A 144,179-nucleotide genomic window follows, 5' to 3' on the forward strand; every position below is an offset into this window, starting at 1 on the left:
AATAGGTGTCGTCCTGTGAGAGAAATGACACTATATCCAGGAATGTATGTAAGGCTATGTTTAGACGGAAACGATCTGAAGAGAAAACGCAAAAGTGGCGTTGTGTTCTCACTTTTTATTCCGCGTTTAGACGAGAGTTTTTGGGGGTAAATCTGCGTGCATATGGTGACGCAGAAGTGTGTGAAATTTGATGTAATATGCACGTTAGGCGGCTAGGTGGCACTGTCACACAACACCACCAAGGCCGCGCGCCTATGTAGAACCTTCCTCCTACTTCTCTCATTAGTATTGCCAAACCAAAACATGTCGAAGCGAACAACAGCTTGTCTGGAAAGACGAGGAGGTGGAGTTGCATGTTTGTCTGATGATGACCAGCACAGTCGACCGTGATAAGCCACAGCACCCACTGGAGCACTACCAATATCCTGAGCCTCGCAGCCCTTCAGCCGCTGCTTGAGAGCGAGAAGCAGCGGGCAGAGGAGGCTGAAGCAGACCCTCCTCTGGCCGCTGGCCGCTGGCCGCTGCCTCTCTCTCTCTCTCTCTTTCTCTTCATCCGTAACGTCGTAGCCTACTCTGGCTCACATGAATAGCCTACATACGGTCATCGAACTATAACAACCTTATCCACATTGTTGAAATCATTTAAATATAGAGCCATTACTTTGAAAATCTTTTAGATAACAGGAGCCAATCATTTCTGTAGCCTACTCCGTAACAACAGACCACCTGAAGGCCTTTTTCTCGTCTCTCTCCACGCCGCTGTCTTCAGACTTTTGCGTTTTAACCCTTTAGACGGGAACGAGACGGTGGAGCGTTTTTAAGATTTCCACTCTGGAGGGTGGTTTCACTTTTTTGCGTTTTTAAGCCCCAAAAACGCTGTCGCCGTATAAACGAAAGGCACATCCGATAAAATATTTTTTAATTTTCACCCGCGAGGGTCATCGTGTAAACAGGGCCTAAGACATATGAAACTTTCAAGTATCCATTGAAAATGAAGCAAAATGCTATATTCAATTAGTTCACATGCTGTTGACAACTTTCCCTGCTGTTCCTGCATAATCTGTTAATATGGGACCGCCCTCAGGACCCATGACACCTACAATATTTTAATTGCTGTTTCTGGCCGGCAGGATAGCTACTTATGCACCCCCATTAATCAACTAATGTTAACCTTTTCTCCTGCAGCTGAAAAAAAAAAAAATTCAATGCAAATTGAATCCACTTTGCCCTCAGGACACTAAATAACTTTCTAAGCTGTTGTTAAAATATTGACATGTTCACTTTATAAACCATTAAAAACTTTAACAACCCCCCCCCCCCAAAAAACAAATAATGCCGAAAAGACATTAATGGCAACAGGGTTCTATTTTTTGGCAGTTCATCAAAAAACAAATTGGTAAAATCTGTGAAAACAGGATAAAAATGTTCTGTTGTGTTAATAGAGTCTGTAAAAGATTTTTGCCGAACAATCCCTTCAGGTGTTACATAAAGAAATCCTCACATTAAATACCTTCAAGGATCAAAATATCACATCAAGCATTATTATGACACAAGACACTGACCTGGTACTCAATACATTAGACCCTTTTGTAGAACAACCTCTTCAGGTGTTTATGAATTTCTTTCATTTTCAGTCCCTTTATGATTGGATTGAAGAGGGGATAGTACAAAATAACTTGTAAAGACATTATTAAATGTAGTTTTGGGGAAATCAGTTTCCAGTCGAGGTAGAAGTACATCATATACACTCAAACAAGAAAATGTTCATCAGAACCAACAGGTGTGGTAAAAAGGTCTGTGCAGCTTTTTTTCCTGACTTCTCTATGACTTCGATAGGTTATTATAAATATCCTGGTGTATGTTAAAAGTATGAAGTATCATCTATCTGCATCCATGTCCCAGAAATGCTTGTTACTAAATTAGCTCTGTTGAGCTTATTCCCCAGAGTCCTTATGTTTTTTCGCACAGCAGTTTTCCTTGGATTAAGGTGGCACCTAAATCATGGCTGCAGCTGTCACCGTGGTCCTGCTCCGCGCCCTGCTATGCCCTCCTACACCCTGCTATGCTCTGCAGTTCCCTGCTTTGTCCTGCTATGCCCTGCAGTACTCTGCTATGCCCTGCTATGCCCTGTAGTGCACTGCTACCTCCTGCTATGCCCTGTAGTGCACTGCTACCTCCTGCTATGCCCTGTAGTGCCCTGCTACCTCCTGCTACGCCCTGCTACGCCCTGCTACGTCCTGCTACATCCTGCTATGCCATGAACTACTAGAACTACGATTTCTAGTCCAGCCTGGGCTCACAGAATTCCGTTAAATGATAATGAACTGTTAACACCGCATTTCGTGGTGGTGGCACGAAATGTGGACGGGTCAAACAACACAGAACTTTCACCCAGGAGAACGGGGATCGTATCCTGCATGTCACATTTCTAAAAACCAACCTAGGCTTTCTTCTTTTTCTAAACCCAACCGTCCCGTTGTCCCGCATGTCATGGAAACGTAAGCCCACCCTTGACTTCCTTAACTTAAGGGGCTGTGTTCATTTCACGGAATTCTTCCGTGGGCCCATCACGGAATTTTTTGCGATTCCGTGAAACTGCCACAGATTTTGAGTTAAGGGGCCATGTTCATTTCACGGAATTCTGTGAGATTAGGTTGTTTTAGTCATAGTTACTGTTAGAAAGCCCACATTGTTGATGTATTGTTAATTGTTTATTGAGCTAAGTTCCATTCAGTAATAGCCTGTTCTCTGTAAGTTTCTATATGTCCCACGCTCTTGAACGTACCATAGCCGTTCCGATGCTATTGCGTGCTGTTATGCTAGTTCTCCAGTGGATATACTGTAATCTCCTTTGCCTTTTCTCAACATTAACCTCTACCTCCCTGGTTTATTGCTGTGTGTAAATGACATAAGGTGAGATTTACGAGATTAACTTGTCTGACTGGATGCTAACATTGTGTTTAGATGTGCATAAATTAATGCAATCTCTGTTGTTATTAGCGTTGTTAAAGCTAATAAGCTAAGTCACACTGTCTGTATGCATTGTGTGAGGTGATTTGTGTACGTTATATGATTCCTGTGATATACTGTATTTGAGTACCGAATACAGTCCTTTGCTACCTTAGTTACCTTATTATGTTTGTGTATATGTATTTGTGTTTATGTATAATAATAATAATAATTCATTACATTTATATAGCGCTTTATCATAGACACTCAAAGCACTTCGGGGGGGGGGGGGGCCTACTCTCTAACACCACCAATGTGTAGCACCCACCTGGGTACATATAGCATGTATGTACATACATAAGCAAATCCTCACATTAAATACCTTCCAAGGATCGCAAAAATCACATCAAGTATTATTATGACACAAAACACTGACAACACTGTGCATTGGTTATAAGTACTCAATACATTACACACTTTTGCAGAACAACCTCTTCAAGTGTTTATAAATTTCTTTCATTTTCAATCCATATATGATCGGATTAAAGAGAGGATGATACAAAATAACTTGTAAAGACATTATTAAATGTACAGTTTTTGGAAAATCAATTTCCAGTCGAGGTAGAAGCACATCATATGCACTCAAACAGGAAAAGTTAATCAGAACCAACAGGTGGGGTGAACAGGTCTGTGCAGCTTTTCTCCTGACTTCTCTACTACTTCGATATAAGTATCCTGGTGTATGTAAAAAGTATAAAGAGAAGAGGAAGCGGTACAGCACTTACAAACACAATCAAGCCATATATATTCAGCACTGTTGAAGTCACACAGTGAAGTTTCTGAACTGTGCTGTTGCAAATTATTCCTTTCAAAATTAAGTAACAAAGTTTTTTATTAGCACTCAATACTATTCCCACTGAAACCTGACAAGCAGATAGAATCCAAGCTAAAATCAGGAACATATTAACAGTTTTTTTTCTCATGATAGTTGGATATTGCAAAGGTTTACATATAGACACATATCTGTCATAAGCCATGACTGCCAACAGGAAGAATTGTGCCTAGGGTGTAATATATAAACCACTGAAAGAGACAGGCTGAATAAGATATAGCTTTGGATAGATAGCAGTACTGAAAAGAACAGAGTTGATTAACAAAGCTGCAATGAAAATGTACATAGGTTTGACCAGACCCTCAGCATCTCAGGGCAAATCTCATCCACACCTGCCGCTTTGCCGCTGAGGAGCTTTCTTGCTACCTCAGATACCTCTGCCAGGGATATGGGTAAGACTTCCCATGTCTTTGAACTCTGCCTCCTCCACAGATGACCAGTTGGGTCAGCAGCCTCTCCGGGAACCATCACCTTATCTCCGGGAACCATCACCTTATCGTGGTGGAGAGGTTTGTGTGTCCCTATGAACCTGAGGGCTGTGTTGTCTGGAGCTTTGTGCTCCTGGTAGGGTCTCCCAAGGCAAAGTGGTCTCAGGTGAGGGGCCAGACAAATAATGGTTCAAAAACCCTATGAAAAAACGAGGTAGAGATGGAGTGACCCTGCCTGGAGGAAGCCCGGGGCCCCCGTCTGGAGCCAGGCCCAGATGGAGGGCCCGTCAGCGAGCGCCTGGTGGCCGGGTTTGCCACGGAGCCCGGCCGGGCACAGCCCGAAAAAGCTACGTGGCACCTCTCTCTCCAACCCATGGGCCCACCACCTGTGGGAGGAACCGCTGGGGTCGGGTGCGCTGCCACATGGGTGGCAGTGAAGGTCAGGGGCCTCGACGGACCAGACCCGGGCAGCAGACGCTGGCTCTGGGGACGTGGAACGTCACCTCTCTGTGGGGGAAGGAGCCGGAACTTGTGCGGGAGGTGGAGCGCTACCAGTTGGATCTGGTGGGGCTTACCTCTACGCACAGTCTCGGTTCTGGAACCATACTCCTAGATAGGGGTTGGACTCTTTTCTTCTCCGGAGTTTCCCAGGGTGTGAGGCGCCGGGCGGGTGTGGGGATACTCACAAGCCCCCGGCTGAGCGCCGCTACGTTGGAGTTTACCCCGGTGGACGAGAGGGTTGCCTCCCTACGCCTGCGGGTTGTGGGGGGGAAAACTCTGACTGTTGTTTGTGTGTATGCACCAAACAAGAGCTTGGAGTATTCGGCCTTCTTGGAGACCTTGAATGGTGTCCTGTATGGGGCTCCAGTGGGGGACTCCATAGTTCTGCTGGGGGACTTCAACGTGCACGTGGGCAATGATGGAGACACATGGAGAGGCGTGATTGGGAGGAACGGCCTCCCTGATCTAAACCAGAGTGGTTGTTTGTTGTTGGACTTCTGTGCTAGTCATGGATTGTCTATAACGAACACCATGTTCGAACATAGGGATGCTCATAAGTGTACTTGGTACCAGAGCACCCTAGGCCAAAGGTCAATGATCGATTTTATAATCGTTTCATCTGATCTGAGGCCGTATGTTTTGGACACTCGGGTGAAGAGAGGGGCAAAGCTGTCAACTGATCACCATCTGGTGGTGTGTTGGGTCAGAGGGTGGGGGAAGACTCTGGACAGACCTGGTAAGCCCAAACGGGTAGTGCGGGTAAATTGGGAACATCTGGAGGAGGCCCCTGTCCGACAGACTTTCAACTCACACCTCCGGCGGAGCTTTTCGTGCATCCCTGTGGAGGCTGGGGGCATTGAACCCGAGTGGACAATGCTCAAAGTTTCCATTGCTGAAGCTGCGGCGAGGAGCTGTGGTCTTAGGGTCTTAGGTGCCTCAAGGGGCGATAACCCACGAACACCGTGGTGGACACCGGTGGTCAGGGAAGCCGTCCGACTGAAGACGGAGTCTTTCCGGGATATGTTATCCCAGAGGACTCCGGAGGCAGTTGCAAGGTACCGAAGTGCCCGAAGGGCTGCAGCCTCTGCCGTGAAAGAGGCAAAGCAGCGGGTGTGGGAGAAGTTTGGAGAAGACATGGAGAAGGACTTTCGGTTGGCACCAAGGTGCTTCTGGAAAACCGTTCGCCACCTCAGGAGGGGGAAGCGGGGAACCATCCAAGCTGTGTACAGTAAGGATGGGACGCTGTTGACCTCAACTGAGGAGGTAATAGGGCGGTGGAAGGAGCACTTTGAGGAACTCCTAAATCCGACTAATACGCCCTCTATGGTAGAGGCAGAGCTGGAGGATGATGGGGGATTGTCGTCAATTTCCCTGGTGGAAGTTGCTGAGGTAGTTAAACAACTCCACAGTGGCAAAGCCCCAGGGATTGATGAGATCCGTCCAGAAATGCTTAAAGCTCTGGGTGTGGAGGGGTTGTCTTGGTTGACACGCCTCTTCAACACTGCATGGAAGTCGGGGGCGGTGCCTAAGGAGTGGCAGACCGGGGTGGTGGTTCCCCTTTTAAAAAGGGGGACCAGAGGGTGTGTGTCCTGATGGCATCATCGGCCTGTGACCTTCAGCACTCACTGGATCGGTTCGCAGCCAAGTGTGAAGCAGATGGGATAAGGATCAGCACCTCTAAATCGGAGGCCATGGTTCTCAGCAGGAAACCGACGGAGTGCCTCCTCCAGGTAGGGAATGAGTCCTTACCCCAAGTGAAGGAGTTCAAGTACCTTGGGGTCTTGTTCGCGAGTGAGGGAACAATGGAGCGGGACATTGGTCGGAGAATCGGCGCAGCGGGTGTGGTATTACATTCAATTTATCACACCGTTGTGACGAAAAAAGAGCTGAGCCAGAAGGCAAAGCTCTTGATCTACTGGTCAGTTTTCGTTCCTACCCTCACCTATGGTCATGAAGGCTGGGTCATGACCGAAAGAACCAGATCCAGGGTACAAGCGGCCGAAATGGGTTTCTTCAGGAGGGTGGCTGGCATCTCCCTTAGAGATAGGGTGAGAAGCTCAGTCATCCGTGAGGAGCTCGGAGTAGAGCCGCTGCTCCTTCGCGTCGAAAGGAGCCAGTTGAGGTGGTTCGGGCATCTGGCAAGGATGCCCCCTGGCCGCCTCCCTAGGGAGGTGTTCCAGGCACGTCCAGCTGGGAGGAGGCCTCGGGGAAGACCCAGGACTAGGTGGAGGGATTATCTGCAAACTGGCATGGGAACGCCTCGGGATCCCCCAGTCGGAGCTGGTTAATGTGGCTCGGGAAAGGGAAGTTTGGGGTCCCCTGCTGGAGCTGCTACCCCCGCTACCCTATACCGGATAAGCGGACGAAGATGGATGGATGGAGGGTCAGCAGTTCTCCTTCCCTTGCTGGACACATCCTGAGCCAAGCCCTGCTTTCCCTGAGCCAAGCCCTGCTTTCCCTTCCTAAGGTGGGCTTATGGTTTACCAGAATTTCCTTGAGACCAACCGAAGGTCCTTCAAAGCCACCAAAATTCCTCTTCCCTTGATTTATTACCTTGGTCCACCACCACCACCTTAGGTTTCCACCATGACAGGTACCAACAACCTTCATACTACAACTGCTCCAAGTCGCCTCCACAATGGAGGTTTTGAACATGGCCCAATTAAATTCCACTTCCAACCTTTGGGGATGCATGAGAATTTATCGAGGTGGGACCTAAAGACATCATGGACAGGCGCATTAGCTAGATGTTTCCAATTTACTCTCGCAACACATTTAGGTGTACCATAGTCTTGCATTGCCAGACATAACCTCAGTGCTGTGGAGTAAGGTCTGGCTACACCACAGATACCTTCTAGAATAGGGGAAACACCTCTGGGTTGTTTGCATTTTTTTAAACCAATAACTATCTTCTTGGGCGGTGCTAAGTTTCGTACACAGCGACGGTGCCCCAGCAAAATAGTCACGGGAAGAAACTTTGGTGGAACATTTGCACCCCGCAAAAGAAAAGGCCACATAAAGTAATACATTAAGTAAAATATTTCCACATTACAGTAATGTGAGCTATAGCAATTTCATTTCATTTATTATACAGGAAAATTTAAAAGCAACAATTAAGTTACAATATAAACGGGCCTGACTCAGTTTAAAAACTGGTTTCCAGCAGGTTCCTGTTCTGCAGCAACATAGAACATTGAATTGCTGCTGGAGAGCCGCTTTCCAGGAGCCAAGCCGCCGCAGCCGCTCAGCTTCCTCGGTCGCCTGGTGGAGGTGGGACGTGGCTGTCTGTAAGCGAGGCCCAAATAGACCATCGGGAGCTATGGGGCCGTACAGAAGCTCACGTCTGACTTCCGTGGGTAGCTGTGACATGTGGAGCCAGATATTTCGCTGGGCCACAGTCTGCCACGCCTGGATCCTCGACAACGCCACCGCTTTGCCAATCTCCGTGGCTAGTTCCGGAGGAAGAGCCTCCGGGTTGGTGGCCATGGCGGAGACGGCGGAGGCTAGCAAGGCGATGTTCCAGGGCATCGACGGTGTCACGTCGGTCTGCCCAGCTGCCGTCCCCCTCTCCGTCGACCTCAAAAGCCAGAAAAGCATCCGCCCGCCGTTGAAGCTCTTTATAAGGCAGGCGGGCGCAAAAAGGGCAGGAGGCGTCGGAGGTGAGAGCCTTGCCGGCGTGAGAAGCACCGAGGCAGGTCTCGCAGCGGGGGTGGAGATCCGGCGAGAAGATGTAGCCGGTCTCGCAGCAGGGGCAGGAGCGGACGCCGCTGGAACCGGAGGCCTTCATAACCTTCTTCATAACTGCTTGCTGAAGAAAAAGTGGGAGCAGAGCTATGGGTCCGCTCTGTTTATATACAGTATTTGCGGACGTAGTTGAAGCCCGAGCGGCACGCTAGGGCGGGAAAGAAAATCTTCACGACTGCGCATGCGCGAAGGGATAAACCCAATAGCGTGGCTTAGAGGGCGAAGCCTATACGAAATAGAAGCGCTATATAAATAAAATGTATTATTATTATTATAAATATTAAAAAGTGCAATCCACATGTTTACATAAGTTTATTGCAGTGAATAATAATCTAAATACTACTAAGTGTGGTAAAGCCACATATTTGTTTTTATATTTCTGCAATCTGCACTTTAGTTTGTGTGATTAGTTTCTGACTTTCATATGAATGTTTACACCAGGCTTGGTCAGTGCTCAATATACTACTGTGATTGAAGTAGTTAAACAAAAGATGTCATTCATATAAATTCATGCATCACCTAATTTCATCATCACATCCAGGCCTGGCCTCCAGGAAAGAACAGTTTGTTTAATATATCTAATCTTGTGTTATTCATACTATACAATGATTTATTACAGATTATCTGGCCAATGCTGGGTGTCTAAGGACTTTGAAACGCATAGAAGACAAAGATCTCTTGGTGGAGGATATCATCATGTTTCAGGTGGTTCATCGAGTCAGTGGAGCACTTCAAAGGTTTGTGTAACTCCATTTTTTAGCAAACATAATTAACCCTTCTAAGGTGTTCATATTTTTGTTACACAGCCAATGTTCCCGGGTCTGGTTTACCCACCACGTTATTAGGCTTTTAAATCAATACAGCCATAACAATTTATGTAAAAATACTTAACAGAGGTTTACTTAAGCTCAATTACCAATGATATATACATCCTTTATGGTTCATATTTGCCATTTACTCCTGTGAGATCATATGATCATATTTGTTTTTTGTGAGTAAACAAGGAAATTCAATTATAAAAAAGGTAAAAAAAAAAAAATAGAAACAAGATTTTTGATCATTATTGGTGCTTATTTCTTAGAACTTAATCAGAACAGGTGAAAGTGCTTGAAATGTAACAATTTTGTAACTTTGTGTGGGAATAGCAGGTGCAGAAAGACAACATAGTTTCATAGCACCTACACTCAGACACGCACACATACAGACGAACAGACACACAAAGAGACGCACAGACACATAGACACACACACACACACAAACACACACACAGCAGGCCCAATTAGGAGGAGGACACAGTTAAGTTTCATAGCACCTACAATTATTACACTGTAATTATTACACTCGGGTCCAGTAGACCCGAACACCTCATATGTAATAGTTATGTGTAGGGGGTTGTACCGTGTGCAGTCATTGAAAATAAGTTATTTTTTATGTTCTTCACAGAAAATGAGCCAAGGCCAGTGAGTTTGAGTTAGAAGAAATAATAAATAGCATAATTTTTCTTTTAGCAAACATTGAAAACGGGTCCCACAGACCCGAACACCTTACAAGGGTTAAGAATAATTAAAGATTTCAACATATATTTTTAAAAGCCAGTGTACAACCTTACAACTCTTTGCTCTTTATTTTTTATTTAAATCTTTATTTATTCTTTATTTTTAATTTAATACATACTGTGTACATATACTTATACTTATATTGTTTATACCTATACTTATATTGTTTAATATTCCATCTAGTGAATGTGTGACGTGCACCAACAACACCACAACAAATTCCTTGTATGTGTTAAAAAACGTACTTGGCAATAAAACCCTTTCTGATTCTGATTCTGATTACAAACACTCTGAATAAAGGCTTGCATGTATCATATAAAATAACTTAAAGAACATCACGTTTTAGATAGTTGTCAATGACAAGGTCTTTTTGCATAATCAAAAACACTGAACTGTCTTGTAAGTCATCCCTTTCATGTGCTGTGTGATAATGTATCCAGTTTGAAAACAGATATTTGTATCTTCTCATGATACATTTTTACAGATTCCGGGAGGGGATGAAGACCCTTGGTGTTCTTGATGCAATAAGAATGCACCCAGATGCTTTCAGACTGCTGTTTTGTCACGAGCCATCCCCACTCACAGCTGCATTTTGGAGGGACTACCTGCTGGATGTTGAGGGTAAGTGTTATTGCTAGTTATGGAATAAAAATCTTTTCATATGCCCTTCTGTCTGTCTTTGTCTTTCCCTCCTTTTTAAAAGTTTTCTACATGCTAGGTTTCATTTCTTTTTTGGTGTTCTTTGGTGTATTTCTTTTTCAGAGCAAGAGGGACCCTTACAACTTGGGGGTATCCTGGCCTTTGTGACGGGAGCAAATTCAATTCCACCCCTGGGCTTCTCCCCACGACCTTCAGTAGATTTTCTCCATGAGCTGCCCCTCAGACAAGGCCGTCATTTACCCACCGCAAACACATGCATTAACTGCCTGCGGTTGCCAGTCCTGAAAAAATTTGAGGATTTCAATGAAACTATGGATTTTGCATTTGTTCAGGAATGACTTCCAAGAACTCCTGAACATACATTATTAAAATCTGTTACTGATGAACTTGACTAAATTGATGAGGCATTGTTGTCAATAACTCACCATTTCATAATATATTATTAATGTATTGTTTAAACAATTGAAAATGGAATAATCATTTAACTAAAAAGGAAACCATTTTGTTATTTTATTGTTCAACATTGTGAAGCAAAAATTGTCACTGGCCTTTTATTAATTGCCTTGACACTAATGAACTTGCTCACTGGTAGAGTTCACCAGGCCCAAAAATAATTGAATGCCATGGTTACCGTCATCGGCTAGTGGGTCTACAGTTTCTAGAATTCTGTTCGTAACAGTTTCATTGAAAATAAAGTATTTTTTCTGGAACAACAACATTGTTTGAAGTCTCAAAATGTACTGAGGGGTCTTCATTCATTTCAGCGTTGTCACTCCCAACTAAAATGTTCTGCATTGCCTCTGCACTGCCACACGCAATCCGGAGCACGAGCTCGTGTAAAATGATAGAAATACGGGTCCCGTCGGGTTCGGACAAAGATCTTCAGCTCTACACCAAAGCTTCCCTGATTCCCTGACTGATGATCCCTGATGATCATCCTCTTCAAACTGCTGGTTAATCAAGAGCAAGAAAGAGATTAAGTAACGAGTATAACCATTGAACTCAGAAATTAATCTTTCCAAAATGACACTGTCATGTCCCAAATTGTCAGTTTCCCTCACAATTTTCTGAACACAGTATCAGTGAAAAAGATAGCAATGTTTTCCTCATTACCCTTTACTTCCACAAACAAAAACTGACCTTGAAAAAGAAACTAAATAAGATAAAAATATTTTTTTTCGTCCAACAAGGTTGTTTTTGTCCTTAAAGTTTCTGCTGCTTGATTTAAATGTTCCTTGTTCCTCTGAGTTGGTGCTAGCTGTACTTTCAAAGCAGCAAGCCCAGATAATGATAATTTAAAATGGCCCCTTTAGCCAATGAGGAAGTGAGAATTTAAAGTCTTTCTGATTGATCAAACCAACTTCCTTTTCAACTATACTCTCTCACACACAACTATACAATCACTCACACACAACTATACTTTCTCTCTCACATACCCAACTATATGCTCTCTCACATACACTACTATACTCTCTCACATATACTACTATACTCTCTCTCACCTACACTACTATACTCTCTCACATACACTACTATACTCTCTCACATATACTACTATACTCTCTCTCACCTACACTACTATACTCTCTCACATACACTACTATACTCTCTCACATACACTACTATACTCTCTCACATACACTACTTTACTCTCTCACATACACTACTATACTCTCTCTCACATACACTACTTTACTCTCTCACATACACTACTATACTCTCTCACATACACTACTTTACTCTCTCACATACACTACTATACTCTCTCTCACATACACTACTTTACTCTCTCACATACACTACTATACTCTCTCTCACATACACTACTTTACTCTCTCACATACACTACTATACTCTCTCTCACATACACTACTCTCTCACATACACTACTATACTCTCTCACATACACTACTATACTCTCTCACATACACTACTTTACTCTCTCACATACACTACTATACTCTCTCTCACATACACTACTTTACTCTCTCACATACACTACTATACTCTCTCTCACATACACTACTTTACTCTCTCACATACACTACTATACTCTCTCTCACATACACTACTCTCTCACATACACTACTATACTCTCTCTCACATACACTACTTTACTCTCTCACATACACTACTATACTCTCTCTCACATACACTACTTTACTCTCTCACATACACTACTATACTCTCTCTCACATACACTACTATACTCTCTCACATACACTACTATGCTCTCTCATATACACGACTATACCCTCTCATACATACATGTAAAAGGATTATAATAGTGTGTGTGTATGAGTTTAGTGGTGTATATGCAAGATTATGATAGTGTGTGTGAGACAGAAGTATGAATTAATTCCTATACGGCCTCTCATACCGGACCACACCAGTGCGTATCAAGGTCAGGTATTGATGAATGAAAAAAACTATTTGTGGTTGTACTAGACTTCTAGTAATGTTACTGTTTTATTGATTAACATATTATACAATATTATAATACATTTCATAATGGATAATGAATTAAATGTAACATATATAACTTTTGATGGGCATGTGGAACTGCACAAATGCAGATATCTTTATTTAGTGATCATGTTTACAGCATATATTCTAATAATTTGATGTAATTCCACTATTGTGGGCATCATAGTGATTAACAAATCCCTCCATGAGCCTATGTACATTTTCATTGCAGCTTTTTTAATCAACTCTGTTCTTTTCAGCACTGTTATCTATCCAAAGCTTTTGATTGACTTTTTATCTGAAAAACAGATCATATCTTATTCAGCCTGTCTCTTTCAGTGGTTTATATATTACACTCTAGCCTCTTCAGAATTCTTCGTGTTGTCAATCATGGCCTATGACAGATATGTGTCTATATGTAAACCTCTGAAATATCCAACTATCAAGAGAAGAACAACTGTTAATATGTTCCTGATTTTAGCTTGGATTCTACCTGCTTGTCAGGTTTCAGTGGCAATATTACTGAGTGCTATCAGACAATTGTATAACTTTGTTTGGAAAGGAATAATTTGCAACAGCACAGTTCAGAAACTTCACTGTTTGAGTTCACCAGTGCTGAATATGTATGGCCTGATTGATTTTGTAAGCATTTTACCTTGCTCTTTCAATTCAATTCAATTCAATTTTATTTATAGTATCAACTCATAACAAGAGTTATCTCAAAACACTTTACAGATAGAGTAGGTCTAGACCACAATCTATAATTTACAAAGACCCAACAATTCCAGTGATTCACTTCACAATTGGGTTTAGGAAAAGAAGAAAGCCTAGGTTGGGTTTTAGAAATGTGACACGCGGGCACTGCAGAGCATAGCAGGGTGTAGGAGGGCATAGCAGGGCGCGGAGCAGGACCACGGTGACAGCTGCAGCCATGATTTAGGTGCCACCTTAATCCAAGGAAAACTGCTGTGCGAAAAAACATAAGGACTCCGGGGAATAAGCTCCCCAGAGCTAAGTTAGTAACAAGCATTTCTGGGACATGGATGCAGATAGATGATACTTCATACTTTTAACATACACCAGGATATTTATAATAACCTATCGAAGTCATAGAGAAGTCAGGAAAAAAGCTGCACAGACCTTTTTACCACACCTGTTGGTTCTGATGAACATTTTCTTGTTTGAGTGTATATGATGTACTTCTACCTCGACTGGAAACTGATTTCCCCAAAACTGTACATTTAATAATGTCTTTACAAGTTATTTTGTACTATCCCCTCTTCGATCCAATCATAAAGGGACTGAAAATGAAAGAAATTCATAAACACCTGAAGAGGTTCTTCTGCAAAAGGGTCTAATGTATTGAGTACCAGGTCAGTGTCTTGTGTCATAATAATGCTTGATGTGATATTTTGATCCTTGAAGGTATTTAATGTGAGGATTTCTTTATGTAACACCTGAAGGGATTGTTCGGCAAAAATCTTTTACAGACTCTATTAACACAACAGAACATTTTTATCCTGTTTTCACAGATTTTACCAATTTGTTTTTGATGAACTGCCAAAAAATAGAACCCTGTTGCCACTAATGTCTTTTCGGCATTATTTTTTTGGGGGGGGGGGTTTGTTAAAGTTTATAATGGTTTATAAAGTGAACATGTCAATATTTTAACAACAGCTTATAAAGTTATTTAGTGCCCTGAGGGCAAAGTGGATTCAATTTGCATTGAAAAAAAAAAATAAAAAATAAGCAACACACACCATATCACCATATCCTCTAGGATTTTTTTCAGCTGCAGGAGTAACTGTTAACATTAGTTGATTAATGGGGGTGCATAAGTAGCTACCCTGCCGGCCAGAAACAGCAATTAAAATATTGTAGGTGTCATGGGTCCCGATTGTGGTCCCATATTAACCGATTATGCAGGAACAGCAGGGAAAGTTGTCAACAGCATTTGAACTAGGCCTGGCAGACTCGATTCCTTTTAAGGATTCGGGTTATTCTGAGTCACTCACTAAACTGATCCCGGTTGTGCGAGTCACTTGAGTCATTATTGTATGCTACATCCAAGGCAAGCTTTTGATTTGGATAAAATGCCATGTTTTCATTTAGAATCTTTTAATTTCATTTGGAAAACGTTATATCCATAAATGTAAATGGTCTGAAAGAAAACCGAATATTCATTTAAAATTCACATGAAATTATATTTTGAAACTTTAATAGGACTGACAAATAAGAAAGCCATCCGGACTCTGAACATTCACAATGACTTACAACCTCTTTAATGTAAATTCCATGCGCCCCTTTTTCATGTATGCATGTATGCATTTAATGTTTTCAATGTGTATGTATCTGTACTTGAATAATAAAGTTTTTTGAAGACAAAAAAAAACGAGTTGTCGGCGAGGTGAGCTTACAGACTGTCTGCTCGCCCTAATTGCATTTTAATATACTACATTTCTACACCAAACCTACAGTAGGCCTAGATAGGCTACGTGCAGAACATTGTATGTTATTTCAGAAGTGAAAGAATGGCTTTTCTTGTTGATTTGCTTTACTCTGAGCTCGAGGATAGACCTCACTCGCTCGCTATGCTCGCTCGTCTGAATCAGATTCACTCATAACAACGTAGCCGGCTGATTCGGCTGAGTCGCAGGATTGACTGACTCCCGCGAGAACTCATGAGTCATCAACAAGTCATGAGTCATCGAGGACTCGTGAGTTGTCGGCAACTCATGAGTTGTCTGCGAGCCGAGCCGAAGCTTAAGCTGATACGCAGGCACAACATACTGGTATGGCTAACAATCCGGCAGGGAATGGATGTCAGGTCATAGTTTATATGGCGAAGAGGTGATGATCAGGACTGGGTGTGCAGATAGCTGATGTGCTGCAGGTGTGGGTAGTTGAGGGATCTCCCGCCTTGCTTCGTCGCCAGGCAACCAGACAGGGTGCGTTCAGGAAATTCAGGCAAAAACAGACTCCAGGGCAGAATTCAGGAAACTCAGGCAGAAAACAGACTCAAGAGGCGGGGTTCATGACATGTGGATTATTTGCAATATAACAAATTGGCGACGAGGATGGCGACTGCCGGTGTGCCTCTCCCTGCGTTGTTCCTACCATTCCATTCACTGGATGTTGGGTGTGTGTTCGAGAATGGCCTGCTTGCTATTCACGCGGAGGGGGATGACTGGCCCAACACGAGGAAACGTGCAATTCTCCTATACTGCCTGGGCACCGAAGGGCAACGTATATTTTATACCCTCAGGTAAGGTACAACTTATGATTCAGCAGTAGCTGCATTGCGTGCACATTTCAACCCAGTAATAAATGTGGTGGAATGACAGTAGTATATAGTACACAGGTATGCGCGTGCACGTGAAAACCCGGCAGGTATGCGCGTGCACGTGTGTTTCTAGCGTTTTGATTGGTCGAACCTCCGTGCACGTCTCGCGTGCGCGTTGACGTAATGACGTCATCGCGTCCTTACGTTCGCGGAGCGTGTGTGCCTCTAGCGGCCGATTCTGGGTATTGCATCTCGCGGACGTAATAACGTCATCGCATCATTACGTTCGCGGAGCGTGTGTGCCTCTAGCGGCCGATTCTGGGTATTGCATCTCGCGGACGTAATAACGTCATCGCATCATTACGTTCGCGGAGCGTGTGTGCCTCTAGCGGCCGATTCTGGGTATTGCATCTCGCGGACGTAATAACGTCATCGCATCATTACGTTCGCGGAGCGTGTGTCTCTAGCGGTCGATTCTGGGTATTGCATCTTGTGGGCGTAATAACGTCATCGCGCCCTTACGTTCGCGGAGCGTGTGTGTCTCTAGCGTCCGATTCTGGGTATTGCATCTTGTGGGGCGTAATAACGTCATCGCATCATTACGTTCGCGGAGCGTGTGTCTCTAGCGGTCGATTCTGGGTAGCGCATCCTTACGTTACCGGCTCGGCCGTGTCTCTAGTGGCCGATGCAGGGAGCACATCTCGCGGTCGTAATGACGTTGCTTCAGTCTTAAGTTCGCGCTGTGGGGTGTGTCTCTAGGTGCCGTTTCTGTGGGCAAGTCTCGAGAGTCTCGCGGTCAGACCTTGACCCATTTCTTAGCGATTGAGACTGGGCACACAGCTCGTGGTCTGCTAGCTAGCTTGTTACCACGTTTTTTCCCTAACAAAGGCCTCTGGAGATTTTGCTTTTTAATTCTTTGTTTGAAAGAAAAAGAGACGGCATTTTTCCAGCAACATCTACAAGGGTAAGTAAATTTTAAACGCTATCTTCTGTTAAGTAAATGTTAAAAGCTGTCTTCTGTTTAAGCATATTGTAAGGTATTTAATGCATTTCTAAGATATTTAATGCATTCAGTCATTTATGAATTAAAAAGCCTGTTGGAGGGTTTGTCCCTTATGGCGCTGGTAAAAATGTGTTAAAAAATAAAAAACGTTTGTTAGATCATGTAAAAAAGGGTTTTTTTTGCTATTGGTGACTTGTAAAAACGCCCTACAGGGGTGTGTCTTGCAGGGGTTAAAACATCGTGTTTCAAGGCGCCAGGCTCACTTTTTTAACAAAGCATTTTAGCTAGTCTACTAGCTAGCTTTGCTACCACGTTTTTCCGTGTTCCATGGTACCTGGCTAGCTTTTTAACAAGCATTTTAGCTAGTCTACTGGCTAACTTTTTACCTCGTTTTTTCACAGCCTTCCTCAACAAAGCCCTTTGGAGTTTTTTGCTTTTTAATTCTTTGTTTGAAAGAAAGAAAGAGAGAGACTTCGTTTTTTTTTTGCAGCAACATCTACAAGGGTAAGTAAATTTTAAACGCTATCTTCTGTTAAGTAAATGTTAAAAGCTATCTTCTGTTTAAGCATATTGTAAGGTATTTAATGCATTTCTAAGATATTTAATGCATTCAGTCATTTATGAATTAAAAAGCCTGTTGGAGGGTTTGTCCCTTATGGCGCTGGTAAAAATGTGTTAAAAAATAAAAAACGTTTGTTAGATCATGTAAAAAAGGGTTGTTTTTTTTTGCTATTGGTGACTTGTAAAAACGCCCTACAGGGGTGTGTCTTGTAGGGGTTAAAACATCGTGTTTCAAGGTGCTCGGCTCACTTTTTTAACAAAGCATTTTAGCTAGTCTACTAGCTAGCTTTGCTACCACGTTTTTCCGTGTTCCACGGTACCTGGCTAGCTTTTTAACAAGCATTTTAGCTAGTCTACTGGCTAACTTTTTACCTCGTTTTTCACAGCCTTCCTCAACAAAGCCCTTTGGAGTTTTTTGCTTCTTAATTATTTTTGTTTGAAAGAAAGAAAGAGAGAGACTTCGTTTTTTTGCAGCTATGCATACATGTGGTAAGTACCTTTTAAAAAGCATATCTTCTGTTTAAGCATATTGTAAGATATTTAAAGCATTCAGCCATTCATGAATTAAAACGATTTTGGGACATATATTTTATCTAGCTTGCGTCATTAGGTACTGTGTCTAGACAATCCCCCGGGGAACAAAGGATCCGGTCGAAGGATCGCAATCTTAAGCATAAGAAGAGAGCTGTTGAGGTGAGTTGAAAAGAAAAGCAGTAAAATAGTATGTTGTATTTTTAAAAAGGCTTTTCTGATAATGTAATGTAATGTTTAGGTTGAAAAGACAACCCCAGAAGGCTTCCCGCCCAAAAGGCCACGCCATACCTTTGTTCAACCCTCGTCTACCCTGAACGCTGTATCTAATGGTTCTGCCGCTGACGCCGAGGTAAGAAAACCCCTTGTATCCAACCGACTATATTTACTATTTTAAAATATTTTGATATAATGTATACATTGTTAAAACGGATTGTCCTTTTGTTTCAGCAACTAAAAGCGGTCTCAGACCTAGTGGCTTTGCATTTGGCATCTGAGGAGGGGGATTTCACGCAGTTTCCACCGTGGATCCTAAACGAATGTCTACGTAAGCCTAAGAAGAGATCTAAGAAGAGAGCTGTTGAGGTGAGTTGAAAAGAAAAGCTGTAAAATAGTGTGTTGTATTTTTTTTTTTTTTTTAAAAAAAGGCTTTTCTGATAATGTAATGTAATGTTTAGGTTGAAAAGACAAACCCAGAAGGCTTACCGCCCAAAAGGCCACGTCATACCTTTGTTCAACCCTCGCCTTCCCTGAACGCTGTATCTAATGGTTCTGTCGCTGACACCGATGTAAGAAAACCCTTGTATTCAACCGACTATATTTACTATTTTAAAATATTTTGATATAATGTATACATTGTTAAAACGGATTGTCCTTTTGTTTCAGCAACTAAAAGCGGTCTCAGACCTAGTGACTTTGCATTTGGCATCTGAGGAGGTGGATTTCACACCTAGAGCCCCAGAGTCATATACCCCCCGGAGTGCCTCTATTGAGAGTGAACAAAGGGCTACGCCATTACAAAGGACAACGTTTGAGGTTTGTGTGTGTGTGTGTGTGTTTGGTTTTGAGGTTTGTGTGTGTGTGTGTTTGGTTTTGATGTGTGTGTGTGTGTGTGTGTGTGTGTGTGTGTGTGTGTGTGTGTGTGTGTGTGTGCCTTTATTTAACCAAAAATGTTTGTTATTCCCCCTAGACAAAACCTGCCGTAGAACCCCAAGAAGGACCTGAAGCCACTGTCCTGTCAGAGACAGCTCTTGCATCCCATCAATCCCATCAGGAAGCTGTAGGAGAACGCTCTGAAGCCCCTGTCCTAGCCGAGACATCACTTACATCACACCAGCCCAATCAGGAAGCTTTGCTGGAGGTCCCTGAATATAATGTAGGTGCTTTACGTTGTTCTGATGATGATAATGACTATATAGCAGACACAACACCCCTACATACACAATTAGTTTCATTCAAGCCCACAGTAACTGTGTCAGATAACAACCGTAGCATTGGTGACACATCAGTAACTATTCCTGTAAATATACGAGACGATCCATTCGCTGGTAATCAAACCGATCATGGTTATATTACTAGCACTCTTTTGGAACCCCGTGTTCCCCTAGGGGTTTCTGAGCATACCACGTTGTTTCAGGGTGAAGAACTTTTTGAGTATTGTGCCAACACAACATTCCGCCAAACTGCGTCAGAAATCCGTTCTAAACAAATAGAATCCAAACTAAACGAATTACAAAAAAGTAACGATAATCTTGTGAATAAAGTAGCTGCCCTACAAGCCTCTAATACACTATTGGTTGACATGGTCACAGATTTTGGAACAAAGCTATCTGAACAGACTGACTCTCTCAATACACTGATTGCCCCTCTGTTATCAGGCCTTAAAAAGACAATAAAAAAGAAAATGAAAAAGACCAAGGGAAAAAAGCATTAAATCAGTCTATAGTTTGCGCTATATAAAAATAAAATAAATTTAAAAAAAAAAAAAAGCGGCACCTTATTTGCAAAATGGCTCCACCGTCCAAAAAAAAAAAGAAATCTGATCCGATAGGTGAGTGTGACGTTAGTAGTAGTAGTAGTAGTAGTGGCAGTAGTGATGACGAGCTAGACTGGCCTTGTGAGGACGATTACACAAGAGCAGCACACAATCATCAGGATGCTTTACGATTGCGTGAGAAACAGACAAAAATATTCGAAGCGTGGGTTCGCTCTATTTCTAGTGATAGTGATAGCGATAGCGACAGCGATAGTGAGAGCGACACCAGTACAATAACACACGCAGTTGCATCCAGACAGCAGGGAAAAGGTCTCGTGGTGTACAGACGCCGAGCATTAAAAAGAACCCCCTCAGGATGTGGGCGTAACCAAACTGTGAACAAAAAGAATAAAAACACAAGCAAAAAACGAAGGGTCGTCAAAAAGAAGACAGCTGTCCGAAGACGCAGAGCCCCGAATCGTCGCTCTTTGTTCCTGACAAAAGACATATTTTAGATTAATTTTAAGGAATTAATCATGGCATACATTCATAATCAGTCCGAAGAGTGTGTGAAAACAGAACTCGACTTGTTCACGGTACCTTTCACGCAAACATCTATCGAAAAATCAACATTTGTAGAAATACCTCCGATGTCAGCTCTAACAGACCAAGGGCCTATTGAATTTTTTATTTCGGCTAGTGGAGAGGATTATCTAGACCTTAACGATTCGTACTTGTACAGTCGTGTAAGGATTACAAACCCTGATGGCACATTGTTGGCTAATGCAGATGATGTAGGTTTTATAAACTATCCTGGATGCAGTCTTTTTTCGCAAGTAGATATAATGTTGGGTGATAGACTGATCACTCAGTCTTCAAATACGTACCCCTATCGGGGAATTATAGAATGCTTGCTTAACTATGGAAAGGACACATTGGACACACAATTTAGCACAGGGCTATTTTGTAAGGACACAGCTGGTAAAATGGATGAGACTTCTATCAATGGCGATAATTTGGGGTTAGAGCAAAGGGGCGCCTACACATCTGAAAGCCGTATTGTGGAATTAATATCGCCCGTACATGCTGATTTGTTTTTTCAGGAAAAACTTTTGCTAAATGGCGTAGACATGTCTCTGAAATTTATCCGTTCAAAAGACGACTTTGTATTAATGACCCCTGGAAATGTTCAATTCAAAGTGAAAATAATGTCTGCTAGTCTATTTGTCAAGAAAATATCAGTGGCTCCGACTGTTAGACTAGCTCATAGTCGAGCCCTGCAGCATGCTAATGCAAAGTATGCTATTGACCGTGTAGCCATAAAAACATTCTCCATACCTACAGGCACACGTGTTTGCAACCAAGAAAACCTATTCATAGGACAGATACCTAAATTCGTAGTCATAGCTTTTGTAGATAATGAAGCATATACAGGATCATATGCCCATAATCCTTTTAATTTTGGAAACTATAATACAGAGTTCATCAGTCTTTATGCAGATGGACAGCCTCACCCATCCCGCCCTTTTCAGCCTCTTTTTCAAAGAGGCCAGTATGTGCGTGAATATTATCAGATGGTGGAATCAACAGGGCGCCATTTAAAAGACCGCTCGTTGGCCATAACACGATCCGATTTCGGAGCTGGATATACACTCTTTTGTTTCAATTTGGAACCTGATGGCGGTGGGTCAGGAAATGTTTCACTGATTAAGAACGGTAACGTTCGGTTGGAAGTACGCTTCAGAAACCCACTTCCACGGACGGTGACCCTTATCTGCTATTCTGTTTTTGATTCTGTAATCGAAATATCTAACCGAAGGCAAGTTCTATTGGACCACTACTAAAGATGAATACAATAGAACTCACTAGTGTGCTTAGAAAAAGAACGACTAGAGACACAAATTTCTTAGGAGTATTGCCTTGTGATCACCTCCCAAAAAATGTTGTTTGTAAATTACCTGCCATGTTAGTTGTAAACACACAACCCAGTAACATGCCTGGTGAACACTGGCTGGGTATTTACATTACCAAGAACAAGCATGGTTTGTTCTTTGATAGCTTTGGCCATCCTCCTAGCTTTTTTCCTCAAGAAATCACCCATTTCCTCTTAAAAAACTGTGTGAAGATGTACCATTCAGCAATCCAAGTGCAAAATAATTATTCTACAACCTGTGGTCAACACTGCATTTTCTTTTTATGTCATATTCAGAAAGAAATTCCTTATACAAAAGTATTGAGCATGTATGGTCCTAATCTTGTATGCAACGACACTATGGTTAGTCATTTTGTTAGCAGAATACATCCTAATGTGTGTCACGATCAGAAATTTAAATGTGTACAATGTTCATGCGCTACCTATAGGTAAAAAAGTATTGTGTAATGATGTTTTTTTTTCAATAAAGAATGCGGAATATATTAATCTTACAATGTCTTATTTGTTTTTATTTTTTAGAGAATACAGAAAAAATGCATTCACATAAAATTAAAACATACATTTAATGCTACAGGTTACATACACATCCTTGAATAAAGAAAATACCCTCAATAGAAAAAATAATAAAAAAATATGTTAAATGTAAACACATTCATTTAATGCTACAGGTTACATACACATACTTGAATAAAGAAAATACCCCTCAATAGAAAAATAATAATAAAAAAAATATGTTAAAAAATGTAAACACATTCATTTAATGCTACAGGTTACATTCAGTACCATCTTTTCACATCCTTGAATAAAGAAAATACCCCACAATAGAAAAATAATAACAAAATATGTTAAAAAATGTAAACACTTTCATTTAATGCTACAGGTTACATTCGGCACCATCTTTTCACATCCTTGAATAAAGAAAATACCCCACAATAGAAAAAATAATAACAAAATATGTTAAAAAATGTAAACACTTTCATTTAATGCTACAGGTTACATTCAGCACTGTCTTTTCACATCCTTGAATAAAGAAAATACCCCGCAATAGAAAAAATAATAACAAAATATGTTAAAAAAGGAAAATATAAAATGAGTGTAATAATAATAGAAAATAGAAAAAATATAAAAATAGATTAAAAACTAGCCCAACGAGTCGTAGTAATGGGTGATGTAATACTAAAGGGTCTAGGAGTACTAGTTGGTTGTAAAGCTGAAGGTGTGCTATGCGTAAATGTAGGGGCAAGCCTTATTGCTCTAGGAGTGTGAGGGGTTCGTAAATCAGTCCGTGGTGATTGTGTATTAGTTTCAGCCTGTGCCCCTGTTTTAAATGCCTCAATAGAACGACGTACCATTGTGTTTGGGATTACGGATAGCGGTACATTTAAGTTAGCTAGCGTTTTTAAAAATAGGGTCCACCCTTTTGGTCTTGAACGTTCTGAAACATTATTATGGGTTGTGACACTTTTCAGTAGGTCATAAAGATGGGTGCCCAACACACTCTTATTTTCAACTACTATTTCCCCTTGACTGGTCCATGATATCTGGTCATTGTGACGGGCTAATGAAGCCATTATGTATTCCGCATTTCTTTTGTTTCTTGTAGGCATATGTTTCAACACTTCTGTCTTTAACATATCTTCTTCTTGATCTTTTGAATCAACTTTTGAATCATCCGTTGAATCAACTTGGGGCATTGATAATGTAATCACACTTTTCTCACGTTCGCCCTGTTTCACCATGGCTAGGTATCTCTGCAGAATACTTGAATATTTTTTAGCTTTTTCATATACATCTATGTCAGGCTGTTTCAATATATCACTCATAGCTCGATCCAGTTCACTTTGTACAGACTGTCGCAGCGATACATTTGAGGAGTCGGATGTTTGAGTCTGCTGTAATGCCTCTAACTGATTTTGAGGAACCAGAAACATTTTCTGAGTGTGCTCCATTTCAATTCCTGTTGATAAGACTTGCTATGAATGGGATTGCAGCCCCCAGTAGAGGCAGTAGGAACCCTCCTGTTTGATTGATTGTCTTTTTTTTTTTTAAATGTTTGATTTTTTTACCAGCTATCAGTCTAATAACCTTCTTCTTCTTCTTTAACAGATTGTACTGAATATTAGACAGTGGTATGTTACCTCTTAACACGTTCAAAGCAATTTCACACAGAGCATTAATAAAGTCTGGACTAGCGTTGCTCACAATGACACCTCTGGCTCTGGGCGATGCCTTATGTAGCATGTCTAACATTGTAAAATTTCGTTCCATTCGTTTTGACATTATTACACCTTTTTCTTTCTTGGAATGTATACAACCTGCTGCGGTGATATCAGAGCGGTTCTGAGTCTTAAAATATCGGGGGTTGTGGATTTATAATCTATCAACAGATAGCCGAATGCTGAACTAGTGGCATCGTTAAAAGCTTCTAAAAAGTATTTAGTATTTCCGGGAAACATTTGTCGTGCCAGTAAGCTTATCTGATGCTGATCTCTAGCATTTTTGAAAAGAATCATATAATTTGTGTTCAAACTGATTGTACGACTCGCTTTACCTTGAATAAAAAGATTCTGTACCAAGTATACACAGCTAATATTTCTGTGATGGACATACTGCGTGAAAATTTTTTGAACTTCCAAATTATCACAGGCTTGATTCATTAAATCATCTATAATGAGCAAATTATTCTTAGTGGGGGGCAGTAATGTTTCGTCGCAAAACGATTCTGGGAGTCCTTCCACAAAATTTATATTGACTGTTTTAAGCATTTTATCATATACGGACTGCCAGCATGAATAGATGTAAACAATGTTATCTATTTTTTGTGAAATAACAGAGGCTCTGTTTTCAATAATGTCTTTGACAAAATACGTTTTTCCACAATTAGAAGGCCCGCTAATAACGACGCTGAAAGGGTGTTGCAGTCTACCATCAAATCCTGCAACATGCCTATTGTTATCACTAGTAGCCATAAGGGACAGTTGTATAGTCGGGGAGAACACGGCGTTTGTTATAAACAACTTGTACTTTCCGTGTCAGTGTGTCGTTTTTGAGATGAAACCGTTTGTTGTTGCGTTTTATTGTGAATGCATTTGTGGTCAGCTGATTACGAGGTTGCTGATTGGTCACAAAGGATTGAACAAGACCGATTAAAGAATCATGTGTAACCACTTTGGCGTTTGCGGCATTAAGGGTCACACCTTTGCATTTAACCTGTGTACGGCCTTGCAAAGTCCTATAAGCATAGCATTTAGGACCCCCCGACACAAACTCTGTTATATAGTCCTCTGTAGGAACCCCACAGAGTTGTTCGCTGTTAAGCTCGTCAGTGAGATCCCCGAGGTAAGGACCTAGAGGAGGGATCCACTCACCGTCTCTGCTTGTGAAGACAATGCTGTCAGTGTCACAGTATAAAATACGCTCCTGCAGCTTATCCAACAAATCATATAGCTCCATGCGTGCATAGGCGGTGGTCATAGCTCCTATGAAAACATTCACATCATTTACTCTGGATACTTGACCATCTGTGTATCGCCACTGTACGATCGCTACATCGGGTGAGATAAATGAGAACTGCCGAACATCAAAAGTGTCACTGAACATGAGCTGTGTGAAGCGGGCGGGTTCTGTTATGAGTTCAGCCGTCGTCATGTTGGAACGCATGGCAAATTAACCCCAGAGGCTGTTCAAAAGCAGCTTATTCGTGTTTCTGACTGCCTTGTTGACACATATCTTGGCAGGATCAAGATGTATGCCCTCGTGTACATAATAGTCATCTATGTACTTTTTTTTTTCGTCTTCCGTTTTGATATGACCTGGATAACCCGAAGCCTCCTGCTTGCGTTTAAGAAATGTCTTCACATAGCCTTTAAAAAGCTGGTCCGTTTTTTCTGGAAAATGCCAAATCTCAACAATGGAAACAATCCTGTACCCTTTCTGTACGGCTTTTTGTAATTCAAACGACACCCACACACCCGACAACTGTCGCTCTTGGTCACTATGCACACAATGTGTTGTCTGATTCATCTGAACGGCACACACGGCACATAAAGGAAACATCAGTTTACCGTTACAGTGATAGGGGAGCACTGGGTGGTACAGCCCTCTGGGCGGCACAACCGTACATTTCACAATACCAAAATATGTGTTTATGTCGTCAAAATCCTTGTGTATTATTTGGGGGTGCCCTATTGGATAATCTCGTTTGGCCTGAACAGTTGGGTACAGACTTGTAAAATCATAGTATCTGATTTTTTCATCATTTTCTACCTTGTGGTACAGCTTCATAGCATTTGTTCGGCCTCCAAAGAGGGCTTCTCGGGGGTTGAGACGCGAAGGCTTTTCATATGTTAACACAAACTCCTTAACGTCTGGGTTATTGGCCACAGCCTTTCGCCAATCACATTCCCACATCACAACAACCGTTAGCCCATACACATTTTTTAGAGCAGTCACTCTGTTATGGAACTCTATGCGCAGTTCGCCCTGTGTTTTTTTTTTTTTGGTGAGAGGGTTGATTTCTGCTTGAGCATAGCACTTATCACAGCCGTGAAAGAAGCATCCGTTAAATTCATAACAGGTGTTTGTGGCTTCACAATAGCCATCTACAAAGAATGGTCCAAATGACTTTTCACCTCTGTTCAGAGCGTGCTGTATGTCAAGGGCTCCTCTGCGTGCAACATATTCTAACCACTGTATTGAAATGTCAGAACACGTTTTGTTTTGCCTAATGTAAGCACCCTCGTATGTCAGAGCAACAGCATCTTTGGGAATGAACAGGGTCTTAAATACTCCCATACAGGAGGAGGCCAATGTCGCGTATGCAAACGGATCTAGGCCAGTGCACTCATGGAAGGCCTCTCTGTATATTTTGCATGCTTTAAGCAAAACCGTCACATCATTAACACAATAGGTGCTCAGCTCTTTTCGAAAGTCAAACGGGGTGTCGCTGACCGTAACATACCAATCCATGAACGTTTTCTTAGACTCGTCAGTCATAGCGTCATAACCATATAGAGATGGTGGAGGATGTGGACCTATATAATTCTCATTCTCTCGTGTGTTGAACGCATGGGGGAAAAACCCCTTGAGCAGATCTGAGAACCCCATGGCAGCAGGTGTTTTAGATAGAGCCATAGGAATAAAACTGAATGAGTCTATCCATCGCTGATCATAAGTAGAATCGTTCATCAGTAGCACCCTAGAACCACGCATAGTAATAGTTGGACAGTGTTTCTGGCTCACCAGATACTCTAAAACTATGTAACTGTCAAAACCTGAGGCATTGTGGGCTATAAAAGTATAACCTTTGTATTTTGGCTGTCTGTAGTTCTGAATGAATAATGCTACGCAGTTTGACGTTTCGTAGCAGTTTTTCCTGCCTTCCATATCCATAACGCATACAAAATTAGCTTCATGCCTCCCGTCATGATATCGTGTCTCGAAATCGTAAAAGAGATACTTATCATTAATTTCTTTGCGTTTGAGGGGTTGGATAAAGCACTCATGAGTTGTGGCGCCTAAAGGCACTCTACAATGCAGACATTTTGGGGTTCTACAGACGTGTGGTTTTTTAGCCGTCCGGTATGTCATGTGGCAGTCCTCACAATATTTGATTCGGTCGCAGGGTATGAGACGGTGTTTCATATCAGGTTTTTTATGGTTTTCGAAGCACTGTTGAGATTTGCATATGCGCTTACAGTCTGGGCATTTAATAGTTTGACTGGGTATACAAGCGGAGTAACATACATTACAAAGCAAACTGCACCTGTGCTCCAGGGCATGCTCGTAGGTCTTGTAACAATCATCGCAGACGTATGAAGCACCGAAAAAAGACGTTTTATTTACAATGAGATAATAATGCTCATCATGCAAATACAGCCATGCTGTTTTCACATTTGGTTCGTCGTGCGTTTTGAAAATCTGTGGTTTTTTACAACCGGCGCCATGATGGAATATTACAATTTTCATTTTCAAATGTTTCTGAAATCTGTCAACATCAGAGAACGAAACCTTATGTGTATTTTCAAATCCCAATTCCCCGTGTAGCTGTTTCGCATAATTTATCTTTTCGCTTGGTGACAAGCTGCTGTTGACATAATGGGCCAGACAGAGAGCAAAGCAGAGATTGTCATTTCCTTCGTTATTCTTGGGATTGTATAAAGCATTGCCTTTTACCGACAATATTTCATCGTAACCAACGCTTCCTAGTTTTCGACGGCCCCCAGGTTTCCCACCCGACATATTACGAGCTATTGTCACAATTAATTCTAAAGCGTCATCGGTCAGTGAATTATCGTTACTTTGCATAGCTTGAGAGACTTGTTCCAGAAATGTATCTGTGTTATAGCCATCACTTGAGTTCAACATCGTTTGAATAGGGACGTCTACGGCCGGACCCCTTAACTCAACATTTAAAACACTATCCTGTGTTACATTGTCCAAAGCCCTCTCTATTAAACTTGTTAGGGTACTATACACCCTGTCAGGCACACTACCAATATCTGTCAAATCAATATTTCGAAGGTCGACATGTTGACGAAATTCAGCAGCATTAAAAATGGGCATCTGTCTGGATGCTATTTCAGACGTTACCTTAGAAACACGCCCCTCCCCATGCTGTACACCCCCCTGAGGATTTTCTGAAGGTAACGAAGGGGGTCTGTGAGTACTGGTGGACGGTTGAGGACTGCTTTGAGCATTTGCGCAAGGACGATTTGATGGTCGGACACTCGCAAAACATTCTGAAGGTAGCGACGGGGGTCTGTGAGTACTGGTGGACGGTTGAGGACTGCTTTGAACAGCTGCACAGGGACTATTTGGCGGTCGGACACTCGCAAAACATTCTGAAGGTCTATTGCAGGGATATACATTTGAAGGACCATTATTTGACAACGCTGTTGTGACAAGCCTATCTGGTTGTGTTATTGTACTGGTGTCGCTCTCACTATCGCTGTCGCTATCGCTATCACTATCACTAGAAATAGAGCGAACCCACGCTTCGAATATTTTTGTCTGTTTCTCACGCAATCGTAAAGCATCCTGATGATTGTGTGCTGCTCTTGTGTAATCGTCCTCACAAGGCCAGTCTAGCTCGTCATCACTACTGCCACTACTACTACTACTACTACTAACGTCACACTCACCTATCGGATCAGATTTCTTTTTTTTTTTGGACGGTGGAGCCATTTTGCAAATAAGGTGCCGCTAAATTTATTTTATTTTTATATAGCGCAAACTATAGACTGATTTAATGCTTTTTTCCCTTGGTCTTTTTCATTTTCTTTTTTATTGTCTTTTTAAGGCCTGATAACAGAGGGGCAATCAGTGTATTGAGAGAGTCAGTCTGTTCAGATAGCTTTGTTCCAAAATCTGTGACCATGTCAACCAATAGTGTATTAGAGGCTTGTAGGGCAGCTACTTTATTCACAAGATTATCGTTACTTTTTTGTAATTCGTTTAGTTTGGATTCTATTTGTTTAGAACGGATTTCTGACGCAGTTTGGCGGAATGTTGTGTTGGCACAATACTCAAAAAGTTCTTCACCCTGAAACAACGTGGTATGCTCAGAAACCCCTAGGGGAACACGGGGTTCCAAAAGAGTGCTAGTAATATAACCATGATCGGTTTGATTACCAGCGAATGGATCGTCTCGTATATTTACAGGAATAGTTACTGATGTGTCACCAATGCTACGGTTGTTATCTGACACAGTTACTGTGGGCTTGAATGAAACTAATTGTGTATGTAGGGGTGTTGTGTCTGCTATATAGTCATTATCATCATCAGAACAACGTAAAGCACCTACATTATATTCAGGGACCTCCAGCAAAGCTTCCTGATTGGGCTGGTGTGATGTAAGTGATGTCTCGGCTAGGACAGGGGCTTCAGAGCGTTCTCCTACAGCTTCCTGATGGGATTGATGGGATGCAAGAGCTGTCTCTGACAGGACAGTGGCTTCAGGTCCTTCTTGGGGTTCTACGGCAGGTTTTGTCTAGGGGGAATAACAAACCTCAAACGTTGTCCTTTGTAATGGCGTAGCCCTTTGTTCACTCTCAATAGAGGCACTCCGGGGGGTATATGACTCTGGGGCTCTAGGTGTGAAATCCACCTCCTCAGATGCCAAATGCAAAGTCACTAGGTCTGAGACCGCTTTTAGTTGCTGAAACAAAAGGACAATCCGTTTTAACAATGTATACATTATATCAAAATATTTTAAAATAGTAAATATAGTCGGTTGAATACAAGGGTTTTCTTACATCGGTGTCAGCGACAGAACCATTAGATACAGCGTTCAGGGAAGGCGAGGGTTGAACAAAGGTATGGCGTGGCCTTTTGGGCGGTAAGCCTTCTGGGTTTGTCTTTTCAACCTAAACATTACATTACATTATCAGAAAAGCCTTTTTTTAAAAAAAAAAAAAAATACAACACACTATTTTACAGCTTTTCTTTTCAACTCACCTCAACAGCTCTCTTCTTAGATCTCTTCTTAGGCTTACGTAGACATTCGTTTAGGATCCACGGTGGAAACTGCGTGAAATCCCCCTCCTCAGATGCCAAATGCAAAGCCACTAGGTCTGAGACCGCTTTTAGTTGCTGAAACAAAAGGACAATCCGTTTTAACAATGTATACATTATATCAAAATATTTTAAAATAGTAAATATAGTCGGTTGGATACAAGGGGTTTTCTTACCTCGGCGTCAGCGGCAGAACCATTAGATACAGCGTTCAGGGTAGACGAGGGTTGAACAAAGGTATGGCGTGGCCTTTTGGGCGGGAAGCCTTCTGGGGTTGTCTTTTCAACCTAAACATTACATTACATTATCAGAAAAGCCTTTTTAAAAATACAACATACTATTTTACTGCTTTTCTTTTCAACTCACCTCAACAGCTCTCTTCTTATGCTTAAGATTGCGATCCTTCGACCGGATCCTTTGTTCCCCGGGGGATTGTCTAGACACAGTACCTAATGACGCAAGCTAGATAAAATATATGTCCCAAAATCGTTTTAATTCATGAATGGCTGAATGCTTTAAATATCTTACAATATGCTTAAACAGAAGATATGCTTTTTAAAAGGTACTTACCACATGTATGCATAGCTGCAAAAAAACGAAGTCTCTCTCTTTCTTTCTTTCAAACAAAAATAATTAAGAAGCAAAAAACTCCAAAGGGCTTTGTTGAGGAAGGCTGTGAAAAACGAGGTAAAAAGTTAGCCAGTAGACTAGCTAAAATGCTTGTTAAAAAGCTAGCCAGGTACCGTGGAACACGGAAAAACGTGGTAGCAAAGCTAGCTAGTAGACTAGCTAAAATGCTTTGTTAAAAAAGTGAGCCGAGCGCCTTGAAACACGATGTTTTAACCCCTACAAGACACACCCCTGTAGGGCGTTTTTACAAGTCACCAATAGCAAAAAAAAACAACCCTTTTTTACATGATCTAACAAACGTTTTTTATTTTTTAACACATTTTTACCAGCGCCATAAGGGACAAACCCTCCAACAGGCTTTTTAATTCATAAATGACTGAATGCATTAAATATCTTAGAAATGCATTAAATACCTTACAATATGCTTAAACAGAAGATAGCTTTTAACATTTACTTAACAGAAGATAGCGTTTAAAATTTACTTACCCTTGTAGATGTTGCTGCAAAAAAAAACGAAGTCTCTCTCTTTCTTTCTTTCAAACAAAGAATTAAAAAGCAAAAAACTCCAAAGGGCTTTGTTGAGGAAGGCTGTGAAAAAACGAGGTAAAAAGTTAGCCAGTAGACTAGCTAAAATGCTTGTTAAAAAGCTAGCCAGGTACCATGGAACACGGAAAAACGTGGTAGCAAAGCTAGCTAGTAGACTAGCTAAAATGCTTTGTTAAAAAAGTGAGCCTGGCGCCTTGAAACACGATGTTTTAACCCCTGCAAGACACACCCCTGTAGGGCGTTTTTACAAGTCACCAATAGCAAAAAAAAACCTTTTTTACATGATCTAACAAACGTTTTTTATTTTTTAACACATTTTTACCAGCGCCATAAGGGACAAACCCTCCAACAGGCTTTTTAATTCATAAATGACTGAATGCATTAAATATCTTAGAAATGCATTAAATACCTTACAATATGCTTAAACAGAAGACAGCTTTTAACATTTACTTAACAGAAGATAGCGTTTAAAATTTACTTACCCTTGTAGATGTTGCTGGAAAAATGCCGTCTCTTTTTCTTTCAAACAAAGAATTAAAAAGCAAAATCTCCAGAGGCCTTTGTTAGGGAAAAAACGTGGTAACAAGCTAGCTAGCAGACCACGAGCTGTGTGCCCAGTCTCAATCGCTAAGAAATGGGTCAAGGTCTGACCGCGAGACTCTCGAGACTTGCCCACAGAAACGGCACCTAGAGACACACCCCACAGCGCGAACTTAAGACTGAAGCAACGTCATTACGACCGCGAGATGTGCTCCCTGCATCGGCCACTAGAGACACGGCCGAGCCGGTAACGTAAGGATGCGCTACCCAGAATCGACCGCTAGAGACACACGCTCCGCGAACGTAATGATGCGATGACGTTATTACGCCCCACAAGATGCAATACCCAGAATCGGACGCTAGAGACACACACGCTCCGCGAACGTAAGGGCGCGATGACGTTATTACGCCCACAAGATGCAATACCCAGAATCGACCGCTAGAGACACACGCTCCGCGAACGTAATGATGCGATGACGTTATTACGTCCGCGAGATGCAATACCCAGAATCGGCCGCTAGAGGCACACACGCTCCGCGAACGTAATGATGCGATGACGTTATTACGTCCGCGAGATGCAATACCCAGAATCGGCCGCTAGAGGCACACACGCTCCGCGAACGTAATGATGCGATGACGTTATTACGTCCGCGAGATGCAATACCCAGAATCGGCCGCTAGAGGCACACACGCTCCGCGAACGTAAGGACGCGATGACGTCATTACGTCAACGCGCACGCGAGACGTGCACGGAGGTTCGACCAATCAAAACGCTAGAAACACACGTGCACGCGCATACCTGCCGGGTTTTCACGTGCACGCGCATACCTGTGTACTATATACTACTAATGACACAAGTTCAGACTAAGAGTGCAGAGACCGCATGAGACTGTAGCCGAGTATGTGGACACGCTACAAGAGCTAGCCACAACACGCAGATTTGCTGGAAACACAGATGAAATGATACAGGACCAACTGATTGAGCATGCTAGCTGCGTAAAAATATGTGAGAGACTGTTAGTGCAAATGGATGCAAATTTCATTCTGCATACAGCAGTAAAGTTGGCATGTCAAGTAGAAGCAGCCATCAGGCATGCACAGACTGGCTTCGGAGCCTCATGCTGCAGTGCACGTGGTGAAGGTGAGACCAAAACCAGAACCAGAGCTTACTGCCATCAGAGCACAGATGAAAAAGGGGTGGCCTAAAACAGCAAAGTCTTTACCTGCAGTGCTCAAAACCTACTTTGCTACTAGAGATTAACTCTCAGACCAATATGTGACAATATACAGGGGCCCTCACTGATGGCTAGTGCCTGTGGCCCTGAGAAAACAGCTTGTGGACCTGTCACATGAAACTCACCAGGGTGTTGTACGCACCAAACAGAGGCTGCGAGACTTATACAGGGGGGCCGGCATGGACATGTGGGTGCAGGAGAGCATTAGTGCATGTGTGACCTGCCAGATGAATGATAAAAGTGCTGAGACACATGCTGACCCACTTCAGCCAGTTCCACGGCTCAGCGAACTGGGACTGCCGCTATGCAGTGACACTGATTGACTATTACACAAAGTGGCTGGAGGTTGCCTTTACTTACTCAATCACAACCATGGCTGTCACCACCAACCCCACAGAAGTCATTAGTGATAATGGGACACAAGCGAGTTCGCAGAATTTCTGGCAGTGAGAGACATTACAGACAGGAAAGTCTGCAGCACGGTGGCTCAGTGGTTAGCACTTCTGCCTCACAGAAAGAAGGTTCTGGGTTTGAATCCAGGTCGTTCCGGGCCTTTCTGTGTGGAGTTTGCATGTTCTCCCCGTGTTTGCGTGGGTTTCCTCTGGGTGCTCCGGTTTCTTCCCACCATAAAGACATGCATGCTAAGTAATTAGGACTACAGTTGAGAATTAGCCGACTGGCTAACACTGCCGCATTAATGTGCATTGTCCTAATCAAATAAACTTGCAAACCAAACCAAGTGTCTTTGTATTATCCACAAGCAAACAGAGCCATTGAACGCTGGAACCGCGTTCTTAAAGAGACACTTCTTACTGCCGAGCAGGAGAGAAAACCATGGAAACCATTCATACAGGATTTCCTGCTCACTTACCATGCAACTCCACACAGTACAACAGGGGTGTCACCATATGAACTGATGTTCAACAGGAAAATGCGCACAAAGGTGAACATCTGTCCAGCAAGCAAATCTACCTTGCTGCCAGAGAAGCAGCTGCGCAACCTTGTCACCTCCAAACAAAACGCATCGAAAGCCTACAGAGATGTGAGGAGAGGTGCACAAGGAAAAAGGATCAAAGAGGGAAGCCTAGTAAGTGTACGGAAACCCTTCCATGTCAAGAAAGGACTGTCAAAGTTCCATAGACCTGCCAGGGTGGTACGGAGACCTGATGCAAGTGCATATGTGCTGGAAGATGGACGTACAGGGAACGCTACTCATCTCTCTTTGGTTCCTGACAGACACCATTGAAAGTCCTGTTCCTGTCCCTGAGCCGGGACCTGCACAACTGCTGGATGGTGACGTTCTGAAACCCATCAGGGTCACAAAGAAGCCTGCATGGCTTGACGATTATGTACATTATTTTTTCTCATGGCCTTTGGGGGGAACTATTGAAGAGGGAATAAAATTGTGAAATGAGAAAAAATACATACATCAGGTTGTCTGCTATAACTGTTAAATTGATATTTAGTTTGTTTAGGCTATGTAAGATAAGGAAGACATTTAAGTTTGCATTAGTCTACAGCCGAGGTCTAAGTGATTTAAGAGACAGCATTTTAATCTTTATTTTACCTGGTAAGCTTCCTAAACAAGAGGGGAAATACTGTATGTTGTGTATTGAGTAATAGTTTAACCACTAGATGTCACTGTAGACCACATAACATTGTACTGCATGTTTTGTAAGACATTGTGTGAGGAAGAAGAACAGTAAAGCTCAAAGATGCTAAGGTCAATTCTGCAGTTAATGATTTACCCAACTAAGGCTGTTAGAAACCTCACAGTGCTGGTTTTCTTGTTTGTCACGAGGTATAGTCTATTAATAGTGTTAATAAATAAAACATATCACAGCAAAAAATAATATGGTATCTTTTTTTAATTATTCTTATTCCACAATGAAAAAAAACACATTACACTACTAACCCTTACATACTTTATATTGCCAAATCAGACACTAAAAACAAGTTAAACAGAAAACTCACAATAATATGCACTCATGTTCTAGGCTCTTTGATTTAAACATCTTGGAATTTTATCTGAAGAAATAGAAAATATAGTACTGATAAAAAAAAGTCAACAATGGTAACAACATTTAAATTTACTACAGAAATAAACTTCAGTTTGCATTTTGTCATTACATGTTAAAATAAGGTGTTGTATGTCAGTGAAAAAAATATTTGACATCACATTGTTGACGCTAACAATGCTTGTTATTATGTTTAAGTCTATTAGAAACAAATCCTCAAATTAAATACTTTCCAAGAATCTTTGCATTATTATTATGTTGTAATTAGTAGACACAGGTAAATCTGTGAATAAAAAATTAGTTTAATTTGTCTCGACTGAACAATCTCTTCAGGTGTTTAAAAATGTCTTTCATTTTCAGTCCATATATGATCGGATTAAAAAGAGGATGATACAAAATCATTTGAAAAGACATAATTAAATAAACAGTTTTGGAAAAATCTGTTTCCAGTCGAGCTAGAAGTACATCATATGTAGATAAACAGGAAAAGTTGATCAGAACCAACAGGTGGGGTAAACAGGTCTGTGCAGCTTTTCTCCTGACTTCTCTACTACTTCGATAGGTTATTATAAGTATCCTGGTGTATGTAAAAAGTATAAAGAGAAGAGGGAGAGGTACAGATTCTACAAAAAGAATCAAGCCATATATATTTGCCACTGTTGAAGTCACACACTGAAGTTTTTGAATTCTGCTGTTGCAAATTATTCCTTTCAAGATAAAGTAACAGAGTTTTTCATTAGCAAACAGCAACGGTCCCACTGACATCTGACAAGCAGGCAGAATCCAAGCTAAAATCAGGAAAATATTAACAGTTTTTTTTCTCATGATAGTGTGATATTTCAGAGGTTTACATATAGACACATATCTGTCATAGGCCATGACTGATAACAGGAAGAATTCTGAAATGGCTAGAGTGTAATATATAAACCACTGAAAGAGACAGGCTGAATAAGATATGATCTGTTTTTCAGATAAAAAGTCAATCAAAAGCTTTGGATAGATAGCAGTGCTGTAAAGAAGAGAGTTGATTAACAAAGCTGCAATGAAAATGTACATAGGTTCATGGAGGGATTTGTTAATCACTATGATGCCCACAATAGTGGAATTACTGCAAATTATTAGAATATATGCTGTAAACATGATCACAAAATAAAGATATCTGTATTTCTGCACTTCCACATGCCCATCAAAAGTTATATATGTTACATTTAATTCATTATCCATTGAGATAGTCTAAAATTAAATGTTGATGAATAAAACAGGTAAATTACTAGAAGTCTCATATAACCTGAGATTGTCTTTTCAGTCAACAGTACCTGACCTTGATACACACTGGTGTGGTCCAGGAATCACAGACATTGGATCTGTGATCTGTTTGAGTCTCTGAGAAGTTTTTTATGAGACTGCATCAACCTCCATGGATCTCATTAACCTCTCTAAAGGAATAGCTACTAACATGTAAACAACTTGATCAAACTCTGGAGGCCTGACCTCATCGTTGTTGTTAGACTTTGTTTGCTCTGGTTATGTGAGTGGGACGACAGTGGGTGGTGGCAGCAACACCACTGTAACTCCTGTCACTATAGAGAACAGTAACACATTTCACTCCTACAATATTCATGTATAATTGTTGAATGAACATGGTCACATAGATTACTTGAAACATACCCTGTACACACTGTATGCCTGGGTTTCTGAGCTGTTGCCACCAGGGTCTGAAGAAATGCCCCTTTCCAGTCCTTCCATCAGGGGGCGACTCTGATTGCTGGAGATGGCCAGCTCCTCAGCAGGGGTGAAGTCCTGTGGAGGAGGGTCCCCTCCGGTCTTCTTCGCCTCATTTTTCATCTTGTTGGCCACAAGCAATGTCATTGTTCTATAGGCCCTTTGTATACCAATATCCTACAAAAGGGACTGACTCAGGCAATTCAGCCTTGTACTTGTTGGCCTTAAAATATGTATAAGTATTGCCTACTGCTACTAACTTTTTTAAATGTATTTTTTATTTGCTGCCACGATCTTTTTCCACTGCCAGGGTTGCAACTGAAATAATACAGCAACAAAAGTTTAACGTTATGGAATGCACAAGTGTGATTATGGTCAGATCTTGTGCCTGGGACAGTGATATTGATAAGTTATGTAACTTACGCATTTACAGCGTCTGCTATTTTCTGCCAGCTTTCCCTCCTTGATTTGGCAGCAGCGACTGTGTTGTTTTTTGCCTGGATTATATGTCTGTATTCCTCATATTTCTTGTATAAAATATGCGTCTCTCGTAGTTTTGTCCATGATTACCCCTTTTATATGAACACGCGCGTTTCTAGATTGGAAAAAACTGGGTTGATTGAACTAGTTGATAACCACCGTTGTGTCACAGCTTATGCGGGACCGCGGTTGTTAGGTTAGTGAAGCCGGGTAACTGAATTAAGGCCTTATTCAGGGAAAAGCACATGGCCGTGCTTTGCTTGGAGGGCCCTTATTGTCCTTTTAGGTTCCAACAGCTGGTTTGCTTGTTTGACATGGAGGTTTTAATAAAATTTGCGTTTGTGTGGCAGCTGCTTGCTGCATATCAGGAATAGTCTACAAATACTGCTAATCATATAAATCTGTTACTTGACAGCAGCAACTAAATGTTTTTTTTATTTATTCTTATTCAGTCAGCAGTTCCTTACCTTGATACGCACTGGTGATTTTGCATACATAAACACAAATAAACAAAAATATAAAATAAACAATGAATACAGAAACAAATATATACATTTGAAAAAGCAGAATGGTTTAGTGCAGAATATGCAAAAATAGGGATGTGTAGTGTGTACAATATGCAGGTGTATAGTCCCGGATGTAAGTAAATGCAAAGTGTAGTGTCTAGGGGTGGGCAGGTTAAAAATCAATGACAGTTGAGGTCTGGGGCTTTGTTAATAAGGCTGACTGCAGAGGTGTGAGGTTTTGGTCTTGATGGACTTTTTTGCAGGTTAAACCTTTTCAGCTGCCGCAAAATGGATATCCTCTGTTATGCTTTTTTTGTTAAGGGAGCTGATGTTTAGCTCCCATTGAGGTCCCTGGAGATGATGGAGGCCATGAATCAGAAGGACTCCACAAAGTTGACTGTGGAGTTACCCAGGGCCATGGGGGCAGGTGGGGCTGCATCTATTTGGAAATCCACAAACATCTCCACTGTCTTTAGAGCGTTTATCTCCACGTGTTTCTGACTGCACCAGGTCCACAGATGTTCAATCTTACACCTGTACGCAGACTTACCCCCACCAGAGTTGAGTCCAACGAGGGTGGTGTTGTCTTTGGGAGCTAGACAGACAGCTGCAGCTGTTGGTATACAGGGAGAAGAGCAGAGGGGAAAGGATGCAGCCTTGAGGGGAACCAGTGCTGATGTTCTTTAACTTGTCTCCCCTGGATGGAGAGGGTTGTTGTTGTGGAGGGGGGACTCTGGGGTGGGCATGATGAGAAACAAACAGGACCTGGCCCCTGCTGAGGTGGGTCTGGAGGGCTGGAGCTGATGAATGGAGTCACATGTTGATGTTGTTAGACTTGTTGTTAGACTATGTTTGCACATGTTATGTGACTCTGTCATATTTAGAATGGCACTCTTAGAGCAAAGACCTCTGACAAGGCCAATGAAGCATTTACATGCTCCTCTGATGACCATCTTTCTCTAAGGGTCAAAGGCACTTGCCAGTACCCTTTGTGCAGGTCAAGTTTTGTAATAAATGTGGTAGGACCGATACTGTATCGACAGTATTGGTCCTACCACATTTATTGCGAAACTTGTACTTGTTTACTTGTAAACCAAAGCATAGGATTACCACACTCCTTTTCAGGAAAAGGAGCAAAACCGACCGGCTACACATGCTTCACCCTGCAAAATCAGCTGCCGGCCAGCACAGACAAAGGATTTCCTTGGATTGTGGTTGGACCTGGGTCGTGGCTGCGGCTGCTGCTGTGTTCCTGCTCAACGGCCACTGTTACTACTGTTATTATTATTATTAGTCATAGTTCTATTGCCTTTCCTGTCACTGTTCATCATGGCATTCCAATATATTCCAACAAGCCATTTAGGCCCTTTACAGGTATTGGACTTGTTTATACTCCTAGAGGATTTAACAGATTCTTCCCAAATTGGGTCAGCAGCATGTCAAGACTTTGTATTAAATACTAATAGGAAATGTACAGTCAGTGTTTTGTATAATAATAATTCTTGTTCTGAGGAAGGTATTTAATGTGATAATTTGTTTCTATAACATAATTCACAGAAATACTCCAACAACACTAAGGAAGAACCTTTTTGTGAGACCAGCCTCTTGTTTAGGGCCTTCATCAGGGTTAGGGTTACTTTTTATGGTTAGAATTTTCAAACACAACAGAACATTTTTATTCTATTTTTATGTTGTTGATGAACTGCAAAGAAATAGAACACTGTTATCACAATCACTTTCATATTGTTAATATTGTACCTGGGTGTATTGTTAAAGTTTATAATGGTTATAAGGTAAAGGTGTCAGAATAAGCAAGAGCAATTGCTCCACACTGTGATTTGATCCCCTGAGAGGCAAAGAGGATATTCCAGAAAAAAAAACGTCAGAAATTTAAGGCTTGAATTATTGGTAATTATTACATTTTCACACAACTCACTGTTTACAACAAGGCAATTACACATGCAAGACAAGCACACTTCTCAAAACTGATAAGCGACATACACAATAACCTTAACTCTATTTCTAATCCTGCTTGTGGTGTTTCCTCACTGTAAAATCTTAATACTTATGATAGCATTTCCTCAGCTCCTGTTTATATTTTTAAGAAAATGCTGTCATTATTGACTGTTTAGTAGTTACACTGCTTGTCGCTTTGTGTGGTTTCTCTGATGCACTTTGTTACATTTTATATGTATGAAAAGTGTTTTTCACATAAAGTCTGATTGGTTGATTATTCATTGATGTGAATATATATATATATATATATATATATGTATGTATGTTATGTTGGGACCGTCCAGGAGTGGGTTAAACATTATCTTGTCAAACAAAGGATTTCCAGCCAACATGTGCTCAGAGACAATGGGCCTGAGACAAAGAAGGGCCTACCTGGAAATTTCCGATCCAGGTCTCCTCAGGAAAGATGGTTCATCACCCATTTTCTAACAACAGCCTGCATGCAGACCTTGCAGCCTAAAAGTCGCATCCAGGTGCTACTGCACAAAATGGCCGAAACACCAGGAGGTCCTGCATTCCCATTGGCTCCTGGTACCATAAACACAGCAGGGAGCCAGGTCTGGTGGCCTGACCTATAAATAACCTCTTCATCCCCCACTTCTCGTCTTTTGCCCTGTGACTTTGTCACTACAGCATGACACACAGAAACAAATGCTTTCCACCTCAACCCCAGGTTGTACCAGGTCAGGACGACAATTTTATGCTAAAACTTCCATTTTTGAAACAAAGTGGATTTAATTTCGGTGCTGGGAGCACCGTGGATCCTCTGAAACCACTCGCTAGTGTTTTCATATCTGCAGGAGAAGGAAACAACGTTTTTCTTCTGAAGTCGACTCTAGCTCCCTTCCTTCTGCTCTTTTTGGAAGGAAAGCTTCCTCTGATCTGCTGACGAGCAGACACGGACCCCCGTTTCTTTCGTGGAAACCTACGGACAAACGGAGTGAACACACAGTAAGAAGGCTTACGTCTGGGCAGAGATAAATAGTGTGTTTTATTAATGAGTAATTTGCTATTGCTGCTACTTTGTGTTACCATTAATGTGATCTGATTAATACAGCGCTACTGCTGTGCGTGTAATGTATTAATCTAGGATTGTGACCGCTGAGTCAAATCTATTCTGTGAATGTACTCTGATCACGGTGCATTGTTGATATGTTGTGTTGAATATGTAGCTAGCTTGTTCAGGCTGTAAATGCTACTTTCTGCTTCTCCCACTGCTGAGGAGTTTTAGGTGCTGTACACCGGAGTGGTTATAATGAACGTCCCCTCAGTCAGACAAAATTCTCAGAGTCTGCGCCTAATTCCACTTTAGTCCAGACATGAGTTGACTGAGAGGGTTGGTCATTATCGGTAACCAAGATCCAAGTAAAAATATATCTCTTTTTCTAACCTTTCTCTCACACACACATATATGAACACATAGCTAGTTACACACACACGCTAAGGTGAACAGCTGGCCAAACAGCGAGTCACATAAACTGCAGAGCGCGCACCGCTCCACAGTTCTGCGCTCCTGGGTCTCCCACTTGTCAACCACACATGTGCAGACACGTTAGCTTAGCAGCTAGCCTATTGTTGGTAGCACATAGCTTAGCCTGAATGAGCTAATGGCTAATCTTGGGCCTAGCCTAACAATACCGCCCTCTTGGGGTGAAACAGTTTTGTGCAGCTCACAGGAGTAGCCATTTTTGTAGTCTTTGGCTAGACTACACCTCGTCAACCCCCCCTAATCTTTCACACCCACTCTCTCACACCCACACACACACACACACACACACACACAGAGGATCTCTCCACATGCTGTTTTGTTTTTGCTTTGTTTTGTTGTACTTAAAAGAAACGTATATTGGTTTTAATTGATCAAAGGATTATTGATTGGCCATTGATAATTTTGAAGTTAATAAATTCTACTATACCTTAATTAGCAGTTGTTTGTGATTATTTGTATACTTATTGTATTGTATATTGTATATTGTATTGTATTGCTGGTTAAACACAGGTCAGTGCTTGGATTTCACCCTTCCACTGACAAATGAGACTATTCCACAGTTCAGTATTGGCCCCTGAAGTTTCAGGGTGGTGCCCCGTTTTGATTGTTTGTTGATTTGATAAAGTTATTAATAACCATATTCATAACTTTATTAATATTGATAAACATCTTTGATAATATGGCAACCCAACATATATATATATATTCTACCGGTCAAAGGTTTGGGGTCACTTAGAAATGTCCATTCCACTCCATTCCAGACAGAATATCAGCTGAGATCAATTGCATTGTTTTTTTTAATCAGGGCAGCAGTTTTCAGATGACATTATGTGTTTACATAATGTCAAAAGGGTTTGCGACTGTTGTAGACAGAAGTGGCTGAAGAAACGCTTGAAATTCCATGCTTTTTGGTCTAAATGTCATACCCAAATTAAAAGTGGTACAGCTCCCGTATACTTTGACACTCAGGGGTGTGCCTGATACCATTGGAAAGGAAACACTCTAAAGTTTTTGTTACAAGTGTCAGGGTGATTCTCGGCCTTACTGCCACAGACTTACAGAGACTAGAATGGAGGTTTTTTATTTCCGTCCAAGTCATACATCGATAAAATAATGTTAAGAAGAACAGACATATCACATACATGTATTTTGCTATGAGGGTTGCTTTTATTATTTTGTTATTATTATTATTATCAGCACTGGGTGGACTACATATATATGTCCATACATATCCCAAAATGTTTTTGCAAGGATATGAAAATTGTACTGCTTTGTACGGTAATGGAGTGTTAATTAAGTGAAGGAATAGCAATAAAAGTATTTTTTTAAAAAAATGATATTGTCAAATTGTTATGTTTGCTAAGTTTTAAATGTGATTAGAATATGGAATCACCTGTCTTTTTAAATATCACCCTGGCAGGTGCATATATATATATATATATATATATATATATATATATATATATATATATATATATATATATATATATATATATAACTAATTGATATATATATATATCAATTAGTTAATGAATAATGATTCAGTCACACTTTATGTGAAAAGCACTTTTCATACATATAAAATGTAACAAAGTGCATCAGAGAAACCACACAAAGTGACAAGCAGTGCAACTACTAAACAGTCAATAATGACAGCATTTTCTTAAAAATATAAACAGGAGCTGAAGAAATGCTATCATAAATATTAAAATTTTACAGTGAGGAAACACCACAAGCAGGATTAGAAATAGAGTTAAGGTTATTGTGTATGTCGGTTATCAGTTCTGAGAAGTGTGCTTGTCTTACATGTGTAATTGCCTTGTTGTAAACAGTCAGTTGTGTGAAAATGTAATAATGACCAATAATTCAAGCCTTAGATTTCTGACATTTTGTTTTTCTGGAATATCCTCTTTGCCTCTCAGGGGATCAAATCACAGTGTGGAGCAATTGCTCTTGCTTATTCTGACACGTTCAACTTATAACCATTATAAACTTTAACAATACACCCAGGTACAATATTAACAATATGAAAGTGATTGTGATAACAGGGTTCTATTTTTGCAGTTCATCAACAACAAAAAAATAGAATAAAAATGTTCTGTTGTGTTTGAAAATTCTAACCATAAAAAGTAACCCTAACCCTGATGAAGGCCCTAAACAAGAGGCTGGTCTCACAAAAAGGTTCTTCCTTAGTGTTGTTGGAGTATTTCTGTGCAATATGTTATAGAAACAAATTATCACATTAAATACCTTCCTCAGAACAAGAATTATTATTATTACACAAAACACTGACTGTACATTTCCTATTAGTATTTAATACAAAGTCTTGACATGCTGCTGACCCAATTTGGGAAGGATCTGTTAAATCCTCTAGGAGTATAAACAAGTCAAATACCTGTAAAGGGCCTAAATGGCTTGTTGGAATATATTGGAATGCCATGATGAACAGTGACAGGAAAGGCAATAGAACTATGACTAATAATAATAATAACAGTAGTGGCCGTTGAGCATGAACACAGCAGCAGCCGCAGCCGCAACCCAGGTGCAACCACAATCCAAGGAAATCCTTTGTCTGTGCTGGCCGGCAGCTGATTTTGCAGGGTGAAGCATGTGTAGCCGGTCGGTTTTGCTTCTTTTCCTGAAAAGGAGTGTGGTAATCCTATGCTTTGGTTTACAAGTAAACAAGTACAAGTTTCGCAATAAATGTGGTAGGACCGATACTGTATCGACAGTATCGGATCGCAATACCAACAGCTGCAGCTGTCTGTCTAGCTCCCAAAGACAACACCACCCTCGTTGGACTCAACTCTGGTGGGGGGAAATCTGCGTACAGGTGTAAGATTGAACATCTGTGGACCTGGTGCAGTCAGAAACACGTGGAGATAAACGCTCTAAAGACAGTGGAGATGTTTGTGGATTTCCAAATAGATGCAGCCCCACCTGCCCCCATGGCCCTGGGTAGCTCCACAGTCAACTTTGTGGAGTCCTTCTGATTCATGGCCTCCATCATCTCCCGGGACCTCAATGGGAGCTAAACATCAGCTCCCTTAACAAAAAAAGCATAACAGAGGATATCCATTTTGCGGCAGCTGAAAAGGTTTAACCTGCAAAAAAGTCCATCAAGACCAAAACCTCACACCTCTGCAGTCAGCCTTATTAACAAAGCCCCGGAACTCAACTGACATTGATTTTTAACCTGCCCACCCCTAGACACTACACTTTGCATTTACTTACATCCGGGACTATACACCTGCATATTGTACACACTACACATCCCTATTTTTGCATATTCTGCACTAAACCATTCTGCTTTTTCAAATGTATATATTTGTTTCTGTATTCATTGTTTATTTTATATTTTTGTTTAATATCTGTGTTTATGTATGCAAATGTAAATGCGTAAGTTACATGAGTTATCGATATCACTGCCCCAGGCACAAGAGCTGACCATAATTACACTTGTGCATTCCATAACGTTAAAACTTTGTTGCTGTATTATTTCAGTTGCAACCCTGGCAGTGGAAAAAGATCGTGGGAGCAAATAAAAAATACATTTAAAAACATAACCGGTAAGTAGCAGTAGGCAATACTTGTGCATATTTTAAGGCCAACAAGTACAAGGCTGAATTGCCTGAGTCAGTCCCTTTTGTAGGATATTGGTATACAAAGGGCCTATAGAACAATGACATTGCTTGTGGCCAACAGGAAGAAAAATGAGGCGAAGAAGACTGGAGGGGGCCCTCTTCCACAGGACTTCACCCCTGCTGAGGAGCTGGCCATCTCCAGCAATCAGAGTCGCTCCCTGATGGAAGGACTGGAAAGGGGCATTTCTTCAGACCCTGGTGGCAACAGCTCAGAAACCCAGGCATACAGTGTGTACAGGGTATGTTTCAAGTAATCTATGTGACCATGTTCATTCAACAATTATACATGAATATTGTAGGAGTGAAATGTGTTACTGTTCTCTACAGTGACAGGAGTTACAGTGGTGTTGCTGCCACCACCCACTGTCGTCCCACTCACATAACCAGAGCAAACAAAGTCTAACAACAACGATGAGGTCAGGCCTCCAGAGTTTGATCAAGTTGTTTACATGTTAGTAGCTATTCCTTTAGAGAGGTTAATGAGATCCATGGAGGTTGATGCAGTCTGATAAAAAACTTCTCAGAGACTCAAACAGATCACAGATCCAATGTCTGTGATTCCTGGACCACACCAGTGTGTATCAAGGTCAGGTACTGTTGACTGAAAAGACAATCTCAGGTTATATGAGACTTCTAGTAATATACCTGTTTTATTCATTAACATTTCATATCAGACAATCATAATGGATAATGAATTAAATGTAACATATATAACTTTTGATGGGCATGTGGAAGTGCAGAAATACAGATATCTTTATTTTGTGATCATGTTTACAGCATATATTCTAATAATTTGCAGTAATTCCACTATTGTGGGCATCATAGTGATTAACAAATCCCTCCATGAACCTATGTACATTTTCATTGCAGCTTTGTTAATCAACTCTCTTCTTTACAGCACTGCTATCTATCCAAAGCTTTTGATTGACTTTTTATCTGAAAAACAGATCATATCTTATTCAGCCTGTCTCTTTCAGTGGTTTATATATTACACTCTAGCCATTTCAGAATTCTTCCTGTTGTCAGTCATGTCTTATGACAGATATGTGTCTATATGTAAACCTCTGCAATATCCAACTATCATGAGAAAAAAAACTGTTTATGTTTTCCTGATTTTAGCTTGGATTCTGCCTGCTTGTCAGTTTTCAGTGGGAATGTTACTAAATGCAAATAAAAAGCTCTGTTACTTTATTTTAAAAGGGATCATTTGCAACAGCACAGTTCAGAAACTTCAATGTGTGAGTTCAACAGTGCTGAATATATATGGCTTGATTGTGTTTGTAAGTGCTGTACCTCTCCCTCTTCTCTTTATACTTTTCACATACACCAGGATACTTATAATAACCTATCGAAGTAGTAGAGAAGTCAGGAGAAAAGCTGCACAGACCTGTTTACCCCACCTGTTGGTTCTAATCAACTTTTCCTGTTTGACTACATATGATGTACTTCTAGCTCGACTGGAAACAGATTTTTCCAAAACTGTTTATTTAATTATGTCTTTACAAATGATTTTGTATCATCCTCTTTTTAATCCGATCATATATGGACTGAAAATGAAAGAAATTTATAAACACCTGAAGAGATTGTTCAGTCGAGACAAATTAAACTAATATATTCACAGATTTACCTGTGTCTACTAATTACAACATAATAATAATGCAAAGATTCTTGGAAAGTATTTAATTTGAAGATTTGTTTCTAATAGACTTAAACATAATAACAAGCATTGCTAGCGTCAACAATGTGATGTCAAATATTTTTTCACTGACATACAACACCTTATTTTTTATCTTAACATGTAATGACAAAATGCAAACTGAAATTTATTTCTATAGTAAGTTTAAATGTTTTTACCATTGTTGACTTTTTTGTCACTACCATATTTTCTATTTCTTCAGATAAAATTCCAAGATGTTTAAATCAACAGCCCTGAATGCAAGAGCCTAGAACATGAGTGCATATTATTGTGAGTTTTCTGTTTAACTTGTTTTTAGTGTCTGATTTGGCAATATAAAGTACGTAAGGTTTAGTAGTGTAATGTGTTTTTTTTTCATTGTGGACAAAGAATAATTAAAAAAAGATACCATGTTATTTTTGCTGTGATATGTTTTATTTATTAACACTATTAATAGACTATACCTCGTGACAAACAAGAAAACCAGCACTGTGAGGTTTCTAACAGCCTTAGTTGGGTAAATCATTAACTGCAGAATTGACCTTAGCATCTTTAAGCTTTACTGTTCTTCTTCCTCACACAATGTCTTACAAAACATGCAGTACAATGTTATGTGGTCTACAGTGACATCTAGTGGTTAAACCCATAACTCAATACACAACATACAGTATTTCCCCTCTTGTTTTAGGAAGCTTACCAGGTAAAATAAAGATTAAAATGCTGTCTCTTAAATCACTTATATACTTGTAGACTAATGCAAACTTAAATGTCTTCCTTATCTTACATAGCATAAACAAACTAAATATCAATTTAACAGTTCACACAATCAACATAACATAACAATCAAATTATAGTTCGCTTCCAGTCACGTTTTCAATGTCCTTGTATTTTTTCTCATTTCACAATTTTATTGCCTCTTCAATAGTTCCCCCCCAAAGGCCACGAGAAAAATTAATGTCCATAATCGTCAAGCCATGCAGGCTTCTTTGTGACCCTGATGGGTTTCAGAACGTCACCATCCAGCAGTTGTGCAGGTCCCGGCTCAGGGACAGGAACAGGACTTTCAATGGTGTCTGTCAGGAACCAAAGAGAGATGAGTAGCGTTCCCTGTACGTCCATCTTCCAGCACATATGCACTTGCACCAGCGCTCCGTACCACCCTGGCAGGTCTATGGAACTTTGACAGTCCTTTCTTGACATGGAAGGGTTTCCCTACTCTTACTAGGCTTCCCTCTTTGATCCTTGGTCCTTGTGCACCTCTCCTCACATCTCTGTAGGCTTTCGATGCATTTTGTTTGGAGGTGACACGGTTTGCGCAGCTGCTTCTCCGGTAGAAGTGTAGATTTGCTTGCTGCAAAGATGTTCACCTTTGTGCGCATTTTCCTGTTGAACATCAGTTCATATGGTGACACTCCTGTTGTACTGTGTGGAGTTGCATGGTAAGTGAGCAGGAATTCCTGTATGAATGGTTTCCATGGTTTTCTGTGTCTCTTTAAGAACGCGGCTCCAGCGTTCAATGGCTCTGTTTGCTTGTGGATAATACAAAGACACTTTCCTGTCTGTAATGTCTCTCACTGCCAGAAATTCTGCGAACTCGCTTGTGTCCCATTATCTCTAATGACGTCTGTGGGGTTGCCGAAGCGGGCAAACACAGCAGACAGGAAGGTGGTGACAGCCGTGGTTGTGATGGAGTAAGTAAAGGCTTTGTGTAATAGTCAATCAGTGTCACTGCATAGCGGCAGTCCCAGTTCGCTGAGCCGTGGAACTGGCTGAAGTGGGTCAGCATGTCTCAGCACTTATATCATTCATCTGGCAGGTCACACATGCACTAATGCTCTCCTGCACCCACATGTCCATGCCGGCCCCCCTGTATAAGTCTCGCAGTCTCTATTTGGTGCATACAACACCCTGGTGAGTTTCATGTGCCAGGTCCACAAGCTGTTTTCTCAGGGCCGTAGGCACTAGCCGTCGGTGAGGGCCCCTGTATATTGTCACATATTGGTCTGAGAGTTAATCTCTAGTAGCAAAGTAGGGTTTGAGCACTGCAGGTAAAGACTTTGCTGTTTTAGGCCACCCCTTTTTCATCTGTGCTCTGATGGCAGTAAGCTCTGGTTCTGGTTTTGGTCTCACCTTCACCACGTGCACTGCAGCATGAGGCTCCGAAGCCAGTCTGTGCATGCCTGATGGCTGCTTCCACATGACATGCCAACTTTACTGCTGTATGCAGAATGAGATTTGCATCTGTTTGCACTAACAGTCTCTCACGTATTTTTACGCAGCTAGCATGCTTAATCAGTTGGTCCTGTATCATTTCATCTGTGTTTCCAGCAAATCTGCATGTTGTGGCTAGCTTGTGTAGCGCGCCCACATTCTCGGCTACAGTCTCATGCGGTCTCTGCACTCTTAGTCTGAACTTGTGTCGTTCCACCACAACATTTATTACTGGGCTGAAATGTGCACGCAATGCAGCTACTGCTGAATCATAAGTTGTACCTTACCTGAGGGTATAAAATATACGTTGCCCTTCGGTGCCCAGGCAGTATAGGAGAATTGCACGTTTCCTCGTGTTGGGCCAGTCATCCCCCTCCACGTGAATAGCAAGCAGGTCATTCTCGAACGCACACACCACATCCATTGAATGGAATGGTAGGAACAACGCAGGGAGAGGCACACTGGCAGTCGCCATCCTCGTCGCCAATTTGTTATATTGCAAATAATCCACATGTCATGAACCCCGACTCTTGAGTCTGTTTTCTGCCTGAGTTTCCTGAATTCTGCCCTGGAGTCTGTTTTTGCCTGAGTTTCCTGACCGCACCTTGTCTGGTTGCCTGGCGACGAAGCAAGGCGGGAGATCCCTCAACTACCCACACCTGCATCTCATCAGCTATCTGCACACCCAGTCCTGATCATCACCTCTTCACTATATAAGCTGTGACCTGACATCCATTCCCTGCCGGATCGTTAGCCATACCAGTATGTTGTGCTTGCGTATCAGCATAACCCTTGTGTTGACTTTGGGTCAAATTGACCTGTTTTAAATTTTTGTTTTATATCACAAAATATGGGACGTAGAAATAAGGGCTGAAAATGTGTAGAAGAAAAATTTAACAATTTAAAATGTTGCAAAAAGCAACAACCAACTGTGAAAAAAAACTGTGTCTAAAAACTTTCACTGTTATGCAGATGATACCCAATTATATACATTGATCGAGCCATAAGAAACCAATCAGTTTGTTAAACTTCAGTAGGTTCAGTCCTAATAGATGGAATCACAGTGACGTCAACCTTAGACAAAAATCACTTCCAGGTAGACAAATGGCCATTGATTTATTGTGGAGATATGTGAAATCAGCAAAAAGTTGTCATTTTCAGCCGTAACCGTCACGTTAAAAGATATTAAGTTAAACACGAAGATCCAACCTATCTGCCGTTTCTGCTGTGCTTATTTACTGTAGTGTTGCTTTGCTAGTGTCGTTGATAAACCAATTCTAGCTTTACAAACGATGACATCTCACGACTGGTCTGACTGACTGCTTGTTTGGGTGGTGTCATTTTCTTTAGTCTGCGGCCCAACAGGTAAATTAGCTCTCCAAGCTAGTCAAAGTGTTGACATATAAAACCATCAAACATGCATTTTAGATGAATAAGATGAGAGTATGTCCAGTGGTTTCTCGTAAAGGTTTGCTTGGCACTGTTAAACTGTATGTACGGATGCAGGAGTTTTCTACCCGGAAGGTATTCTAAACAAACATTGTGATTGCGTGATACTGGGTTGGATTGGGTCTATAGACTTTTCTTTATGTTCCTTTTTGTTGTAACTTTTTGATGAGTTCAAAGTCACCTTTCCACTCTGGGTCTCCTGAAACATGTAAAAACATCCTCCTCCAAACCTTCGACAAATTAGCCAAAGGCATTGCAATAACAATTTCCACCTCTGTCCTTTGGGTCTCATCCCCAACTACAGAGCAACTCTGCCTACAATTTCAGGCCTAGAGTTTGATACAGTTCTTTACAAGTTAGTCGTTCTTGGTGAGGAGTTTTAATGATATCTATGGAGGGTGAAACGGACTGATAAAAAAAGGTCCACAGACTTAAACAGTTCACTTTGTGAATTCTGGAAATTAACAAACTATAAGTGTGTTTTAAGGTCAGGTAAATGAATAAGATGCCAGTACAGGTTACATGTATATTTTGTGACTGTTCTTTTCTTTATTATTACCTTGTATACAATATGTCTCTTTAATTCACTTTTTCAAATCTTAACTCCATATACATTTCTCTATTTATTCTGACAATGTTTAGGCCCTCAGGCCTTATTCAAATAATTGTTGATTTGGTCCTGAAGTACGTTAACATGGCCTCCTCCAAACTTTTGACCAACTAATGTTGCAATTATTTCTTTGACTTCGCAATACAAACAATAGAGTTCATAAACTTCAGTGTGTCATCTCAGGAGCACGTGTTGTACGAGATATGATCATACTGCTTAATGTTGCACTTGTCCCTGTGCTTTTCATACTTTTTAAAAACACAAGGATATTTATAATAACTAATCGAAGTAGTAAAGAAGTCAGAAAAAATCTGCATAGACCTGCTTACCTCATCTGATAGTTTTGATAAACTTTTCCTGTTTGTGTGCATATGACGTCATTATAGTTGGACTGGAACCACATTTTCCGAAAACTGTGCATTTAATAATGACTTTACAAGTTATTTTGTACCATCCTCTGTTTAATCCAATCATGTACAGACTAAAAATGAAAGAAATTTCTAAACACCTGAAGAGGTTTTTCTCTCCAGCCAAAATGAATTGATGTATCAACACTGATCAGTTTTTCATTTCTTCTGTAACAATACTGAGGATAAGTGACATTTCATGATCTTTTTATGGCATCCAATGTAAGAGTTTGTTTCTATGACACTGATACACAGTAAAGAGTAACATCAACATCTACTATTTAACAACTGATCAATTCATTGTATTATTATTATTATTATTATTATTATTATTATTATTATTATAATAGTATTTTTAATTCTGTAGATTTATTCTGAACCTGTTGCTCTAAAAGAAGTACTTCAATATAACACACACAATACCAATGAAAGGTTTATATGCAAAAACAGATATCTTTGTTTTTGTTTATTTTCCGAAATCATGTCTTTATGTGTGCACTTAAAGGGGTGGTTCAGAATTTTGGACATAGGACCTCATTTCCAAGTTAGCCAGTGTGTTATTTATCAGTGGAGACCGTTTTCAACACGTTTCATCCAGTCCTTCCAGTTGCAGAGTTCGTTAGTGCTAGGCTAGCGCAAGTCAACAGTATTTGCTAGCCTGCCTCTAAAAACAGTCTTATCCACTCCATAGTACACCCAAGGCAAATAAATTATAACGCCAGACTATCGATGTAAATGTCTGTGTTGATAGAATGTTAGAAATAAAACTACCCTTGCATCTCAATGATCGCATTACATTTTGACTAGTTTTCTCATTTTACTTTGCTCCGGTTAGTAGTACTGTGCCGAAAAGTAAACAGAGAAGCGTACACCGTCAGTCGGGACACCTAGTAGTAGCCTAGTACATTGGTATTGAAGCATTGGATTGGAAACTAAGGACTATGGAACATGGTGATTCAGTGTGCATTTAGAAATTGTAAAAATAAACCAAACAGATGAGCACCACAAAGTTTCCACAAATTTCCATTTGGAGATCCAGAAAGGAACCAACTGTGGCTTATTGCTGCTGGCTTGGACATCAAGGCGGAGACTCTACTCAAGTGGCTAATGTGTAGTGATCATTTTAGACCAGACGACTTTGAAAAACCCAGCCATCTAAAGGACCACAAGTCACTGACAACGAATGCGGTTCCATCTGTCTTTCCAGATGCTACTGATAGATTGAGACTGACATTAGTGGAGCTAACATTACAGTCCAATGCATTGTTGAGAGGACAGAGCTACACTCTTGGTAGATACCTGGCTGGGCTAACCGCTAACTTTAGGTAATTGCTGACAGAAAAGTCATGTAAGCTTGGACAGTTCACATGCAAATTGCAGCGGCAGGTAAATAAACTTGTGTGATTGTCATGGAAACCGGCTTTCTCAGTAGCCTAGGGGACTGTTGGTTATTTATTTCAGGGGACACCGGAGGAGTTTTGGGATCTTTAATCAAAAAAGACCTGACCCTCCCTTCACCAGCAACCCTCCCCAACAATTTATTGATGCATTCTGTACTGGTTTGTGCTTGACAAAGATATACAGATACCCATTGTTTTTTACAGCCATGACTTACATAATTAAACCTCTGCATTCTCATCTTACGCATCACACTCCTCTGTTATGGTGTGCTGGCCATTTCAGTAGATTTACTCACTAACATTGTTGTGGAAACACAATAAGCATGGAAACTAAATGCACACTTCCTGCATTACTGCATTACTTCAAATACTAAGTTACTCCTCTAGTAAACTAGTATTCACATGAAATAAAACAATAAAACATTAAGACCATTCAACAAAGGACACTGGAAAATAACAAATTCAACACTGGTTGCTATGGACTCGTCACAAGGCTTCCTCAGCCAGTGTATATTTTAGCATAGGTAAGCTTGCCGATGCTGAACATTATCCAAATCTCCATTTCTCAGAAAAGCGTCAATTTGGGGGCTTGCATGCTACCACTCCTTCCTTCTCAAATGCCTTAAAAAAAGGCTGTCGTTTATATATATATAAATAATATCACCAGGACCGAAAGGATATTTGAGTCGGGTATGGCTACAGCCTGGAGACCTCCCGTCTCATGCCCTCCCGGCTGGTGCAGCCGCGAGCTTCGACTTTTCAAAATAAAAGCTTGTGTCTGGTATGTTTTCGTACGGTGTTTTGGATGTTTTTGAACTAAACAGTACGGCAATCATGCCAATGAAAACAATTATTTTTTCAGCAGATGTCTTAGTTACAACACGATGGAGCTAGCAAAGCAGTTTTGTGTTTATATGCGCGAGCAGGATTTATTCAGTTTGGGAAATCCCACGGTCTTTAAAAGCTACAGCTCAAACTGTCTGGTTGACTAAACAGGGAGGGACCCATCTGCTAGCGATAGGGGCCGAGACTGAGAGAGCTACATGAATAAATATACACCAAACAAGCCACTTTGAAATTTTGCTGTTCTCAAGAATACAAAAGTTGGGTGACCCTCCCCCCTAGACTAAAAACAATTGGATGACCCTCCCATCAACAAAGAATAAAAAGACATGACCCTCCCCTATTTTCCTCCGGTGGTCCATTCCATAAATACCGAATGGTCCCTAGGTAATATCACTCTGCCACTGCTGTAGCCTATGCTACCAACTATAGGGAACAAAGTATAACTATTGCAATGCGATGCAAGGGTAGTTTTATTTCTAACATTATTTTATCAACACAGACATTTACATCAATAGTCTGGCGTTGTAATTTATTTGCCTCGGGTGTACTGTAGAGTGGGTAAGACTGTTTTTAGTGGCAGGCTAGCAGATACTGTTGACTAGCAGATACGCACCAGCGAACTCTGCAACTGGAAGGACTGGATGAAACGTGTTGAAAACGGTCTCCACTGATAAATAACACACTGGCTAACTTCGAAATGAGGTCCTATGTCCAAAATTCTGAACCACCCCTTTAAGGGAATAGCAATCAAACTGTGTTGGTTTACACTGTTTGAGTATGGCTTTCATCTCTTTTTGCAAATGAACTGTTTACCCCAACCACCACAGGGCCGTAACTTTCCCTGAGATATCGGGTCATGTCATCAGCATTTTGTGTTTGAATCCAATAAAGGGCAGTTACCTTCTATAACAGTTACACGTGCCTTTTTAAATGTCCTAGAATGTCTTTAAAATGTGACTAGTTGAGAGAAATATTTAATTGGATTTTTATACTACTCACAAATGTTTACTGGCGTGCAGACAGACAGACACACAGATACATTTAAAGAAGAAAGAAACTAGAATGATACATTTTACTATTTCTTTGTTGTGATTAACAATTTTTATTTTTTACCAACATCCCCCCACTCGTCATCACCACCCATTCAGACAAAAATCAAGAATACATTAAACAATAACTACAATATTCAAGAACAAAAAAAATAGACAATAAACCAAATAAGCATATGTATAAATGACAACACCTTAAGCCCATCTTACATGTCTCTCACCAGAACAAAGCTTCTTAGGAGCCCTCCAGAAAGCTCAGGTACTTTTACCATTTTCCAGTCTATAGATCCAATCTGGCAAACCGTTTATATGAAATTTTTCCAAATGTCCCCATCCTTGCCATCTCACAAGCCCACTCCTGGATTGACGGCACCCCTTCATTCTTCCATCCTCTTAAAATAATCTGTCTGGCTATTATCAAATTAGTCTGGATCCAGCTTCTTATGTGCTCATTTTACTATTTCTAATGCCGACCTAACACCAAATGACTTTTCAAGAGATTCCACAAATTTCCAATATCAGAATGAAATCATGAGAGCCTTGCTAGAGTTGGAGCTAGTGTTGGTGTAAGGTGGTCATAACACTCAGTCACAAGCAATCTTTTTCCTGTCTTGACGTTCCGACAAAATCAATCGTGTTTCAAGTTTTAAGTCTTGGTCGTAAACTCTTCTCTGTGACTAAAAACTCAGTGACATTAGAATCAGAATCAGAAAGGGCTTTATTGCCAAGTACGTTGCACATACGAGGAATTTGTCATGGTGTTGTTGGAGCATGTCACACATACAAATATAAGAAGGATAAAAAGAATATAAACAATATAAGTATAAACATATACACACAGTATGTATTAATAACGATAAAATAAAATTAAATAAATAGTAAAATAAGTTAAACAGTAGTAAAAAGGAACGCTACAGCAGAGTAGGTACAGAGTAGGTACAGTAGGTACAGAGTATTTACAGTGGGGTGTGGAGAGAGTCAGGATGGATTCCGGGCCTTGTTAATAAGGCTAGTGGCGGAGGGGAAAAAACTGTTTATGTGGCGTGAGGTTTTGGTCCTGATGGACCTCATCCTCCTGCCAGAGGGGAGTGTCTCAAAGAGCTTGTGTCCGGGGTGGGAGGGGTCAGCCACAATCTTTCCAGCACGCTTCAGAGTCCTGGTGGCGTATATGTCCTGGAGCGGCGGCAGATTGCAGCCAATCACCTTCTCAGCTGACCGAATGACACGCTGCAGACTGCCCTTGTCCTTGGCAGTGGCAGCAGCGTACCAGATGGTGATGGAGGATGTGAGGATGGACTCAATGATGGCTGTGTAGAAGTGCACCATCATTGTCTTTGGCAGGTTGAATTTCTTCAGCTGCCGCAGGAAGTACATCCTCTGTTGTGCTTTCTTCACGAGGGAGCTGATGTTCAGCTCCCACTTGAGGTCCTGGGAGATGGTAGTTCCCAGGAAGCGGAAAGACTCCACAGTGTCAATTGTGGAGCCACAGAGGGTGATGGGGGCAGGTGAGGCTGGGTTCTTTCTGAAGTCCACAACCATCTCCACTGTCTTTAGAGCACAAACAGGATCCTGGCGTAGGTTCCTGCGGAGTCCAGGTGCCGGAGGATGTAGTGGAGGGCCAAATTGACTGCATCGTCTACAGACCTATTGGCTCTGTAGGCAAACTGCAGGGGGTCCAGGAGGGGGTCGGTGATGGCTTTGAGGTGTGAAAGCACAAGGCACTCAAAGGACTTCATAACCACAGAGGTCAGGGCGACGGGTCTGAAGTCATTAAGTCCTGTGGTCCTTGGCTTCTTGGGGACAGGGATTATGGTTGAGGTCTTGAAGCAGGCTGGCACGTGACATGTCTCCAGTGTGGTGTTAAAAATGTCTGTGAACACTGGAGACAGCTGGTCAGCGCAGTGCTTCAAGCTGGATGGGGAGACAGCATCTGGTCCAGCAGCTTTCCTGGGATTCTGTCTCCTAAAGAGTCTGTTGACGTCCCTCTCGTGAATGGAGAGAGTCGTCACTGAGGGGGGGTGGAGGTGGAGGGGACCTTTAAGGAGGGCATTGGTGGGGGGGCCCAGGACCCTGCTGAGGTGGGTGAGGTGGAGGTGATGCACAGTGGCTGTAGCTGTAAGGAGGTGTCGTGGGGGATGGTGTCAGGACTGTCCTTTTGTCTTTCAAATCGACAGTAGTACTCGTTCAGGTCGTTGGCTACGTGTCGGTCATTGAAGGAGTGGGGGGTTTTAGGCTTGTAGTTGGTGATCTGCCTAAGTCCTTTCCAGACAGTCGCAGAGATGTTAGCTGAGAACTGGTGTTGGAGCTTCTCAGAGTACCGTCGTTTAGCCTCCTTCACTGCCTTGTTAAACTTGTACTTCGACTCTTTAAATCTGTCTTTGTCCCCACTCCTGAACGAGTCTTCCTTAGCCAGCCTTAACCTTCTGAGTTTGGCTGTGAACCAGGGTTTGTCATTGTTGTAACTCACCCTGGTGCTTGATGGAACACAGCAGTCCTCACAGAAGCTGATGTATGACGTCACAGCCTCTGTGTACTCATCCAGACTGTTGGTAGCAGTCCTGAACACATCCCAGTCAGTACAATCCAAACACGACTGGAGATCCTCCACAGCCTCACTGGTCCACTTCCTTGATGTCCTCGCTACAGGTTTGCAGAGCTTTAGTTTCTGCCTGTAGGCGGGGATCAGGTGGACCATGACGTGGTCAGAGTGCCCCAGTGCAGCACGGGGGACGGCGTGATAAGCATCCCTGACTGTGGTGTAACAGTGATCCAGAATGTTCTCCTCTCTGGTCGGGCATTTAATATGTTGTCTGTATTTAGGGAGTTCATGAGTGAGGTTCCCTTTATTAAAGTCACCAAGGACAATAACTAGGGAGTCCGGGTTGGTCCGCTCCACACACAGTATCTGGTCGGCAAGCATGCGCTCCGCGTCCTGCACGTTGGCCTGCGGTGAGATGTAAACACCGACCAGAATGAATGAATGGAACTCACGGGGTGAATAAAAAGGCTTACATTATGACAGATTACTTTAGATGTGAGATGAGAGTGCATTTGATTTCTGAAGGAACTGACTACTGGACTGCTAGATATTAAGTTAAGTACAGACTTTATTTGGATTTTTGCTGCTTCTTGTACTTTTCTACTTTCTACTGCTGCTGTGTGTTCTTTGCTGGATTGGTTGTGTTGTTAGGCATAATTTAGAGGATTTTCTTAAAGTGAAACTAGTTAGTGTAAAGTGTGAATTTGGGGAGTGGAGGTTAACGACTCTCAGGTGCTTTTGACTGATTAGCCAGGGTGTGGCCTCCCCACCTGTAGCCAACACCAATCACCTCCTTGTATTTAATGTTGGCAATTGCGTGAAGCGGCAGCCTCAGCGGACGAAGACTCGGAGGACAAAGACAAAGGAGTCTACGCGGGAGGCTAAGTGGGAGGCTAAGTGGGAGGCTAAGTGGGCTTAACCTTATCTTTATCTTATCTTTATCTCACTTAACTGCTCGGTGTCTTCATCTGGAAATGTGCTGCTTCTCCATTCCTGTCCGTGTTTCCTCTCGGACATACTACAAACCACGCATTAGCTCGCAACATTTCCGCAACCCCACCTCTCTTACCTATCCCACCCGTTCCACACACATTCAACACCTTGTTGGAGATGGCCTGTGGAACTGCCAGTCTGCCACTCGCAAGACTGAGTTCATCTCTGGCTTTGCCAGCCTGAAATCCCTTGACGTCCTTGCTCTCACTGAGACCTGGATTACACCGACCAACACATCCACCCCTGCTGCCCTTTCTTCTGCCTACTCTTTCACCCACACACCAAGACCTACTGGTAGAGGTGGGGGGACAGGCCTACTCAGTAATCCCAAGTGGAGATTTTCTCTCTACCCATTGCCACAGTTCACTCCACAATCTTTTGAACTTCATGCTGTCACCATAACCCATCCGGTACAACTAGTCATCATTGTTATCTACGGCAATCCAGGTCCTCTGGGAGAGTTTTTGGAGGAGCTGGATGTCCTTCTTTCGACATCCCTGAAACTGGCCCTCCGCTGGTACTTCTGGGCGACTTCAACATCCAGACAGAGAAGTTAGCTGCCTTTTCTCACCTTCTCTCTTCTTTTGCCCTCTCACTCTCTCCTTCACCACCCACTCACAAAGCTGGCAACCACTTAGATCTCATATTCACCAGAAACTGCTCTACAGCCAACCTCACTGTTACTCCACTCCATACCTCAGACCATTTCTTCATCTCTTACTCTCTCCCGCTCTCCCAAGCTCACAACCATATCTCAAGAGACACCATACCTGTCCGCCGTAATATTCGTTTACTCTCTCCTTCTTCTCTGGCGGCATGTACTTTATCAACCCTCCCTCCATCCGACTCTTTCTTACTCATGTCTCCCAATGATGCCACAGACACTCTCTTCTCTACTCTATCCTCCTCTCTCGACTCTCTCTGCCCTCTTACTTCACGACAGGCTCGCAAATCCTCCCCAGCTCCGTGGTTATCTGACTCAGTACGTGCTGAAAGATCAACTATACGGGCAGCGGAAAGGAAATGGAAGAAATCTAAACACCCAGATGATCTGCTTACCTATCAGTCTCTTCTTTCCTCCTTCACTGCCTCTATTTCTGCAGCCAAAAGCTCTTTTTATCAAAACAAAATTGAATCCTCTTTCTCGAACCCCAAAAAACTTCTCTAACCTCCTAGATTCCCCCAGTCCACCTCCTCCCTCCTACCAACCCACTTTGTCAACTACTTTGTAAAAAAGATAGATGACATACGCTCTTCATTCTCAACCACACCTCCTGAAATCACCTTACCATCCATCACTTCCAGTACTCTTTCCTCTTTCACCCCTTTATCTCCAAACCAAATTCTTACTTTGATTACCTCTGCCCGCCCAACCACCTGCCCCCTGGATCCTATCCCTTCTCACCTTCTCCAGTCCATTGCTCCGGACCTCCTTCCTTTCCTCACCCATCTCATTAACATCTCCTTGTCAACTGGCTGTTTCCCTGACGCCCTCAAAGAGGCAAGAGTGACCCCACTGCTCAAAAAACCAACACTCGACTCCTCTGATGTAAATAACTATAGTCTATATATATATATATCTATATCTATAATCTCCCTTCTTCCATTTCTATCTAAAACTCTTGAGCGTGCCATTTATAATCAACTCTCTACCTATCTCCACCAGAACAACCTTCTTGATCCCCACCAGTCTGGCTTCAAGGCTGGCCACTCAACAGAAACTGCCCTCCTTGCTGTCACTGAGCAGCTTCACATCGCTAGAACAACCTCTCTCTCTTCCATTATCATCATTCTGGATCTTTCTGCTGCCTTTGACACAGTGAACCACCAGATCCTCATTTCGACACTCCGAAATCTGGGTGTCTCAGACTCTGCGCTCTCATTGCTCACATCTTACCTGGCAGACCGAACCTACCGGGTAACCTGGAGAGGGTCTAGCTCAGAACCTTGCCCACTTAAAACTGGGGTTCCTCAGGGATCAGTCCTGGGTCCCCTCCTCTTCTCTCTGTACACCAACTCTCTCGGGTCTGTCATTCAGTCGCACGGCTTTTCTTATCACAGCTACGCAGATGACACCCAACTAATTCTCTCCTTTCCTGAGTCTGAAACTCAGGTAGCAGCACGTATCTCGGCCTGTCTGACTGACATCTCTTCTTGGATGTCCACACACCATCTGAAACTCAACCTCGACAAGACTGAGCTCCTTTTCCTTCCAGGGAAGGGCTCTCCTACCCAAGACCTGACTATAACAATTGACAACTCTATAGTAGTCCCCACCAAGACTGCTAGAAACCTGGGTGTAACACTTGACGACCAACTCTCCTTCACTGCTAACATTGCTGCAACCACCCGATCGTGTAGATACATGCTGCATAACATCAGAAGGATACGTCCCCTTCTAACGCAGAAGGCGGCTCAGGTTCTGGGTCAGGCTCTAGTCATCTCACGTCTAGACTACTGCAACTCCCTCCTGATTGGCCTGCCTGCATGTGCCATCCAACCCCTGCAGCTCATTCAGAATGCAGCGGCTCGACTTGTCTTCAACCTCCCCAAGTTCTCTCACACTACACCGCTCCTCCGCTCTCTTCACTGGTTACCAATTGCGGCCCGCATCCGCTTCAAGACACTAGTACTTACGTACAGGGCCACGAACGGATCAGCACCCGCTTACATCCAGAACATGGTCAAACCATATACCCCAACCCGCCCACTTCGTTCTGCATCAGCCAAACTGCTGGCTGCTCCCTCACAGCGAGGGAGAGCTAATCACTCAACGAAATCCCGACTGTTCACTGTCCTGGCTCCCAAATGGTGGAACGAGCTCCCCATCGATATCAGGATGGCCGAAAGCCTACACATCTTCCGCCGAAGGCTAAAAACGCATCTCTTCCGACTACACCTCGGATAAAAAAAATAAATAAAAAAAATTCTTGAACTTGCACTTTCGAACCTGCACTTTCATTTGTCTCTTTGTAGCTTTGCCTATTTAAAGCTACTGTATTTGCACTTACTACTTGTTGTCTGGAGTTTGAACCTTCACAGTTGAAAGCACTTAATTGTAAGTCGCTTTGGATAAAAGCATCAGCTAAATGACATGTAATGTAATGTAATGTAATGGGGTCAGACTTTAGTCTTTTCAAAGTCTTTTTAGAGTCTTCTAGTGTATGTTAGTCATTAGCCGAGAAAAATTAAGAAACTCCACTCTTGATGTGAACACATGAAAATGTCAAAACAAGGCAGATATTGGATATTTTTTCGGAACTGTTTTGGATTCATTATGAACCTGTTATCAAACCAACAGCCTTGCTAACATTGGCAGAGATTTCCACTTCACTTTTCTCTTTTTTAAGATAATTTTTTGGGGCTTTTCCCTTTATTATGAAGTAACAGTGGATAGACATGAAAGGGGGAGAGAGCGATGGGGGATGACACGCAGCAAAGGGCAGCAGGTCTGATTCGAACCCACGCCACTGCAGGACTCAGCCAACATGGGGCGAACGCTCTTACCGGGTGAGCTAGTGTCAACAGCAGAACATATTACACAATAAACATTCACAATATTGCTGAGACAATAAAGAGCTGAATGCTATGACCAGTGTTTCCCCTAGGGTAGTGGAAGACTTAGGTGCATGCATTTGGTGGGGGGTTTAGGGGCCCTACCTCAAGGAAATGTTAAGTGTTTCAATAAAAACGTGAAATTTCACATCATTTTGGACCATTATTATTACCCTATGTGCGTCTAAAATGTAGGAAAAGCTAGAGCACTCTAAAACTAAATTATTAGACATAGGAACAGTCATTTAGTTAGTTCATTTGGCTTAGGTGGTGCCCAAAATGGCTTGGGTGCTGCCCCTACACCTTATAATGGTAGGTGCGCATGGTCGCAGCGGCTCACGGCTCTCCTTTGTGATGCAACAACAGACCTGAATGCGCCGCTGGCAGAGGAGCTAAATTGCTTCTTTGCTTGCTTTGAAACATCACAACAGCAGCACTCATCTGCTCCAGCCCTGCCTCCACCCCCATCTGGTTCCTGCACCACTCCAGCCCTGCTCCCATCCCCACCTGGTACCTGCACCACCCCACTCACTGTGAGGGAGCACGATGTCTGACAGGTGCTCCTGGCAGTGAACCCCAGGAAGGCTGCCGGCCCAGACGGAGTACCTGGCAAGGTGCTCAGAGCGTGCGCACACCAGCTCGCCCTCATCTTCACCAGAATCTTCAACCTCTCCCTGGCCCAGGCAGTCATCCCGCCCTGCCTAAAATCAGCCACAATCATCCCAGTGCCGAAGAAGTCTCCCATCACCAGCCTAAGTGATTATTGACCCTCACTCCGGTAATCATGAAGTGCTTTGAGAGACTGGTTCTTCAACACATCAAGGACTATCTCCCCTCAGACATCGACCCCTATCAGTTCGCATATCGCGCGAACAGATCCACAGAGGATGCCATCGCCGTAGCTCTCCACTCTGCGCTGAACTACCTGGAGCAGCAGCAGAGCTATGTCCGGATGCTCTTTGTGGATTACAGCTCAGCTTTAAATACCATAATTCTGGACATTCTCATCACCAAAATGGTTACTCTCAGCCTCCCCCCTCTCGCATGTGCCTGGAAAAAGGACTTTCTCACCCATCGGCCCCAGGCAGTGAGACTGGGCCCCCACCTCTCCTCCATTCGCAGAAAATCACCCCCCCTCCCCACGACCAAGCTCTGTGTGTCATGACTCCAGCATCCTGAGCCTGTTTTTGCCTGTGTTTTGCTTTTGCTCTAACCTGAAGTCTATTTTCCCTGAGTTTCCTGAACGCATCCCTGCTGATTTCCCAACTATGCACACCTGCTGCTATCTGCACACCCAGTCCTGATTATCACCTCTGCACCATATAAGCCGTGGCCAGACATCCATTCCCTGCCGTATCGTTAGCGTAACCAGTATGTTTAGCTCTCGTATCAAGCTTCACGTTTTGGAAAGTATTTTTGCTGTTTTGTCTTTTTGCCTGTCACTAATCTGCCACCTGTTCCTCTGTCTGCAGTTACTCACCTGAATTGTCACTCACACCTGCCTGGCTGTCTACTTCACTGTTGCATTTTTGGATCAGCACAAAAACCTCCAGCCTTCCTGCTTCACCCACTGCCGACCATCTGGACCAAACCGTTTCAATATTCATATTCCAAATAAATACTCACCTTGTAATTCCTACTTACCATTTGGGTTTCAGCCTTAGACAAATCGTGACACTGTGCCTGACTGCAGCCAGCGCAGGTCTAGACAACATCCCTGGTCGTGTGCTAAAGGATTGTACAGAGGAGCTCAAAGATGTCTTCACGGATATCTTCAACGCTTCTCAGAGTCAGGCTGTTGTTCCGTCATGCTTCAAAGCCACCACCATCAGACCTGTTCCAAAGAAGCCTTCTCCATCCACCCGTTGCACGTCCCATCATCATGACATGCTCTGAAAGACTAGTCATGACTTACATAAAATCCACCCCCCCACCTCCCACACCCTGGACCCCTACCAGTTTGCATACCGAGGCAACAGATCCACCGAGGATGCAATCTGTTCTGTTCTTCACCCAGCACTCCCCCACCTGGATACCAAAAACTCATACGTCAGAATGCTGTTCATTGAATTAAGTTCAGCATTCAACACCATCATCCCTCAGCAGCTGATCTGCAAACTGGACCAGCTGGGGCTCAGCACTTCACTTTGTAACTGGCTGCTGGACTTTCTAAATGAGAGGCCTCAGGCAGTACAGATCGGAAACAACACATCCAGAACCAAAATTCTGAGCATGGGGGCCCCCAAGGTTGTGAGCTCTTCATGCTGCTGACCCACGGCTGCACTCCATCCTTCAGCAGCAACCATATTGTGAAATTTGCGGACGACACAACCGTGGTGGGTCTCATCTCCACCAATGATGAGACCTACTACAGTAAGGAGGGCAGCCAACTGGTCACATGGTGCAGCGGAAATAACCTCTTCCTGAACGTTGACAAGACCAAGGAAGTGGTTATTGATTTCTGGAGAGGTCCCACCCCGAAACCCGCACTGACCATCAACAGTGCTGCTGTGGAGAGAGTGAGCAGCGCCAAATTACTGGGGGTGCACATCAGTGAGGACCTCTACTGGACAACAACCACTGCATCACTAGCCAAGAAGTCCCAGTGGCACCTCTACTTCCTCTGCAAACTGAAGAGAGCGAGAGCAGCCCCATCATTTGTACCTTCTACAGGGGCACCATTGAGAGCATCCTGTCCAGCTGCATCACTGTGTGGTACAGGGGCTGCACCGCCTCCCTGCAGTGCATAGTGAAGGCTGCTGGCCGGATCATTGGTGTCCCACTCCCCTCACTCCTGGACATTTACCAAACCCGCCACCCCTCAAACAGCCTCTTCAGCCTCCTGCCATCTGGGAGAAGGTACCCGAGCATCCAACCTGTTCCACCAGACTGGCGAACAGCTTCATTCCCCAGGCTGTCAGGAAGCTCAACTCCCTCCCCTCTCTCCCTTTCCACCCCTCTGCCCCCAATAACTCTGGACTCTGAACCCCCCCTATCAGGATCAGCACTGGCCACTTTATAAAGAAGATATTCAGGAAATCTTTGTTTTTTTTGCACATTTCAATATTTATATTATATTTATACTTTATCTTCAATATTTTTTTTTGTATTATACTTGTTGTACGTGTCCGTATTGAACCATGGGTTGGAGTGAAACAGATTTTTAATTGCTCTGAATGTCTGGCACATATTGCAAAATTGACAATAACGTTGACTTGACTTGACTTGTCTACGCCAGTAAAAAAGCTAGTAAAGCTAGTCTGGGCTTGGGTATACTGATGCAACATAACACAAAATTGCGTAGTCAGTGTGTGATACACCGTACCTCCCTTTGGACCCTGTGTGTACAGGTTGCTGCTGCAAAACAGGATAAAAGTTCAGCAGTTGCCTCAGTCTGCTGTAGGTCAGGGGAGGGTGCTGTGTATTATTCTTAAAGTTTACATACACTGATGCAAAGTGTATGATGACTCTTTTCTGAAGATCTTCTTGAATGTAGTAGCTGAAAAGACCACATGAATTACATGAACGTGAGACGTGCGTGTCACGCAGGCAGTGTGTGAGCTCTAACCTGTTAACATAGGAGCCGAAATATAAACTGACACGCCACGCAGCTGACACGCTCGCGCGACGCACCCAGTGTGTAACCGGCCTTAGTCACATCATATGCTTCTGAAAATGTTTAATGTATCTGTCCATCGATTTTGTTTGCTATAAAAAAAAATGTAAGGGAATCAATGAAAAGATGTCATCAACCTGAACTACAACATTGATATTAACATTGCACAAGTTGTATATGCATGGTTCAACTCACAGGTTAAATGATATGTTTGAAACTCACATTGTGGGCTTCTACAATGTTAATAGAATATTATTTTGTCTATTTCTCAAAAAATAAATGTTAAAGCACATGTTATAAAATATACTATGTGCTGCTTTTTCACGCAGATTGAACTGTCAATAAATATTGTGCCTTTGATATCATAACCTAGAAAAGTGGTTCCCGATTTTTTTTTTTTACTTGAAGGACCCCTCAACTGACACAAATTGGGCCAAAGACCCCCATTTGAAAAGATTTCGTTCCAGGGCCGCCCACCTGACAGGTTATTTCCTTTTGGGTGTTTTATTATAGAAAGTATATGAAATCCATGATCTAGATAGTCATACATTTGTTTTTGTGTTACTTATGGATGGAATTATACTGACAATAATTATTCTCCCTTTTTCTGGGGACCCCATGGAACCCCCACTTAGGGAAACACTGATCTAGAACAAACTAGAATTGATAGGATTACAGGAATTTGGTCTCAATATTTTAACATTGTATGTTACACTGTTTATTGTTTTAATATTAATTTGTGGTTTGTTGTGAATCATTTGCCCTTTGTTATTATAATAACACAATATTATGATGGATATTGAATAAACAAGACAACAAGTCTACAGCCATGAGTATGGAATCAGATTTGTGTCAATATAATCAAACAAAACATCTGAAATATCAAACAAAAATATAAAATGTAGAAAATAAGACAAACTCACAACCACAACCTTTTCCTAACCAAAACCAAAATACTTTTGTTGCATAAGCATAGTCTCAAATTTCTCGACATAGCTCCACAGCGCTGCGAAATAAGGTCTGGCTACACCACGGATACATTCTAGGATAGGAGAAGAAAAAAACATATAGGTTGTTTGCATTTTTCTTTAAACCAATCACAACCGTCTTGGGCAGCGCTAATCTCCAGACGCAGCGACGGTGGCTCTGCTAAATAGTCTCGGGAAGGAAGTTGTTTTGGTGGAAGAAAACGCTGCATGAAATATTAAATTAATTTAATATTCATTTAATATTCAGTAACGTGAGCTATTTAAATTAGCGGGATACATGGTTAAACCTCATTTGCTCTTACCAGTTATACACTAATGCCATGTGTACTTTGTGCATAACAATCCCCGCCAATCAGATCCATAACATTCCGGTAAGATGGTAAATATGGTTTACATATTCTTTATCACTCATTCCCCGAAATATCCAGGCAGGCCTGCCTTATTGCACGCTACAAATGTTCTTCAAAACCTGCCATTTTCAGCATGTAGCTTGCTAGCTCGAAGGTTGTTAATGGTTTCCCGTAGCCACAGGATTTTCAAAACAGAAACTATTACGACCCCTCCCTTTCTGCCTGCTATGGCGTCATTGGCCTCCTCCTGCAGGAACTGGTAGTCTGGGAGGGTCAATCAGGTAATAGGCTAACCGTCATTGGCTCTTACCAGTGTATCTCTGTGAGAACTTTGTCCACAGCAATCCCACCAGTCGGTCCCAAAACGTCCCAGTTAGAGAGGAAATGCCCTAAACATATTCACACATGTAGTCAGTGTGTGACACAGCGTACCTCCCTTTGGACCCTGTGTGTACAGGTTGCTGAACTCAGTGTGACAGCAAAACAGGATAAAAGTTCAGCTGCTGCCTCAGTCTGCTGTAGGTCAGGGGAGGGTGCTGTGTATTATTCTAAAACCTATGTTTACATACACTGATGCAAAGACTGTTTTCTAAATGTCTTCATGACTGTATTAACTAGACAGACCACATAACATATAGCATTGTATATTCTGTTGGCTGATATATGTATTGATATTCTTCAATGACAAATGTTGAGTTGCTTGTGCATTTAGTTAAAATAATACTGACCTTTTTCCACCCATTTGTATTTTTGAACGTCTTTTTGAACTATTTGAGATGGGTTAATTACACAGAATATTATCAGGCCCAATTGTTAGAAATGTGCAGCTTATGCAACTTACATGAATGCAGATTTATTGTATTTCTTGTGTCTAGTGTTACAATAGGACATTTTGCTGTGAAGATTTTAATCTCATTTACTGTACCTCAATCTGTTTTCACATCTCTTCTTCCAGCTCTGCTGTTGGTCAGACATGAAGAGCAACAACAGCCTGAATCCTTTGTATTTTCAGTTCACTCTGTTTGCAGACTTTGGGCCCCTCAGATATCTGTTCTTCAGTCTGTCTGTTACTCTACATGACTATTGTCTCTGCTAACATTGCCATTATTCTGACAGTCTGTCTGGAGAAGTCTCTGCATCAGCCCATGTATATTTTTATCTGCTGTCTGTCTTTTAACTCTCTGTACGGCTCAGCCGGCTTCTTCCCCAGGTTTCTGATGGACATTCTGTCTAACACTCATTTAATCTCACGTCCATTATGTTTCATTCAGATATATGTTATTTACACCTATGCAGGATATGAGCTGACTCTCCTCGGCATCATGGCCTACGATAGATTTGTTGCTATTTGCCAGCCTTTACACTATCACAGTAAAATGACATTTAAGATGGTAACACATCTTGTGATTTTTGCCGTGCTCTACCCTGCATTTGCTGTGGGTTTCATGCTGTATCTTACTGCCCGATTACCGTTGTGTGGCAACAAACTGAATAGGCTTTTCTGTTCCAACTGGCCTGTGGTTCTACTCTCCTGTGTGGACACAACTCTGAACAACATAGTAGGTCAGTCTCTTGTGATGACAACCATGATCATCCCCCTGTTCTTTGTCCTGTACACCTATCTACGTATTCTGCTTGTTTGCAGGAGAAGCTCGTCTGAATTCAGAGGAAAGGCGTTACAGACCTGCCTGCCTCACATCGTCACATTTGTAAACTATTGCATCTCAGTGTTCTGTGATCTTCTGCTAAGTCGATATAACATTGATGAAATGAATCCATTTGTTATTGTTGTTTTATCCCTGGAGTTTTTGATCATTCCCCCCATTAATAACCCTCTAGTTTACGGCCTGAATCTGCCTCAAATCAGACGAGTGATTTTTAGCTTTTTTAAAAGATACAGAAAATGATTCCTGCTTCATTATTTTACACACAACAAGCACAGAGAGAAACTAAAGAAGCTTTAATTCTGTTATTCACATAATGGGCTTCTAGAATATAGTACCGCCATTTTAACTGTAGAGATATTGTGTTTGTTCACATTTATTTTAAACAAATCAGAATATAGGTAAAGAAAATAGATCACTCTCCCCCCTTACCACATTAAATATATTAATATGTTTTATATGCATGATCCAAATCATGAGACTAAAATACATCTTAAGGACTCATATTGAATTATATTTTGTGAGCAAGCTTAAATGTTATTTCTGTATATGATCTATCATATTCTGTATGTAATAACACACATCTCCCATGAGAAATAAAGCATACGATGTGCTGCTTAATAACAATACATGTTTGGCTTAATGATTGTTTTCTTCTGGCACAAGTAGTTATTGTCTATTATATTATATCAACTTAGTTTATTGTTTATCTGAATGCTTCCAGTTGCCCAAGGGAATAATAATAATAACAATGTATACTTTATTAATCCTGCAAGGGGAAATTACAATATATAAAATATATATGAAACTGAACTGGACTCCAGTGAGCCATTTGAACTTTTAAATACTGCAGCTGTGTCAAAAGATTTAAAGTTATGTGGAAGTTTCAACAACAACAAAATCCACCGGATCTCATTAAACTCTCCAAAGGAAAAAGCTGCTAACACGTAAACAACTTGACCAAACTCTGGAGGCCTGACCTCACACATGTTGTTAGACTTTGTTTTGCTCAAGTCATGTGACTCTGTCATAATGAGAACGCCACACGGAGAGCAAAGACCTCCGCCAAGGCTAACGGTGCATTCACGTGCTCCTCTGATGGCCAGGGGCGGGGCTAGGTGGGGGGCACAGGGTGGCACCGGTTGGCACTGCCACCCCCCCCCCTTTACATATGATTGGCCCCCTGGTGCCCCCCTGCCCCCCCAATCCATTTGGCGAGAGTGCTGTCAATCTGACAACTGTGATTCTGTCACTCGGCTGCCTGTTCTACCAATCTTCCCAGTCCTTCTCACATGTTTTTAATTAATGTTTCCATGACTTATTCTGAGACCACGGAACCAGCACTCAAATGTTTTTAGTGGCCGACTGAGCCTATAGAAAATATGTATTGTATTTGGATATTCATTTTGTTTAAAATGGAATCAAGTGAAACTAATTATGAATGTGAGGTTTTGTTTAGCTGAATAACATTGTGTTGTTCTATCTTATATCCAATATTTCCTATCTTTCTAAGCAGATTTCCAATGCTGTATTCTGATAAACTAGTCCATGCATACATGTTATTGTTGTAGCTGAACTATTGTAATTCCTTATTATCAGGTTGCTCTCTCTGATGATTCTCCATTTTGCCTAAACACTGATGTGATTATTTATCAAATGCGGATTTTTGTTTACTCGATAAAACATTTTTTGTGTGTGCTTACATGGACTTCAATTCAATACTTTATTGCCATACAATATAGTTGTTGGCAGAACAACAGACAATCACAGCATACCAATTTAGACACATGATAAGAAATGAACACTTAACGGATAAAACATAACCCCCACCCCATAAAACATTACATACATCCATTGATAAAGATATTATCAGGCAATACTTCATACTTCAACACGGCACTACAGCTCTTCTGATAGAGGTGTGTTTACAGAGAAACTACATTCTCTAACAACTGCTTGCTTGTTCTGCCATCTAGTGGTTTCTGCATGTTTCTGCTATTTGTAACAGACTTAGGAAATAAACCCCATAGAGTTTAGTGCAGCATTTTTTTCCCATATAGGATTTCATGCACATATTGTAATCAACTGGAAACTGTTAAACATGAACTACTGTAATGTATCTATGATGAGGAATGAAGGGAACTATCAACACTAAAGAAAGCGAAACATAATAACATAAAGGGAACCGGAAACATGTAATAACTTTTATTTCTAAACGTTGACTGGACAGGGTTTTCTTGTGGTGTGTAAAATGATGTCATTCTGACGAGGACTGAGGATGTCATGAGATGGTTATCATACACAAGTGAGAGCAAGTGAATTAGTTTATGGTTTTGGTAAATGACTCGTTCTTTTGATTGGCTGATAAAATGTTTCAGAAAATGTTTGACTGCAGACTCCTTACACACCACTAGGTGACAGCAAAGCTATTGAAATAATGTCAATCAAGTCACTTCTGGTGTGTGTGTGTGTGTGTGTGTGTGTGTGTGTGTGTGTGTGTGTGTGTGTGTGTGTGTGTGTTTGTGTAACTGGGCCATATGTATGGCCCATAATATTTTAAATTATTTCAAAATAATTCCTTCGTTAATAATTTGTTTGTAATTTTCTTTTTTAAATCAAGCTTTATTGAAAGGAGGAGGAGTTTACAGCAGGAAACAACAACTTCTGTACATCTTAAGAGTCTACGCTCATAAACGAGCCATGGGGTTACTAAAGGAAAGAAATCAAAACAAAGCAAAAAACTTCATATAAATATTTTGTAAAGCTTACAGAGGTCATATGATCTAGCTGCTTTTTTGTTTGTACATTCAGATATGGAAAACATGTACTGGAAGCCAACAAAAAAAAATTCACAAACTGCCGTGTATTCACTGTAAAAGCTGCTGTCTACTAATTCAGAAAGCTAGTCAACAGCTCCCTCATCTGGGCAACGCTATCTCTGACAACTTTCTTTCTGAAAAAGTTTTGTCTGAGGATGACAGAGGTTTTTCTGATGCCGAGGCCGTTTTGTCTGAGGACGACGGAGGCTTTTCTGACGCTGATGCCTTTTCGTTTGAGTCTGACACCTGACTCTGAGATCTGAGGATGTCCTAAAATGAACACCGTACGGGTGAGTGACGGAGAGAAGGAGGGAGAGCAGGGAAAGGAAATGCAGCTGAACGAATACGCTGCGTGTTTTAATTAGCGTTAAAAAAAAAAAAAAGAATAACGAAACGAAATGTGTGGCGGCCGGTGTTGATTCTGTGGCGCACCACCACAAATTAGTCTATGTGTGGGAAACACTGTACCAAAAACTTGGACATTGGTTCGCACTTTCAGGTGTGGAAAGGGGCCAAGGCTAGAAGGGATACAGCTATGGCAACGACGCACTAAAACGACTAGTTTAAGTTCAGGAAAAGGATTGTAGTTTGTGTTGAAAAAAACACTTCTGATGAACCAACACGGGTTGCCTGGGTAAAAGTATTAAAATTATATTATTAGATTAGATTAGATTTTTCGAAATTTTGCGTAACTACCAGCCGTAGCTGTGTCCCTTCTAGCCACAACCGTGAAAAGGTCCTTACACAGCCCGGAAACAAAGTCTTCGCTCTATTACACCATCTCTACTACACAAATACACAAGCATACTCTCTCCCCCTGCACTCTTTTACACACACACACACACACACACACACACACACACACACGCCAAGAGGGGAAAAACAAAAAGTTGCAGGCCTGATGGTAGCTTGTGTGTGATGCTGCCGACAGGACGCTATCTTCAGTTAAACAAACACACATGAAATCCAACTTAGAGTTAGCTGTTAGTCCAAGAAACACAGCTCAAACACGAAAACGAAAACCAGTCACCAGCTACGACAAAGTCCTCTTCAGCAGGGAAACACGCCGTCGTCCTCTCTGGTCCAAAATCAGTGTCCTCCGAATCAGCAACTCTCCGCCGTTAGCTCCACTAGCACATTTGTTCTAAACCACTGTTGTTAGACAAGAAAAGTGCCGTAGTGTAGCTACACCTCTTCAGCTTCGTTACTCCACTTAGATCTTCTCCAAGCTAACTATTCTAGTGTCTCTCGATGTTTGTCAGTGTTTTCTTTCCTCTTCTCGATTTGCGATTCTCTCCACTCTCCTCCTCCTGTCTCCGCTCAGGGATTTTGTTCTGGCACGTACGCGAATCACGACGAATGACGTCAGGTAAATGAGACCCGGTTGAGACAAGAGTCTATCACAGGTCTAGATGAAACGGGTTAGGATTCTGAGAATGTTATTTTTCATTTGAATGTTAATGCTGCGGCCAGAAAATTAACGAGCGACATCACTGCGTTATAATCGATTATGGTCGGCCACTGCATCAATGCAGCATTGTCCATGTCCGCATTGCGATGCATCGATTATTTGATTAATTTCAACAGCTCTACACACACACACACACACACACACACACACACACACACACACACACACATACACACACACACAGGTCACATGAGGGCAAGATGATTTGAGGGAACGTCAATTATGTGTAAAGTGAAGCTTATTAGTTTCTGTCATTTACTGCAGTGAAAGAGGAGTTCCATGATGACAGGACAGACAGACCAGTCGATGAAAATGACAACAATAAAGAGACAGACAAATGAGGATGGTGACAGAGACAATACACAGACAGACAAATACACATGAGACGTCACAGAGACAGAATTCCTTAAATGTCACTGTAAATAACTGATTAAATGTTTCATATAATGAATAAATAGTCTTTCTTTCCCCCGGAAAAAAATACATAAGTGGGCCCCATTACTGGGCCTTGGCACAAAAAAGTTTAAGAAAGGCTGTCTTAATCAACTCCATTATCTGTTTGTCATTGAGTATGTTTACATGCACACTAATATTCCACTATTATTCTGACTATAGGCCTATTCGCACTGGATTAGTATTACCTGGTGACCTCTGGTCACTTGGAATAATTACGGAGGTTGTCTGTGATCTTAATCCTGTGTGAATCGGCCATGTCTGTAATTTTTGGTAAAAATGTTGCCGAACACCGAGGTCCTGTGATAATATTAGTCCCGTGTGAATCAACACGTCTGTGATTTGGGGGGGGTCGTATATCATTTTTTTTTCAAGTGCGCCTTTTTATCCCTCTCGCAAAGACGGATATGGGATTGGAGGCCGCCTTTCATGGCCAACTTAGTCTGGACCACTGTCAACTGGAGATCTCCATCCCGGAAGTGACACGCTCCCCGCAGCTCCGTCCGAGGGCTGACGGTGATGCTGTGTGGGTGCCGCCGTGGCGAGGATAAGATATGAGCCTCTGGTAACCTCTACTGGACCTGGCCCAAAAAGATACAGAACCCCGACCCAAGTGCAGTTCAGTGGCCTCGCCCTGACTGTCCTGCACGCGCCTCCAGATATCCAACTCTTGTGGTACAGATAAGTCAGTAAATTTGAGTTAAAGCAGGCTTCACTTATCCGTGTGAATGTACCACGATAAACTCAGATGTGGGGGGTCGTGTGGGATATTCTGGTATTATTCAGGTTTTAGAGGCATTCTTTGGACATGTGTACAGCTCATTCAGATTATGTCTCAATCTGGGTTTTTACTGCAGTTTGTGACCGTTTACGGCCTCTTGCCTTTTTACGGCTAACGGTCAGCTCTGTGCGTTGCTGTGGTTACTGTACACAAACCAACCAGCAGACAATTTCCAGGGCTGCAATAGAGATGCACGGCCAAAAGAGAAAAAGGAGAAACGCAGCTACTTTTAAACATTATCAAAGGCTTGGAAGACAAAAGGTTTTGGGATATGAGGAGACCTTTTCAGGTAGCTGATTGAAGGAATGAAAGAGGGACGCTGTGTTCACACGCTCCAACAAGTCCTCCACCGCTGGAACACTGAAATATTCCTGTTTTACAAACTGGAATACTATGTGCATGTAAACGCAGTCGCAGCTTCACCTGCAAAAACCTCACAGAGTGTCTTTGCTTCATGTCACTCCCTTTGTGCCCCAATTCAGTTAGTTTAAAGGCGGAAATGCAGAAAAAATAAACTTTAAACTAGAACTGCAAGCAGTTATGACATGGTCCAAGCCTCCGATGCCAGTCGCCCCCGACGCCCCGGGAGCTGCGCCAAAGCGGCACCTAAAACATTACGTGGGGGGGGCAAACATTGGTGAATATTGAGAGGTTTGATCCGCAAGGTTTGCGGTACGGTGTGAGCCGCGACGTCTCCGGTACATTGCTGTTGCAAATGTAGTGGTTAACAGTTCGTCTCCATGCATACACAGACTACCTTTAACAATTCTCTACAATAAACAAATGTCTTAACCCCCCTGACCACAGGGGACAGCAGAGAGAAATGAGAGTGACTGAGAGGGTGGAGGGGGGAGGCAGGTGTGGTGGTTGAAGGAGCAGGGGAGGTGGTCAGGTTGTTGTAAATGGTGTCATAGGCGCTGATTTATGTTTTCCTCCGTGGGTGCTCACAGGCGCACGCCCTTTAAAAAAAAGTAGTCAAGAATGGTTTGCATTTCAGAACCTTAGGAAATGGACAGCGGCCGACGCAAACACACACGCCTATTAACTCAATAATTAAGCCGTAAAGTAGTATAAACGTTGCTTATAGCGCCCCCTAAAGGCTGATCTTCGCCACATTTGGTACAGAGTATCATAGTGGCATGTTGAACAACGATCTCAACTTCCTTGCTGATAACCTTTAATTTGGCCGAGATATGATATGATACGTGTGTGGTAGCTAACTATGAAAATTTGTTTGGTTGTCAAATGCGCGCTCCCCGGGGCGACTGGCGTGGGTGGCTTGGGCCCCGTCATAACTGCTTGCAGTTCTAGTTTCCATTATTCTTCTCCGCCTAAAACTCCAATTACAGCCTAAACCGTACATGGCGGGGGGTCGCCGTTGCAAACGTAGCGGTCAACATTTCACCTCCACGCATATACAGACTACCTTTAACAATTGTCTACAACAAACAATCTTCTTAATCCCCCTGACCGCGGGGGACAGCAGAGAGAAATGAGAGTGTGGTGGTTGAAGGAGTAGGGGAGGTGGTCAAGTTGTTGCAAACGGCGTCCTAGGCGCCAATTTATGTTTTCCTCCATGGATGCTTCGTGGGAAATTAAGCATCAATGCCACCGACATAACCAATCACACTATGACAGACGCTCCACTTAGCACCAACTGCAATGTTTAATTGCACGGTATTGGCGCCTATGAATGGTGTTGATTTTGGATTGAAAAAGTGAGAGAAAAGAGTTGAATTCGTCCACTGTGAAGGTTGTAGAAACTTTGTCAGGTGGGTTAAGAAGTTTGTTTATTGTAAAAAACCAAAGGAGCACGCAAGAATAAAAACCAAAACCTAATGGTAAGAGGCAAACATCAGTAAATATTGAGAAGTGTGAGCTGCAAGGTCTGTGGTACATTTCCATTGCAAATATCCCATTAACATTGAGTAAAAGGGCCAAAACTCGTCTACGTTGATTATAGCGCCCCCTAATGGCCAATCTTTGCCAGATTTGGTACAAAGCCTCAGAGTGGCATGCCAAACGGGCATCACAACTTTCGTGTTGATTGCATTTACTGTGGCAGAGATATTGCAATTGCAAATTCCCCATTCAAATGCATTGAGTTATGGGCCAAAATAAATAAACGTTGCTTATAGCGCCCCCTAAAGGCCGATCTTTGCCAAATTTGGTACAGAGCATCGTAGTGGGATGTTGAACAATGATCTCAAGTTATTCGCTGATAACTTTTAATTTGGTCGAGATATGATATAGTGATGTGATGATAAGTGTGTGGTAGCCAGCTAGGAAAATTTGTTTGGTCGTCAAATGCGCAAACTTTAACATAGCAAAATTCCTTGGGTAACTTTTGGTCAGGTCCATCTGGAGATGCTACATACCAGGTTTCGTGCTGATCCGTCACACAGCCTAGGACGAGTTCAAAAAAGTTGGTTTTGCGCATTGCGTGATATTGCGGAAAAAGATTTAAGCCAAAATGGACGTGGCCTATATCATGTGATTCAGCTTGATTCAAGGAACACGTGGATCTATGGTTTTCTAATGTGCGATGTGTAATGTTGGAGTTAAAGGCAAAAAAACATTATAGCGCCACCTAGTGGTCCACATGTGTAATTTTTGGTAGGTGTGGTCCATGACCCATTGTCTATCTACCCTGTAAATGTAAAGTTGTTCATGTTAGTGTAAGTAGTAAATGTAGACGTAGGTCCCATAGGCCACGCCCACTTTGACCCCTCAGTACCCCACTCTAGGGTTGGCCTCAGGAGTGGCCCTAGATGGTACCCATCAAATTTAGTAAAAATCAGATTAGTGGTTCAAGAGATATAAACTTTTTTTACTTGTAGCGCCCCCTAGTGGCCAATTTTTGTAAAACTGGTGGTTGACCTTCAGAGTGTCATGCTAAACAAGAATCTTGGCGTTGATGGCATTTATTTTGTCCGAGATATGGCAAAGTTGGTGTTTTCATAGTTAGCTACACAAATTTGTTTGTGCGTAATATGTGCAATTTTTATCCTATCAAAATTATTTTTATTAACTTTTTGTCCGGCCCATCTGGAGATGCAACCTGCCAAATTTCGTGCCGATCGGTCGCACGGTCTAGGAGGAGTTCGAAAAAGTAGGTTTTTGATAAATCGCGATTTTTCACGTGTAAAAGTCTAGGCGGGGATGGGCGTGCCGTGATTCAGTTGGATCCAGAGAACGCGTGGATGTATGGTTTTTGAATGTACGGTGTATGGTGTGGGAGTTATAGGGCCAAATGCGTTTTTTCTGCTATAGCGCCACCTAGTGGTGGACGTGGGTCTATTTTTGCGCCTGAGGTCCTTGAGGAGTTCTGGACCAGTCCTGAAAATGCCAACCCCCCACCATGTACGGTTTAGGCTGTAGTCGGAGTTTTAGGCGGAGAAGAATAATGACTATGATGATGATGATGATTAATCAGTAGAAAAACAATAGGGTTCTACAGCCCTGCTGTATGAACGGCATAGCTTTGCTATTGCCCGTTCTTACAGACTCGGGCTTGGACCCCTAATAAAAGTAAATATGATGCATTTTCATAGATTAAACTACCCAGCAGTATATAAAGTCATTAAAATGAGCTCTACCTTTACCAGCTGCAACATTAATGCAGCAAAAATTATAGAATACAAAAATATAATATATATTATTCTGCAGAATGAGTACTTTTCATACATTAATTGCATTTTGATGCTGATTCTTTTGTACTTTTACTTGAGTAACATTTTAAAGTAGGGCTGTGCAAATTTTGATTGCGATTTTGATGCCAGCTACTAATGATCACAAAAACAATGATATCTAGAAAAACTATTATTTTACACATTAAGTTTTGCACTAAACTCTTATTTTGTCTGAATGACCTCCAGAAGGCTAAATTGCTTCTTTTTTTGTGGCATTTAGGCCTTTATTGTGACACCCCTAGACTTTATTTATATTAAAAAGTTAAAACAGGAAAAGTATGAAGGGATATTTCACAGTTCAAGGTGTTTTCACTGTTGATTTGTTTCACTGTTTCAATAAATGCAACATCTTTTCCAAAAGTCAACGAGTAACCGTGGTTAATAATAATGATTTCAATATTGACCAAAATAATTCTTTCCATAATCGAGCAGCCCTATTTTGAATGCAGGACTTTTCCTTGTAACAGAGTATTTCTACACTGTGGTACTTTTATTAAAATATAAGTTCTGAGTACTTCTTCCACCTCTACTTTTGTGTGGCGTAGTTTAACAGTTTATTATTAAAGTCAGCAAAATGACTCAGTAATGTCACTTTAATAACTCATAAATCAAACTTTTCATTCGTAGGAGAAAAAGTATGTGTGTTTGTGATAACTGTTGTTTCTCAGTTGTCCCCTGAGGCCGGCACACTGTGACCACTGGGTGATAATTATCTGGCTGAAGTCAGGCCGCCCCCCCGAGGCCTGACATGTTGTTCATCCACGCTAATGACACTCATTACAGTCTCCTTACATCTGCAGCAGGCTTCTGTGGACGCCATATTGGTGTTATCAAAATAGATTGCATCATACTACACACACACACACACACACACACACTAAAAAACAATCCCAACTTTACTTTGAAGATTTACTTTCTGAGGACTTTGTTACCATACTTTAACCTCTTTGACCTCCTATAACATTACAAAGGTTTATTAAGACCAATGTAAATTAAAATGAAATTACAAAAAAACGTGTAGGGGGTAAAATTTGGAGAAAACCCCCAGAATTTCCGAGATTAAAGACCTACATTTACAGGCTTTCTAGAATTTAGTTAGACCCCACATGTGACAGATGTGAACAAACCCCTGCAAACATATTACACATGTTTTTTTTGACATGTCCAAAACTACATCATTTCTGGTAGTTAGTTTTGTTTCTTTTTTTAGGATTATTTTTGGGGCTTTTTCCCTTTTTTTGTAGTGACAGTGGATAGACAGGAAAGGTGGGAGAGAGACTGAGGATGCAGCAGAGGGCCACAGGTCAAACTCAAACCAAGGACTCAGCCTACATGGTGAGCACGCTCCTACTGGGTGAGCTACAGGTCGCCCCCCCGGCAGTCAGTTTTCATTACTCTTTCTGAAATACTAAAGGAGCCAATTGATCCATCCCCTCTCACTGCTCTGTTTGGTGTTATATCACAGGATATGCGTCTAAGGACGCTTACACACCTATATTTCGGTGGATTCGGTGCAATTTACGAGAAGCAAGCAAGGATATCCTCTGAGATTCCAGTGGAAAACATAATCTAGACTTCTATAGTAACAGACTTCTTTTTGGAGCCAGCAAAGTGAAGAAATGAATCACTCTCTCCTTCTTCCTCTCCTCCATCCCACACCAGAACAGTAACAGAAAGTTGAAACTGAAAAATAAAATTGGAAATATAAACTGACAATGAAATGTTATGAAATTAAACTTTGAGTCACCCCTCCCCCTGAAAGATTCATCCTTATTGTCCTTATCCTGAAATATACCTTTAACCCTCCTGTTGTCCTCGGGTCAAATTTGACCCATTTTCAAAAAAATTCTACATCAGAAATTTTGGTTTCTTTCAACCAAATTGTCAAAAAAAATAATGTGCATGGTTCCCTACAACAGTCTTCACAAGTAAAATAAATTATCAGTTCACTACTTTCATTATTTTGTAATGAAAGTAGTGAACTGATCATTTATTTATTCATTTTCATTTTTATTTTATTTTATAGCATTTGAAGAAAAAAAATCATAAAAGAACGTTGAAAATAGTGACAGAAATGTCAGAAAAAGCTTAAAAAAATTCAAAAAAATACAACAAAAAGGTTGCAAAAACACCAAACATTGAAAAGGGTTAAACGAGTGCACAGGATTTATTTTCTTTTTTACCTAGTTTTGAGATTTACTCTGTGAATTTAGAATGAACAAATCAACTGCATGCTAAAGGTCTACAACAGCAAGCACGAACAATCAATCACAATCCAAATCATGCTTTGCTGAATCCACTGATCTTCCATTTTGGTCTTTTTAGAAGCTGGCGCTTGACGTTTGGCATCACGATGTCCTACAGCACGATAGTTAGTTAGAAGTAAACCACCATCTCTTTCTAGACTTTACTAAGTAGTTTTGGTGCCTAAACCTAACCAAACTGTGACATTCTCTGGTTTAGATATGAGGTTGGAAAATGCATCTATGGGTCGTATTAAAGGGTTGTTGGTTTTCCTATATGTGTTGTCTCACTTCTAAATGTTTTTGTGTGTTTTGCTAATGTAGCTCATCACTGTTTTTATTATACATACAGCACTTTGAGGCATGCTTTGTGATACTGGGCTATAATAATAATCTTTGACTTGACATGATTTAGTAATATACATTTTAGTTTTTGGTTATCTGAGCAATTATTTGTGAATCCTTGACAGGTTTGATATTTTCACATTGGGAGCCATGTTTCTTACGTCTGGTTGTTTGTGGCCTCTCTCTGTTTCTGAATGATCAGTGTTAATCTCTGAGGAGTTGATCCAGTGACCATTACCCCCAACACACACACACACACACACACACACACACACACATACTCCCTGGGCCAGGGAGAGGTTGAAGATTCTGGAGAAGATGAGGGCGAGCTGGTGTGCGCACGCCCTGAGCACCTTGCCAGGTACTCCGTCTGGGCCGGCAGCCTTCCTGGGGTTCACTGCCAGGAGCACCTGTCAGACATCGTGCTCCCTCACAGTGAGTGGGGTGGGGCAGGAACCAGGTGGGGATAGAGGTGGAGGCAGGTCTGGGGCAGATGAGTGGTGAGTAATATTACTTAGGGCGTTTTCACACCTGTAGTTCGATTGCTTTGGTCCGAATCAGTTGGTGAGTTAGTAAACTTGGAGCGATTTGCCCTTGGTCGGTTTGGTTTGGTTTCACACCTGGAAAAATCCAAGCGTACCAAAATGCGACATTACAAATCAGACAGGAACGTCCACTCCTCTTATTGGTCAGCTATGCCTGGGGCGGGAGCAAGAAAGTAAATAAAGGAAGAAGGTCCTGTGTTCTGGTCTAGTGGTCAAACCAGCTCATTTTATTAAAATTATCAGACATTGTTTGGCGAGAGACGTTACTACGTCTTCTCTGGTCACCGAGACTTTGCTCTGCTTGGCCGGCGTCTGTCTCCAATTTTAGCGGCAGCTGGTTTGACCACGGAGATGCGAGTGACGGATGGGATGGTTGACCGCAGTCTATTTCTGTGATAGAAACACTGCACGCTGCTACAGTTTGCTGCTCTGCTGCATCACAGATTGCTAAACACACCTGACTACAGGAGACATTAACTCAGACTTGCAGAGTATGTATTGTTTGTGCGGTTCGAGTACGGATCACGTTCTCACCACAAATTAATCGCTCTAGAGTTTGATTGAAAGCGTACCGAGACCTTCTCTTCAAGCAGTCTGGGTACGCTTGTTTGGTCCGCTTTTGGTGTGCACCAGAGTTCGATTGCCGTGTTCTCACCTGCCCTGACGAACCGCTCCAGTGGGACAAACAAACTCTAGTTCGATTCAACCGAACTAAATGAAGCAGGTGTGAAAACGCCCTTAGGTTGCTTTCACACCTGCCTCGTTTAGTCCCTTTAAAACGAACTCTGGAGCGTTTGGTTGGATAGTGCGGTTGGTTTGGGGCGAGGTGAAAGCTCATCCCAACTCTGGAGCGGATCAAACAAACAAACTCTGGTTCATTTGAAAACAGGGGTCTTGGTTCTTTTCTAAGTGAACTAGAGTTCAGTTCACTTCAGGTGAGAACGTGATCCGACCTAAAAACAGGAAGTGACCCAACAACAGAGTATTTACTAGCCTGCAGCTTCAACCTTGCACACAATTTACAGACTTATATATGATTTAAAGGATGATAACTTTTAGATCCATAAGCTGTTCTGAGCACACATCGGTGGTCGTCTGTGTGACATCACCATCTCTCTCTTCTACTCTCGCTGTCTGTCAGCTGCTCATTGTTCATTGTTCATTGTTCCAAAACATTAAAAACACTAAATCAGAACCAGAAAACCCAAGACATTATAAATGTGGTGTTCCATTATTTTCTGAGACCAGAAGTGTCGCTGTGTTTCAGATATTCTGTCCAATAAACAAGAGACCGTTACGACTGCGTGACGTGTGTTTACAGTGTTTGGTGAGTTTGACAAACTTCAGTGTGAACGCAAACCGAACCAAATGAAAAATGCAACCGAAATGCACCGAGTCCACCCAACTATAGGTGTGAAAGCACCCTTATACAAATATCCTGTGATATAACACCAAACAGAGCAGTGAGAGGGGATGGATCAATTGGCTCCTTTAGTATTTCAGAAAGAGTAATGAAAACTGACTGCCGGGGGGGGGGCAACCTGTAGCTCACCCAGTAGGAGCGTGCTCACCATGTAGGCTGAGTCCTTCGTTTGAGTTTGACCTGTGGCCCTCTGCTGCATCCTCAGTCTCTCTCCCACCTTTCCTGTCTATCCACTGTCACTACAAATAAAGGGAAAAAGCCCCAAAAATAATCTTACTTAATAATCTGACTGCCGGAAATGATGTATTCTTGGACATGTCCAAAAAATGTTTTGCTTTGTTTACATCTGTCACATGTGGAGTCTAACTAAATTCTAGAAAGCCTGTAAATGTAGGTCTTTAATCTCGGAAATTCTGGGGGTGTTCTCCAAATTTTACCCCCTCCAACTTTTTTGTAATTTCTTTTTAATTTAATATGGTCTTAATAAACCTTTGTAATGTTATAGGAGGTCAAATAGGTTAAAGTATGGTAACAAAGTCCTCAGAAAGTAAATCTTCAAAGTAAAGTTGGGATTGTTTTTTAGTGTGTGTGTGTGTGTGTGTGTGTGTGTGTGTGTGTGTGTGTGTGTAGTATGATGCAATCTATTTCGATAACACCAATATGGCGTCCACAGAAGCCTGCTGCTGATGTAAGGAGACTGTAATGAGTGTCATTAGCGTGGATGAACAACATGCCAGGCCTCGGGGGGGCGGCCTGACTTCAGCCAGATAATTATCACCCAGTGGTCACAGTGTGACGGCCTCAGGGGACAACTGAGAAACAAGTTATCACAAACACACATACTTTTTCTCCTATGAATGAAAAGTTTGATTTATGAGTTATTAAAGTGACATTACTGAGTCATTTTGCTGACTTTAATAATAAACTGTTAAACTACGCCACACAAAAGTAGAGGTGGAAGAAGTACTCAGAACTTATATTTTAATAAAAGTACCACAGTGTAGAAATACTCTGTTACAAGGAAAAGTCCTGCATTCAAAATAGGGCTGCTCGATTATGCAAAGAATTATTTTGGTCAATATTGAAATCATTATTATTAACCAGTGTTGTATAAAGTACTAGAAAGCAATACTAAAAGTACAAGTATCGTACTAGAAAAAGACTTTGGTAGAAGTGAAAGTTACCTTTTAGAATATTACTTAAGTAATGATGATGATATTTAATGTACTTAAGTATTTGAAGTAAAAGTAAAAAGCAAGCGGTTAGAACTTTTATTGTGAACTCTATTGTGGCTTTCTTATAGTAAAGCATAAAGCATATTCAGGGTTCCCATATCTTCTTAATCATCCGGTAGGAAGAATCTTTCAATCCAATGTACAGAAACTTTTCTTGCAAATACGGCCACGGGTGTATGACGTTATCTTCACCACTACCCTGTTCACCGAGTTCACCACTATCGTCAGGGTGGTCGTCTACGATAACGGGAGGTCCTCCAGTAGGTGCTCGTGCTTCCATGGCGGTTTCAGTTGTGCGTCCTCCTCCTCCTTTAGCAACAAACAAGCGCTGAAATAGAGCGCGCGGCGTGCGGAGCGTGCGTAATGCAATCTAGGAGCAGTGATTCACCAAACCTCCCTTATTGCAGTCGCACACATTTCTTCTAATTTTATTTTTTTAGTAACGAGTAACGAAGATGCTTAGTGGAAATATAACGGAGTAAAATTATACATTTTATCTAGGAAATGTAGTGGAGTAAAAGTGAAAGTTGACATAAATTTAAATAGCGAAGTAAAGTACAGATACGTGAAATTTCTACTTAAGTACAGTAACGAAGTATTTATACTCCGTTACATTACAACACTGTTATTAACCACGGTTACTCGTTGACGTTTGGAAAAGAACACCATGAACTGTGAAATTTCCCTTCATACTTTTCCTGTTTGAACTTTTTAATATAAAGTATAAGGGTGTCACAATAAATGCCTAAATTACAAAAAAAAGAATTGATTTAGCCTTCTGGAGGTCATTCAGACAAAATAAGAGTTTAGTGCATAACATAATGTGCAAAATAATAGTTTTTCTAGATAACATTGCTTTAGTGAGATAGCCTACTTTACGGCTTTATTATGGAGTTGATAGGCGTGTGCGTGTTCGTGTCGGCCGTCTGAAATGCAAACATTTTTTGACTACTTTTTTTTGCTTGGGTGTGCGCCCGTGATCACCCACGGAGGAAAACATAAATCTGCGCCTATGTTGCTTCGTCTCCCAAATGGAACCGTCCAGACAAGAGGGGGGGGGGACAGGGGACCATGAGCCTCCTTGATCTCATCACTTTTATGCATGATAAGGATCTATCGGAGATCTACCCTAACTTTTGGGGTTGCACTCTCTCAGGATTGCACTTACTCTGCTAGTCACTGTGGCTCAAGCAGAGAGGAGCTTTTCAAAACTAAAGTTGATAAAGTCATACCTGAGGTCAACCATGATGCAGGAACGGCTCACTGGCCTTGCCATCATCAGTATCAATCACTCAATAGGGGAGCAGATTTCATACGATGACATCATTGATGATTTTGCATCAAGGAAGGCCAGAAAGGTCAGGTTTTAGTTTGTGTTTTCTGTTCTTAGTGCAATAGTGTAATAATTAGATTCTCCTTAGTGTGTTTTCACATTTGTGGGATGAAGGATTTGTGCTATTTAGAATATTTATTCTATATATTATTTGCATATTAGTTTTAATATTTTATATTATTGTTGCTCTCTGCTCCTATATCTGATTGTATATATTTTTGGCACATATATATATATTTTATTATAACAACATAAGTGAAAAAGAAAATTATATTTCTCAATTGCACAAATCCTTCATTAGAACATTTGAAAAACACACTTAAGAGAATCCAGTTATTTAGCTGTTGCAATTACAACAGGAAACACACTTTTTAAGTTGCACAATCTTTACCTCCAACATTTTCAAAAGACAATGAACACAATTGTGCACAAAATATGACAGTATAAGTTATCAGAGCTTAAAATAAATATACACTATAATATAGTAATTTTGCAAAATTCTTTTTTCTGGGGGGGGGGGCGCTCAAAGGGGGTCTCGCCCTGGGTGTAATTCAATGTAAAACCGCCACTGAATATTATCATTTTACAGTGAGGAAACACCACAAGCAGGATTAGAAATAGAGTTAAGGTTATTGTGTATGTCGGTTATCAGTTCTGAGAAGTGTGCTTGTCTTACATGTGTAATTGCCTTGTTGTAAACAGTCAGTTGTGTGAAAATGTAATAATTACCATTAATTCAACCCGTAGATTTCTGACTTTTTTTTTCTGGAATATCCTCTTTGCCTCTCGGGATCAAATTACAGTTTGAAGCACTTGCTCTTGCTTTCAAGGATGTTTATTTAAAATGCTGACACGTTCACCTTATAACCATTATAATCTTTAACAATACACCCAGATGCAATATTAACAATATGAAAGTGATTGTGATAAAAGGGTTTTATTTTTTGCAGTTCATCAACAACATCAAAATAGAATAAAAATGTTCTGTTGTGTTTTGAAAATTCTAACCATAAAAAGTAACCCTAACCCTGATGAAGGCCCTAACCAAGAGGCTGGTCTCACAAAAAGGTTCTTCATTTAGTGCTGTTGGAGTATTTCGGTGCATTATGTTATAGAAAAAAAGTCATCACATTAAATACCTTCCAAGGATCACAGAAATCCTATCACACAACAATAATTATTATTATACAAAACACTGACTATATTTCCTATTAGTATTTAATACAATGGCCAATTTTGCAGAACAATCCCTTCAGGTGTTTATAGATTTCTTTCATTTTCAGTCCATATATGATTGGATTAAAGAGAGGATGATACAAAATAACTTGTAAAGACATTAATAAACGTACAGTTTTGGGGAAATCAGTTTCCAGTCGAGGTAAAAGTACATCATATCCACTCAAACAGGAAAAGTTAATCAGAACCAACAGGTGGGGTAAACAGGTCTGTGCAGCTTTTCTCCTGACTTCTCTACTACTTCGATAGATTATTATAAGTATCCTGGTGTATGTAAGCAGTATGAAGAGTAAAGAAAAAGGTAAAACACTTACAAAACCAATCAAGCCATATATATTCAGCACTGTTGAACTCACACAGTGAAGTTTCTGAACTGTGCTGTTGCAAATTATTCCTTTCAAAATAAAGTTACACAGTGTTCTATTAGCACTCAGTAATATTAGCACTGAAACCTGACAAGCAGGCAGAATCCAAGCTAAAATCAGGAACATATTAACAGTTGTTTTTCTCATGATAGTTGGATATTGCAGAGGTTTACATATAGACACATATCTGTCATAGGCCATGACTGCCAACAGGAAGAATTCTGAAACACCTAGAGTGTAATATATAAACCACTGAAAGAGACAGGCTGAATAAGATATGATCTGTTTTTCAGATAAAAAGTCAATCAAAAGCTTTGGATAGATAGCAGTGCTGAAAAGAAGAGAGTTGATTAACAAAGCTGCAATGAAAATGTACATAGGTTCATGGAGGGCTTTGTTAATCACTATGATGCCCACAATAGTGGAATTACTGCAAATAATTAGAATATATGCTGTAAACATGATCACAAAATAAAGATATCTGTATTTGTGCACTTCCACATGCCCATCAAAAGTTATATATGTTACATTTAATTCATTATCCATTAAGATTGTCTAAAACGATTTGTTAATGAATAAAAAACTTATATTACTAGAAGTCTCATATACTCCAAGAAGGTCTTTTTCAGTCATCGGTACCTGACATTAATACACACTGGTGTTGTCCGGCAAACAGAAATTGGTACCTGTACCTGTTTGACTTCTTGGAAAGTTTTTATCAGATTGTTTCAACCTCCATGGATCTCATTAAACCCTCCAGTGAAAAAAGATGCTAACATGTAAACAACTTGATCAAACTCTGGAGGCCTGAATTCATAGATGTTGTTAAACTTTGATTGCTTAGGCTTTGTGAGTCTGTTATATGTTTTGTGTGCCCTGTAAAAAATGAAAGACAAAATAAAACACATGAAAACAGACTGTTCCATGAGGACGGGAATTGGAATTAGAATTTGTCAGAAGAAACGGGAAGACAGGAGCCTGAGATCTAAATTTCAGTAGGGAGGCTATAACAGAAGTACACATATGAATGATCAGGTGTATTAAGCACTTGAGATAATAACAACATTTGAGACACTGACCTACTGACTCAATATAGTTTACCCATTATAAAACAAAATAAGTTGTGCACGCAAAAGCTCTAAAAAAAGGTCAAAATGTGGACCCCATGTGTGAATGTTAGTCCGTCCTACCACAGCGGGAAGCGAGGAAGGGACTAGGATGTGATTCTAGGATCAGACCTGTAGGGGGGCTCAGCCCCTAATGAGAATGTGACATGGATACAGTGCCTTGCAAAAGTGTTAGCCCCCCGCTAAATCAGTAATCTTACTGGATAACAATGAATATATGTATTTATTATTACAACAGTATAAGATAAATGCAAAATATTGAACATATGAAAAACCTACGAAAGTCCCTTTATGGACTACCAGAATCAAATGAAATGATAATGATGTGCAAACAATAAATAAATAGAAAATCAAACTTCCCTTGACTGGGTTACAGGTGCATAGCATTGGCGACAGTGACACAGGAAATTAAACATGTTTCTTTGAACCTGTAATTGTTTGCCCTCTGTTACTAACAGACAAGTTCACAAACTCTAACTTGAAGCACTAAAATTGATTCAATAATAATTTGTTTTTTATTATTATAATATTTAGGGGGGCTGAAATGAAATTTAGGGGGTCTAATCGCCACTGCTCGACAGCGCTGTGGAGATAGGTCTGCCAACATGAGACTAGGTCCAGATCAGAACCTGTGTTGCACAATGACAATGAATGAACCTTAAACCATATGCAGTTTAAATTAGTTTAATGTAAAAACAATTAAATAATTGATAAATACAGTTTGAAGCTGAAATACTTAAAAACCTACAATACTTTTTTGTATTAAAACAAATTAAATTGCTTTGCTTGTAAATGTCTCCTTGCACCCTTTTATTAAAGAAATAGACATAAATTTAAACATTTTCATTGTGCCCCTAAAATTCTTTAAGTTCTCTTAAATGGTTTTACTAAGGAACACACATGTTCCTTGAGAAAGAAACCTACCGTCAAGCATGTACATTATAAATTAAGTTTGTGTTGATGTTAAATTGAGCCTATACTTTCTGTCATTATTATTACATTATCTCTGTTGTAGATGTAGAGATAGATACTTTATTCATCCCAAGGGAAATTTTAGGCATCCAGTAGATTAGACAACCATAAAACAAAAAACACACATACACACATATATCTCACATACATAAAACAATCACTCACAGAACTGTAAAGAGTTAACAATTTATGAAGTGATTACAATGGTCTGGTATGGACTGACCATGTGATGCAATGACCATGATAAGGTGCTATGGTAGTGTGTGCAATGGTGGTAGTGCAAAAGTGAACAGGGCAGGGATTGAACAGTGCAATAGCGTATTATTAAATATTAACTTTGACTATGAAAAGACAATAATTGTGAAATGCCATTGTTTGATTTGTATGAAGGCAAACAAGAATAAAGTAACTAATGAGTATGCATGCAAAACAAACACATCAGAAAAATAATCTTCTGCCATGTGACATCTAGACAATTATTTCACAACTTGTATTATACAGTATATCCCTCGGTCCGGACTACCATGACCTCATGGTAAAACACATTTGGTGATGGAAAATTTAGCACCACAGGTGCTCCAACAAAACTAAAAGCACACGCAAATACAGTTTAATCTTATTGTGATTTTCTATTTAAATGTTGCAGAAAAATATGACTCAAATAACCTGAGCATACAAAGTCTAACAACAACCATGAGGTCAGAGGTCTCAGGGTCTCAGGAGTTTAAAGTTGTTTACATGTAAGAAGGTTTTCCTTTGGAGAGGTTAATGAGATCCATGGAGGTTGAAGCAGTCTCATAAAAACTTCTGAAGAACTCAAACAGGTCACAGATCCAATGTCTGTGTTTGCCGGTCCACACCAGTGTGTATCAAGGCCAGGTACTGATGACTGAATAAGAGAATCTCAGGTGATATGATACTACTTCTAACTTCACTGTAAGGGCACACTATTGATATCTTACTTTGTATTTTTGTAGTATGTATGTGTGCGTGGATGTCATATGTCTGTGTGCCTATGTGTATGTATGATGTTTATGAGCCATTGGACAGCTTAATTTACTTCTGGATAAAAAAAAGTATCTATCTATCTATCTATCTATCTATCTATCTATCTATCTATCTATCTATCTATTTCTAATATACCTGTTTCATTCATTAATGGATAATGAATTAAATGTATGTAATGAATTAAATGTAATGTATCTATGGGTTTAGGTCTCAAGGTCTCGGGAGTTTGATCACGCAGACTCACATAACCTGAGCAAACAAAGTCTAACAACAACTATGAGGTCAGGCCTCCAGAGTTTGATCAAGTTGTTTACATGTTAGTAGCTATTCCTTTGGAGAGGTTAATGAGATCAATGGAGGATGAAGCAGTCTGATAAAAACTTCCCACAGACTTAAACAGATCTCAGATCCAATTTCTGTGAGTCCTGGACCACACCAGTGTGTATCAAGGTCAGGTACTGTTGACTGAAAAGACAATCTCAGGTTATATGAGACTTCTAGTGATATACCTGTTTTATTTATTAACATTTCGTTTCAGACAATCTTCATGGATAATACATTAAATGTAACATATATAACTTTTGATGGGCATGTGGAAGTGCAGAAATACAGATATCTTTATTTTGTGATCATGTTTACAGCATATATTCTAATTATTTGTAGTAATTCCACTATTGTGTGCATCATAGTGATTAACAAAGCCCTCCATGAACCTATGTACATTTTCATTGCAGCTTTGTTAATCAACTCTGTTCTTTACAGCACTGCTATCTATCCAAAGCTTTTGATTGACTTTTTATCTGAAAAACAGATCATATCTTATTCAGCCTGTCTCTTTCAGTGGTTTATATATTACACTCTAGCCTCTTCAGAATTCTTCCTGTTGGCAGTCATGGCTTATGACAGATATGTGTCTATATGTAAACCTCTGCAATATCCAACTATCATGAGAAAAAAAACTGTTTATATTTTCCTGATTTTAGCTTGGATTCTACCTGCTTGTCAGATTTCAGTGGGAATATTACTGAGTGCTAAAGACAAACTCTGTTACTTTATCTTGAAAGGAATAATTTGCAACAGCACAGTTCAGAAACTTCACTGTGTGAGTTCAGCAGTGGTGAATATATATGGCTTGATTGTTTTTGTAATTGCTGTACCTCTCCCTGTACTTTTCATATTTTTTACATACACCAGGATACTTATAATAATCTATCGAAGTAGTAGAGAAGTCAGGAGAAAAGCTGCACAGACCTGTTTACCCCACCTGTTGGTTCTGATTAACTTTTCCTGTTTGGGTACATATGATGTACTTCTAGCTCGACTGGAAACAAATGTTCCCAAAACTGTATGTTTAATAATGTCTTTACAAATGATCTTGTATCATCCTCTCTTTAATCCGATCATTTATGGACTGAAAATGAAAGAAATTTTTAAACACCTCAAGAGATTGTTCAGTGAAGACAAATTAAACTAATATATTCACTTTTTTAACAATGTAATAATAATGCAAATTTGTGATTTATCTCATTCATGGAAGGCATTTAATTCAAGGATTTGTTTCTAATTGACGTAACCATACTGAAAAGCATAGTTAGCTTCACATTTTTTTCTGCTGATCTTTAAAAATGGTTTTATCTTATCATGTAATCACACAATGTTTTCTGAAGTTTCAAGTTTGTTTCTGTAGTAAAGTTACACTTCATTACCAGTATTGAAATTTATATGATTACCATGTTTTCATTGTCATCTGACTAAAAATAAGATGTTTAAATGAACAACCTTGATTGCAAGAGTGTGTCTGATTTTGCAAATACTGCATGCAAAAGGTGTTTTTTAATTTCATTTTGGAAAAATAAAGAGACAGGGACCATATTTTGGTTCCTGTCATATATTTGTTGTTATTAACACGTTATTAACACATATTAACAAATTGATCTTACACATACAAAATGTGTAAGATCAATTTAAACAATGATAGACTATAACATACTAAAATACTTAAATCACTAAGAGCAACCAAAAGCCATGGAAAACATGTAAGTAATGAGTTGTGTCTTAAAAGTGTCAATGCAGGGGGAACACTTCATTCAAAAGGAGAATTATATTTAGGAACCACAAAGGCCTCGTCTCCCTTACGCACTAGCCTCGATCATGGAACAGATAAAGCAATTTCTCTAAAGATATAAGAAAAGTTTTGAAAACTTCTGAAATGCCAGCCCATGTATGGCTCTAAAAACAAATAAAACAATCCTGTATTTGACAGGTAGCCATTGCAGGGATGCTAGTACTGATGTAATGCTGTCCCTTCTTCAGCTGCCAGTTAGAAGTCTAGCTGCAGACTTCTGCACCAGCTACAGGTGTGACAAAGACATTTACATGTCATTTAGCTGACTCTTTTATCCAAAGCGACTTACAATTAAGTGCTTTCAACTGTAAAGTTTCAAACTCCAGACAACAAGTAGTAAGTGCAAGTACATTAGCTTTAAATAAGCAAAGCTACAAAGAGACATATAAAAGTGCATTTTCTTTTTTTTTATCCGAGGTGTAGTCGTAAGAGATGTGTTTTTAGCCGGAAGATGTGTAGGCTTTCGGCCATCCTGATTTCGATGAGGAGCTCGTTCCACCATTTGGGAGCCAGTACAGTGAACAGTCGGGAGTTCGTTGAGTGATAAGTTCTCCCTCGCTGTGAGGGGGCAGCAAGCAGTTTGGCTGATGCAGAGCGAAGTGGGCGTTGGGGTATATGGTTTGACCATGTCCTGGATGTAAGCTGGGGCTGAGCCGTTCGTGGCCCTGTATGTAAGTACTAGTGTCTTGAAGCGGATGCGGGCCGCAATTGGTAACCAGTGAAGAGAGCAGAGGAGAGGTGTAGTGTGAGAGAACTTGGGGAGGTTGAAGACAAGCCGAGCTGCCGCGTTCTGAATGAGCTGCAGGGGTCGGATGGCACATGCAGGGAGGCCAATCAGGAAGGAGTTGCAGTAGTCTAGACATGAGATGACTAGAGCCTGAACCAGAACCTGAGCCGCCTTCTGCGTTAGAAGGGGACGTATCCTTCTGATGTTATGCAGCATGTATCTACACGATCGGGTGGTTGCAGCAATGTTAGCAGTGAAGGAGAGTTCGTCGTCAAGTGTCACACCCAGGTTTCTAGCAGTCTGGGTGGGGACTACCACAGAGTTGTCAATTGTTATAGTCAGGTCTTGGGTAGGAGAGACCTTCCCTGGGAAAAGGAGCTCAGTCTTGTCGAGGTTGAGTTTCAGATGGTGTATAGACATCCAACAAGAGATATCAGTCAGACAGGCTGAGATACGTGCTGCTACTTGAGTTTCAGACTCAGGAAAGGAGAGAATTAGTTGGGTGTCATCTGCGTAGCTGTGATAAGAAAAGCCGTGCGACTGAATGACGGACCCGAGAGTTGGTGTACAGAGAAAAGAGGAGGGGACCCAGGACTGATCCCTGATGAACCCCAGTTTTGAGTGGGCAAGGTTCTGAGGTAGATCCTCTCCAGGTTACCCGGTAGGTTCGGTCTGCCAGGTAAGATGTGAGTAATTAGAGCGCAGAGCCTGAGACACCCATATTTCGGAGTGTCGAAATGAGGATCTGGTGGTTCACTGTGTCAAAGGCAGCAGAAAGGTCCAGAAGGATGACGACGGAAGAGAGAGAGGTTGTTCTAGTGATGTGAAGCTGCTCAGTGACAGCAAGGAGGGCAGTTTCTGTTGAGTGGCCAGCCTTGAAGCCAGACTGGTGGGGATCAAGAAGGTTGTTCTGGTGGAGATAGGTAGAGAGTTGATTATAAATGGCACGCTCAAGAGTTTTAGATAGAAATGGAAGAAGGGAGACGGGTCTGTAGTTATTTACATCAGAAGAGTCGAGTGTTGGTTTTTTGAGCAGTGGGGTCACTCTTGCCTCTTTGAGGGCATCGGGGAAACAGCCAGTTGACAAGGAGATATTAATGAGATGGGTGAGGAAAGGAAGGAGGTCAGGAGCAATGGACTGGACAAGGTGAGAAGGGATAGGATCCAGGGGGCAGGTGGGTGGGCGGGCAGAGGTAATTAAAGTAAGAATTTGATTTGGAGATAGAGGGGTGAAAGAGGAAAGAGTACTGGATGTGATGGATGGTAAGGTGATTTCAGGAGGTGTGGTTGAGAATGAAGAGCGTATGTCATCTATCTTTTTTACAAAATAGTTGACAAAGTGGGTTGGTAGAAGGGAGGAGGGAGGAGGTGGACTGGGGGAATCTAGGAGGTTAGAGAAGATGGAAAAAAGTTTTTTGGGGTTCGAGAAAGAGGATTCAATTTTGGTTTGATAAAAAGAGGTTTTGGCTGCAGAAATAGAGGCAGTGAAGGAGGAAAGGAGAGCCTGATAGGTAAGCAGATCATCTGGGTGTTTAGATTTCCTTCATTTCCTTTCTGCTGCCCGTATAGTTGATCTTTCAGCACGCATTGAGTCAGATAACCACGGAGCTAGGGAGGACTTGCGAGCGTCGTCAAGTAAGAGGGCAGAGAGAGTCAAGAGAGGAGGATAGAGTAGAGTGTCTGTGGCAGCATTGGGAGGCATGAGTAAGAAAGAGTCAGATGGAGGGAGGGTTGATAAAGTACATGCCGCCAGAGAAGAAGGAGAGAGTGAACGAATATTATGGCGGACAGGTATGGTGTCTCTTGAGATATGGTTGTGAGCTTGGGAGAGTGGGAGAGAGTAAGAGATGAAGAAATGGTCTGAGGTATGGAGTGGAGTAACAGTGACATTGGATGTAGAGCAGTTTCTGGTGAATATGAGATCTAGGTGGTTGCCAGCTTTGTGAGTGGGTGGTGAAGGGGAGAGTGAGAGGGCAAAAGAAGAGAAAAGGTGAAAATGGCAGCTGACTTCTCTGTCTGGATGTTGAAGTCGCCCAGAAGTACCAGCGGAGGGCCAGTTTCAGATTTGTTTGAAAGAACGACATTCAGCTCCTCCAAACACTCCCCCAGAGCACCTGGTGGGCGGTAGATAACAATGATGAGACAATGGGTGAAAAGATGGATGTCATGCCCTCAGGTATTTTTGACAACTTATCTGATTTTACTTTCTAAAAAAGCTTGTAAAACATCAACCCTGTTGTGCAGGCAATCTATAAACACCATTTTCGTCAGGCCAAATTATTAAAATATTTGTGCTGAAATGATATAATGATGTAAAAAAAAAGGTTGTGGGACCATCAAGACAAATAAATAAATGAAAAGGAAATTGAATCTAACAGATATGTATTGATATCACACGCAATACAATAAAACTCAAGCAAATCTGCTGTCTAAAACAGTTCTTATATGTATTAGGAGTCAAACAGTGAAGAAATAAATATAACTTATACAGTGGAAAAAATATCTACATTTCTTCAAAAAAAGTCCAGACGCTTTTTCCCTCATGACATTCACTTATGCCAGTACTCAGAATAATAATGTCATATTTATTAATATCTTACACACACACACACACACACACACACACACACAACAACAAATCTACACAAGCATATGTGTTGTCTAAAACAGATCTCCTATGTGTTTGGAGACAAAAATAAACATAATGAACATTATAACTCATATAAAGGACAAACTATTTACATTTATTCAAATAAGGCCCAAACTTATGCCAAAATTATTTCACAACTTTTATTATATATCCCTCGGTCCGGACTACCATGACCTCATGCTAGGCACAGTCATGGAGGTAACCCCGAAGAAACACATTTGGTGATGGAAAATCTAGCACCACAGGTGCTCCAACAAAACTAAATGCACACGCAAATACATTTTAATCTTGTTGTGATTTTCTATTTAGATGTTGCAGAAAAATATGACCGAGTCAAATAACCTGAGCATACAAAGTCCAACATCCATGAGGTCAGAGTAGTGATGGCCAAATGAAGCTTTGTGAAGCATTGTCTTTATTTTCTGAGCTCAGTAGATGGCGCTCTCTGTTCAACAAAGGACTGAGAATACACTGAATTGCAATGCCATAGGCCTTTCTCTTAAAACCAAGAGCGCCATCTAGTGGGCTCAGAAAAATAAAGAAAGTGGTTCAAAAAGTTTTTACTTGGCCATCACTAGTTCTGAGGTCTCAGGGTCTCAGGAGTTTAAAGTTGTTTACATGTAAGAAGGTTTTCCTTTGGAGAGGTTAATGAGATCCATGGAGGTTGAAGCAGTCTCATAAAAACTTCCCACTCACTCAAACAGGTCACAGATCCAATGTCTGTGTTTGCCGGTCCACACCAGTGTGTATCAAGGCCAGGTACTGATGACTGAATAAGAGAATCTCAGGTGATATGATACTACTTCTAACTTCACTGTAAGGGCACACTATTGATATCTTACTTTGTATTTTTGTAGTATGTATGTGTGCGTGGATGTCATATGTCTGTGTGCCTATGTGTATGAATGATGTTTATGAGCCATTGGACAGCTTAATTTACTTCTGGATAAAAAAAAGTATCTATCTATCTATCTATCTATCTATCTATCTATCTATCTATCTATCCATCTATCTATCTATCTATCTACTTCTAATTGGAATTGCATTTGTTGTTGCTTGTTTATTTTCTGTTTTGGATTCTATTGTATTTTAATCAAATGTCTTTTGTGTGAAGCACTTTGTGACTCTGTCTGTGAAAGGTGCTATATCAAATAAATTACTTACTTACTTAATATACCTGTTTTATTCATTAACATTTTGTTTTAGACAACCATAATGGATAATGAACTAAATGTAACATATATAACTTTTGATGGTCATGTGGAGGTGCACAAATACAGATATCTTTATTTTGTGATCATGTTTACAGCATATATTCTAATAATTTGCAGTAATTCCACTATAGTGTGCATCATAGTGATTAAAAAAGCCCTCCATGAACCTATGTACATTTTCATTGCAGCTTTGTTAATCAACTCTGTTCTTTACAGCACTGCTATCTATCCAAAGCTTTTGATTGACTTTTTATCTGAAAAACAGATCATATCTTATTCAGCCTGTCTCTTTCAGTGGTTTATATATTACACTCTAGCCTCTTCAGAATTCTTCCTGTTGTCAGTCATGGCTTATGACAGATATGTGTCTATATGTAAACCTCTGCAATATCCAACTATCATGAGAAAAAAAACTGTTTATATTTTCCTGATTTTAGCTTGGACTCTTTCTGCTTGTCAGGTTTCAGTGGCAACGTTACTGAGTGGTAATAGAACACTGTGTAACTTTGTTTTGAAAGGAATAATTTGCAACAGCACATTTCAGAATCTTCACTGTGTGAGTTCAGCCGTGCTGAATATATATGGCTTGGTTGTTTTAGTAATTGCTGTACCTCTCCCTGTACTCTTCATACTTTTTACATACACCAGGATACTTATAATAACCTATCGAAGTAGTAGAGAAGTCAGGAGAAAAGCTGCACAGACCTGTTTACCCCACCTGTTGGTCCTGATTAACTTTTCCTGTTTGAGTACATATGATGTACTCCTAGCTCGACTGGAAACAAATGTTCCCAAAACTGTACGTTTAATAATGTCTTTACAAATGATCTTGTATCATCCTCTTTTTAATCCGATCATATATGGACTGAAAATGAAAGACATTCATAAACACCTCAAGAGATTGTTTAGTGAAGACAAATTAAACTAAAATATTCACTTTTTTTACAATGTAAAAATAATGCAAATTTGTGATTTCTCTCATTTATGGAAGGCATTTAATTCAAGGATTTGTTTCTAGTTGACGTATCATAATGAAAAGCATTGTTAGCTTCACATTTCTTCTGCTGATCTTTAAAAAATATTTTATCTTATCATGTAATCACACAATGTTTTCTGAAGTTTGTTTCTGTAGTAAAGTTAAAATTCATTTCCAGTGTTGAAATGTATATGAATACTATGTTTTCTCTGTCTTCTGAAAATTCCAAGATGTTTAAATGAACAGCCTTGATTGCAAGAGTGCATACCTGTGTGAGTTTTCTGTTAAACTTTGTTAGTGACAAAGAGTAACAAGGACCATATTTTGGTTCCTGTCATATATTTTTTGTTGTTAACACTGTTTGTGGACTATACCTTATTTGTAATAAGCAGCTGTTACACACATGCACATATCCATGAAACCCCCATGAGAAACAAGAACACCAGCCCTGTACAGGGAACTCACAGCCTCAGTTGGGTAAATCATGAACTGCAAACTGATTCTGTATTTATGGAACTATTTACATTCCAGGACTTTCTGAAATATTTGTTATTTCCCACTCAAAGCTTATTAAACAATACTTTATTAAACCCAATTAATGATATACAGAATGGGATACGGAAATCAATAGAGTTAGTGGTGTAGGGTGTGCATGAGTGAAAAAGGTGAGTGTGTGTTGGTGTTGTAAAGTGTAAACTCAGCAAAAGGCAACCCTAGGACAACATAACCAAACATAACTAAACCTTGGTGTGCCTGAGGACAGCCAGAGCAGAGAGGGAAGAAACAGAGGACACTGCAGCTGAAGAAGCCTCAGCACACCAGGTCCAGGTGAGCTGAGTTACTCTAATTAGTAACCTGCAAACGGGATGCACAAGTTAAAACACACCTCCACAATGTAGACAGCAAAAACACTCAAACGACACCAACGGGGCATCACATTCCGCCTCTTAAGACATGGGCAAAAAAATGATCCTCAAACCCCAAAAGTAGTAACCACCACCAGGCACACAAACAGTAATGTGAAAACCACAGCAATAAGGCTGCACTTGCACAGCTCAACGACCAAACCACATTTACGAACTGGGGCACATGACAGGTCGTCTGCAATAATTATACTATAGGCCTACCCAGCAGGAACCTCCACAATACCTGCACTATCTTGCCACCCTTCTCACACCTCAGCAACTGGATCCTGAAGCAAATTGACACATTTGCAGTGACAGTGGCACATTTGCGCACTCCAAGATGTCCCACTTGGTCAAGAGATAAGATAAGAAACTTTACTGTCATTGCACATCAGGTATACAATGAAATTGCAGTGCTTCCTCGGCCATTGCATAATAAATATAAATTAAAGCTGCAAGCAGCGTTGGACGGGCCCTCGCGCCTCTGCGCGCGTAGTGGTTACTGGCAGATGCCGCTCCTTGCGACCGTGCATTTGCGCGGCACTCAGACACTGCAAATCATCACCAATGAAAAGGGAACTCCCTGCTGAGTTCAATGATATCTCACACAAGACTCTACGTCATACAGTTCATTAGCTGTGAAAGGGGGCGTGGCTTAATCATAGGGGGCGGGCCAAACCATGACCAATGACAAACAAACTCTCTGCTGAGTTCAATGATACCTCACACAAGACTCTATATCAAATGGGTCATTAGTTAAGAAAAGGGGCGTGGCTAACGCATAGGGGGCGGGTCAAACCATCACCAATCAAGAAGGAACTCTCTGCTGAGTTCAATGATACCTCACACAAGACTTAAACGGTTCAAAAGCCATAAAAGGGAGCGTGGCCTGAGTACATGGGCGTGGTTAATGTATAGGGGCCGGCTCAGTATCACAAGCATACCACCATAAGTTTCATGTAAATCGGATGATGTTTGTCATATAAGGCTGATTTCCTGTTGCCAGCGGGGGGCGCTATGACCAAAAGTCAATATTGGTCTGTATATGTCCTCAGGCCTGGACTCTTGTTGATTGTGGGAAATTTCAAGCAGATATGACAATGTACAGTGTAGTTACAGCCACTTTCTCATTCATCGCTAAACACTCAAAATGGCCACCACGCCACGCCCACGCCGTTGACGAAAAGTTTTTCTTTGAATAACTTTTCATCTTTAAGGTGTTGAGATGGTACAGACCAAATTTGAAGTCCATCGGATGAAATATCTAGATAGATATAGACTAAATATCTAGGTTTGTTGAAGTATAGCACCTTGACTTTTAGGCCTACTTCCTGTTGCCACTAGGGGGCGCTATGACTTTGAGCCAATATCGGCCTGTATGTGTTGTCAGGGTTAGACTAGCCAATTGGACAATGTACAGTCAAGTTACACCCACTTCCTGTTTCGATGGCGAAACGCACAAAATGGCCGCCCCGCCACGGCTATGCCCTATGACGAAAAGTTTTTCTTTTAATATCTTTTCATCTTTAATGTCTTAAGATTGCACGGACCAAATTTGAAGTTGAGTCGGATGAAATATCCAGGAGGAGTTCATTAAAGTACGACGTGGAAATGGCCAAAATCACACTAATTTTGAACTTTCAGTTCAAAATGTTGGACTTCCTTTTGGTTTTAGGGTATGGCTCCAATGAGGTTTTTTGTATGTCTTGACATGTTACATATGTGTACCAAGTTTCGTTAGTCTACGTTAAACGTACTGCAGGGGCAATTTTTTTTTTTTATTTTGTAGGGGACGCTAGCTAGCCAGTTTCTGTGCGCCTGTTCCTGAAACCCTCAAAATATCAAATATTTCACCAGGCCTGATGCGTGTGCAAAGTTTGGTGAGTTTTCGAGTATGATAAGGTCCCCAAAAAGGCGACTCATTGTGCGGAAGAAGAAAGAAGCCCTTTGCCCCGGGGCAAGGGGCTTTCTGACATTTCAAGTTTGTTTCTGTAGTAAAGTTAAACTTCATTACCAGTATTGAAATTTATATGAATACTATGTTTTCCCTCTACCGTCAAGCATGTACATTATAAATTAAGTTTGTGTTGATGTTACATTTAAAAAAAAAAAAATGTATTTAACCTTTATTTAACCAGGTTAGGTGCCGTTGAGAACAGATTCTCATTTGCAACGGCGACCTGGCCAAGAATAAAGCATAAGCGTGCAAGACAACATACAGTTTTACATTCAATATAGTACAAAAATACAGAATCCAAGGGGATACATAAAATACAGATTAAGTAGGCATTACAAATCCGGCACAAAGTGAGGTGTAAGTAGGTTGATGGATAAGCAAAAATGATAAGCTCATAACACAATATAAATGAATAGACAGTCTATATAAATGCTGAAAGGTAGTAAAGAGTCAATATACAGTTAGTGCAAATTGTGGTCTAGTTAGTGATGTAGATCAGTAGATGTGCAAAAATTGAATGACAACAATGGTGGGAAGAATAACAGTGCAGATGCCAGGGCAGATGGAATATGCAAAAGAACGTAAACAGATATGATAGCAGTGCAGGTGAGGATGTGCAACTATGCAACTATGCAATGGGGCATGACAGAGATAATGGAATAAGGGTGTGCAAAACAGTGCATGAATGATGGAAAACAGCACGTACAGTGATCAGAGAGAGCTCAGACAAAAGTAGTTTAAAGGCAGTTAGTGGGATAAGGGTTTTCAGTTTTAGGGTTTTTTTGTAGTTCATTCCAGTCATTTGCAGCTGAGAAATGGAAGGAGTGGCAGCCAAAGGAGGTGTGGGCTTTTGGGGTGACCAAGGAGATGTAACTACTTGAGCGAAGGCTGCGGGTGGTAAAGCTATTGTGACCAGTGAGCTTAGGTACAGCGGGGCTTTGCCTAGCAAGGACTTGTAAATGAGGCCTATACTTTGTTATAATTACCAAACAAACATTTTATCTCTTGTAATGCCATTGTTTGATTTGTATGAAGTCAACAAGAATAAAGTAACTAATGAGTATGCATGCAAAATAAACACATCAGAACAAGAATCTTCTGCCGTGTCACATCTAGACAATTATTTCACAACTTTTATTATATATCCCTCGGTCAGGACTACCATGACCTCATGCTAGGCACAGTCATGGAGGTAACCCTGAAAAAACACATTTGCTGATGGAAAATTTAGCACTACAGGTGCTCCAACAAAACTAAATGCACACGCAAATACAGTTTAATCTTGTTGCGATTTTCTATTTAAATGTTCACAGCAAAAATTGGAGTGTTGAAATTTCAGGGTTAAACATTTCCGAGTTGATTTTCACTCCCAGAGTGTAATTTTAACACATTCTGATTTAAATGGTGTTTAGTGTTGGAGTTATTTGACAGAGTTGATCTGGTCAGTGTTAACCCAACTCCGCAGAGATGTAATTAAGCTCCGCCCATGCATTTCACTTTTTCGGTTGGAGACAGAGGAGACAAGTCTGCGCCATTTTCTACTTCCCATGCAGTACTACACGGTAAGTGCAATTAACTCAAACTTACTGAAACAATTGTCAATTGATGCTGAGAATTTCAGTATGAACAATGAACCATCTACAGAGAATATATGCCTTACAAAACCGTGTTTGTTGCCAGGTCTGGACAGCAAATTTGTCCTGGTGATTAGCTAGCTAGCAGTGTGGTAAGCTAGCTAACAGTTTGTTACTTAAACCATCTCCAACTTTATCAAGGATGATTTAACAAAGGAAAAACAAAGCGTTATGTTTTTTTACTGTATTAATCTATAACATCTTGTTTGAGCTGGAGCTAACTTTCTTTTTAACCGTCTCCCCCCCCCCCTTCACTTTGAACATCAAAGGGGCCGCAAAAAACATGTCCCAGCATGCAGACGTGTTTAGTTGTCTGTGACCAGTGTACCACTGTATTTGGTGACCCATCAGATTCTATGACCTGCAGTGTTGGAAAAAGTATTCAGATCATTTACTTAAGTAAAAGTATATAAGTATTACCAGTTAATTGTACTGAAATTACTAAGTTAAAGCTAAAGTACAAAATTAGCAGAAAATCGGGCTGTGACTGATATATTAAACATTTATTAAACATTTAAGTGCATCATTAAATACTGATGAGTCAACGCATAAGCAGCATTTTAATATCTCAGTCACAGCCCGATTGTCTGAAAATTAGTACTTTTTCCAACACTGCAGGTCACAGAATCTGATGGGTCACCAAAAATGGTATAACACTGTCGACTTAGCTTTAATTGTTACCGTTTTTCCTTTAAATGTTTATTTACTTTGTCAAACTTCCTTGCATGTCTCAGTCAAAATGCTGGTCCAGGTGAAGTACAGCCAACAGCAGAAATATGTGAAGTTGGATGAGGATGAAGGACGGTTTGACTTTATGCAATTCCATGAAAAAGGTTAGCATGGCTTAGGAAAAAGGTGTTAAACCACACCCATGTTCTTTTAAAAGCTTATTGTGCAAGCTCCTTAATGTTGTCAATTCTGATTTCTTTACATGCCTTTATCAGACTCTTTTATACGGTAAATGGGGTTAAATTGCTGAACATTTTCACTTCTGTAATGTGTGCTTCATAGAGTGCAAAGTATAATATACACCAAAACAGTCAATAAAAAAGCCAATCATCAATTTTTAAATTTGGACTTAAGAGGGAATGGGTTATGTGAGGGAAAATGCTCTAGGTCTATTTAAGGATTATACAGTGGTGGATGTATGTATTTAACGTGAGCGTGTTATTGGTTGTGAGGCAAGAAACAGTGACTGACTGTCTGTCTGTTTGACTGACTTCAAAGGCACATTCAGTTTGACCTTACTATCTTTTCCAGTCATCGAGAGATTTTGCCTGCCACCTGATGCAAAAGTTATATACAAGGATGCAACAGGGACAGAAGTTGATGCAGAAATATTCAGTGACCTCGTTGGACAAGGCAATGTGGTGCTGACAGTATTCTCAGATCAGGGTGAGATATCAAGGCAGGTATAATAAAGCACTCTACACCTTACATAATATAATTATTTGCATTTTTTCTATTCCTTTAGAATTCTCTGATTTCTCCTTGTCTTCTGCTTTTTCTTCTGCCAAATTACAGGGGAGTGGGATTTCCAACAGTTTGGTATCCTCAATTGTTGGAGATTTGGAAGAACTAACAAGTGAGATTCGCTCACAAGCAAAGCATACAGCTATTTCTGCTTTACCTATAACTGACCCCAACATATCTGTGATAAATCAATCTTTTGAAGATTATGAAAACCCCTTCACAAATCTAAATACAGAATGGAAACGAAATAAATACTTCCACCAAAAATGGGGAGTTGTCGAGCCAGTAGAAATAACACTGGGAGTGAGATATGACAACAGGCGAAATCAGAAATCCGGTACTTATGATCAAGTACCTGTGAAGGATACTTTTATATATGTGCCGATTTTAGAAACATTGAAGTTCATGTGCAGGAATCCAGACATTTGTGTTTTGCTAAAGACAGAGTGTAGATCAGAGCCTGATACTTATACTGACTTTTTTGATGGAAGTTATTTTAAAACCCACCCTTTGTTTACAGCTAATAGACATGCATTACAAATCCAACTATACTATGATGATTTTGAAACAGCCAATCCCCTTGGCTCCAAACGTGGAATTCACAAAATTGGCTGTCTTTATTTTGTTGTAAGAAACTTGCCCCCAAAATTTAATTCGGTTTTGATGAACATTCATTTGGTAACACTTTTTCACACACAAGATCTGCACAAGTATGGTTTTGATGTTATACTAGAACCGCTGATAAATGATTTGAAAAAACTAGAAAGCCAAGGGCTAAGTCTTCCGTTTTCAGATGAGCAGGTATATGGTACAATCTGTCAGATCACTGGAGATAATCTAGGGATGCACACAATTCTTGGTTTTAATGAGTCATTCAGTAGCCGTCATTTCTGTCGCCTTTGTTTGATTGAGAAGAATGATTGTCAAACGGTATACAGTGAGGATGATCCTAAGGTGATCCTTCGTGGGAAAGATATGTTTGAAATGCATTGCCAGTCTCTCCAGGAAAACCCACAATTGAAGTCACTTTATGGTTTTATTTCCATGTTTGTAATAACTATTCATTTGATATCATGCATGATCTTCTTGAGGGTGTGGTTCAGTATGAGATCAAATTGCTTTTTGGATATCTCACACAACACTTTATGTCAGAACAGGACTTGCTTTCCAGGATTTATGGTTTTGATTATGGATTTTTAGAACGAAAAAATCGTCCTACAAAGATTATTTTGGAGAGTGCTGGCAATGGCATTGGTTTGAATTCTATTCAGACATTGTGTCTTGTGAAAAACATCCCACTATTGTTTGGTGACATTATTCCTGCAGGAAACAAAAACTGGAATTTGTTACTGTTGTTACTTCAAATAATGAACATAGTTTTTTCACCTTCTCTCACTCTAGGTATGACAATATATTTAAAGCATTTGATTGTTGACCACCACAAACTATTTAAGCACTTGTATCCACATAGAAACTTGATACCTAAGCATCATTTTATGATCCATTACCCATCTTCTATAAGGAAAATTGGCCCCTTATTATATACATGGTGTATGAGGTTTGAGGCCAAACACAAGCTGTTTAAAGATTGTTTTAAAAATTTCAAAAACATAACCAAATCGCTTGCTAAGAAGCATCAGCTGGCCATTGCTTATCACTGGGAAACCTTCACCCTCAAACAAAATGAGTATGGGCCAATTACATCTTTTCTCTTCAGAGATGAGAATGTCGTCAACAATGAAATGCTTGAGACGATCTTGTCAAAAGATGTTTTCTCAACTAGTTGGGTTAAAGTTGATGGTGTAGAGTATAAAGCTGGACTAGTTATTTGCAGTGCAATGGAAGAAGACATGCCAGTCTTTTGTCAAATAAGTGATGTACTTTTGGTTGAAGATCAAATTTTTTTTTTGACAAACAAGCTATTTACAGAGAATTTTGATGACCATCATCATGCATTCAGAGTATTACGAAGTGCGGAAAGGTGTCTACTAAAAATGTCTGAGCTTAAATTTCATAAACCGTTTGATATTCAAAGCTCATACAGTGTTTCAGATGAAAGTATGTACATTATACCTTCATTCACAATGTTTTAATTCAACTGACTGCAAGGGAGAAAAGGCACAAATAAATGTTTTTGAAAATGATTGTTTATTGTGATTAATTCTTATTAATATAAGTATATATTAAATGAATACATAATATTGAATAAATTAACAATTCATTTTAACATTTTTTCAGTGTAGATAATTGACACTTTAGGGAGTGAAATTAACACTACCCAAATAGTTAAAAAAAATTAACTCGGAGCAGTGTTAGTTGTCTAATCCCTTAGTGTTACTTTAACTCTGTTTTGCGAGTTAAAAAAGGAACTCTAGCAGAGTGTTAAATGTTTAACTATTTTGAAAGTGTTAATTTAACTCTTGAGAGTGTGGACCTATATAAACCCTCAAAAAGTGTTGAAATCAACTCTGGGAGTTAATTCAACACTGGACTTTTTGCTGTGTTGCAGAAAAATATGGCAGACTCAAATAACCTCAGCATACAAAGTTCAACAACATCCATGAGGTCAGGTCTCAGGGCCTCAGGAGTTTAAAGTTGTTTACATGTAAGAAGGTTTTCCTTTGGAGAGGTTAATGAGATCCATGGAGGTTGAAGCAGTCTGATAAAAAACTTCCAAAGAACTCAAACAGATCACAGATCCAATGTCTGTGTTTGCCGGTCCACACCAGTGTGTATCAAGGTCAGGTACTGATGACTGAATAAGAGAATCTCAGGTGATATGATACTTCTAATATAGCTTTTTTATTCATTAACATTTCATTTCAGACAATCATAATGGATAATGAATTAAATGTAACATATTTAACTTTTGATGGGCATGTGGAACTGCACAAATACAGATATCTTTATTTTGTGATCATGTTTACAGCATATATTCTAATAATTTTCAGTAATTCCACTATTGTGGGCATCATAGTGATTAACAAAGCCCTCCATGAACCTATGTACATTTTCATTGCAGCTTTGTTAATCAACTCTCTTCTTTACAGCACTGCTATCTATCCAAAGCTTTTGATTGACTTTTTATCTGAAAAACAGATCATATCTTATTCAGCCTGTCTCTTTCAGTGGTTTATATATTACACTCTAGGCTCTTCAGAATTCTTCCTGTTGTCAGCCATGTCTTATGACAGATATGTGTCTATATGTAAACCTCTGCAATATCCAACTATCATGAGAAAAACAACTGTTAAAATGTTCCTGATTTTAGCTTGGATTCTGAATGCTTGTCAGATGTCAGTGGGACCGTTACTGATTGCTAATGAAAAACTCTGTTTCTTTGTTCTAAAAGGAATAATTTGCAACAGCACAATTCAGAAACTTCACTGTGTGATTTCAACAGTCCAGAATATATATAGCTTGATTCTTTTTGTAATTGCTGTACCTCTCCCTGTACTCTTCATACTTTTTACATACACCAGGATACTTATAATAACCTATCGAAGTAGTAGAGAAGTCAGGAGAAAAGCTGCACAGACCTGTTTACCCCACCTGTTGGTTCTAATCAACTTTTCCTGTTTGAGTGCATATGATGTACTTCTATCTCGACTGGAAACAAATGTTCCCAAAACTGTACGTTTAATAATGTCTTTACAAATAATTTTGTATCATCCTCTCTTTAATCCGATCATATATGGACTGAAAATGAAAGAAATTTATAAACACCTCAAGAAATTGTTCCGTCCCGACAAATTAAACTAATATATTCACTTTTTAACAATGTAATAATAATGCAGATTTATGATTTATCTCATTCATGGAATGCATTTAATTGAAGGATTTGTTTTTTTGTCCACAACATTGTCTGTGGGCTATACCTTATTTGCAATAAGCAGCTGTTACACACGTGCACATATCTGTGAAACCCCCATGAGAAACAAGAAAACCAGCCCTGTGCAGGGAACTCACAGCCTCAGTTGGGTAAATCCTGAACTGAGTCTGTATTTATGGAACTATTTACATTCCTGGACTTTCTGAACTATTTGTCATTACTCAAAACTCAAAACTCAAAGCTTCTATTGTACACACCGCCGTCCATAGACGTAAGGATATTTCCTTGAATGTCCTCTCCCAGGCATTTCTCATTATTATTTGTAACTATATTTTTTATGGTTTTCTTGAGAAGGGCTGTGAATTTGTTACAAGTCTGGGCCTGAAACACCTATGGAGACACTAACCTTAACAGAAACAAACAAAAAACGTAAGTTCAATTTAAACAATGATAGACTATAACATACTAAAATACTTAAATCACTAATAGCAACCAAAAGCCATGGAAAACATGTAAGTAATGAGTTGTGTCTTAAAAGTGTCAATGCAGGGGGAACACTTCATTGAAAGTGGAAGGAAGAATTATAAAGCTTAGGAATCACAAAGGCCTCTTCTCCCTTACCCACTAGCCTCGAACATGGAACAGTTCAAGCAATTTCTCTAAAGATCTAAGTTCTGAAATTTACAGGGGGTCCAGCCCGTGTATGGCTTTAAAAACAAATAAAAGAATCCTGTATTTGACAGGTTTCCAGTGCAGGGATGCTAGTACTGATGTAAAGCTGTGTCTTCTTCAGCTGCCAGTTAGAAGTCTAGCTGCAGACTTCAACACCAGCTACAGGTGTGACAAAGACAATGGGTAAAAAGATGTTATGCCCTCAGGTATTTTTGACAACTTACGGTCCGTCTGGTTTTACTTTCCAAAAAAGCTTGTAAAACATCAACCCTGTTGTGCACAGTCAATCTATAAACACCATTTCCTTTCAGGACAAACTGGGCTATTAGAATATTTGTGCTGAAGTGATGTCACTGGAATGTAAAAAAAAGGTTGTGGGACAGTAAACACAAATAAGGGACCGTTCGGTATTTATGGAATGGACCACCGGAGGAAAACAAGGGAGGGTCATGTCTTTTTATTCTTTGCTGAGGGGAGGGTCACCCAACATTTTTTAGTCTGGGGGGGGGTCACCCAACTTTTGTATTCATGAAAAGAGCAACATTTCAAAGTGGCTTGTTTGGTGCATATTTTTCCATGTAGCTCTCAGTCTCGGCCCCCCATCAGCACCCTAGCAGATGGGTCTGACCGCATACGTGGAGTTTTCGTCTGACGATGGGAGCAGCAGGACGCAAAAAACGAAAATTACTGTTGTACTATCTGGACATCTTGCTGTGCCAACGTTGCAATAAAGGTTTCCTAAATGCTGTGTATTTAAATTTGATGTCAGTTTGATTGTTGTTCTGTGTAGATTTGGACTTTTATACGTTTATTCCACTTTGTTTAAACGGCGGCCTTGTTCACCTGTGACCCTTGTTGTGGATCTACTGATCGCTGTGGATTACTTTTTTTCGTGTCATTGGATTACGGCAAAATAGGGATCTTTTTTCTTAACGTGTCTTAACGTTTTATGGTGTGATTGCGCTGCGTTTGGAGAGGCATCTCAACAGACCTTTTATTTAATTTCGTATAGTCTGGTAGTAAGAATTCGAAAGTTATTAAAAATGGTCTGATAATAAAGGATTCTGCGGATATACTATTAAATCTTCAATTTTGATGCCATATTCTAGCACAAGGTCGAGGGTGTGGTTAAAACAGTGCGTGGCCTCATGCACCCTCTGACTGAAACCAATAGAATCTAGCAGTGAATTGAAAGCAGTACTAAGGCTATTGCTGTCAACGTCCACATGAATATAAAAATCACCTACAATAAGTACTTTGTCTGATTGAAGGACTACACGTGATAAAAACTCAGAAAATTCAGATAAAAATTCAGAATACGGACCTGGTGCTCGGTAAACAACAACAAATATAATTGGCTGTATTGTTTTCCATGTTGGGTGTTGAAGATTAAGAACCAGGCTTTCAAACGAGTTATAATTTAGTTTAGGTTTAGGATTAATTAACAGGCTTGAGTCAAATATGGCTGCAACTCCCCCTCCTCGGCCTGAGCCTCGTGGAATTTGGGTATTATTATGACTGGGAGGAGTGGCTTCATTTAGACTAACATATTCGTCATGGCCCAGCCAGGTTTCAATGAGGCAGAATAAATCAATGTGGTTATCTGATATCAATTTGTTTACCAGTATTGCTTTAGAAGACAGAGATCTAATATTTAATAGTCCACATTTGATTTTCCTATTCTGTTCAATCATTGCAGTTGTTGTTTTAATTCCAATTAGGTTGTTGAGTATAGCACCTCTTTTGTTAACATTTGATGGTCTCAGTCAGGGGACAGACACGGTGGTTATGGGATTATGAATGGGTGATTGCTCCGAAGGGAGCACAGAGGGGCGTGTAGCGCTGTATCTCTGATTACTGATATTATTGATTATAACTGGAATGATATAGCTGGTCTGTGGGTTAACAGAGTTATTTGTAACGGAGTCAGAGCTTTTGGGAGAGTGTGTCTGGTCAGTGTGCTTGTGGGAGTGTTTACAGGATGCAAACAGTCAATCATAGCTCTGAGTATGCAGGGCGTGGTGCAAATTTCCACGTAGCATCTGGCTTCCGCGTGTATTGGGATGAATCCCATCCCTGCTGAACAGGGAGCCACGTTTCCAAAACAGATTAAAGTTGTCAATAAAACTATCTTGTGAATGCTGCATGTGAGCTGGAGCCAGGTGTTAAGGGAGAGTAGTCTACTAAAAACACAAGATCCGCGACCTAGAGATGGAAGTGGGCCTGAAATAAAAACCGACTTCCCAGTGCTTTTTAAAGCCTCAATGACAGTGGTAAAGTCTCGCCTTGTGCGCTCACACTCCTGAATCTGATTGGACATGTCGTTATGTCCACAATGGACCACGATGCGTTTGATAGAGGTCGGGAATGAGGGTATCAGGTCCACAACTTTAGCCAGGATGTCTGCAACTTTGGCTCCAGGAAAACAGTGTGTGACAGCATTATGAAACCGTAGATCTCTAGTGATGGAGTCCTCAATAATTACTGTGGTTAGGGGGAAGAGCGGACGAGGAGTGGGGGGGTGTGGATAGCCGGTGACGGGAGCAAAACAGTCAGTGTCGGTTTCAGATGGGCAGGGAAAAGAAGAGGGAGATTGCTTACCGTTCGGTTGTGGGGATTGTTTTTGAGGAACGTTGTCATTTGGCCGATCCAGGCAGTGTAGGCCACCGGACCGTCTGACTACCGCATCCTTTAGAAGCTTTCGCCGCGCGGTAGCAATCGTCTTCTGTGACGACGGCTGGTCAGTCAGCTTTGAAGTGGGGCGGGCCCGGCGAACTGCATCGGCCGCAACTGGTTCCGACTCCGACAAGGCATTGAAACGGTTGGAGAGGCTGAGGGCAGGAGGCGATGGAGCCCTACCCGAGGCTCTCTTTTGGCCGCAGACCACCTCAGTCCAGGATGACTTGATAACCGGTGTCGAGCAAGAAGATGGACGTTAGCAGGCGGCTGGGTCCCATGGCGCGGTATCCTGGAAGGCCACTGAGAGATGAGATCCGGAGCGACTGATTATGAGCCACGTCCAAACAGGTGGTTAACAAAGCATCTTTGATCTTTAAGTCCTCGGAAAGCTGACGAACATCTTCCCTGAGGTCAGCAATTTCTTTGTTTGTATTATTAAACAACGAAGAAATCCTGTGGGGGAGTGGGGACTCGCCAGGTGTAGAGGTTGCCATGAAGCTAGCGTTAGTTTAGCCGTTAGGCCTAGTCTTGATAAATTAGCGTGAGGCTAATGCTTACTTACACGTAAAAATGTATCTTTGGTTTTTTTAAAAACACATTATTAGTATAATAAAAACCAGGCTATAGAGCCGACTGTTGGTAGGAGATTGAAGGCAGCTGCCGGCTGCCTCTTCCCCGCCGACTGCTGTCGCTTGTAGATGACGTCGACGTCATTAAATAAAGTTAAAATGCTGACAGCTAATGTTAAACAGTGTAAAGTGTGACTGTATTTCACTGTAGAGGATTCCAACACCGGGACGTAACAGTCTGCTTTGCAGCTGCCGTTTTCGGAAAAACACGTCACGTCTCTAACACGTCAGATCCGTTTCAGATTATGCGACGTTCAACCTTCCAGTATAAGGACAATATATTCCATATAAAGAACAAACTATTTACATTTCTTCAAATAACTTAGACTTAGACTTAGAGAACTTTAATATCCCCGAGAGGCAATTTGTTGTACAGTGCAGGCATAGTGACACATAATCCACAACACAAACATTGAACTAGACATCTACAGCACTATTTATCTAACACATAACATACACACATCAAGAAATAGAATACAATAAAACTATGTTGCACTTCCCTAAAAGGCCTAATGTCATAAATAAATAAAACTACTGCACAGTACTTTACATATATTCCTCCTCCAGTCATACCCCTCCTCACATCTTATTTAATTAGGTTATAGCCATGGGGATGAATGAGTTTTTTTGCTCGGTTGGTTCTGACTTTAGGATATCTATATCTATGACCAGAAGGGAGCGGCTTGAACTCCACTGAAAGTGGATGGGTTGTATCCATGCAAACCTTGTCTGCCTTCTGTGCCAATCTGGTCAGATATAGTTGGTACAGGTCTACATGTTGCTTACCAATGATTTTTCCACAGGTTTTAACAATCTTCCCCAATTCATTCCTATAGGTGATTTTTGAATGTCCATACCAGCATACAATAGGAGAGAATACTCTCGATAAAGGACTTGTAAAAAAGTTTTGTCATCAACATTAAAATAATTAAGTTTGCTAAGAAAATACAAGCGCTGTTGGCCCTTTTTAAAAACAGCATCAGCACACTGATCTCAGGATAATTTATGGTCAATGATAAGACCGAGACCCAGCTGTCAAACTCATTTGACTCACTTAAAATTTGCAGACGACACCACTGTCATTGGGCTCATCCAGGATGGTGACGAGTCTGCATATCGGCAAGAGGTTGATAAGTTGGTGCTCTGGTGCAGTCAACACAACCTAGAGCTAAACACTCTAAAGACTGTGGAGATGGTGGTGGACTTTAGGAAGCACCCCACAGTGCTGCCCCCCCCTCACAATATCCAACATCCCAGTGTCAAATGTGGACTCATTCAAGTTTCTGGGCTCCATCATTTCCCAAGATCTTAAGTGGGAGTCCAACATCACCACCATCCTTCAAAAGGCTCAGCAGAGGATGTATAATTCCTACGGCAACTGTGGAAACATGGCCTACCACAAGAGCTGTTGGCCATCTTCTACACTGCTGAAATTGAGTCCATCCTCTGCACATCCATCACCGTTTGGTTTGGGGCAGCCACAAAACAGGACAAACACAGACTACAACACATAATTCGGACAGCTGAAAAAAATCATTGGTGCCCCCCTGCCCTAACCCTCCAGGACTTGTACACTGGTAGGACCAGGAAGCGGGCAGAGAACATCACCAAAGACCCCACACATCCTGCACACACTCTCTTTAACCTTGTGGCAGGCGCTACAGTTCCCTGCGCACAAAAACAACCAGACATAAGAACAGCTTCTTTCCCACTGCCATCAATCTGCTGAACTGCGGATAAGTGGGGTCATCCCCACTAGCCACTCACCCACTTCTCTACACTTTACATACTTATCATTCCAATATGCATCTTGCACACTACTTTTCACTATTACTTTTTGCACTTTACATCCCACTCCATGTGTACTTGTCTTGATATTATGTCTTATATTTGTATTTTTTTATATTATGTTATGTGCCTATTAGTGCTGTCAGTTAAACGCGTTATTAATGGCGTTAACGCAAACCCATTTTAACGGCGTCAATTTTTTTATCGCGAGATTAACGTTCTTTTTGGCCAAGCAAACTTTGTAGTTTTTTTGCACATGCTGTAGCAACAACTAGTAACGTTAGAAAAACTACAACACCACACTGGATCTAGCTAGACCGGAAACAAAACAACAGGCACGCCTGCACTTGTTTGGGCTTGTGAGCCGGCCAAAGAATAGTAGGCTAACGTTACGTTTTGAGTGGATGACGAGCGCGAGACGCAGAAATGGATGCCAATAAGATTCTGAATGGAAAGTTTACTTTTAAAAAGTTGTCGAGGGGGACAATTTCAAATCTTACATCTTACAAATCTTAAAGTCAAGTTCAAAAAGTAACTTTCTTTGCATTAATTTGATTCCCAGTTAAGATACACTGGTAATAATTGCTTTCCATTGTTAATATGTACTTAAAAACAGTTCTGAAATGCAAAATAATAGAATTTTATTTATGTGATAAAACATGCGATTAATCGTGATTAACTATAGACATTTGGCGATTAATCGCGATTAAAAAAATGAAACGTTTGACAGCCCTAGTGCCTATATGTATATTGTTGTCTCTATTGTTACAGTATGTTACTACTACATGTCTATTTGTTGAATGTATAGAGAGTTAACACCTACCAAAGTCAAATTCCTTGTGTATGTAAGTATACTTGGCCAGTAATTCTGATTCTGATTCCGATATTTGTACTCTGTCACCATCTCTATCTCCTCTCCTCTTATCAGAGTCGGAGTGGGTGAGGGAGCCCCACATCTAAAATCAAAGACCAGCTCTTTGGTCTTGGACGTATTCAAGTGCAACTGGGAGGCTTCACACCAGTCAGCAAACACAGCAACACTGGACCATGTTCAGTTACATCTCGTTCCAATAAACTAATCAAACAGTATCATCTGCAAATGTAATTATATGACGTCCAGGGTAACTACTGCGACAACAGTCAGTATACAATACATATATAGCAGTGGTGACAAGACACTACCTTGTGGTGTCCCAATTGAAGTGAAGCGGACCCCAGATAGTGTGTTCCCCACCCTTACTCTTTATGGCCGCCCACTCAGGAAGTCCAAGATCCATTTAATTAGTGTAGAGTTTAGCTGGAAGTTGTCTCTAAGTCTGTTTGCTGTTTGTGGGTGGGTTGTATTGAATGCTCATGAAAAGTCTGCAAACAAAATGCGAGCATGTGTTTTACAACCCTCCAGGTGTGTATACAGATAATTTAAAAGCACTACAATGTCATTGTCTGTCCCCCTCCCCAATCTGTAGGCAAATTGTAGAGGGTCAAGGGCATGTCTACAGGAGTTAATAATGTGTGTTTTAATGAGCCGCTCAAGTTATTTAACTAAAAGAGAGGTGAGGGCAATGGGCCTATAATCCTTGGATGAGGATGGATGGGAGACTTTGTCAAGGGGGGGGGGGGGGGGGGCACAACTGCTGTTTTCCAAAGCAATGGAAACACCTGGGTGCCCATTGAGCATTGGAAGAGACCGCACAGTCCAACACTCGCTGGACCATCTCCTTCTTGATGATCACAGTACTCTCCATCCCAGCATCGTCCATTACAATCTGTTTTCAGGCAGAGACGTTGTCACTGTCATTTATTTCAAAGCAGGTAAAATGTTCATTTAAGTTGTTGGCCAGTGCTAATGATGCTGTGTCATCCATGAAGTACATTTTTTTCCCTGTCTTGAAGGGGGCGTTGACCATCAACTTTATACCAGTCCATGCAGCCCTTGAATTCCCCGCAGCCAGGCTACTCTGTACCTTGTCCTTGTACTGACACCTGGACTTATAAATCTCCTTATTGACCTTCCTTTGCATGTCTTTTCTGTTCTGTAAGCTTCCTGAAGCGAAGACTCTCTTTTTCTCATTTAGTATGTCCTTTAGTTCTTTCGTCACCCATGGTTTATTGTTTGGGTACACCTTGATGGTCTTAGTTGGAATGACCGCATTCACACAAAAGTCTGTGTAGCCTGAGATAGCCTCTGTCTGTTCGTGCAAGTCAGCTGAAGAGTCCTCGAAGATGGTCCAGGATGTGCACTCCAGGCATCCTTCCAACGTCTCTACACTGTCCTCATCCCACACCTGGATCTGCTTTTCCACCAGTCTTAACCCTTTTCAAAACCTTTATAGGTGGGTCTTAGAAGGACTGTGTTGTGATCTGAGCCACCCGGGGGGGCCCTGGCACTGGATGAGTATGCCTTGGGGATGGAGCCGTAGCATAAGTCGATTTTATTTTTTGTGTTGGACAGGTGACATATGTATGTAGACAGAGTTTTTTTGAGGATGCAGTTATTAAAGTCCCCCATTATAAACTTCTGGTGAGATTTCATCCAATTCTTAGGTGATATTAAAAATGTCTGCTGCCTTGTTTATGTCTGCTCTTGGATGTATGTAGACAACAGTCAGAAATATTTGTGGGAATTCACAGGGAAAAAAGCAGCCTGTACTGTTGGTCACCACTGTGCAGCACCCCTTCTCTGCACAGACCAATAAGGCCCAAACTCAAAACAGTAATGCTATTCTTCTCTGTAGAACGGTTTAGAACAGTTATAGACAATCTTTGGTCACATCTAACTATTCTGTTCTATTTCCTCGGGTGATCTCTCTTCAAAATAGACAATCTTTGCTTGATCTCTTGGATGACGTATTGCCAGCCTTATATGTGCCTAATGTTTGATGGACCAGCGTTCCATTGGTTTTCAAGACATCTAAGCGTCTCCCAGAGCATCATGGGAAACAAAATGGATGGTTAGCATCAGAGCTAGTGGCAATCGCGGGCAATTAATGAGTGAAAATCTTAAATTATGGACATACAGTATATCAATCTTGGATGTAATAGTTTGGATTTATTTCACAAAGACCCCAACAATCTCTGGAAAGAATAATTTGCAACAGCTCAGTTCAGAATATTCACTGTGTTAGATCAACAGTGCTGAATATACAGTATATGGCTTGATTCTTTTTGTAGGATCTGTACCTCTCCCTGTAATCTCTATACTTTTTACATATACCAGGATATAATAATCTATCGACGTAGTAGAGAAGTCAGGAGAAAAGATGCACAGACCTGTTTACCCCACCTGTTGGTTTTAATCAACTATTCCTGTTTGACTACATTTGATGTACTTCTAGCTCAATTTGGGAAGGATCTGTTAAATCCTCTAGGAGTATAAAAAAGTCCCATACTTGTAAAGCGGCTGAATGGCTTGTTGGAATATATTGGAATGCCAAGATGAACAGTGACAAAAAAGGTAATAGAACTATGACTAATACTAATAACAGTAGTAGCAGTGGCCGTTGAGCAGGAACACAGCAGCAGCCGCAGCCACGACCCAGGTACAACCACAATCCAAGGAAATCCTTTCAAACCTGTATATTTGTGTTTAAAACGAAACATAAAAAAACTGATTTCCCTTTTAGTTTTAGATATTATTTCATTTTTTACAATTCACATTTCTATAATTATCCAACGACACAGGCTGAGAATCTTCATCTTCCTGTGTACAAAACTTCCCGCAGGCAGTTCTCTTATCAAATTTCGTGGAGTATATGTGGAATGAAAATTTACATTGAATGGATTCCTCTGTATCATTATCTAGGTATAAAAATAAACTTAGAAATGCCTTGCTTTGGGGAAAAAGATGAATCTTAGGGAACTGTTGTTTTTATTGTAAACATAGCAATTATTTCTGTTTGTCTACATGTTTTCTATTTTTATTACATCTTTATGATTTTTTTGCACACTAACACTCAAATTGTATTTTTGATTGTGTATGTCTCCATTTGCATATGTACCTTGGTTGTGGTTTCTATATGAGCCGCTATATATGTATATGTATATTTGTTTTCTTCAGTGTAATGTGTTTCTTATGCTCTGTGAAAGAAATAAACTTAACTAAACATCTGTTTTTTCACATCTTTCATATACCTCAGAAAAAATATAAAGGTCTGGACTACCGCAACCTCACTGATAGGCAAGTCCTGGAGGTAACCCCGAAAAACACATTTAGTAAATTCAGCACCACAGGTGCTCCAACAAAACTAAATGCACAAGCAGATACAGTTTAATCTTGTTGTGATTATTTAATTTATAAGTTGTTATACATGGTGCAATACAATGTGACTGAATCACATTACCTAAGCAAACAAAGCCCAACAATATCTATGGGTTTAGGTCTCAAGGTCTCAGGAGTTTGATCACACAGACTCACACAACCAGAGCAAACAAAGTCTAACAACAACTATGAGGTCAGGCCTCCAGAGTTTGATCAAGTTGTTTACATGTTAGTAACTTTTCCTTTGGAGAGATTAATGAGATCCATGGAGGTTGAAGCAGTCTGATAAAAACTTCCCACAGACTCAAACAGATCACAGATCCAATTTCTGTTTGCTGGACCACACCAGTGTGTATCAAGGTCAGGTACTGATGACTGAATAAGAGAATCTCAGGTGATATGATACTTCTAATATAGCTTTTTTATTCATTAACATTTCATTTCAGACAATCATAATGGATAATGAATTAAATCTAACATATATAACTTTTGATGGGCATGTGGAACTGCAAAAATACAGATATCTTTATTTTGTGATCATGTTTACAGCATATATTCTAATTATTTGTAGTAATTCCACTATTGTGTGCATCATAGTGATTAACAAAGCCCTCCATGAACCTATGTACATTTTCATTACAGCTTTGTTAATCAACTCTCTTCTTTTCAGCACTGCTATCTATCCAAAGCTTTTGATTGACTTTTTATCTGAAAAACAGATCATATCTTATTCAGCCTGTCTCTTTCAGTGGTTTATATATTACACTCTAGGCTCTTCAGAATTCTTCCTGTTGTCAGTCATGTCTTATGACAGATATGTGTCTATATGTAAACCTCTGCAATATCCAACTATCATGAGAAAAACAACTGTTAATATGTTCCTGATTTTAGCTTGGATTCTGAATGCTTGTCAGATGTCAGTGGGACCGTTACTGATTGCTAATGAAAAACTCTGTTTCTTTGTTCTAAAAGGAATAATTTGCAACAGCACAATTCAGAAACTTCACTGTGTGATTTCAACAGTCCAGAATATATATGGCTTGATTCTTTTTGTAATTGCTGTACCTCTCCCTCTTCTCTTCATACTTTTTACATACACCAGGATACTTATAATAACCTATCGAAGTAGTAGAGAAGTCAGGAGAAAAGCTGCACAGACCTGTTTACCCCACCTGTTGGTTCTGATTAACTTTTCCTGTTTGAGTGCATATGATGTACTTCTATCTCGACTGGAAACAAATGTTCCCAAAACTGTACGTTTAATAATGTCTTTACAAATAATTTTGTATCATCCTCTCTTTAATCCAATCATATATGGACTGAAAATGAAAGAAATTTATAAACACCTCAAGAAATTGTTCCGTCCCGACAAATTAAACTAATATATTCACTTTTTAACAATGTAATAATAATGCAGATTTATGATTTATCTCATTCATGGAATGCATTTAATTGAAGGATTTGTTTTTTTGTCCACAACACTGTCTGTGGGCTATACCTTATTTGCAATAAGCAGCTGTTACACACGTGCACATATCTGTGAAACCCCCATGAGAAACAAGAAAACCAGCCCTGTGCAGGGAACTCACAGCCTCAGTTGGGTAAATCCTGAACTGAGTCTGTATTTATGGAACTATTTACATTCCTGGACTTTCTGAACTATTTTGTCATTTCCCACTCAAAGCTTCTATTGTACACAGAGCCGTCCATAGACGTAAGGATATTTCCTTGAATGTCCTCTCCCAGGCATTTCTCATTATTATTTGTAACTATATTTTTTATTGTTTTCTTGAGAAGGGCTGTGAATTTGTTACAAGTCTGGGCCTGAAACACCTATGGAGACACTAACCTTAACAGAAACAAACAAAAAACGTAAGTTCAATTTAAACAATGATTGACTATAACATACTAAAATACTTAAATCACTAATAGCAACCAAAAGCCATGGAAAACATTTAAGTAATGAGTTGTGTCTTAAAAGTGTCAATGCAGGGGGAACACTTCATTGAAAGTGGAAGGAAGAATTATAAAGCTTAGGAATCACAAAGGCGAGAAAGAGAAGGAACATAAGTTCTGAAATTTACAGGGGGTCCAGCCCGTGTATGGCTTTAAAAACAAATAAAAGAATCCTGTATTTGACAGGTTTCCAGTGCAGGGATGCTAGTACTGATGTAAAGCTGTGTCTTCTTCAGCTGCCAGTTAGAAGTCTAGCTGCAGACTTCAACACCAGCTACAGGTGTGACAAAGACAATGGGTAAAAAGATGTTATGCCCTCAGGTATTTTTGACAACTTACGGTCCGTCTGGTTTTACTTTCCAAAAAAGCTTGTAAAACATCAACCCTGTTGTGCACAGTCAATCTATAAACACCATTTCCTTTCAGGACAAACTGGGCTATTAGAATATTTGTGCTGAAGTGATGTCACTGGAATGTAAAAAAAAGGTTGTGGGACAGTAAACACAAATAAGGGACCGTTCGGTATTTATGGAATGGACCACCGGAGGAAAACAAGGGAGGGTCATGTCTTTTTATTCTTTGCTGAGGGGAGGGTCACCCAACATTTTTTAGTCTGGGGGGGGGTCACCCAACTTTTGTATTCATGAAAAGAGCAACATTTCAAAGTGGCTTGTTTGGTGCATATTTTTCCATGTAGCTCTCAGTCTCGGCCCCCCATCAGCACCCTAGCAGATGGGTCTGACCGCATACGTGGAGTTTTCGTCTGACGATGGGAGCAGCAGGACGCAAAAAACGAAAATTACTGTTGTACTATCTGGACATCTTGCCGTGCCAATGTTGCAATAAAGGTTTCCTAAATGCTGTGTATTTAAATTTGTCAGTTTGATTGTTGTTCTGTGTAGATTTGGACTTTTATACGTTTATTCCACTTTGTTTAAACGGCGGCCTTGTTCACCTGTGACCCTTGTTGTGGATCTACTGATCGCTGTGGATTACTTTTTTTCGTGTCATTGGATTACGGCAAAATAGGGATCTTTTTTCTTAACGTGTCTTAACGTTTTATGGTGTGATTGCGCTGCGTTTGGAGAGGCATCTCAACAGACCTTTTATTTAATTTCGTATAGTCTGGTAGTAAGAATTCGAAAGTTATTAAAAATGGTCTGATAATAAAGGATTCTGCGGATATACTATTAAATCTTCAATTTTGATGCCATATTCTAGCACAAGGTCAAGGGTGTGGTTAAAACAGTGCGTGGCCTCATGCACCCTCTGACTGAAACCAATAGAATCTAGCAGTGAATTGAAAGCAGTACTAAGGCTATTGCTGTCAACGTCCACATGGATATTAAAATCACCTACAATATAAGTACTTTGTCTGATTGAAGGACTACGCATGATAAAAACTCTGAGAATTCAGATAAAAACTCAGAATATGGACCTGGTGCTCGGTAAACAACAACAAATATAATTGGCTGTATTGTTTTCCATGTTGGGTGTTGAAGATTAAGAACAAGGCTTTCAAACGAGTTATAATTTAGTTTAGGTTTAGGATTAATTAACAGGCTTGAGTCAAATATGGCTGCAACTCCCCCTCCTCGGCCTGAGCCTCGTGGAATATGAGTATTAATATGAGTGGGAGGAGTGGCTTCGTTTAGACTGACATATTCTTCATGGCCCAGCCAGGTTTCAGTTAGACAGAATAGATCAATTTGGTTATCTGATATCAATTTGTTTACCAGTATTGCTTTAGAAGACAGAGATCTAATATTTAATAGTCCACATTTGATTTTCCTATTCTGTTCAATCATTGCAGTTGTTGTTTTAATTCCAATTAGGTTGTTGAGTATAGCACCTCTTTTGTTAACGTTTGATGGTCTCAGTCGGGGGACAGACACCGTGGTTATGGGATTATGAATGGGTGATTGCTCCGAAGGGAGCACAGAGGGGCGTGTAGCGCTGTATCTCTGATTACTGATATTATTGATTATAACTGGAATGATATAGCTGGTCTGTGGGTTAACAGAGTTATTTGTAACGGAGTCAGAGCTTTTGGGAGAGTGTGTCTGGTCAGTGTGCTTGTGGGAGTGTTTACAGGATGCAAACAGTCAATCATAGCTCTGAGTATGCAGGGCGTGGTGCAAATTTCCACGTAGCATCTGGCTTCCGCGTGTATTGGGATGAATCCCATCCCTGCTGAACAGGGAGCCACGTTTCCAAAACAGATTAAAGTTGTCAATAAAACTATCTTGTGAATGCTGCATGTGAGCTGGAGCCAGGTGTTAAGGGAGAGTAGTCTACTAAAAACACATGATCCGCGACCTAGAGATGGAAGTGGGCCTGAAATAAAAACCGACTTCCCAGTACTTTTTAAAGCCTCAATGACAGTGATAAAGTCTCGCCTTGTGCGCTCACACTCCTGAATCCGAGTGGACATGTCGTTATGTCCACAATGGACCACGATGCGTTTGATAGAGGTCGGAAATGAGGGTATCAGGTCCACAACTTTAGCCAGGATGTCTGCAACTTTGGCTCCGGGAAAACAGTGTGTGACAGCATTATGAAACCGTAGGTCTCTAGTGATGGAGTCCCCAATAATTACTGTGGTTAGGGGGAAGAGCGGACGAGGAGTGGGGGGGGTGTGGATGGCCGGTGACGGAAACAAAACAGTCAGTGTCGGTTTCAGATGGGCAGGGAAAAGAAGAGGGAGATTGCTTACCGTTCGGTTGTGGAGATTGTATTTCAGGAACGTTGTCATTTGGCCGATCCAGGCAGTGTAGGCCACCGGACCGTCTGACTACCGCATCCTTTAGAAGCTTTCGCCGCGCGGTAGCAATCCTCTTCTGTGACGACGGCTGGTCAGTCAGCTTTGAAGCGGGGCGGGCCCGGCGAACCGCATCGGCCGCAACTGGTTCCGACTCCGACAAGGCATTGAATCGGTTGGAGAGGCTGAGGGCAGGAGGCGATGGAGCCCTACCCGAGGCTCTCTTTTGGCCGCAGACCACCTCAGTCCAGGGTGGCTTGATAACCGGTGTCGAGCAAGAAGATGGACGTTAGCAGGCGGCTGGGTCCCATGGCGCAGTATCCTGGAAGGCCACTGAGAGATGAGATCCGGAGCGACTGATTATGAGCCACGTCCAAATAGGTGGTTAACAAAGCATCTTTGATCTTTAAGTCCTCGGAAAGCTGACGAACATCTTCCCTGAGGTCAGCAATTTCTTTGTTTGTATTATTAAACAACGAGGAAATCCTGAGGGGGAGTGGGGACTCGCCAGGTGTAGAGGTAGCCATGAAGCTAGCGTTAGTTTAGCCGTTAGGCCTAGTCTTGATAAATTAGCGTGAGGCTAATGCTTACTTACACGTAAAAATGTATCTTTGGTTTTTTTAAAAGCACGTTATACAATAACGTAACAGTCTGCTTTGCAGCTGCCGTTTTCGGAAAAAAACACGTCACGTCTCTAACACGTCAGATCCGTTTCAGATTATGCGACGTTCAACCTTCCAGTATAAGGACAATATATTCCATATAAAGAACAAACTATTTACATTTCTTCAAATAACTTAGACTTAGACTTAGAGAACTTTAATATCCCCGAGAGGCAATTTGTTGTACAGTGCAGGCATATTGACACATAATCCACAACACAAACATTGAACTAGACATCTACAGCACTATTTATCTAACACATAACATACACACATCAAGAAATAGAATACAATAAAACTATGTTGCACTTCCCTAAAAGGCCGAGACCCAGCTGTCAAACTCATTTGACTCACTTAAAATTTGCAGACGACACCACTGTCATTGGGCTCATCCAGGATGGTGACGAGTCTGCATATCGGCAAGAGGTTGATAAGTTGGTGCTCTGGTGCAGTCAACACAACCTAGAGCTAAACACTCTAAAGACTGTGGAGATGGTGGTGGACTTTAGGAAGCACCCCACAGTGCTGCCCCCCCCTCACAATATCCAACATCCCAGTGTCAAATGTGGACTCATTCAAGTTTCTGGGCTCCATCATTTCCCAGGATCTTAAGTGGGAGTCCAACATCACCACCATCCTTAAAAAGGCTCAGCAGAGGATGTATAATTCCTACAGAAACTGTGGAAACATGGCCTACCACAAAAGCTGTTGGCCATCTTCTACACTGCTGAAATTGAGTCCATCCTCTGCACATCCATCACCGTTTGGTTTGGGGCAGCCACAAAACAGGACAAACACAGACTAACACATAATTCGGACAGCTGAAAAAAATCATTGGTGCCCCCCTGCCCTAACCCTCCAGGACTTGTACACTGGTAGGACCAGGAAGCAGGCAGAGAACATCACCAAAGACCCCACACATCCTGCACACACTCTCTTTAACCTTGTGGCAGGCGCTACAGTTCCCTGCGCACAAAAACAACCAGACATAAGAACACTTTACAGAGCACTTTACATCCCACTCCATGTGTACTTGTCTTGATATTATGTCTTATATTTGTATTTTTTTATATTATGTTATGTGCCTATTAGTGCTGTCAGTTAAACGCGTTATTAACGGCGTTAACGCAAACCCATTTTAACGGCGTCAATTTTTTTATCGCGAAATTAACGTTCTTTTTGGCCAAGCAAACTTTGTAGTTTTTTTGCACATGCTGTAGCAACAACTAGTAACGTTAGAAAAACTACAACACCACACTGGATCTAGCTAGACCGGAAACAAAACAACAGGCACGCCTGCACTTGTTTGGGCTTGTGAGCCAGCCAAAGAGTAGTAGGCTAACGTTACGTTTTGAGTGGATGGCGAGCGTGAGACGCAGAAATGGATGCCAATAAGATTCTGAATGGAAAGTTTACTTTTGTATTGTTTTTGACTGATTTTTTCATTTGGGACATTGTCCACCCCCTTTTCTGTCCAGGAGAATTGTTACATTTCTTATTAGATAAATGTAAAGGTTACAAATGTCCTGCTGTGGCATCTGGTTTTTGGACCATTTTGTTTGTACTGTATAAGCAAAGTGTTAGTGTTACATCTCAGTTAGGTTAGGTACTTGGAGAAATTGTGCAATAATGACTCACACATGTTTCTTTTGTTTACAGTAAATAAAAAATAAATACAAATCTTAAAGTCAAGTTCAAAAAGTAACTTTCTTTGCATTAATTTGATTCCCGGTTAAGATACACTGGTAATAATTGCTTTCCATTGTTAATATGTACTTAAAAACAGTTCTGAAATGCAAAATAATATAATTTTATTCATGTGATAAAACACGCGATTAATCGTGATTAACTATAGACATTTGGCGATTAATCGCGATTAAAAAAATTAATTGTTTGACAGCCCTAGTGCCTATATGTATATTGTTGTCTCTATTGTTACAGTATGTTACTACTACATGTCTATTTGTTGAATGTATAGAGAGTTAACACCTACCAAAGTCAAATTCCTTGTGTATGTAAGTATACTTGGCCAGTAATTCTGATTCTGATTCCGATATTTGTACTCTGTCACCATCTCTATCTCCTCTCCTCTTATCAGAGTCGGAGTGGGTGAGGGAGCCCCACATCTAAAATCAAAGACCAGCTCTTTGGTCTTGGACGTATTCAAATGCAACTGGGAGGCTTCACACCAGTTTAATTAGTGTTGAGTTTAGCTGGAAGTTGTCTCTAAGTCTGTTTGCTGTTTGTGGGTGGGTTGTATTGAATGCTCATGAAAAGTCTGCAAACAAAATGCGAGCATGTGTTTTACAACCCTCCAGGTGTGTATACAGATCATTTAAAAGCACTACAATGTCATTGTCTGTCCCCCTCCCCAATCTGTAGGCAAATTGTAGAGGGTCAAGGGCATGTCTACAGGAGTTAATAATGTGTGTTTTAATGAGCCGCTCAAGTGATTTAACTAAAAGAGAGGTGAGGGCGATGGGCCTATAATCCTTGGATGAGGATGGATGGGAGACTTTGTCAAGGGGGGGGGGGGGGGTCACAACTGCTGTTTTCCAAAGCAATGGAAACACCTGGGTGCCCATTGAGCATTGGAAGAGAGAACAGAAAATTCCACTTAATTGGACCGCACAGTCCAACACTCGCTGGACCATCTCCTTCTTGATGATCACAGTACTCTCCATCCCAGCATCGTCCATCACAATCTGTTTTCAGGCAGAGACGTTGTCACTGTCATTTATTTCAAAGCAGGTAAAATGTTCATTTAAGTTGTTGGCCAGCGCTAATGATGCTGTGTCATCCATGAAGTACATTTTTTTCCCTGTCTTGAAGGGGGCGTTGACCATCAACTTTATACCAGTCCATGCAGCCCTTGAATTCCCCGCAGCCAGGCTACTCTGTACCTTGTCCTTGTACTGACACCTGGACTTATAAATCTCCTTATTGACCTTCCTTTGCATGTCTTTTCTGTTCTGTAAGCTTCCTGAAGCGAAGACTCTCTTTTTCTCATTTAGTATGTCCTTTAGTTCTTTCGTCACCCATGGTTTATTGTTTGGGTACACCTTGATGGTCTTAGTTGGAATGACCGCATTCACACAAAAGTCTGTGTAGCCTGAGATAGCCTCTGTCTGTTCGTGCAAGCCAGCTGAAGAGTCCTCGAAGATGGTCCAGGATGTGCACTCCAGGCATCCTTCCAACGTCTCTACACTGTCCTCATCCCACACCTGGATCTGCTTTTCCACCAGTCTTAACCCTTTTCAAAACCTTTATAGGTGGGTCTTAGAAGGACTGTGTTGTGATCTGAGCCACCCGGGGGGGCCCTGGCACTGGATGAGTATGCCTTGGGGATGGAGCCGTAGCATAAGTCGATTTTATTTTTTGTGTTGGACAGGTGACATATGTATGTAGACAGAGTTTTTTTGAGGATGCAGTTATTAAAGTCCCCCATTATAAACTTCTGGTGAGATTTCATCCAATTCTTAGGTGATATTAAAAATGTCTGCTGCCTTGTTTATGTCTGCTCTTGGATGTATGTAGACAACAGTCAGAAATATTTGTGGGAATTCACAGGGAAAAAAGCAGCCTGTACTGTTGGTCACCACTGTGCAGCACCCCTTCTCTGCACAGACCAATAAGGCCCAAACTCAAAACAGTAATGCTATTCTTCTCTGTAGAACGGTTTAGAACAGTTATAGACAATCTTTGGTCACATCTAACTATTCTGTTCTATTTCCTCGGGTGATCTCTCTTCAAAATAGACAATCTTTGCTTGATCTCTTGGATGACGTATTGCCAGCCTTATATGTGCCTAATGTTTGATGGACCAGCGTTCCATTGGTTTTCAAGACATCTAAGCGTCTCCCAGAGCATCATGGGAAACAAAATGGATGGTTAGCATCAGAGCTAGTGGCAATCGCGGGCAATTAATGAGTGAAAATCTTAAATTATGGACATACAGTATATCAATCTTGGATGTAATAGTTTGGATTTATTTCACAAAGACCCCAACAATCTCTGGAAAGAATAATTTGCAACAGCTCAGTTCAGAATATTCACTGTGTTAGATCAACAGTGCTGAATATACAGTATATGGCTTGATTCTTTTTGTAGGATCTGTACCTCTCCCTGTAATCTCTATACTTTTTACATATACCAGGATATAATAATCTATCGACGTAGTAGAGAAGTCAGGAGAAAAGATGCACAGACCTGTTTACCCCACCTGTTGGTTTTAATCAACTATTCCTGTTTGACTACATTTGATGTACTTCTAGCTCAATTTGGGAAGGATCTGTTAAATCCTCTAGGAGTATAAAAAAGTCCCATACTTGTAAAGCGGCTGAATGGCTTGTTGGAATATATTGGAATGCCAAGATGAACAGTGACAAAAAAGGTAATAGAACTATGACTAATACTAATAACAGTAGTAGCAGTGGCCGTTGAGCAGGAACACAGCAGCAGCCGCAGCCACGACCCAGGTACAACCACAATCCAAGGAAATCCTTTCAAACCTTTATATTTGTGTTTAAAACGAAACATAAAAAAACTGATTTCCCTTTTAGTTTTAGATATTATTTCATTTTTTACAATTCACATTTCTATAATTATCCAACGACACAGGCTGAGAATCTTCATCTTCCTGTGTACAAAACTTCCCGCAGGCAGTTCTCTTATCAAATTTCGTGGAGTATATGTGGAATGAAAATTTACATTGAATGGATTCCTCTGTATCATTATCTAGGTATAAAAATAAACTTAGAAATGCCTTGCTTTGGGGAAAAAGATGAATCTTAGGGAACTGTTGTTTTTATTGTAAACATAGCAATTATTTCTGTTTGTCTACATGTTTTCTATTTTTATTACATCTTTATGATTTTTTTGCACACTAACACTCAAATTGTATTTTTGATTGTGTATGTCTCCATTTGCATATGTACCTTGGTTGTGGTTTCTATATAAGCCGCTATATATGTATATGTATATTTGTTTTCTTCAGTGTAATGTGTTTCTTATGCTCTGTGAAAGAAATAAACTTAACTAAACATCTGTTTTTTCACATCTTTCATATACCTCAGAAAAAATATAAAGGTCTGGACTACCGCAACCTCACTGATAGGCAAGTCCTGGAGGTAACCCCGAAAAACACATTTAGTAAATTCAGCACCACAGGTGCTCCAACAAAACTAAATGCACAAGCAGATACAGTTTAATCTTGTTGTGATTATTTAATTTATAAGTTGTTATACATGGTGCAATACAATGTGACTGAATCACATTACCTAAGCAAACAAAGCCCAACAATATCTATGGGTTTAGGTCTCAAGGTCTCAGGAGTTTGATCACACAGACTCACACAACCAGAGCAAACAAAGTCTAACAACAACTATGAGGTCAGGCCTCCAGAGTTTGATCAAGTTGTTTACATGTTAGTAACTTTTCCTTTGGAGAGATTAATGAGATCCATGGAGGTTGAAGCAGTCTGATAAAAACTTCCCACAGACTCAAACAGATCACAGATCCAATTTCTGTTTGCTGGACCACACCAGTGTGTATCAAGGTCAGGTACTGATGACTGAATAAGAGAATCTCAGGTGATATGATACTTCTAATATAGCTTTTTTATTCATTAACATTTCATTTCAGACAACCATAATGGATAATGAATTAAATCTAACATATTTAACTTTTGATGGGCATGTGGAACTGCAAAAATACAGATATCTTTATTTTGTGATCATGTTTACAGCATATATTCTAATTATTTGTAGTAATTCCACTATTGTGTGCATCATAGTGATTAACAAAGCCCTCCATGAACCTATGTACATTTTCATTACAGCTTTGTTAATCAACTCTCTTCTTTTCAGCACTGCTATCTATCCAAAGCTTTTGATTGACTTTTTATCTGAAAAACAGATCATATCTTATTCAGCCTGTCTCTTTCAGTGGTTTATATATTACACTCTAGGCTCTTCAGAATTCTTCCTGTTGTCAGTCATGTCTTATGACAGATATGTGTCTATATGTAAACCTCTGCAATATCCAACTATCATGAGAAAAACAACTGTTAAAATGTTCCTGATTTTAGCTTGGATTCTGAATGCTTGTCAGATGTCAGTGGGACCGTTACTGATTGCTAATGAAAAACTCTGTTTCTTTGTTCTAAAAGGAATAATTTGCAACAGCACAATTCAGAAACTTCACTGTGTGATTTCAACAGTCCAGAATATATATGGCTTGATTCTTTTTGTAATTGCTGTACCTCTCCCTCTTCTCTTCATACTTTTTACATACACCAGGATACTTATAATAACCTATCGAAGTAGTAGAGAAGTCAGGAGAAAAGCTGCACAGACCTGTTTACCCCACCTGTTGGTTCTGATTAACTTTTCCTGTTTGAGTGCATATGATGTACTTCTATCTCGACTGGAAACAAATGTTCCCAAAACTGTACGTTTAATAATGTCTTTACAAATAATTTTGTATCATCCTCTCTTTAATCCAATCATATATGGACTGAAAATGAAAGAAATTTATAAACACCTCAAGAAATTGTTCCGTCCCGACAAATTAAACTAATATATTCACTTTTTAACAATGTAATAATAATGCAGATTTATGATTTATCTCATTCATGGAATGCATTTAATTGAAGGATTTGTTTTTTTGTCCACAACATTGTCTGTGGGCTATACCTTATTTGCAATAAGCAGCTGTTACACACGTGCACATATCTGTGAAACCCCCATGAGAAACAAGAAAACCAGCCCTGTGCAGGGAACTCACAGCCTCAGTTGGGTAAATCCTGAACTGAGTCTGTATTTATGGAACTATTTACATTCCTGGACTTTCTGAACTATTTTGTCATTTCCCACTCAAAGCTTCTATTGTACACAGAGCCGTCCATAGACGTAAGGATATTTCCTTGAATGTCCTCTCCCAGGCATTTCTCATTATTATTTGTAACTATATTTTTTATTGTTTTCTTGAGAAGGGCTGTGAATTTGTTACAAGTCTGGGCCTGAAACACCTATGGAGACACTAACCTTAACAGAAACAAACAAAAAACGTAAGTTCAATTTAAACAATGATTGACTATAACATACTAAAATACTTAAATCACTAATAGCAACCAAAAGCCATGGAAAACATTTAAGTAATGAGTTGTGTCTTAAAAGTGTCAATGCAGGGGGAACACTTCATTGAAAGTGGAAGGAAGAATTATAAAGCTTAGGAATCACAAAGGCGAGAAAGAGAAGGAACATAAGTTCTGAAATTTACAGGGGGTCCAGCCCGTGTATGGCTTTAAAAACAAATAAAAGAATCCTGTATTTGACAGGTTTCCAGTGCAGGGATGCTAGTACTGATGTAAAGCTGTGTCTTCTTCAGCTGCCAGTTAGAAGTCTAGCTGCAGACTTCAACACCAGCTACAGGTGTGACAAAGACAATGGGTAAAAAGATGTTATGCCCTCAGGTATTTTTGACAACTTACGGTCCGTCTGGTTTTACTTTCCAAAAAAGCTTGTAAAACATCAACCCTGTTGTGCACAGTCAATCTATAAACACCATTTCCTTTCAGGACAAACTGGGCTATTAGAATATTTGTGCTGAAGTGATGTCACTGGAATGTAAAAAAAAGGTTGTGGGACAGTAAACACAAATAAGGGACCGTTCGGTATTTATGGAATGGACCACCGGAGGAAAACAAGGGAGGGTCATGTCTTTTTATTCTTTGCTGAGGGGAGGGTCACCCAACATTTTTTAGTCTGGGGGGGGGTCACCCAACTTTTGTATTCATGAAAAGAGCAACATTTCAAAGTGGCTTGTTTGGTGCATATTTTTCCATGTAGCTCTCAGTCTCGGCCCCCCATCAGCACCCTAGCAGATGGGTCTGACCGCATACGTGGAGTTTTCGTCTGACGATGGGAGCAGCAGGACGCAAAAAACGAAAATTACTGTTGTACTATCTGGACATCTTGCCGTGCCAATGTTGCAATAAAGGTTTCCTAAATGCTGTGTATTTAAATTTGTCAGTTTGATTGTTGTTCTGTGTAGATTTGGACTTTTATACGTTTATTCCACTTTGTTTAAACGGCGGCCTTGTTCACCTGTGACCCTTGTTGTGGATCTACTGATCGCTGTGGATTACTTTTTTTCGTGTCATTGGATTACGGCAAAATAGGGATCTTTTTTCTTAACGTGTCTTAACGTTTTATGGTGTGATTGCGCTGCGTTTGGAGAGGCATCTCAACAGACCTTTTATTTAATTTCGTATAGTCTGGTAGTAAGAATTCGAAAGTTATTAAAAATGGTCTGATAATAAAGGATTCTGCGGATATACTATTAAATCTTCAATTTTGATGCCATATTCTAGCACAAGGTCAAGGGTGTGGTTAAAACAGTGCGTGGCCTCATGCACCCTCTGACTGAAACCAATAGAATCTAGCAGTGAATTGAAAGCAGTACTAAGGCTATTGCTGTCAACGTCCACATGGATATTAAAATCACCTACAATATAAGTACTTTGTCTGATTGAAGGACTACGCATGATAAAAACTCTGAGAATTCAGATAAAAACTCAGAATATGGACCTGGTGCTCGGTAAACAACAACAAATATAATTGGCTGTATTGTTTTCCATGTTGGGTGTTGAAGATTAAGAACAAGGCTTTCAAACGAGTTATAATTTAGTTTAGGTTTAGGATTAATTAACAGGCTTGAGTCAAATATGGCTGCAACTCCCCCTCCTCGGCCTGAGCCTCGTGGAATATGAGTATTAATATGAGTGGGAGGAGTGGCTTCGTTTAGACTGACATATTCTTCATGGCCCAGCCAGGTTTCAGTTAGACAGAATAGATCAATTTGGTTATCTGATATCAATTTGTTTACCAGTATTGCTTTAGAAGACAGAGATCTAATATTTAATAGTCCACATTTGATTTTCCTATTCTGTTCAATCATTGCAGTTGTTGTTTTAATTCCAATTAGGTTGTTGAGTATAGCACCTCTTTTGTTAACGTTTGATGGTCTCAGTCGGGGGACAGACACCGTGGTTATGGGATTATGAATGGGTGATTGCTCCGAAGGGAGCACAGAGGGGCGTGTAGCGCTGTATCTCTGATTACTGATATTATTGATTATAACTGGAATGATATAGCTGGTCTGTGGGTTAACAGAGTTATTTGTAACGGAGTCAGAGCTTTTGGGAGAGTGTGTCTGGTCAGTGTGCTTGTGGGAGTGTTTACAGGATGCAAACAGTCAATCATAGCTCTGAGTATGCAGGGCGTGGTGCAAATTTCCACGTAGCATCTGGCTTCCGCGTGTATTGGGATGAATCCCATCCCTGCTGAACAGGGAGCCACGTTTCCAAAACAGATTAAAGTTGTCAATAAAACTATCTTGTGAATGCTGCATGTGAGCTGGAGCCAGGTGTTAAGGGAGAGTAGTCTACTAAAAACACATGATCCGCGACCTAGAGATGGAAGTGGGCCTGAAATAAAAACCGACTTCCCAGTACTTTTTAAAGCCTCAATGACAGTGATAAAGTCTCGCCTTGTGCGCTCACACTCCTGAATCCGAGTGGACATGTCGTTATGTCCACAATGGACCACGATGCGTTTGATAGAGGTCGGAAATGAGGGTATCAGGTCCACAACTTTAGCCAGGATGTCTGCAACTTTGGCTCCGGGAAAACAGTGTGTGACAGCATTATGAAACCGTAGGTCTCTAGTGATGGAGTCCCCAATAATTACTGTGGTTAGGGGGAAGAGCGGACGAGGAGTGGGGGGGTGTGGATGGCCGGTGACGGAAACAAAACAGTCAGTGTCGGTTTCAGATGGGCAGGGAAAAGAAGAGGGAGATTGCTTACCGTTCGGTTGTGGAGATTGTATTTCAGGAACGTTGTCATTTGGCCGATCCAGGCAGTGTAGGCCACCGGACCGTCTGACTACCGCATCCTTTAGAAGCTTTCGCCGCGCGGTAGCAATCCTCTTCTGTGACGACGGCTGGTCAGTCAGCTTTGAAGCGGGGCGGGCCCGGCGAACCGCATCGGCCGCAACTGGTTCCGACTCCGACAAGGCATTGAATCGGTTGGAGAGGCTGAGGGCAGGAGGCGATGGAGCCCTACCCGAGGCTCTCTTTTGGCCGCAGACCACCTCAGTCCAGGGTGGCTTGATAACCGGTGTCGAGCAAGAAGATGGACGTTAGCAGGCGGCTGGGTCCCATGGCGCAGTATCCTGGAAGGCCACTGAGAGATGAGATCCGGAGCGACTGATTATGAGCCACGTCCAAATAGGTGGTTAACAAAGCATCTTTGATCTTTAAGTCCTCGGAAAGCTGACGAACATCTTCCCTGAGGTCAGCAATTTCTTTGTTTGTATTATTAAACAACGAGGAAATCCTGAGGGGGAGTGGGGACTCGCCAGGTGTAGAGGTAGCCATGAAGCTAGCGTTAGTTTAGCCGTTAGGCCTAGTCTTGATAAATTAGCGTGAGGCTAATGCTTACTTACACGTAAAAATGTATCTTTGGTTTTTTTAAAAGCACGTTATACAATAACGTAACAGTCTGCTTTGCAGCTGCCGTTTTCGGAAAAAAACACGTCACGTCTCTAACACGTCAGATCCGTTTCAGATTATGCGACGTTCAACCTTCCAGTATAAGGACAATATATTCCATATAAAGAACAAACTATTTACATTTCTTCAAATAACTTAGACTTAGACTTAGAGAACTTTAATATCCCCGAGAGGCAATTTGTTGTACAGTGCAGGCATATTGACACATAATCCACAACACAAACATTGAACTAGACATCTACAGCACTATTTATCTAACACATAACATACACACATCAAGAAATAGAATACAATAAAACTATGTTGCACTTCCCTAAAAGGCCTAATGTCATAAATAAATAAAACTACTGCACAGTACTTTACATATATTCCTCCTCCAGTCATACCCCTCCTCACATCTTATTTAATTAGGTTATAGCCATGGGGATGAATGAGTTTTTTTGCTCGGTTGGTTCTGACTTTAGGATATCTATATCTATGACCAGAAGGGAGCGGCTTGAACTCCACTGAAAGTGGATGGGTTGTATCCATGCAAACCTTGTCGGCCTTCTGTGCCAATCTGGTCAGATAGAGTTGGTACAGGTCTACATGTTGCTTACCAATGATTTTTCCACAGGTTTTAACAATCTTCCCCAATTCATTCCTATAGGTGATTTTTGAATGTCCATACCAGCATACAATAGGAGAGAATACTCTCGATAAAGGACTTGTAAAAAAGAGTCAGAATTTTGTCATCAACATTAAAATAATTAAGTTTCCTAAGAAAATACAAGCGCTGTTGGCCCTTTTTAAAAACAGCATCAGCAAACTGATCTCAGGATAATTTATGGTCAATGATAAGACCGAGACCCAGCTGTCAAACTCATTTGACTCACTTAAAATTTGCAGACGACACCACTGTCATTGGGCTCATCCAGGATGGTGACGAGTCTGCATATCGGCAAGAGGTTGATAAGTTGGTGCTCTGGTGCAGTCAACACAACCTAGAGCTAAACACTCTAAAGACTGTGGAGATGGTGGTGGACTTTAGGAAGCACCCCACAGTGCTGCCCCCCCCTCACAATATCCAACATCCCAGTGTCAAATGTGGACTCATTCAAGTTTCTGGGCTCCATCATTTCCCAGGATCTTAAGTGGGAGTCCAACATCACCACCATCCTTAAAAAGGCTCAGCAGAGGATGTATAATTCCTACAGAAACTGTGGAAACATGGCCTACCACAAAAGCTGTTGGCCATCTTCTACACTGCTGAAATTGAGTCCATCCTCTGCACATCCATCACCGTTTGGTTTGGGGCAGCCACAAAACAGGACAAACACAGACTAACACATAATTCGGACAGCTGAAAAAAATCATTGGTGCCCCCCTGCCCTAACCCTCCAGGACTTGTACACTGGTAGGACCAGGAAGCAGGCAGAGAACATCACCAAAGACCCCACACATCCTGCACACACTCTCTTTAACCTTGTGGCAGGCGCTACAGTTCCCTGCGCACAAAAACAACCAGACATAAGAACACTTTACAGAGCACTTTACATCCCACTCCATGTGTACTTGTCTTGATATTATGTCTTATATTTGTATTTTTTTATATTATGTTATGTGCCTATTAGTGCTGTCAGTTAAACGCGTTATTAACGGCGTTAACGCAAACCCATTTTAACGGCGTCAATTTTTTTATCGCGAAATTAACGTTCTTTTTGGCCAAGCAAACTTTGTAGTTTTTTTGCACATGCTGTAGCAACAACTAGTAACGTTAGAAAAACTACAACACCACACTGGATCTAGCTAGACCGGAAACAAAACAACAGGCACGCCTGCACTTGTTTGGGCTTGTGAGCCGGCCAAAGAGTAGTAGGCTAACGTTACGTTTTGAGTGGATGGCGAGCGTGAGACGCAGAAATGGATGCCAATAAGATTCTGAATGGAAAGTTTACTTTTGTATTGTTTTTGACTGATTTTTTCATTTGGGACATTGTCCACCCCCTTTTCTGTCCAGGAGAATTGTTACATTTCTTATTAGATAAATGTAAAGGTTACAAATGTCCTGCTGTGGCATCTGGTTTTTGGACCATTTTGTTTGTACTGTATAAGCAAAGTGTTAGTGTTACATCTCAGTTAGGTTAGGTACTTGGAGAAATTGTGCAATAATGACTCACACATGTTTCTTTTGTTTACAGTAAATAAAAAATAAATACAAATCTTAAAGTCAAGTTCAAAAAGTAACTTTCTTTGCATTAATTTGATTCCCGGTTAAGATACACTGGTAATAATTGCTTTCCATTGTTAATATGTACTTAAAAACAGTTCTGAAATGCAAAATAATATAATTTTATTCATGTGATAAAACACGCGATTAATCGTGATTAACTATAGACATTTGGCGATTAATCGCGATTAAAAAAATTAATTGTTTGACAGCCCTAGTGCCTATATGTATATTGTTGTCTCTATTGTTACAGTATGTTACTACTACATGTCTATTTGTTGAATGTATAGAGAGTTAACACCTACCAAAGTCAAATTCCTTGTGTATGTAAGTATACTTGGCCAGTAATTCTGATTCTGATTCCGATATTTGTACTCTGTCACCATCTCTATCTCCTCTCCTCTTATCAGAGTCGGAGTGGGTGAGGGAGCCCCACATCTAAAATCAAAGACCAGCTCTTTGGTCTTGGACGTATTCAAATGCAACTGGGAGGCTTCACACCAGTTTAATTAGTGTTGAGTTTAGCTGGAAGTTGTCTCTAAGTCTGTTTGCTGTTTGTGGGTGGGTTGTATTGAATGCTCATGAAAAGTCTGCAAACAAAATGCGAGCATGTGTTTTACAACCCTCCAGGTGTGTATACAGATAATTTAAAAGCACTACAATGTCATTGTCTGTCCCCCTCCCCAATCTGTAGGCAAATTGTAGAGGGTCAAGGGCATGTCTACAGGAGTTAATAATGTGTGTTTTAATGAGCCGCTCAAGTGATTTAACTAAAAGAGAGGTGAGGGCGATGGGCCTATAATCCTTGGATGAGGATGGATGGGAGACTTTGTCAAGGGGGGGGGGGGGGTCACAACTGCTGTTTTCCAAAGCAATGGAAACACCTGGGTGCCCATTGAGCATTGGAAGAGAGAACAGAAAATTCCACTTAATTGGACCGCACAGTCCAACACTCGCTGGACCATCTCCTTCTTGATGATCACAGTACTCTCCATCCCAGCATCGTCCATCACAATCTGTTTTCAGGCAGAGACGTTGTCACTGTCATTTATTTCAAAGCAGGTAAAATGTTCATTTAAGTTGTTGGCCAGTGCTAATGATGCTGTGTCATCCATGAAGTACATTTTTTTCCCTGTCTTGAAGGGGGCGTTGACCATCAACTTTATACCAGTCCATGCAGCCCTTGAATTCCCCGCAGCCAGGCTACTCTGTACCTTGTCCTTGTACTGACACCTGGACTTATAAATCTCCTTATTGACCTTCCTTTGCATGTCTTTTCTGTTCTGTAAGCTTCCTGAAGCGAAGACTCTCTTTTTCTCATTTAGTATGTCCTTTAGTTCTTTCGTCACCCATGGTTTATTGTTTGGGTACACCTTGATGGTCTTAGTTGGAATGACCGCATTCACACAAAAGTCTGTGTAGCCTGAGATAGCCTCTGTCTGTTCGTGCAAGTCAGCTGAAGAGTCCTCGAAGATGGTCCAGGATGTGCACTCCAGGCATCCTTCCAACGTCTCTACACTGTCCTCATCCCACACCTGGATCTGCTTTTCCACCAGTCTTAACCCTTTTCAAAACCTTTATAGGTGGGTCTTAGAAGGACTGTGTTGTGATCTGAGCCACCCGGGGGGGCCCTGGCACTGGATGAGTATGCCTTGGGGATGGAGCCGTAGCATAAGTCGATTTTATTTTTTGTGTTGGACAGGTGACATATGTATGTAGACAGAGTTTTTTTGAGGATGCAGTTATTAAAGTCCCCCATTATAAACTTCTGGTGAGATTTCATCCAATTCTTAGGTGATATTAAAAATGTCTGCTGCCTTGTTTATGTCTGCTCTTGGATGTATGTAGACAACAGTCAGAAATATTTGTGGGAATTCACAGGGAAAAAAGCAGCCTGTACTGTTGGTCACCACTGTGCAGCACCCCTTCTCTGCACAGACCAATAAGGCCCAAACTCAAAACAGTAATGCTATTCTTCTCTGTAGAACGGTTTAGAACAGTTATAGACAATCTTTGGTCACATCTAACTATTCTGTTCTATTTCCTCGGGTGATCTCTCTTCAAAATAGACAATCTTTGCTTGATCTCTTGGATGACGTATTGCCAGCCTTATATGTGCCTAATGTTTGATGGACCAGCGTTCCATTGGTTTTCAAGACATCTAAGCGTCTCCCAGAGCATCATGGGAAACAAAATGGATGGTTAGCATCAGAGCTAGTGGCAATCGCGGGCAATTAATGAGTGAAAATCTTAAATTATGGACATACAGTATATCAATCTTGGATGTAATAGTTTGGATTTATTTCACAAAGACCCCAACAATCTCTGGAAAGAATAATTTGCAACAGCTCAGTTCAGAATATTCACTGTGTTAGATCAACAGTGCTGAATATACAGTATATGGCTTGATTCTTTTTGTAGGATCTGTACCTCTCCCTGTAATCTCTATACTTTTTACATATACCAGGATATAATAATCTATCGACGTAGTAGAGAAGTCAGGAGAAAAGATGCACAGACCTGTTTACCCCACCTGTTGGTTTTAATCAACTATTCCTGTTTGACTACATTTGATGTACTTCTAGCTCAATTTGGGAAGGATCTGTTAAATCCTCTAGGAGTATAAAAAAGTCCCATACTTGTAAAGCGGCTGAATGGCTTGTTGGAATATATTGGAATGCCAAGATGAACAGTGACAAAAAAGGTAATAGAACTATGACTAATACTAATAACAGTAGTAGCAGTGGCCGTTGAGCAGGAACACAGCAGCAGCCGCAGCCACGACCCAGGTCCAACCACAATCCAAGGAAATCCTTTCAAACCTGTATATTTGTGTTTAAAACGAAACATAAAAAAACTGATTTCCCTTTTAGTTTTAGATATTATTTCATTTTTTACAATTCACATTTCTATAATTATCCAACGACACAGGCTGAGAATCTTCATCTTCCTGTGTACAAAACTTCCCGCAGGCAGTTCTCTTATCAAATTTCGTGGAGTATATGTGGAATGAAAATTTACATTGAATGGATTCCTCTGTATCATTATCTAGGTATAAAAATAAACTTAGAAATGCCTTGCTTTGGGGAAAAAGATTAATCTTAGGGAACTGTTGTTTTTATTGTAAACATGGCAATTATTTCTGTTTGTCTACATGTTTTCTATTTTTATTACATCTTTATGATTTTTTTGCACACTAACACTCAAATTGTATTTTTGATTGTGTATGTCTCCATTTGCATATGTACCTTGGTTGTGGTTTCTATATGAGCCGCTATATATGTATATGTATATTTGTATTTCTTCAGTGTAATGCGTTTCTTATGCTCTGTGAAAGAAATAAACTTAACTAAACATCTGTTTTTTCACATCTTTCATATACCTCAGAAAAAATATAAAGGTCTGGACTACCGCAACCTCACTGGTAGGCAAGTCCTGGAGGTAACCCTGAAAAACACATTTAGTAAATTCAGCACCAAAGGTGCTCCAACAAAACTAAATGCACAAGCAGATACAGTTTAATCTTGTTGTGATTATTTAATTTATAAGTTGTTATATGTGGTGCAATACAATGTGACTGAATCACATTACCTAAGCAAACAAAGCCCATCAATATCTATGGGTTTAGGTCTCAAGGTCTCAGGAGTTTGATCACACAGACTCAGACAACCAGAGCAAACAAAGTCTAACAACAACTATGAGGTCAGGCCTCCAGAGTTTGATCAAGTTGTTTACATGTTAGTAGCTTTTCCTTTGGAGAGATTAATGAGATCCATGGAGGTTGAAGCAGTCTGATAAAAACTTCTCACTGACTCAAACAGATCACAGATCCAATGTCTGTGAGTCCTGGACCACACCAGTGTGTATCAAGGTCAGGTACTGTTGACTGAAAAGACAATCTCAGGTTATATGAGACTTCTAGTGATATACCTGTTTTATTCATTAATATTTCATTTTAGGCAATCTTAATGGATAATGAATTAAATGTAACATATATAACTTTTGATGGGCATGTGGAAGTGCAAAAATACAGATATCTTTATTTTGTGATCATGTTTACAGCATATATTCTAATCATTTGCAGTAATTCCACTATAGTGTGCATCATAGTGATTAACAAATCCCTCCATGAACCTATGTACATTTTCATTGCAGCTTTGTTAATCAACTCTCTTCTTTTCAGCACTGCTATCTATCCAAAGCTTTTGATTGACTTTATATCTGAAAAACAGATCATATCTTATTCAGCCTGTCTCTTTCAGTGGTTTATATATTACACTCTAGCCTCTTCAGAATTCTTCCTGTTGGCAGTCATGGCTTATGACAGATATGTGTCTATATGTAAACCTCTACAATATCCAACTATCATGAGAAAAAAAACTGTTCATATTTTCCTGATTTTAGCTTGGATTCTACCTGCTTGTCAGGTTTCAGTGGGCTATGTACTGACTGCTAATGAAAAACTCTGTTACTTTATCTTGAAAGGAATAATTTGCAACAGCACAGTTCAGAAACTTCACTGTGTGAGTTCAGCAGTGGTGAATATATATGGCTTGATTGTGTTTGTAAGTGCTGTACCTCTCCCTCTTCTCTTTATACTTTTTACATACACCAGGATACTTATAATAACCTATCGAAGTAGTAGAGAAGTCAGGAGAAAAGCTGCACAGACCTGTTTACCCCACCTGTTGGTTCTGATCAACTTTTCCTGTTTGACTACATATGATGTACTTGTAGGTCGACTGGAAACAAATGTTCCCAAAACTGTACGTTTAATAATGTCTTTACAAATGATTTTATATCATCCTCTCTTTAATCCAATCATATATGGACTGAAAATGAAAGACATTTATAAAAACCTCAAGAGATTGTTTAGTGAAGACAAATTCAACTAATATATTAACTTTTTTAACAATGTAATAATAATGCAAATTTGTGATTTATCTCATTCATGGAAGGCATTTAATTCAAGGATTTGTTTCTAATTGATGTAACCATAATGAAAAGCAATGTTAGCTTCATATTTTTCCTGCTCATCTTTAAACATGCTTTTATCTTATCATGTAATCAAAAAATGTTTTCTGAAGTTTTAAGTTTGTTTCTGTAGTAAAGTTAAACTTCATTACCAGTATTGAAATGTATATGAATACCATGTTTTCTCTGTCTTCTGATTGAACATTGAAAATTCCAAGATGTTTAAATGAACAGCCTTGATTGCAAGCGTGCATACCTGTGTGAGTTTTCTGTTAAACTGTGTTTTTTTTCAGTTTCTGATTTTGCGAATACTGCATGCAAAAAGTGGTTTTTAATTTTGGAAAAATAAAGAGAGTAACAGGGACCGTATTTTGGTTCCTGTCATATATTTTTGTTATTACCAGGCTACGTAGTACACTATGATGGTTGGACTTTGCAATTAATCCGTGGTTCGGCCTAACTGTGGGGGAGGGGATGATCCGTAAGTGTCAAAGATTTACTTCGGCTCATTACTCCGTTACACATACACCTACCTCGGCTACTGTATATTGGAAGTCACTGACAATTTATTGATCGATAGACAATTGATTTCAAAATAGAAAACATTACACTTCATAATGTTTTGTATTCATAACATGAGGTGTGGGCCGGGTCTGGGTACATTTTTTGTCACACTCTTTGTGTGTTGCCGTTTCCAAAATCCCTGTTCTATTACCAGGTAGCAAGCTACATGCTAAAAATGGCAAGTGTTAAAGAAAATTTGTATCGTGCAATAAGGCAGGCCTGCTTGGTTCTTTAGGGGTATTATTGTAAATATTTAGATAGAAAATGTTAACCATTTATTAGCTTAACTGGGACGTTTTGGGAACAATTGGTGGGATTGGAAATAAACTAATGGATAGTGAAAAAGTTAAACTCCATATTAATAATAAAGAAATAACCAAAGTTTCATCAACTTGACTTCTAGGTATTCTGATTGATGATAAACTCTCTTGGAGAGAACAGGTTGTTTTTTTCGTCAATAAGGTCAATCAATCTCTTTGGATCCTGAGAACAATAAGAGACTTTGCACACAATCAATGTTTCTTAACATTATATCATAGCTAAATGTACACTTATTTAACATACTAAAATATTTTGTGGGCAAGTACATTTCATGTATCTGTCCAAACTATTGCTGCTACAAAGCAAACAAAGCTGAACAATATCTATGGGTTTAGGTCTCAAGGTCTCAGGAGTTTGATCACACAGACACACACAACCAGAGCAAACAAAGTCTAACAACAACTATGAGGTCAGGCTTCCAGAGTTTGATCAAGTTGTTTACATGTTAGTAGCTTTTCCTTTGGAGAGGTTAATGAGATCCATGGAGGTTGATGCAGTCTGATAAAAACTTCTCAGAGACTCAAACAGATCACAGATCCAATGTCTGTGAGTCCTGGACCACACCAGTGTGTATCAAGGTCAGGTACTGTTGACGGAAAAGACAATCTCAGGTTATATGAGACTTCTAGTGATATACCTGTTTTATTCATTAACATTTCATTTTAGACAATCTTAATGGATAATGAATTAAATGTAACATATATAACTTTTGATGGGCATGTCGAAGTGCACAAATACAGATATCTTTATTTTGTGATCATGTTTACAGCATATATTCTTATAATTTGCAGTAATTCCACTATTGTGGGCATCATAGTGATTAACAAATCCCTCCATGAACCTATGTACATTTTCATTGCAGCTTTGTTAATCAACTCTCTTCTTTTCAGCACTGCTATCTATCCAAAGCTTTTGATTGACTTTTTATCTGAAAAACAGATCATATCTTATTCAGCCTGTCTCTTTCAGTGGTTTATATATTACACTCTAACCTGTTCAGAATTCTTCCTGTTGTCAGCCATGTCTTATGATAGATATGTGTCTATATGTAAACCTCTGCAATATCCAACTATAATGAGAAAAAAATCTGTTAATATTTTACTAATTTTAGCTTGGATTCTGCCTGCTTGTCAGATGTCAGTGGGACCGTTGTTGATTGCTAATGAAAAACTCTGTTACTTTATACTGAAAGGAATAATTTGCAACAGCACAATTAACACACTTCACTGTGTGAGTTCAGCAGTGCTGAATATATTGGGCTTGATTGTTTTTGTAATTGCTGTACCTCTCCCTCTACTCTTCATACTGTTTACATACACCAGGATACTTATAATAACCTATCGAAGTAGTAGAGAAGTCAGGAGAAAAGCTGCACAGACCTGTTTACCCCACCTGTTGGTTCTGATCAACTTTTCCTGTTTGATTGCATATGATGTACTTCTTTTTCGACTGAAAATTGATTTTCACAAAACTGTACGTTTGATAATGTCTTTACAACTAGTAATATATCATCCTCTCTTTAATCCGATCATGTATGGACTAAAAATGAAAGAAATTTATAAACACCTGAAGAGGTTGCTGTGCAAAATGGTCTGATGTATTTACAAACACTTTTGTACATTGTTTTGTAATAATGCAGAAGTGTGATTAATCTGAACATTTAAAGACTTTAAAGACATGATCAATGTCCTTAAAATATACATAGGATAAGAAATGTTAAGCACTTATTGATCCCCAGGGGGTTTCAGGAGTTGCAGCAGCACAAACACAGAAATAAGTATAGATAGGCTAAATAGAGAAATAAAAATGTATATCTATAGTACAGTAGTGTGTGTATACAGTATATAGAATGGGATAGTGTAGTAGTTGTAATAGAAGAAGATAAGATTTGTTTTTAGTTTTTAGTTTTGTTCTCTTTAATAAAAGGTACTTGTTTATTTAACTCGTTGTGCGGGCCTCCCTACTTTGGTAGTCTCCTAATTGAGCTGGGCATAACAATTTAAATGTTAAATGTTAAACCATTTTTCACTTTCATTCATTTGATAGCTGGCTCGGCTTTGTTTCACACTCATCTCACATGCAACACACAGCCCATGCTTTACACTGATGGGAAGGGAAAATGATTTGCTACAATCATCACGATTGAAGTGTTGATAGTCAATAACCACTTGGTCAACCATGGCGAAATATCAGAGGCATGGAAGGTGGCAGGTGTGTTATTATGCAACAAATATATTGTCAATATTTGAAAATAACAGCCTTGAAAACAAGAGCATGTGCACATTTACGATTTAGCATTGTATGTGAAATTGTAGTTGTGTGCCCTGGGAGACAAAGCAGTTTATTTTTCATTTTATTGTAAAAATAAACAACTTAACTGTTATTTCTGTCAAATAATTTTGTCATAATTATTAC

At 40.6% G+C, this 144,179-nt stretch overlaps 10 protein-coding genes, 1 long non-coding RNA gene and 2 pseudogenes across 11 annotated transcripts; 10 read left to right on the forward strand and 3 right to left on the reverse strand.

Moving 5' to 3' along the window:
* Window positions 1-13,241: 13,241 nt before the first annotated feature.
* LOC118495623 lies at window positions 13,242-34,270 on the forward strand (annotated as a pseudogene).
* A 1,992-nt stretch (window positions 34,271-36,262) lies between these two features.
* LOC116046656 (olfactory receptor 10J4-like) lies at window positions 36,263-37,189 on the reverse strand. Its single transcript, XM_031295055.1, has one exon. It carries the CDS (start codon window positions 37,187-37,189, stop codon window positions 36,263-36,265), a length of 927 nt encoding a protein of 308 aa, XP_031150915.1.
* A 9,309-nt stretch (window positions 37,190-46,498) lies between these two features.
* On the forward strand, window positions 46,499-47,432 carry LOC116046657 (olfactory receptor 10J4-like). Its single transcript, XM_031295056.2, has one exon. The coding sequence runs from the start codon at window positions 46,506-46,508 to the stop codon at window positions 47,430-47,432; it is 927 nt and encodes a 308-aa protein (XP_031150916.1). The 5' UTR covers window positions 46,499-46,505.
* Window positions 47,433-55,401: 7,969 nt separating this feature from the next.
* On the reverse strand, window positions 55,402-65,764 carry LOC118495634. The gene is made up of 3 exons (XR_004898120.1): window positions 65,696-65,764; window positions 55,818-55,824; window positions 55,402-55,411 (listed from the first exon to the last, which is right to left on the reverse strand). It is a non-coding gene; the product is annotated as an uncharacterized LOC118495634 (long non-coding RNA).
* A 2,720-nt stretch (window positions 65,765-68,484) lies between these two features.
* On the forward strand, window positions 68,485-69,418 carry LOC116046658 (annotated as a pseudogene).
* A 17,100-nt stretch (window positions 69,419-86,518) lies between these two features.
* LOC116046709 (olfactory receptor 6N2-like) lies at window positions 86,519-87,662 on the reverse strand. Its single transcript, XM_031295105.1, has one exon. It carries the CDS (start codon window positions 87,660-87,662, stop codon window positions 86,727-86,729), a length of 936 nt encoding a protein of 311 aa, XP_031150965.1. The 3' UTR covers window positions 86,519-86,726.
* A 3,108-nt stretch (window positions 87,663-90,770) lies between these two features.
* On the forward strand, window positions 90,771-91,697 carry LOC116046710 (olfactory receptor 11A1-like). Its single transcript, XM_031295107.2, has one exon. It carries the CDS (start codon window positions 90,771-90,773, stop codon window positions 91,695-91,697), a length of 927 nt encoding a protein of 308 aa, XP_031150967.1.
* A 5,243-nt stretch (window positions 91,698-96,940) lies between these two features.
* LOC116046659 (olfactory receptor 11A1-like) lies at window positions 96,941-98,747 on the forward strand. The gene is made up of 3 exons (XM_031295057.1): window positions 96,941-97,848; window positions 98,012-98,057; window positions 98,679-98,747. Exons 1-3 carry the CDS (start codon window positions 96,941-96,943, stop codon window positions 98,745-98,747), a joined length of 1,023 nt encoding a protein of 340 aa, XP_031150917.1.
* Window positions 98,748-104,677: 5,930 nt separating this feature from the next.
* LOC116046660 lies at window positions 104,678-106,026 on the forward strand. Its single transcript, XM_031295058.2, has 2 exons — window positions 104,678-105,770; window positions 105,804-106,026. Exons 1-2 carry the CDS (start codon window positions 104,958-104,960, stop codon window positions 105,975-105,977), a joined length of 987 nt encoding a protein of 328 aa, XP_031150918.2. The 5' UTR covers window positions 104,678-104,957; the 3' UTR covers window positions 105,978-106,026.
* Window positions 106,027-106,719: 693 nt separating this feature from the next.
* Window positions 106,720-107,646, forward strand: LOC116046661 (olfactory receptor 10J4-like). The gene has a single exon (XM_031295059.1). It carries the CDS (start codon window positions 106,720-106,722, stop codon window positions 107,644-107,646), a length of 927 nt encoding a protein of 308 aa, XP_031150919.1.
* A 10,551-nt stretch (window positions 107,647-118,197) lies between these two features.
* Window positions 118,198-119,124, forward strand: LOC116046662 (olfactory receptor 10J5-like). The gene has a single exon (XM_031295060.1). It carries the CDS (start codon window positions 118,198-118,200, stop codon window positions 119,122-119,124), a length of 927 nt encoding a protein of 308 aa, XP_031150920.1.
* Window positions 119,125-128,773: 9,649 nt separating this feature from the next.
* On the forward strand, window positions 128,774-129,700 carry LOC116046663 (olfactory receptor 10J5-like). The gene has a single exon (XM_031295062.1). The coding sequence runs from the start codon at window positions 128,774-128,776 to the stop codon at window positions 129,698-129,700; it is 927 nt and encodes a 308-aa protein (XP_031150922.1).
* Window positions 129,701-139,873: 10,173 nt separating this feature from the next.
* On the forward strand, window positions 139,874-140,800 carry LOC116046664 (olfactory receptor 11G2-like). The gene has a single exon (XM_031295063.1). It carries the CDS (start codon window positions 139,874-139,876, stop codon window positions 140,798-140,800), a length of 927 nt encoding a protein of 308 aa, XP_031150923.1.
* Window positions 140,801-144,179: the final 3,379 nt, after the last annotated feature.

This window comes from Sander lucioperca, chromosome 8 (assembly GCF_008315115.2).
Source record: "Sander lucioperca isolate FBNREF2018 chromosome 8, SLUC_FBN_1.2, whole genome shotgun sequence".
Taxonomy (NCBI): Eukaryota; Metazoa; Chordata; class Actinopteri; order Perciformes; family Percidae; genus Sander; species Sander lucioperca.

What these genes read in the sequence shown, in the direction of transcription:
- LOC116046709 (XM_031295105.1), bottom strand. Translation starts at nt 87,662, where the DNA reads ATGGATAATGAATTAAATGTAACATATATAACTTTTGATGGGCATGTG.
- LOC116046656 (XM_031295055.1), bottom strand. Translation starts at nt 37,189, where the DNA reads ATGGATAATGAATTAAATGTAACATATATAACTTTTGATGGGCATGTG.
- LOC116046710 (XM_031295107.2), top strand. Translation starts at nt 90,771, where the DNA reads ATGGATAATACATTAAATGTAACATATATAACTTTTGATGGGCATGTG.
- LOC116046664 (XM_031295063.1), top strand. Translation starts at nt 139,874, where the DNA reads ATGGATAATGAATTAAATGTAACATATATAACTTTTGATGGGCATGTG.
- LOC116046659 (XM_031295057.1), top strand. Translation starts at nt 96,941, where the DNA reads ATGGATAATGAACTAAATGTAACATATATAACTTTTGATGGTCATGTG. An exon ending in CACCTCAAGAGATTGTTTAG is followed by an intron (nt 97,849 to 98,011) that starts TGAAGACAAATT and finishes TCTGCTGATCTT; the next exon opens with TAAAAAATATTTTATCTTAT. An exon ending in ATCACACAATGTTTTCTGAA is followed by an intron (nt 98,058 to 98,678) that starts GTTTGTTTCTGT and finishes GCCTGAGGACAG; the next exon opens with CCAGAGCAGAGAGGGAAGAA.
- LOC116046661 (XM_031295059.1), top strand. Translation starts at nt 106,720, where the DNA reads ATGGATAATGAATTAAATGTAACATATTTAACTTTTGATGGGCATGTG.
- LOC116046662 (XM_031295060.1), top strand. Translation starts at nt 118,198, where the DNA reads ATGGATAATGAATTAAATCTAACATATATAACTTTTGATGGGCATGTG.
- LOC116046657 (XM_031295056.2), top strand. Translation starts at nt 46,506, where the DNA reads ATGGATAATGAATTAAATGTAACATATATAACTTTTGATGGGCATGTG.
- LOC116046663 (XM_031295062.1), top strand. Translation starts at nt 128,774, where the DNA reads ATGGATAATGAATTAAATCTAACATATTTAACTTTTGATGGGCATGTG.
- LOC116046660 (XM_031295058.2), top strand. Translation starts at nt 104,958, where the DNA reads ATGCATGATCTTCTTGAGGGTGTGGTTCAGTATGAGATCAAATTGCTT. An exon ending in AAATAAGTGATGTACTTTTG is followed by an intron (nt 105,771 to 105,803) that starts GTTGAAGATCAA and finishes TTGACAAACAAG; the next exon opens with CTATTTACAGAGAATTTTGA.